The sequence below is a fragment of the Periplaneta americana genome, chromosome 1 (assembly GCF_040183065.1).
Source record: "Periplaneta americana isolate PAMFEO1 chromosome 1, P.americana_PAMFEO1_priV1, whole genome shotgun sequence".
Taxonomy (NCBI): Eukaryota; Metazoa; Arthropoda; class Insecta; order Blattodea; family Blattidae; genus Periplaneta; species Periplaneta americana.
The window spans coordinates 34,209,085-34,353,263 of record NC_091117.1 but is presented as its reverse complement, the minus strand read 5'-3'; the positions used below and the strand labels follow the sequence as shown (position 1 = coordinate 34,353,263).

At 35.3% G+C, this 144,179-nt stretch overlaps 2 protein-coding genes across 5 annotated transcripts in view; both read left to right on the top strand.

Moving 5' to 3' along the window:
- The window catches only part of LOC138694470 (ciliary microtubule inner protein 2B-like), a 164,583-nt gene extending 130,245 nt beyond the window's left edge, over positions 1–34,338 (top strand). For both annotated transcript variants that reach the window (XM_069818227.1, XM_069818217.1), the window contains exons 2-5: positions 18,470–18,545; positions 27,952–28,111; positions 28,700–28,918; positions 31,512–34,338. In XM_069818227.1, coding sequence (XP_069674328.1) covers positions 18,470–18,545; positions 27,952–28,111; positions 28,700–28,918; positions 31,512–31,738 — 682 coding nt within the window. In that variant the 3' untranslated portion in view covers positions 31,739–34,338. The remainder of the gene's footprint in view (positions 1–18,469; positions 18,546–27,951; positions 28,112–28,699; positions 28,919–31,511) is intronic.
- An 11,535-nt stretch (positions 34,339–45,873) lies between these two features.
- On the top strand, positions 45,874–142,403 carry Vps13B (vacuolar protein sorting 13B). Of its 3 annotated transcripts, none has more exons than XM_069818197.1 (44): positions 45,874–46,173; positions 48,962–49,092; positions 50,968–51,145; positions 51,332–51,440; positions 53,390–53,574; positions 53,664–53,767; positions 56,581–56,842; positions 58,687–58,859; positions 60,323–60,559; positions 62,874–63,012; positions 64,545–64,662; positions 65,025–65,167; positions 65,312–65,484; positions 67,442–67,621; positions 70,973–71,126; positions 72,919–73,053; positions 74,935–75,278; positions 76,625–76,960; positions 79,485–79,782; positions 81,777–81,991; positions 84,613–84,811; positions 86,228–86,453; positions 88,226–88,459; positions 90,832–91,168; positions 93,364–93,536; positions 97,333–97,558; positions 100,388–100,578; positions 103,596–103,785; positions 105,527–105,739; positions 107,060–107,215; positions 107,633–107,905; positions 110,961–111,264; positions 113,503–113,786; positions 115,908–116,258; positions 118,076–118,231; positions 118,339–118,521; positions 121,203–121,634; positions 124,310–124,603; positions 126,627–126,910; positions 127,892–128,051; positions 131,751–132,047; positions 134,030–134,154; positions 137,360–137,663; positions 138,690–142,403. In XM_069818197.1, exons 2-44 carry the CDS (start codon positions 49,006–49,008, stop codon positions 141,651–141,653), a joined length of 12,126 nt encoding a protein of 4,041 aa, XP_069674298.1. In that variant the 5' UTR covers positions 45,874–46,173; positions 48,962–49,005; the 3' UTR covers positions 141,654–142,403. The 3 variants fall into 3 exon arrangements, with proteins under 3 accessions (XP_069674298.1, XP_069674290.1, XP_069674309.1); XM_069818189.1 differs by having other exon boundaries at positions 107,633–107,920; XM_069818208.1 differs by lacking the exon at positions 118,339–118,521 and having other exon boundaries at positions 107,633–107,920.
- The last annotated feature ends 1,776 nt before the right edge of the window (positions 142,404–144,179 follow it).

The window sequence follows — 144,179 nt, the reverse complement described above, 5'->3', positions numbered from 1 at the left end:
AAATGTTGATGCGGAATTTCGTTGACCCTGATTTACACGATTTACACTCGTTTGTAATCACGGAGGATTTATGTGGACATATTGTACAGTACGATTATTTAGTCCTGACAGTCGCTGATAATGTGCGCCTGGGTCAGGCGAGTCCATTAACATGGATAAATATATAATAGGATGCGAAACTGCGGTCAGCACCATCTGGCGGCGGGGGGCTGAAATAAGATGGTCAGCGCCCAACGTCGTAGGTGGTGAACATTAGAACTACGTGTTGGGTACATTACCCAGAGTTCTCTATTTATTCGTTCGAGATATTGCTCGAAGAGACAAGAAGGCAGACAGAAACTTGCTAATAAGTGAACTTAAAGTGATACTACGTGTGTATAAGCAGTGTACGTTAAACAGTGATGTTTATGGACGTTGTAAAAATAGTGTTGTTAAATGTATTGTAAAGTAATTGTAATATAATAAATTGAACTATCTAAGTAGTTCTTGCCGATTTTTCCATTGCGCTGTACAATAAATACCCAAAGAATACAATCCCAATTATCTAACCTTTTGCTTTATTTTTTGTCTCTGTCTGGTTATATTTTAATTGGGTAGTGTAAAATAGATCCTCTCTTTTATCTTCCTGTTGGCTCCGGTAAGAATTTTCAGTAGAAGATGCTGTGAGGAATAAAAATGTAAATGTTTTATTTTAAATTGGGTCAGTTTTGAATATCGATGAAGATGGAAGGGAATACTTTCTGCACAGTTTAACATTTTCGTCACCATGTGCGCTGCTAAATGCATGGAGTAATTAGTTACTCTTTTCGCTACTTGGTGCGCTGCTAGATGTAATAACGCCTCTCCTCCCAAAAGGTGGCAGCAAGATCAATTTCTACAACATCGCCTCTAGTATGTGTTACGGGAAACTCGGTAAGTTTCGCATCCTATTATATATTCATCCATGCCATTAAGCTACGCCAAGGGATGTTCAGATTAAGTCTGTCGCCTACAGTCAGAGCGATCGCATGTGACGTATGCGAAATAGCGTTGTGTTTCCAGTACAGTTAAGTTGTACTGCATTCCTTTACCGACCGCTCTTCTTTATTTCTACTCCGGAACTCTCCCCACTACTCCTATTACTTCCCCTCTTTCCCGTCGCTGAGCTGTCAGGACTAAATAATCGGTCCGTACAATTATAATGGAATAGTGGCAGAAGAACCTTTTGGCGATGTGAATATTCTTGTAAATTTAACAAGATGAGTTAGAAAGAATACCATGTAATTTATTTAGATGAAAGGTAATGCGACATTCATGACATAGTAAAAAGTGGTTTCCATTTTATAGGAACGGGGGGGGGGAGGAGGATAATATCTTTACATAATGTTGATTAGGAAGGATGGCTACTAAATTTCCATATATTTCTGGTGATGCATGACTGATTATCATATTGCTATGATTTTTTTTTGTTTATTTGTATATTATAAACCTGAAAATTAAAAGCTTGTCATACTTCTAGATGACGTCAGCGATAATTTCAGGTACGTTTTACAAATTCCCATCGTCTAATACAAGATAATTAATGTAGTTCAAATTTCCTTCGTTACCAAAATTTAACCAAATGGTTAATTTAAACAAATTACCATTTTGTATGTACTATTTTATTACAAAGAGAGGAGAAGCATGGACCTCAGTTGTGAGGCAAGGAAAAGGTACAGTTTTTTTTCTGGAACAGTATATTGATTGGTATCGCATAGCAGGCAGCTGTGATTGCGTCACGAATCATAATAAATAGAATTGCATGTGTCAGTCCCTCTTGGTGTCAATAATTTATTTTCGTCGGCCAGAAGTAACAACTTTGCTGCTTTTAGTAATTTTCTCGATCATAAAATAAATAGGAATCTACATAGTTATTTAAGAGGTAAATGCCGAATAGGTTATTTTCACTACAAATCTACAGACATTATTTCGCAAGACCTGACATTGAATATGTCTACGAGCTGGCCGATAAATGTCAACAAAATGGAAATCTAGTGTACCAGCACCAACAGACAGTCGCAATACGACCTTGCAGCTGTGGGGACACGTAAGATTTTTAAAACTTCCACAATTTTCATGAAAGGTTTGTGAAATTTAAACTACATAAACAGACCTACTAACATCTGTATAAAATTTTGTGCCATTAGGGCTAATGATTTCATTACCATATATTTTCTGTTATAAGTGTTAGCAAAATAAATAAATAAATAAATAGATAAATAAATAGATAAATAAATAAATGAATGGATGGATGGACGGATGAATGAATGAATGAATAAATGAATAAATGAATAAACGAAGAAACGATTAAATGAATAAATGAAGAAACGATTAAATGAATAAACGAAGAAACAATTAAATGAATAAATGAAGAAACGATTAAATGAATAAATGAAGAAACGATTAAATGAATAAATGAAGAAATGATTAAATGATAAAATGAAGAAACGATTAAATGAAGAAATGAAGAAACGATTAAATGAAGAAACGAAGAAATGAAGAAATGAAGAAACGAAGAAACGAAGAAATGAAGAAATGAAGAAATAAATAAATGAATAAATAAATAAATAAATAAATAAACGAACGAACGATTAAATGAAGAAATGAAGAAATGAATAAATGAATAAATAAATATTTAAATGAACAAACCAATAAACAAATAAGTGGATAGGTGGATAGATAGTTATAAACCGTAGCGTTTCTAGCTACAAACCTAGCTGAGAGAAGTTTGATTTCCTTCACGATAGGCGAAGTTTTATGGCCTTCCCATATGTACTCGAAATACAAGATGCAATCAATGTGTTTCCGAACTGCATTTGTATTTATTGTACCTTTATACATATGTGAGCCACCGGTGTAGCTCAGATGGCTAAGGCGCTTGTCTGTTTATCTGGAGTTGCGTTCGGGCGTGGGTTCGATTCCCACTTGGGTTGAGTATTTGGTTGGGTTTTTTTCCGGTGCTTTCCCCAAACGTAAGGCGAATGTCAGGTAATCATGGCGAACCCTCGGCCTCATCTCGTCAAATACCATCTCGATATCACCAATTCCATCGGCGCTAAATAACATAGTATTTGATACAGCGCCATTAAATAAATCGAGTAAAGAAAGAAACATACATGCACGTGCCATTGAAGATCACTGCTTCCATTGCCTTTTAAGTCAGTCTATCAAACAGTCAGATTGTCTTTAAGAACTGAGCTTCTACAAGTGATTTTGTGCAAACATGTAAGGACGCCTTATGGCTAGTCTTCTTCTCTGCCTTTCAAGTGATGCATTTAGTATAGATTCCAGGCGTTGTCCTGGTTCTAGATAACTTCTCCGCTTCCTGTTTCCTGTGTGTTACTTACGTTCAGGGCAGTCCGGAAACTTATTGATTGCCCCTTTTATGACTTCGGCTGTCTATAGATCGAACCCGCAACCCCGAGCAGAGAAGGTGAGCGCAATACCAACTACGCTACCCAGAGCAGCTGCTGTGTCTTTTAACAACACTGTACTGTGAGAGAGCTAAAGACAAAATTTGTCTGCACTTTCTTGTCCGCTTTAAGTTTGACGCGCTTGTTATGCAGATCTGCGAGTCTTCTAGAATCCACCACCATTGTCAACTACAAATGTTTGTTCATGTAATCCTTAGTGTATCATCTACTGTGGTATTTTCTGTATTTTACCTCTCTTTCTTCCTTTTCATCTTTTACTGTCTTCAAATATAAGCATTACCTTTCTCGTCAATACCCTGCCTCTGTCATCTTTCTATCTTCTTTATGGTTTAACTTACAAGACCTACCAAAAACGTCGGTATGGTTGTTAAAAAACACGATCGGCCAAAAAAAAGTCTGTAACATGATTGTATGTACTGTACAGAGTTCTCCGTATGCCTCAGGACGTATAGAAACATAGTTTCCCACAGTGCGCCTGTCGTACAGGCCGAAGTTGAAGGGTGTTTGTCAGTCGTTGCATACGTGCAGTTCATCTCGTCAAGCGCAAGCTCAGCGGCATTTTTTTTATTATACGCCTCGAACAATTACCGCGAAATCTGCCGTCGTTTCTGCGTTAGTAACTTCAGTTACTGAAACCTGTTTAACAGGGAAAATGTTTATAAACAACTAGAAATGAATAGAATTGCCTCTTAATTGTGTCACAAGAGATGTTTATGGTGTCCTCCTACTTCAGTATATTTTTGACGTCTCCTAAGATCATTCTTAAATATTCGTGTTTCGAAATGTTCTGAAACTATTTGTCCGATATTTTCTTTAACTTTTTGCATAAATTAAAACTATAAATCTCGCTGCAATATACTCGTACATTACAATAATATATAAAAAAAATATAGCTTACATTACACTACGCGCGGAAGAGTAACTCTTTCTCAAATAATTAGAAAAAAACACAATAGTTTACTCCACAATACCCAGGAATGAGCAATCTCTTCAATAACTCACAACAGACGAGGTAAACTGCACGCATGCAACGCCTGACAAACACCTTTCAACTTCGGCGCGTACGACAAGCGCACTGGGAGGCAATGTTTCTGTACGTCCTGAGGCGTTACATACGGAGAACTCTGTATACACAATCGTTTTAAAGGCTTTTTTTGACCGATCGTTTTTTAACAACCTTACCGATGTTTTTGGTAGGCCTTGTACATTAAACCCTAGGTCATATATGTAACCAGATAGGTCGACCTTATAGGCTTTGACGTTAACAACTTTTGTCAGGTTTACTACGCTGCTATGTAGTTGTTACATAAGGAGTCACGTCATAATTCCCATTGAATTGCATTGGCGACTGTACTGCCATCTCGTGTTCGTTTACGGCGGAAGGGTGGCGATCCTGGCGGTTGTTCTCTTCAAAGTGCTTCCGATTTTAACATAGCGATGAGTTGTCTGTTACATATATGATCTAGGATTAAACTTACAATACACATGCGGTAAGTAAATAACAAATGAATGACACCTATCGACACATAACAAACGACGATCACACATGCAAAAACAAACTACTTATTTAAATTAAAAATGATTAATAATATATTTTTTTATTAAGATCGGCCAAAATAGTGTGCAATACATGTGTGTTAAGTGTATTACAGAAACTCGGAAATTGAAAAGATGAGACAAAGTCTGTCTTTTCAAACTTTTCCTCGTTCCTGTAAATCTCGCTTACCACATTTGTATCGCAATATACTATTTCGGTTGCATTACTCTGGTAAAGTGATCATTGTAGCACATAAAATGGCGTCATCTGCATATTATAAAATGCTTATTGCCTCGTTTGCCTTGGGATATTGTATCTTCCGGAGGAATCAAATTTCTTGTCTAGACAAGAGTTTTTATTTTTATATTTGCTTTGTACGGAGTAGGTGCCGAAGGCTATTACTGCAGCCTCCATTGGACTTATTGTACTCTATCACTTCTTCATATTGAATGATTGTAGATATCGTGAATGTAGAAGTAGGAGTGAAGGAAGTCGACGATGAAAATGAAATGAAGAGAATGATAAAGAACAAGAGCGAAAGAGGAAGGCAGAAAATGAGAATTAACAGAATTCAATAATATTTTGCAATTCATTTTGATTAATTTAACTGTTAGATTGGGTAATTAACTAGGTTACAATAGTGGATAAATTGCTTGTGTTACTGAATGAATATATTGTATGTATTTATTCACACTGCAATGGGTATATACCCGGTGGCAGTGGTAACTAATTACACTCAATAAAGACAATAATAAACACAATTAATAAAAAAATACAATTAATAATAATACTAATAATTAATACTAGCAATAATTAATAATAATAATAATAATAATAATAATAATAATAATAATAATAATAATGACAGGGAACATCCTAAGTTAAAATGACATTTAAAGTAAATCTACTTTGTACTCTAAACTTAAGTTCGAACTAAAACCCACGAGTATGATATGTTCATACCTGCACAAGTACCTTTCGACACTACACTCATTTCGCTGTCAACTCACTCACTGCACTGGAACTACGACACATTTCACTGATTCTATCCTGATTTCACTAACACTTCAAAAACATTTCACTGTTCAAATACTTTGCACTGCCACTATAAACTATAAAGCTTCACTGACAGGAACACGTTTCACTTACACAACACACTTCACTGACACAACATAATTCTTCACTGATAGTACACTTCAATAACAAAATATCAATTACACCCTTTAAATACTGCGTATAATTATCGTCTATTAGTAAAGTCCTTAAGCCTATTTTTAAATACATTTTTGGTTGTTGGTAAAGCCTTTAGTAAGTCTGCAGGTAAAGCATTCCAGTCCCTGATAGTACGATTGAGAAAAGAAAACTTTCCAGTGTCCGTCCTCTGTCTTCTTTCCCTCAGTTTATAAGAGTGGTCGTTCCTTGAAGAGTAATTTGGCGGCTGCAACCTATTTTTTATTTCTCTCCAGGCAGGCTCACCTCTGTATGTTTTGAACAGTGCACATAATCGAATTCGCGTTCTCCTGTCCGTGAGTGTGTCCTATTTTGAATAACAAAAAGTGTTTATAATTTTAGTGAATACGTAAAATCAAGCTTCTGAACTATGTTATCTGAGGAAAAGTCAGTTTGAGAAAGCAAATATGTGAAACTTACTTGTATACGAGCGTATGTAACTTAGTTAATTACCCAATCTAAGAGTACGGAATTGTTCTTGTCATTTATTATTCATCTTAACTTAAATCACATAGATACAAAACCCCTGATACATTTATTTGTCTTATCAATGTATTAATATTAATTATTTCACATTTAATCTTATTCCAGCTAAGTTTGAATGCTGACATTCACCTTACTGTAACATTGCACAACAGTATTTGGACATCGTCCGTAAATTAACCATGTAAGTTTCCATCTACGCAACACGTCATACCAAATTAATTAATTTTATAAAATCTTTAATAACTCTTCATTTAAAGTTAAGTCATTAACTTAATAATATTATATATACTTAAATTGATCCAATAATACACTTATTCAATGTCATATCTTCTTAATGGGATTTAGTCACAATGTCATGATTTTCATTTTTAACAAGCACGTATTTGACAATGAATTTTGATTATAGTTTATTTAATTTAATTACCTAACTTTATTACTTCTATCTTAGATTAAAGAGTATCACCGGTCATAATGCACGTTCAAGCATATGCCGCCAATCAACATCAAAAGACAACCTAACATTGAAACATATCATCTGTTACAAATGACATCCACAACAACTTTGAATAATTAGGTCTCAAGGTATAACCTCAATTGATACATTATGACGTATATACATCTTTGGACGGTGAAAAGGCGTGTAGTATAGATCAAAGACTGTAATGCATCTCTTCACATAATATAGCATATAGTTTTATTTTTATTATTTTATCAGTGAAGACCTGCAATTTTATATATGTACATGTATTGTAATCACACGTGTGCTTTTTAATCAATTGACAGTAGGGTGTAGTCACACAAGAAAAGAGATATATTGATGTCCTAAATCATGTTGTTTTTATCATGTTGTATTCTCATTAATGTATATTATATTTTGGTTGTAGAGACATATGTACTTATTAGAGATGATATTGCTGTATAAAATGTTGTATCTGATGATGTTGGTATGAAACCGACGAAAACGTTCATACAACATTAAAATCACGTAATGTACGGACTCGCACCTCACATATATAGAAAGTAAAGTCATTGACTGAAAATAAATATCTCGTATTATAGAATTCAATAAGTTCTCGTATTTATAGGATTAAATGTAATGAAAGTTTTAACTTTGATTCCAAGTTATTGGTGTCAAATAAATGTATCTTCTTGAACAAATTCAAACTGTCCTGTTAATGTACGAGTCACAGAACACAGTGCGTGTTATGAAGATAAAATTATCGACCGTCTGTTCCCTTTGCACACAAACAACCGTACAAAAGAGAACAGAAATCTCGGCTCTGTCAGTTTGTTCTGGATGACAATAAGTTGGACGTACGAAACAATAGACATTGTTGTCTGATAAGCTGGGAGACTTGCCGCGGAGGAACAAAAGTTGGCGCTTTCCTTGCCAGGCCTTTCATCATCGTCAGGCCGATATCTTGAATCTGCAGAGTTTCCTTAGTCCGACAGTCTCTCTACAGCTGCTCCTGAGAGACCACTCCCGAACCAATCGATGAGTCTTAATATCTCTACTCTAGACAGAACTTTCAAAACTCCAGTCTTAAATTAAATGTTTGATATCTCCTCTTCTTTATGCACTTTGCAATGAAATGAAATATCACTAAAGTTCGTTTCGTGCACGTTTGCGGAAAAGAGAGAAGATTTAAAGGAATTTGTACGCGAAAGCATTATGAAATTTATTTGATTTTAGTAGGTTATTTTACGACGCTTAATCAACATCTTAGGTTATTTAGCGTCTGAATGAGATGAAGGTGATAATGCCGACGAAATGAGTCCGGGGTCCAGCACCGAAAATTACCCAGCATTTGCTCAAATTCGGTTGAGAGAGAACACCGGAAAAAACTTCAACCAGGTAACTTGCCTCTACCGGGAATCGAACTACGTAGACAGTTTGACTCACTCCCTGGAAAACTGTTTTATAGCTTGAAGGTGTTTAAGGAAAGGAATTTTCAAAAGGAAAAAGACAGAAGAACGTAGACTAACATATATCAGAAGTGGAGGAGAAAGGAAGCCTTTTTCTGAAACGAAGGATGGTTTTAAAGTATACCGAAGGAAATTTGCAAATAACCTCAATCTCCATACAAAACAAACTCTAAACAAAGTTTAAAACTAATTGCTTTAGTGTTAAGTTAAATGGTTTTGATGTCAGAGATAATAGATCAGCACTTTGCATGCGGACAGGTAACACAGAAACTCATCCTTCATCACAGTATAGGCACAGTCTAGTATATACAGTCACGAAGCTTGAGTTTAGGAAGGTACTAGGGAGAATAGACTGTGCAGGTACTATTTCGCATTGTCTGTAATGAGGCGATAGTAGCGATTCTAGTGGTTAGCAATTATCTATGGATGCATATTTACTACGTATTGAGCTTCATGACTGTATATACTAGATTGTGGTACAGGTCTATAAACTGGAAGTGATATCACCCCGCAGATTGAAGAAGACAATAAAATACACTGAAATAAATACATAAACCTATTATGCGTTTTATAATTGAGACAGGGAGATAAAACCCATTAACTCCAATTTTTGACAAAGGATGCTTTTTAGTTTGTCCCGCATGCGTGGAAGGCAAGAATACACTAATATCGACATCCATCTGCATTCTGGGGGCCGTTTTAAAACTCGTGGAAGTCAGAACTCCACTTACTCCATGGAATAAGATAGTTTTTCCATTCTAAGCTTAATTTTCCGGTAGGTGGCAACACTATCGCTCAACCAGCTGAGTAAAGTGATACGATACGGTATTCAGAATGCCACAAAAATCTATGAAATCCATGTAAGTAAGACTATTAAAGGCACAATATCGAGTCGATTAACTTCCAGAAACCCAATACAGATGCATCATTCCCCAGTAAACTGAAGTACAATCCAGCATTGCCATTGAAAGAAGAAAGCAAAAGGACTTGCATAATTCAATGCAGTTTATTTCTGAGGGAAGTACGATGAATTACCAAACTCAGTTTGCAGACAGTAATAATCTATAATCTAGATGCACAGGAAGAACAGAAAAGTGGGAGAAAAAATAGAATCTGTAACATTAATGAGACTGTGTTAACATTTTAATATTGTTTATGGTTTTATTTGTGTATTTTGATTGCTTTATAGTAATTTGTGATTTTCTGTCCCATATATTTGAAATTTAAAAAAAATTGAAATGTTAATCTTAATAATAAACTTCCATTTTCTCGTATATTCCAATGTTTCGTAAGGAAATTATGATATACTTATCTTTTTTTTTCTTCTCATGGCTCATATTTATTCACTTTCTTAATTCATACATTGTGGAAGTCAGAAAACCACTAACTCCAGCAGTGTTTATTTCAAATTGTAGCGTAAGATAATGTAAAAATTTAGGTTTTGAAGTGTTTAATTAATAAAGAATATAATTTAATATTAATAGAAAAATGTATAATATTTAAAGTGAGTAAGAAAATTAATAACTGTTTTCTCTCTCCTGTAAAATTTGGTTTATTGGAGTCAGGGAGTATTTGATTTCCCTGTCTCAATTAGGTGCTTGGTTAATAAAAATAATAGGCTGAAAGTCTGCGTCGTATACATGAAGAGTGAACCGCAGTAATAAAATTAATTCCAGGGGGTTATTCTTTGATTGTGATGTGCCGAAGTACGTATGATATTTCCGTGCAGGAATTCTGCATTACCATATGAAGAAGGATGAGTGGAGCGGAGAAAAATATTCTCTGTGACAGTGCGTGAGGGTTGGCCACTAAAGAGAAACTAAGAGGTGGAACTTTAAGAGGATTCAATCCGGCATAGGGACTGGAATCCGGTGTGGCTTAGTGCATAGAGCGTCAGCACGTAGAGCTGAAAACCCAAATTCGAATCCCGGGTATAGCGCTGGCCTTCTATGCCCAAGGTTGCGGGTTCAATCCCGGGCCAGGTCGATGGCATTTAAGTGTGTTTAAATGCGACAGGCTCATGTCAGTAGATTTACTGGCATGTAAAAGAACTCCTGCGAGACAAAATTCCGGCACATCCGACGTCGCTGATATAACCTCTGCAGTTGCGAGCGTCGTTAAATAAAACATAACATTTAACATCGAATCCCGGTGCCGGAGAGAATTTTTCTCCGCTCCACCCATCCTTCATTGTTATGTGGTTAGATATTTTAAACAAAGTTTAATACAAATTTGCTCGTTTTTGCTTCTTTCCGAAATAAAAAATAAAAATTGGTTTATGTGAAACAATTCACAGCGTGTTTCCGGAAAGCCATTGATTTAATTCCCAATATACTCAGTCAGCTTAAGAGAGCAGTGCACTATGATGATAAATTGACTGAAAGAATTTAATTTTTTTCCTGTAAATGGGCATAAATTTGATATGAACAAATGTAACTTTTCGTTCTGCAAATGAATTTTACGATGTTACATTTGTTTGGATCAAATTTCTGAACATTTAAAGGACAAAGCTAAAATTCTTCCAATCATTTATTATCACAATACGCTACTCTCTTAAATTGACTTAGCATGTTGGGAATTAAATCAATGGCTTCTTCAAAACATGCTATGAAAATTTCATATAAAACAATTTTTATCTCGGAAAGGAAGCAAAAACGAGCAAAATTGTATTAAACGTTTTTGTTTCAAATATCTCAAAGAATAACCCCCTGAAATAAATGGCAATACTTACGGTTCATTCTGTCTTTTTCCTTTTGAAAATTCCTTTCCTTAAATACCTTCAAGTTATAAAACAGTTTTCCAGGGAGTGAGTCAAACTGTCTACGCGCTGCAGCACACGTAGCTTATTCAATCAGTCCTTGACCTTTGCAAGGACCTGAGGATGTCGCGTGACTATTAAATTTTCATCTGTTACCATTTATAATTCATTCACTCATCCATCCATCCATCCATCCATCCATCTGCTCCTTCACGTATCATTTCATCTAATCACTGTTAGTCCATCCTCTCATATCTTTATCCATTCTTCCAGCTATCCACTCATATCTGTCTGTTCATCGATGATTTTACTCTTTTATAGGCACATCTGTAAATGCATCCATTCACCCACATCTATTAATTATAAATCCATTCACTCATCGATTGATCCATGTATCCATCAACGTACCCATTCAAACATATTATCTTATAAATCCATTCATATTCCAGTCACTCGTCAATTGAACCATGTATAATCAATCTATCCATTTAATCCATTTAATTACAGCGATCTATAAATCTATCCATTAAATTATCAATCGATCCAAGCATTATCAATCTAACAATTCAATAACATGAATCTAAAGAGTCGATCCATCCATTATCAATGTATCCCTTCAGTTATGTTTATAAATCCATCCATCCATCCATTCACTCACCAATCGATATGTTCATCATCATCATCATCATCATCATCATCATCATCATCATCATCATCATCAGCAGCAGCAGCAGCAGCAGCATCATCATCAGTCCTTTCATTCAGGTCGACCTATAAATCTATCTATTTATTAATCGATGCACCCATCTATCATTAATGTAGCTATTCAATTATATAAATCTGTACACTTAACCATTCACTCATACCATTCTATGAATCCACTTACTTACTCACCAACCGATCCATCCATCCATCCATCCATCCATCCATCCATCCATCCATCCATCCATCCTTCCATCCATCTAACATCAATGTATCAGTTCAGTCATCAATTTATTCATATACTCGTATCAATCTATATATCCATTCACTCATATCACTCTATAAATCCAACAATTTTAGTCTACAATCGATCCATCCACCCATCCACTCAGTCTATCCATTTACTCATCAATATATAAATCTACCCATTTACTCAATCGATCCATCCATTCATCCATCATCATTGTATTCATTCGCTCATATCAATTTATAAATACATTTACTCATTTCAATCTATAAATCCCTCCACTCTTATAAATCTCTAAATCCATTCACTCTTACCAACTTATAAATCCATTGACTGTTATCAATCTATAAATCCATTCACCTTTATAAATCTATAAATACATTCACTATCAATCTATACACCCATTTACACTTTTCAATCTGTAAATCCATTCACTCTTACCCACTTATAAATTCATTCACTCTTATAAATATGTCTATTCACTCTTATAAATCTATAAATTACTTCATTCTTATCAATCTGCAAATCCATTCACTTTTATAAATTTATAAATCCATTCACCCTTACCAACCTATAAATCCATTCACTCTTACCAATCAATAAATCCATTCACTCTTATAATTCTATAAATTCATTCACTCTTATAAATCTATAAATCCATTCACTCTTATAATTCTATAAATCCATTCACTCTTATAAATCTATAAATCCATTCACTCTTATAAATCTATAAATCCATTAAGTCTTTAAATCTATTCACTCTTATAAATCTATAAATCCATTAACTCTTTAAATCTATTTACTCTTATAAATCTATAAATCCATTAACTCTTTAAATCTATTCACTCTTATAAATCTATAAATCTATTCACTTTTATCTATATAACTCCATCCACTTACTTACCAATTATTATTTTACCCATTCATCATTAACGTATTCATTCAATCACATCAATGCATCTGTTTACTATTCATCCTCTAAATCCATTCATTCCTTACTAATCGATGCATCCATCTGTTCACCCATCCATTATCAATATATTCATTAATTCATATCAATCTTTTAATCCACCCAATCACTCAGTAATTGATCAGCCCATTCGTCAGTCAGTTCATTAAAATTTAGTCGCTCAGCAATTAATTCAGGTAGTTACTCATCATTCAGTCTGTCCAGTTCCTTAGTAACACATCCATCATCCAGTCATCAGTCCAAAAGACTTTTAATCATCAGTGCATCCAATCGCTCATCAACTGAATCAGCCACCCGACCGCCCATCCGTCAATAATAATAATAATAATAATAATAATAATAATAATAATAATAATAATAATAATAATACGATAGCGATAACACTAAAGGTGAGAAATAGAAGTGAATTCGCCAGGAATGCGTGTGGAATTCCCCTCATCCTCTTGGACCTGTCACTAATAGATTTTGCTTGGATTTTTGTTCCCCTTTTTCTGTGTTTCAGGAATGTGCCGTTAGATGGGAGGTTCTCCCTCATCGTGCTTCCTAATGGTAATTTAAGCGAGATTAGAATCAGGAATTCGGTTCGCGTGCTGTGATTGCTGCCTCGCCAGGCACCGCCATACACGCAGCCTGCCTGTGAGTGCTGTTGTTTGCGTGTCGCCACTTCATCACTTACGCAGCAAGGGGGCAATCTGCGAACTGTAATGTGCAATTAGCATGCGTAGGTGTTATGCAACACAGACAATTTTAAATTGCGTTTACATTGGGAAATAGAAGAAAAACTGTGTGGAATTTGTTTTAATTAGCCTATTCTTTACATTATCATCATTGTTATATTATTGTTAATATAATTCTACATCAATATTATATTACTATTATTAGCATTCATGCAGCACTCATACCACTATTGCATTATTATTATTATTATTATTATTATTATTATTATTATTATTATTATAGTGTACTACTTCATTCTAAATTATATTTTCACGATCATGTTCAATATATTTATAATCATTCAATAAGAATGCTTGGTTTAATAAGGTCTATAACTTATTCTTTTTCTACTCCTGCGTCTCTATTAATTCTATACTTCACTTTGGTTCCATCTAGACTTCAATATGGATTTGTAGCCTGGAATTCCACTACTTCAACTGATTCGGTGAAGTTGGAAAATATTCAAAGAAAATTTATTGCCTTATGTGCTCTTCGATTTATACCCAGTTTCTCTGACTTTAATTGTGAGAATACCTGTAAATATTTTAACTGTTGTAGCCGTTATTCTAGACGTCAAAATCTTGATTATAAATTTTTTTGCAAAATTATCAAGGGTGATATTGACTGTGAGTCTATCATAAACAATGTCAACCTTCGTATTCCCATATAGGGTTTAAGATTTCAAAAACATTTTTACAACAGAAATTCAAAATCTCTTTCTCCAGTCTGTAGATACATAAAATATACCAATTTGCATGGGAACAATTTAGGTCCTTTTAAAGTATAGTTTCGTTTATTAGTAATTGCTGTCCTTATTCTCAATTTTATTTATGTATGCTTTTCTTGATTTAAGATATTATTTTATTTATTCTTGAACCTTTGTATCTCCTGTTTATGTATTGTGCTGAACTATAATTGACCTCTGGATGTTGTTCAGCACACAAATATTATTAATAGATATTATTATTATTATTATTATTATTATTATTATTATTATTATTATTATTATTATTATTATTATTATTGAGGCAATGGCTTGGTCACAACTTTGCTCTATGTGGAAACCATTTGAAGACAATATTACAAAAACAACCCTTGTCAAAATTGCTATTTTTCAGAAGAACAATACAAATAAATAGAACAACACATGCCAGCTGTTTCCGTACAACTGGCGTTTATCCTTGTGGTTATTGCACCTAACATGTATAATTTTTGGAGACTATAAACATTTAAAATAGTAGCAAATGTGTCCTTAACTCAATTTCATTAAAAATGACTAGGGCTGTTTTTGTAATAATGTCTTCATTTTCTTTGGTTCCAGTCCCGATTCGGACAAGCGTGTTAGTCGATTGACAGTGTTGAGTTTCTTGAAGATGTTCACTTAGGCACTTTTATTTTCCGTGTTAATTTTCCGATATTTGATTTCTATATTTTCAGAATGAATTTTCTTTAATATGAATTAATGTCTCCCACTAGTATTTATTTTACTAATAAGTTTTATTAAGAGGACAAAACTACTTAAACATGGACTGATTAATCCTGCATATTACCGTTATGCTGTGGTTCACAGTTTCGAAATGCAACTTAATTATCTGTACAGTACTTGCTATTTCGTTATTATTTTGAAAGTATGAAAAGTACAACTTTGATAAATGCTGTGTTATCTCCTGTGCCAGACAAAATTTCACCATGCATTAAACGATTTCGTTCTTTTTTTCGCTCAGCGTTGCTATGTTTCTAATATCTGTCATTTGAGAAACTTTCACAGTCATACTATAGCGGATAAAACCACAGATTAAGTTACAAGTATTTAAATTGAACGTAAGCTCAATAGATATCTTGAATTGCATAGTATGTTATAACTGGAATTTGGAAAATTCAGGTGGTCCAAATTTTGTTTCTGAATCTGTACATATTTCATCACGGTTCCGGACAATTGGCCACAGAAAACTGGCAACTGGGACAATTGGCCACAGAAAATTGGTAATAGGGACAATTCGCCACAGATAGACAATTCGCCACAAATAGATAATTCGCCACAAATAGACAATTTGCCACAGATAGACAATTTGCCACAAATAGACAATTAGCCACAGATAGACAATTTTCCACACTGCGGTACAAAGATAAATCCAAGACTTCCAGAAGCTCTATATTATGCGAATGGATACAGAGATTAATAAATTGTAAATTCCGCTAAGTATGTGAATTGCTATGTACAGTACGTGTAAATTTGGCTTCAAAAATGTCCTGCTATTTTGTGGCCTACAGCTCTCAAGTACCGGATGACGGTGCCTTCTGCCTTGTACCGCTGGTATTATTCAACTATACGTGATTCCTTTGCAGAATGATTCTTATGTTCAGACGGTTCTTTGACGACACTGCTTCCATCTTCTGATAACGTGACTGTTGCACTACACCCGCCACGCATGTCACAGCGCCAAACAACTCCATTCTTCCAATGACGATGCACAAAGGCGGGAGTGCCGCAGGGCTCCGTATTAGGACCACTACTTTTCTCTATCTACATTAATGACGTGTCAAAGAACTTACAGTATTGCCGATACCACCTCTATGCCGACGACCTACAACTTTACATACATTCCAGACCCAATACGATCAATGAATCGATTGACAAGTTAAATTGTGACCTAGCCACTGTCTCCACTTGGGCGGCCAATTTCGGACTCGCACTTAATCCAAGTAAGACTCAAGCCATAATTATTGGACATAAGCGTTTAGTTAACTCCCTTAATAACAGTAATCTTTCAGTTGTTACACTTAACAACACGCTAATCCCTTATTCATCTGTCGTAAAAATTCTTGGCTTCTTTTTTGATAATAATGTAAGTTGGAATTTTCAAGTTAAAGAAACGATAAAAAAAATCTGTTCCTCCATTCACTCTTTGAGTCGCTTGAGAAACTTCTTGCCCCAGCAACTAAAACTTACCCTAGTACAAACCCTAGTAATGCCGCACTTCGATTATTGTGACGTTTTGTTAAGTGACCTAAGTTCTGAACTGTCAGTCAAGTTACAGCGAGCTCAGAATATGTGCGTCAGATACGTGTGCAACATCCGACGATATGATCACATATCACCGTCCTTCGCAAGTCTCTCGTGGCTCCGACTTAAAGAACGCAGAACTTTACACTCTTTGCCTTTACTCTTTCGAATTCTGCACACATCAACACCAAATTACCTTTCGTCTCGTTTCTCTTATCTATACTCTAACCACGACGTAAATACCAGATCACTTATCTGTGGCACGCTAAGTATACCTCTTCATAGAACATCTTGTTATTCCTCATCTTTTACAATATCCATCTCGAGTCAATGGAATTCCTTGCCACAAAGTATTAGGGGCTGCAAGACAACAAACACCTTTAAGAACAGCTTAAAAGATAACCTTATTAGCATTTCACTCCAATCATACTGATTTAAACTATCACTGACTACACTGTTACTTTTTTCTTTAGACATCATCCTGATTGAGCTGTATTTTCAAAATTGTCTCATAATAATCTCTTTCTATTATCTAATATCATTTGAAATATATTAACATTCCATGCATTTTAGTTTAATTCTGCTTCACAGCTTATTTCAGTGTTTAATTAATAGTTCATAGTATTTTGTTGTTTAATTCGTAAATAACTCTTGTATACATGTAACTCTCATCTAAATCAAATTGTTGAATTCTTTGTAAGTTCATGCATATGTATATACACTTTTTGCTGGTTGAGTGAAAGAGAAGGCCTTACGGCCTTAACTCTGCCAGCTAAAATAAATTATTATTATTATTATTATTATTATTATTATTATTATTATTATTATTATTATTATTATTTTCTCTAAGTCTCGTGTACATGTAACCAAAATAAATTAATTTGTCAGAGCCTCTTCCTGATTTTGTGAAGCGAATTTCTTCCGCCATAGTTCTGAATTAGTTTTACAGCTCCTGGATTTGTCTTGTGTTACCATAGGAATATATTATAAATTGTTGCGAATTTGAGCATTACCTTCATATATTACAAGTTGTAGCGAATTTAGTGTATGGCAGATTGCCTTTCACACGAATTTTAATGTGTGGCTAATTGCCTTTGATACGAATTTCAATTATGTGGCAAGTTGCCTCTGTGGCTAATTTTCTGTGGCGAGTTGTCCCCAAGCCATTTCATCACACGAAGCGTCGTAACTATTATGAAATGAGTTTTCTATTAATTCTGCTTTATAATTCAGTAAAAAATTACGCTTTTGATTTTCTTGCGAACGGAGTCAGATCAAGATAGTACCGGTACACTCTCGTTCTTTTCATTTACACAAGAATTCCCACAAAACGTATAAATCCGCTAGCGCCTACACGCAGAATTTTATTTTAATCTCGCACAGGTGGCGTATTTTAACGAAGTTGTAACCTAAAGTAAAATGTCTCATTCTCTGTTTCAGGTACACCGGGCACTGTCCTACTCTCAAATTTCGATTCGGCAAACCCTACGGAGCCAATACGAAGGACATCATCAAGGTAATTTTTGGCAAGTTTCAATTCGAAACCTAGCTCAGAGATTTTCTTTCTGAGTAGGCCTACTTTTCAATATGAAAATATATGGACAGATGATTTTAACATCATATACGAAGGACGACAATTTATACTAGGGCGAGTCTGATTTAAGCCGTTCATTTTTATTTAAACAGTCCAAATATCAGCCTAGACATGTGGGAGGTATTCAGTGGTTTCGCAGGCGGAATCAGGGGTATGTAGCATTCATGCGAATGTCTTTATATGATAATTTTATGTTAAACATGTGCAGTAAATTTGTTAATTATTGAATATCTTTCGGCTTTCGAAAGTTTCCTATAATCGCGTGTGGATAGTCTTTCATTACGTAATTTGATCTTCTTCTAATCCCGATATTGTATGTTCAGTAGTTTTTATGTCATATTCATTCTGTAACTCGTTATTACTGTAGATTAGTTGCATTAATGTAATATTTTCTTGTAGTTGTATTGTATTTATGGTGGTGTGGAAGAGAAGGCCTGATGGCCTTGACTCCACCAGAGTAAATAAATAAATAAATAAATAATAATAATAATAATATTTCTTAATGCGTAAGTATTCTCCAATCCCTCAAATTAATTTGTTTTGTTTCATTCGGAATAAATAACAGATATAATAAAAAAAGTATCTTCAAAGAACAGACAACGTAGAGTTTTAACAGGTCAAGAAGAATGTTGGATTCAGACTACGACAGACCACATGGTCTACGAAATATCAGATCGACAAAACCCATCATGAAGTGGGACCATATTCACGAATTCTGCTTGCTGAAATATGTTATATTCAATTCTTTCCTCTATATATTTCACCTCTGCTCACCTCAAGGGTTTGAGATTCGAAACGTGAATGATTATTATCAAAGGCAGGGTTCGAGTTTTTACAGGTACTTTCCTTTTTGAAGTAATTTTAAGTAGAACATTCTACATTATCTTCGTCATCAACATTATTGTCATTGCTTCCTTCTCCATCTTCAACATTATCGTCTTTGTTACCATCGTCACCTTCAACATTATCTTTGTTGCTGTCACCGTCACCATGTTTTGTCGTTGCTTCGATTCTTGTATCACCGTCAATGGCATCGCTATTTCCAACATATACCAAATCCTTTTCATTTTATTTCATTTTTGTCTGTTTCGAATACAAAATCCATTGAGTTCACACCAATGTTCTTAAATGGCTCTGTATTCCTATATTCTATTAATTAATTTTAAACCCCTCAATTTATGTTATTGCTATTGAATCCGTGTACTATGATGTGTGTCCATGAATGGATTTTCCATTAAAATGTAAACTCACACACATAGGCACACGGGTGTGTTCATAAAATAACGAGGCACAGGAATGTTTCTATTTTGGTCATTGTTCAGGACAACAACCGAAGTAAATAAGCTGATGTACGAGTTGAAACGATACAGGTGTGGTCAATTTCCATTGCGTAGTTATCAATTAATTAACTTTAATCACCAGAACTCCTTTTGTCCGTGTTTCCTGTCGTAGCGTTCACTGTTTGTGGCCTATTGTTTGTTGGGTCGAAGCGGAAAATGACAGATGTAGGTAAGGGGCAAACAACTTTCCAAACTTCTTTCTTAATTCACTCGGAAAAAATATATATCCATTATCAGTTTCTGAAGTAGAATGTGGGCCAATGGCTTGCTTAGGTCATAAGGTAGGCGCGTTTGCTTGCTGATCTGAGACTGCGCTCATTCGATTCCCACTTGTGCTGATTTTCTGGTTGGGTTTTTTCAAGGTTCTCCACAACTGTAAGGTGAATGCTAGGTAATTTCATGGTGAATTTTCGGTCTCGCTGCGTCAAATGCCACCTCGTCTTCACCAATTCCATCGACGTTAAACAACCTAATAGTTATATTATATTATTTATATTATATTTACATCGGTACATTAAATATAATATATAATATAATATAATATAATATAATATAATATAATATAATATAATATATACGATATGCGTAAATCACAATGCGTAAATCACTTTGTGATTTAAGACGGCGCTTATTCCGTCGGATCCCAGCCAATCAGTCACTCATAACGAGTGCACCTCCGCACATATGTGGACATTAGTCCTACGTTCATAGACATAGCGAACGATACTACCTACCTAGACTTTATAGAGCCTTCACTTCCTAAGGCGTAAGCAAAGAGGAGTCGTTACGCCGAAAATAACAGCGACGCGACTATATATGTGAGCATTCACAATTAATTTTCACGTTCTCGTTCCCGGGCTCCGGCAAGCTTCTCGTTAATTGTGAATGTTCACATTTAAATTAATGTATTTTAACAATATTTCCGTTGTCGTTCTCGTTGTCGTTTCCGTTCCCGGTTTATTGTGGACCAGCCTTTAGTTCGATTTAAGCAAAAAGGCAGTAAAGTATCATAATTATGTTTCTTTTAGATTCGATAATTACGTCATTAACCCTTGCTAATAATGTAGAAATATCCAGAATTTCTTTATGACAACTCGAGTACTTCTCTTGTAAGTATAAAAGCTATCTTGGAAATCACATATTAGGTATGTATGTATTAAGTTATCTTCTGTAACCTATTTATTAAAAAAATTGATGAACATTGTTAGTTTTGAATATGTTCGAAATGCATATTTTGCTTTTTTTCAAATTGTATTCAGATATGGACTTATTTTGTGGGGAAATTCTAGTGATATTACAGACATTTTATTAATTCAAAATAAAGTTATTAGAATACTGACAGCTTCAACTAGTAGAACACTGTAGACCTCTGTTCTTACAGACAGGTATTCAGACCGTCATAAATCTGTACATATATGATGTTCTAGTGTTTATGAAAGAACATGTGCAGGATTTTAATATGAGAAGTGAGATACACAATCATACAACGAGGAATAAGCAAATATTAGATTATCCACTTTGTAGACTTAGTGTGACAAAAAATACTATAAGTAGGTTGGAAACAAATTATTTAATAAGCTCCCTATAAACATTCGACTTCTTCCTGTTGAAAGTTATAAAACAAAATTGTACAGTTGGTTAATTAAAAACCCACTTTACTCAATAAATGAGTTCTTTGAAATTGACATACATTTTTAAACAGTGCAGTTTTAAATGTTATGTTTGTTGTTTCTTAATTTTTTTAATAATGAGATTTTAAATGAAACCTAGTGGTAAATTAATTTACATTTAAATTTCAATGTATTAATGAACACAGCAAATTGCACTACCTTATGTTGCATTTTTAAAGTTTATTATTAACCTCTGTTGTATTATTCTTAACTAGTTATTAAACATAATGACAATTAGTACTTGATACTGTCTTTTATCTAGTAAATATAATACTTTTAACTTTATATTATGTAATTTAATAAATATCTACATTGTTTTAATAATTAAATTTTTATTTTGTATATCTATGAAATGTATTGCAGTAAGATTGTAACATTTGACAATGTCTATAGTGAAGTTTTTCATTCAATGACAATAAAGATTATTATTATTATTATTATTATTATTATTATTATTATTATTATTATTATTATTATTATTATTATTATTATAAGTGGTAAGGTACAATAAGCATTAGAAGTGACGGTGTTAGCCATCGTGCCATTTCTCGTGTAACCCGTACCCTCTACTTCACCCCAGACTGTTTTGAATTGCAGATAGGCTAATAGACGAAAAAAGGGGGAGGTGCAGTGTGTTGGTGGGATGATAGAGGAAAATGGTAGTATCTCGAGAAAAACAGTTTGCAACGTCTTTTTTGGCCACCACAAATTTCGGGAATCGATCCTGGTCCTCCTGGATAGAAGACCAGCGCTCATTCCGTACTCCGTTACTCCTTAGAATTCGTGAATTCGATACTGGGAGGTGAGCCATCCTGCTTTAACCATGACAGAGCTAGGTTCCAATCCCAGACGGGTACCTGACACCCCAAGCCCTTCTTATATTAGTATTGGAAAGCCGTACGTCTACATATAGTTCTGACCTTCCAAACATTCTGTTACTGCAGAAAAAGGCAGTTCGTATTATAACAATGTCACCACCAAGACTATCATGTAGATCTCTTTTCAAAAATGAAAAGATTATGACAGTCTACAATCTATATATTTTTGAACTTTTGATGTATGTAAACAAGAATATTACTAATTATACAAATATAGTAGGTCTGCATCGCTATGAAACAAGAAATAATGATCAATTAAATGTACCACATGTCAGGTTGCAAAAAACACAAGTTATGTAATTACTGCAATAAAAGTATATAATAAGATACCTACAAATATAAAGGCACTTAATGAAACACAATTTAAATTTCAGATTAAGAGATGGCTACAAAATAATCCCTTTTATAATATGAATGAATTTTTTGAAAATGATGTAGTATTTTAGTTAAATTTTATTATTTTTTACTCTTTTAATATTTTAAATATTGACACATTGTTTTTTATATTATCACATTGACGAGGCCTCTTGTATTCTTGTACCTTCAGGCAAATAAAGAATATGAATATATGAATACACTCTAAGCTTCACTTCAGATTATTTTTAATTATTGCAGATAATAGACGAAAGAGTTGGAGGTGGAGAGTATTGGTGGAATGATAGAGAGAAGTGAGAGTATCTCGAGAAAAAACAGTTTGCAACGTCTGCTTTGTATACCACAAATTTTGGGAATCGATCCCGGTCCTCCTGGATGGAAGACTAGCGCTCATTCCATACTCCGTTACTTCTTAGATCACGTGGCTACGGCAGCACGGGGATGAAGTAAGATTAGAATCGTTAGCAAATTGTATTACATAATAGGCGGAATTTTAATGTGATGATGACTTTAGCAAATCTAATTCCATTGAGGCAGTTGAAAATTCACCCCTGCATTTTACAGGGAACTTTGTTTGATGCTATATAGTGGATTATTCGCTTCATATTTCTCTTTTTAAACTACACGAGACTTCGGCCCGCCCTCTAGATCATAAAGGAAATTAAACGCACGCTCCAAACAACTTCGAAATTGGAGCATCTGTTCTAATGACTTTTATGGGCGGTCTATTGACAACAGCGCATGGAAGAGTTCCAACAAACGTGTGAATCCTATAATATTTTCCTCTTTCTTCTGTAATTACTAGTTATGATTCTTTCTCTTTCCACCCGCATATCGGAGCTTTACATGTTACAGTTAACTCAGATGTGAATACAAAAGTGGCTTTAGGTAATTTCTCCTAATAAAATATAATTACTTATGCGAAAGAATTTATTCTGTTGTCTGCAGTTATTCTGACGTCTTTGTTGCTCAACTTCGTAAGTTTGGCTGACAGAGCAGTGTGTGTTCATTCATTCATTCATTCATTCATTCATTCATTCATTCATTCATTCATTCATTCACATTTTTCTACCCTTCACTGCAAACTCAGAATTCTACAATCTTCCCTGTTTTCCGCCTTCCACTTAGTCTCCATCCATACACCTTAATGTTGTCTATCATCTGATATCATCTTCTGCCCCGAACTCTTCTCCAGTTCACCATTCCTTCCAGTGTATCCTTCAGTAAGTAGTTTCTCTTTACCGCTAATATGTTTTCGCGGGATATCAGCCGAGTTAAGATTTTGGAATGCTCCAAGCTTTCGACTGCTATCTCTACAGCCATCTTCAGGGAAGTGATGTCCGAACAGAAAGTCTGTTCGGACATCACTTCCCTGAAGATGGCTGCAGAGATAGCAGTCGAAAGCTTGGAGCATTCCAAAATCTTAACTCGGCTGATATCCCGTGAAAACATATTAGCGAACCAACGCCGAGAAAGCCTCAAATCATACAGTTTCTTTTTAGCCAGTTAGTCAGCCAATTCATTTTCCTGTTTCTGATCAGTTTCGGCATTGTTCTTTCTTCATCCACTCTTTCCAACACAGCTTCGTTTCTTATTCTGTCTGTCAATTTCACACGCTCCACTCTTCTCTATATTCACATTTCAAATGCTTCTAGTCGTTACTCTTCACATCGTCGTAATGTCCATGTTTCTGTCCCATACAATGCCATACTCCACTCAAAGCACTTCACTAGTGTCTTTCTTAGTTCTTTTTTTCAGATGCACAGAAAGTGCAAAGCTTCCTTTGCAATTGATATTCTCCTTTTGACTTCCCGGCAGTAGCTCATGTTACTACAGTATTTTATCTTAATTTCATCAATGAACACCACAATGCATGTAACTAACCGAAAGCTGTTTATCAATATTATTACGATAGACTGAGCATCTTTATTTTTTACTTGGTTATTTAACGACGCTGTATCAACTACAGGTTATTCAGCGTCGATGAGATTGGTGATGGTGAAATGATATTTGGCGAGATGAGGCCGAGGATTCGCCATAGATTACCTGAAATTTGCCTTACGGTTGGGGAAAACCTCGTAAAAACCCAACCAGGTAATCAGCTCAAGCGAAATCGAACCCGCGCCCCAGAACAACTCCAGTTCGGTAGGCAAGCGCCTTAGCCGACAGAGCTGCATCTTTATTGACCCCACTCATGTTTCTAACCCCGTCATAAGCCTGCCCTCCCAAAATTTGCCAACGGTAGTTGTAGTCTAATGCCAGCATCACAAATGAGTAATGCTATGGCTTCACCAGGGGATAAAACAATTTATAAAATCCAACAATGCAAGATTGGTGTGCACTACCCTATTCAAATCAGCGTGCCTCCAATTCAAAAGGTATTTTTCATCTTTTTACTGAGTAATTGTATTCTTAATATTGTAGTTGTAATTTACTGGTACAGGGGAAGAGAAGGCCTGATGGCCTTATCTCTACCAGGTTAAATAAATAAATAAATAAATAATTTCCCCTCAGAACTGTTTTTCGGAAAATTATAGCAGGTGGGGGGACGGATCTCCTTGTCCCCCCCCCCCCAGCACACGTCCATTCCATAAGCAATTACTACAATTCTTCGGAGTCTGTACTACGGCTTGTCTTCATAATTATGGCATCAAGTTTTGCTAGTAGAGTATTAATTTATTATTTATACAGGGTGGAAGTGAAATAACCCTGCAGCTTTTCAGAACGAATAGTTCATGTTGTATGTAATAAAAAGTGTAATACTATATTGGTTGAAAGTTCATAGTTTTCTCAGAAAAAAAATTTTTCTTTCCCCCAAATGTTTCATACTACTGAAAAAGTATTAAAATTAAAAAAAAGCAGAAAGATTACCCAACTGAATTGTTGTTTAAACATTTCAGTTTTCAGCATTAAACAAATGTATTATTTTATTTTATTAAAATATTTTCTTAGAAATTTTAATGATTTTGAAAGGTATATACATAAATATAGAATTAAAAATATTAATTATCTGCGTTTGTGAGAACCAAAATGTAAAACCAATGCAGCTTTTTATCATAGCATGAGTCAAGGTCCCAGATTATTAAACAAATGTTATTTCAATAATATTTCAACCACGAATCCTCTCCAAATTAATAAAAAAATAATAATAAAAAAATTGTATTGGATTTATAGTTTGGTTTTAAACATATTGAACACTATATAATCTGTATTAACTCTCAATTTTAATTTTATTTTTATCTGTATTGGAATCCCTTCCTGAGCACCAGTCTTGCTCATTCAGGAGTGGCCTGGTTTATCTTTCATTGTATTTATTAATTTGTATTCATTTCAAACTTACTAGCAATAAAAATAAATAAATAAATAAATAAATAAATAAATAAATAAATAAATAAATAAATAAATAAATAAATAAATAAATAAATAAATAAATAAATAAATAAATAAGTAAATAAATAAATAAATAAAGTAGGATCGTGTTTTTAGTCCAAATCAGTAGAAAATATAATAAAGAATCATTTATTCCTCCGGCGTATTTACATAGCGTGGACGGTTTTCTTGTAAATTTAATTTAAAAACCAATAATTTAAAGCCACTGAACGATGCGAAATAGATTGAAACATTGCAGTCATAGAGGGAGAGGTTCACCTAGCGCAGTCTTGTCAAGGTCAGTGGCCACTACGAGAGGATTGAGGCTCGCGTGGCAATCGTAACAGCTGTCTTTTATAAAAATAATCTCCTACGAACTATAACCTTTGGATACTTACATACGGTACAGCTTTCTTACGTTAAATGTTAAATGTATGATACTACACGTAAAATATAATATGTTCGTATTGAAATAGATCCATACAAGCTCTTTATTCCGAAACTGTAGACTAATATTAAACTTTCTTATTGTAAAATAATATAAATAGTTAATTACATAATATATTATTTTCCTCCCTCACGTAATGAATAATGCATTCAAAACTATTGATATTTTTAACATTTTTAAATATGGAAAACAGATTTATAAACATTTTAAATCATTGAAATTACATTATCTCACACTTCAAATATTGCACAAGAAAATATCTATTTCGTTCGTATTGTACAGCACGTAATCGTTCTTGAAAAAAACACTTTTTGGTATTCACATTATCAAGATTGTACTTCTTGCTTCCACTAGAAAACTGTATTATGGACCAATATTACAATAATGATACACATTTTTTAAAAAATGTAAACTCAATAGTAAAAGAAAAATAAAACAACTTTTTATCTCCTAAAAGAGACTACAGCCAATGCTTTTAGTAAGTTTACTATGACAAGAGACTATACTAGTTTTTTTGAAATATGGGACATGACAGTTAAGCGGCCGAGTTTGAAACTACAGTGCCATGTTGCCAATATGGACTACCACGCTGCCAGCTGCTGGAAGCTAGCAATTGTCGATGGTTGACGTTAAAACATTCATTGACAATTGACGCGAAGGTAAGAAAACAATACAAAAATCGACAGAGCCAAAGACGAAACGTACCAATGCTAACATTGTGTTCACAATAAATGTCGCCAAGAGAGCTATTAAGCACTCGCCACGTGGGAATGGTAAGTTTGGCAACTCAACCGTTGTTACCATAGCAACAGACCTACCACGCTATGTGACATTCGGTTGTTTTTCCGATCGCAACGCTCCTGTCATGTCCCATCTTTAAAAAAAAAAACAAGTATAGCAACTAACTAAAGCAATCGAACTCTCAGCTGTGCTGTCAATCACCTGGCTACTGTAGAAAAATCGAACCACGGCTATGGCAAATGCCATTTATGTCTCATTTTGACATTCCTGACCTAGGGGGACAGATCTTAGTTCGTTGACCTCTTATATTACGAGAAAAAAGAGCAGTGTGTTAGCGGCGATGTTGCCGGATTGCTGAAACTTCCTACTTAATTTTCTAATTAACTGTGCACTTAATCACAAAATATAATATAGGTTTTCTATTCATTTAAATGTACCCTGTCATCCCTTGCAATCTGCAGAGTTATTTCACTTCCACTCTGTATATTATATGTTTCTTGTTTCCAGGAACTGAGCGTTAAAGATCTATCAGTTCACCATGAGCCATACAGACAAAACGACCCGAACAAAGTGGTGCTTAAGCCGATAGTGCGTAAAGAAGGACAGAATGAAAATCCAGTGACGCCGTTTAAGCACAGAACACGAAGATACGTCCTGGGATACACAGGTATGATTACAGGATAAAATTAGGACTTTAGTTTCAGTGTATTAATTTACTTCCTTCAAGCAAATACTTTGCAATTTCAGTATATACGGTGGAGGTATATGGTCAGATTGCATTTTTTCGGAACCATAAATTTTGATGTCAATTTCTCGATAAGTTCCCTTTCTATGGCCGCTGTAGTCATACGAGGGGCAGGACTGAGCCAGTCACCTACTATCTACAGAGCGGTTAGTAGCGTTCAGGGCTGTCAGAATGAGGCTATTACTCTACCAGAATAAATAAATGAATAAATAAATAAATAAATAAATAAATAAGCAAGCGAATAAGCGAATAAGCAAATAAGCAAATAAGCAAATAAGCAAACAAGCAAACAATTAATTAAACAATTAAACAAATAATTAAATAAGTAAATATCCTATCTTTAAAAAGAAAAAAAAAAAGAAATATGTGAGATAAGATATCACACAGTTGAAATCTCCAATTTTTTATTTGATTTCATCGCCATGGAAGCTTAAAATCTCGTAGGGTTTTAGTTATTATTTATGTTGGGTTGAACAGGAAATATGTAAGCTATGTGTTGATTGTCTGCAGGTTATATCCCAGGGATGAATTTCCGATATGGTAAATCATTCCAAAGGTCAGCTGACGACAGTGTGATGGAGTTCAGCCGCAGAATGTCGCAGGAACAAGTACGAAGAGAAAAGGACCGTGGCCACAGATCGCAGTCAGCTCCTAAGATGCCTTCAATCCGCTCAAGAGACGAAGTGAAGAAGACGTTACATCATTATCATGATCGACACAAATATGGCGGTATGTTTATGTTGTTTATAACTGAACACCGTTTCCTCTTCCACGTTTATTTGTTCCTACATCACATTCACGCCCTACTCCACGTTCACTTCTTTCTCCTTCACAGCCGCCGCTTCCTCTCCCATATTCCTTTGCTCCTACTTCATATTCACTCCCTCCTCCACGTTCACTTCTTTCTCCTTCACAGCCGTCTCTTCCTCTTTCATGTTCATTTGCTCATTTGCTGCTACTTCATATTCACTTCCTCCTCCACGTTCACTTCGTTTTCCTTCACGCCCGCCTCTTCCTCTACCATATTCATTTTTCCCTACTTCATATTCACTCCCTTCTTCACGTCCACTTCTTTTTCCTTAACGCCCGCCTCTTCCTCTACCATGTTTATTTGCTCCTACTTCACATTCACTCCCTTCTTCACGTCCACTTCTTTTTCCTTAACGCCCGCCTCTTCCTCTACCATGTTTATTTGCTCCTACTTCACATTCACTCCCTTCTTCACGTTCACTTCTTTTTCCTTAACGCCCGCTTCTTCCTCTACCATGTTCATTTGCTCCTACTTCATAATTCACTTCCTCCTCTACGTTTACTTCTTTCTCCTTCACGCCTGCCGCTTCCTCTTCCATGTTTATTTGCTCCTACTTCACATTCACTCCCTTCTTCACGTTCACTTCTTTTTTCTTAACGCTCGCCTTTTCCTCTACCATGTTCATTTGGTCCTACTTCATAATTCACTTCCTCCTCCACGTTCACTTTTTTCTCCTTCACAGCCGCCGTTTCCTCTCCCATGTTCCTTTGCTCCTACTTCACATTCACTCCCTTCTTCACGTTCACTTCTTTTTCCTTAACGCCCGCCTCTTCCTCTACCATATTCATTTGCTCCTACTTCATAATTCACTTCCTCCTCCACGTTGACTTCTTTCTCCTTCACACCCGCCTCTTCCTCTTCCATGTTTATTTGCTGCTACTTCACATTCACTTCCTCTTCCATGTTCACTTCTTTCTCCTTCATGCCCGCCTCTTCCTGTTCATTTGCTCCTACTTCACACTTCTTCCTCCTCCATGTTCACTTCTTTTTCCTTCAAGCCAACCTCTTCTTTTTCCATGTTTATTTGCTCCTACTTCACATTCACTCCCTCCACCACGTTCACTTCTTTCTCCTTCACGCTCGCCTCTTCCTCTTCCTCTTCCTCTTCCTCTTCCATGTTTATTTGCTCCTACTTCATATTTACTTCCTCCTCCACGTTGATTTCTTTCTCCTTCACACCCGTCTCTTTCTCTTCCATGTTCATTTGCTGCTACTTCACATTCACTTCTTTTTCCTTCACGCCCGCCTCTTCCTCTTCCCTGTTCATTTGCTCCTACTTCACATTCACTTTCTTCTCTCCTACGTCCTTCCCTTTGAATTCCATATCTACCTCTTCACCATCAGAGTAGATGTAAAATGTATTAAATACTTACTTACTTACTGGCTTTTAAGGAACCCGGAGGTTCATTGCCGCCCTCACATAAGCCCGCCATTGGTCCCTATCCTGAGCAAGATTAATCCGGTCTCTACCATCATATCCCACCTCCCTCAAATTCATTTTAATATTATCTTCCCATCTACGTCTCGGCCTCCCCAAAGGTCTTTTTCCCTCCGGCCTCCCAACTAACACTCTATATGCATTTCTGGATTCGCCCATACGTGCTACATGACCTGCCCATCTCAAACGTCTGGATTTTATGTTCCTAATTATGTCAGATGAAGTATACAATGCGTGCAGCTCTGCGTTGTGTAACTTTCTCCATTCTCCTGTAACTTCATCCCTCTTAGCCCCAAATATTTTTCTAAGAACCTTATTCTCAATTTTCATTTTTTTTTAGATCCTGTAAGAATTTTAATTTCGCCTGTTTCCTTCTATTTACTACAATGGAACAATCTTCATCAAACCATGGTTTCTTTTTCTTAGTTTCATGATAACCTATGCTCAGCTCAGCTGCAATTTTGATATTATCTCGGATATTGTCCCACACGCTATTAACATCTAACTCTTCTTCAGCTTCGTCAGCAGTTGCTAAAGCAGCAAACCTATTTGAAATTTCAACCTGATAACGTTGGTTAGTTTCCTCGTCCTTTAATTTCAGAATATTGAATCTACTAATATTAGCTTGTTGCTCTACTCGCTTGGCTACTGATAGTCTTTCTCTTAATTCTCCAATTACCAAATAATGGTCAGAATTACAGTCTGCCCCCCTGAAAGTTCGAATGTCTACCATACTAGTATGTCTTCTTTTATCTATCAAGATGTGATCTATCTGGTTATGTGTCATTCCGTCTGGAGAAGTCCACGTATATTTATGTATATCCTTATGGGGGAATGTTGTACTCTTGACAATTAAATTTTTTGATGTGGCAAAGTTGACTAAGGCCTATTAATTATTTCATAACTGTTCTAAGAATTAAAAGTTTGATTTGAAAATATCAATAAAAGAATTTACGTTAATTGGAAAAATAATATTATGTTCCAGAGAACTGCGTTTTTCCATAGTGTGCTCCGACTTGTAGTTCTCAATAGAATAATTTATATTAATTATAAACATGCTACGTATGTTTCAGAGAATCACATCTCTCCTGAGTGTCCTCCGATTGCAGGATACACTGGACATATCCCCCGAGTGCGTGGCACAGAGGTATCCCTCAGCCAGCGCTACAATACTGCAGCGAGGAAAGGCTTGTCTTTATTGCGCGAGGAAAGAAAACGCAGGAACGAAATGGAAGAAGCTACTCTTGCAGTACGCAGGGCCCTTCATCAAGACAATAGATACACAACTCCAGCCATGTAGTGAGCAGGAGGGAAGCAGGACATTGTGCCTTCCCTCCTTCCTGAAGAGATCGTGTGCTTGTGCAAGATATTGTTCAAGATTTGAGTTCAAAATAACAATTTTAGTTTATATCTTAAATATATAAGCCAAATAGTCAATGTGATAGTAATGCACCTATCACTCCATACAGCTGAAGAGAAATTGCAGTTAACTGGAGTTCGTACAGTTCTGAATGTGTACTTGAAGATATGACATTATGAGTTGTTCTGTACCTTGCCCTTGCAAAACAAATACATGGTCCTTTAGACATGTTAAAAAAATTAAGATAATTTCCAAAATCTATACATTATTTAATTTGAGTTAATTCTAGTTTGTATATTATATATTGTTGTAATATTCAAATGCTTTCTTCATATCTGTAAATATGTTAGTTTCATACATTTTAGTCATTACTCTTATTTATAAAAGCCTAATATTCTTTTCTTAGATATTGCTATGATATTCCTCTTTAAAATATGCAGAATATAACGTACCGGTATCAGTACATTGGATTTCAGTTTGATTTTTTCTACTTTGAGGTTAGGGTACCATTACATTTCCTTCCTAATACGTCGCCATTTCATTACTGTTAATCTCCTTTTACTCTTATGTGTAGTTTTCAATATGAACATTTTATTTTTCGATAACGATACCAAATCATATTCAATTCGAAGCAGAAATTATAATCTTCATAAGCTGTAATCTTGTCTATCCTCAGCATCTTCTGGTATAGCAAATAGTACAGTAAGAGTAATAATATGGATGTGTCCTAAATATTGAATCTTTCACGCAAAATGGTACAATAATTGTTTAGTTGTGTATGTATAAAAACATTATAGATTATGTGACTTTATTGTAGATTAATATATTCAGTACCTACTCATAAAATTTTAAGATGGCGTTTCAGCAATAATAAGGGTAACTACAACGACTTCAAGTAAATAGAATGTTTTAATCTAATACGGTTTATACCGCTTATTTTCTACCCTCTTCCTTATTTTTGTTACTTTGGAAACTCGCTTTTTTTAAGTAATTGATGAAATTTATTCATACATACTCAAATTCTTTTATTACCCAAAATTTAGTTTCTACAGGACCATTGTATACAATATTAAGGCAAGGATATACTTATATGCATGTAGTTACATAAATTTGAATATGTATTTTATATTTTGTTAAGGTTACGTTTATAAATCTATGACACTTTTCGAGCAAACAATATTTCTTACTGCCAAGATCCAGCGAGGGATATGAAAGGCACAGAAAAAAATCAGAATGTTCTTATAATATACTTAGAAGTACCGGTAGCAATAAAGAAAGAATTCTTCATCTGAATTTTTAATTTTAAAGTATCATAAGATAGTGATTTTGTGGGGACCATTGTAAAAATCAGATGCAAGAAATACAATCAAATGTACATAAACACGTAGCTGTTGCAGAATCTATGTGTTATTGAAAGGCTTATAACACATTTGTGATTCACCGTGATAAATGACAGGAACAAAATGAAGATTATGATTACATTCAGAATATAATGCCGCAAAGGAAGAGAGGTATTTTCAGACTAGAATCTTAAGGTATTATCTTTATTACATGTACAAAGAAATCACACAGTGATAGTCGAAATGGTTGCAATAATAATATAACTGTCACTCATGTAAAGCACAAGTTTTGATCTGTGCTAAAGCTTTTCTAATTATAAGTTATTAGGTAAAATAATAATTGTTTTATGGAATATAATTTTGTGTACAGAATTTCGTAATATAATTATTTATATGTAAAATAATGTATTATTGTACTTTTTACATTTACGTGATTGGCGTTTGTTTGTTCTGTAATAAATGGCTTTAAAATTTTATTAATCTTAACAGTACAAAATAGAATTATAGTTGAAATGTATCTACAAAATGTGAAAGATAGAGCTTCTTCAACGGAAAATTTTCTTCTTTGTATGATTTACTGATTTATAATTGCGGCGTATAGCATTCTGAATGTAATATTTGAATAGCCCGATGAAAAAGAATTAATACCTTCTTAACCTCAATACCTCGATATGTATTTTACTTAAGTATGGGTAATAATTAAATTAAATATTTTGTAACCAATAATGTGTATCCCTTGTCTAAAAAGATAGCTTTTACATCATAGTATAAACTTACTTGAAACCAGAAGTGTACTAGAATTCAGTTGCAATAAATGTAACAAATCAAAATATTACGTACCGGTAAATATTGATGTTAAGATACGACTAGGTATTAATCATAAAATATGGGTACTGTCAAGAAGAAATTGTAAGTAATTGTAATTATGTTATAATATAAATATGAAATATAATTTCTGCAACATGTTAGAGACATCGTTTTCCCCCGTTTTACATCAGCAGATTTTGTTACGTATATCATTTAACATAAATAGTCACTTACTGCAATAAATTCTGCTGTAGATTCAAATGAGGGAACAGTCTTTAAGGATCTTACCAAAGTTTGTTAAAATTTTGGATTAAGTTCCGTTTATTCAACTCATTTATATGGCAATAAATGAAATGTATTAAAAGAGAGGAAATAAAATATCTGTATATAATCCATGCTATTTATTTAAATTTAATTATGAATATTACTCAGTGCTTAAAATTTTATTTTATTGTTTCTGTATTTAAAAAAAAACTGTATGTGATAACCAAGAAATTTTATACATCTTGATTACACAACTTTTAACACTACACATTTTATTTATTTCAAATATACAGAATAAAGAAATATAATTACAAAACAAACAAAGAGAAATACAAATAAAATAATACAAGCAATATGAAAAGAAGATACAGTAGTATTAACAAAATTTGAGACCGAATGAGCAGCGCTCGTGCTCGGTCGCAGTTCAGATATAATATTAAAATAAATAATAATAATAATAATATAAATATATAAGTAAAATAAAATAGGAACTAAAATATAATTACAGCGGCAATGGAATTATATAATATAATATTAACACTATAGAAGAATAATATCGTACGTGAAAAGTAGGACTAATATATATTTCAAAATTATAGAATACAAATATAATATAGGTTGATTAATTCATACACATAGGCTATAAATTTATGTAATCAAATTGAAGATATTAACACGTTTCTAATTTTCTTGTTATATGTTAGTGGGTTACATGTTAGAAGTTCTGGGTGTAATTTAGTTAAAGCATTGTACAACCGAGGGCCAAAATTTATGCTATGCTTTAGACCAGCAGATGTGAGACATTTAGGTTCTACTAATGTTGAATTAATATTTCGTCTTGTGTCATAATTGTGTGTCTGTAATACAAACTTATTACGATTTTTATGATAAAATTTTAACAGCGTATATTTATAAATTTGTTCAATATTAAATACATTAAATTCAGAATAAATTAATTTAGTTGGATAATCGAAACGTTTCTTCAAACAAATTTTAATTATTCGTTTTTGTAGTAAATTTAACGGACTAAGATTAATTTTTGTACTTCCACCCCAAACATCCAACCAAAAAGCCACAAACTAAACACACTAGAACAATATGAAATATACAGACACACAAAAACACACCCCAATGAAATTCTCAACACACAACTCAATTTCAGAACACACACACTCTTTGACTCTACATTACACCACATGAACACACCCTCACAGGAAACAAAACAAGAGGCGCCAAGACCAACAACGACCAGTTCTGAGGATGACCCATAAAAGATCGAAATATGTAAACCAGGTACGACAGAATTTAACACAAGATAGTCATATAACACATATTCCGAAGGAACTTTAATTCCACGTCATTCACTACTATATGTTGAGTAAGTCATAATACATTTCGTAGTTTATGATTGAACCTTTAAAAGCGGAAACGCCATTTTCGTTTCGAATGACAACTTCTTGTACTTGAAATATAACACCTGCTGACTGTAAAACATCTCTCAGACTAACAAGATTGTATTCACGGCCATTTTATTGTTTCAGATAAAACGCCACGCAGTAAACTGGGTATTAAAAGAAAACCTGTTGACACGGACGCAATCAGGGAAGCTGTAGAAGCTGCTAATGCCCCATTTGACTAAAGAATTTCCTTGCGAGAGGCTTGTAAGGTACCGGTATATATTTTTATTTTTATTTATTTATTTATTATTTTGCTAATAATTGTAACATAAAATATAATATATACAGAAAAACTTTAGCTCGCCCCTGAAAGAGTAGAACTCGTGCTTAGGGACGGATTCCTGAATTGAAATTAATAATTATACAATACAATTTGCCTTATGTCTACTGTGCAATTATAGTATATAAATTTAAATTTACAATTTTCCAATTTTTATAAAATCCATACATAACTTTTTAAATTTAATACTAGAACTATTAGAATTGACAAGATTAGGATATTTAAATATAGATTTGTTATATATTCTTGGGCCTAAATTACTACTATGATTAAATACTGTAACAGTGTTGCATTTTGGTTCAAACAATCTTAAAGAATTCATACCTTTTGTTTCATAACTATGAGAATATAATTCAAAATTATTTCGATTTTTATGTATGAATTTTATTAATACAATATAATAAATTTGATTTACGTTAAGTACAATAAAGTCTAAAAACAAATTTTGAGATTAAAAATCAATAGGTTTATGAAGACATATTTTAATTATTTTCTTCTGTAATAAATAAAGTGGTTTAAAATTGTATTTAAATGAGCTATCCCATCCTATAATTCCATACATAATTACCGATTGAAATATAGTTAAATATATATGGTGCGTAATAAACTTATTGACAAGTAATTCCTCAATAAAACAAAATAATATACTATTTTACGTAATTTAAAAGTGTCACTTTCCATACTGTCACGACAACTTGCAGCTTACAAGAATTCAGGGGAGAAGGATATTCATTGTTCTACTAATAATGCAGAGAAGCTAGTTTTTAGTGACGAACAACAAGAAGAAATAGTCGCGGAATAAATTATAAAAATTGCACAAATGCATTATAGGCTCACAAAAAGGATGTGAAAGAACTAGCATTCAAATAGCATATATTTGTATTTTTGTTTAATTATTATTTTTCTGTTTACGGTGCTGGACTATCATTCATGTATCTGTTTTATTTTGTTCACGTTTTTATATTGTACAGAGTGTCAGATTTAAGCCGTTCGTTTTTGTTTAGACAGCCAAATATCAGTCCAGACATGTGTGAGGTATTAATGGTTTCACAGACGGAATCAGTGAATCGTCACGTGAATGTTACGAATTTCAGTGAATTTTGTGCGTGATGCCTAAAACAATAAAATTTATGAGCGGCTTGAGTCAGACATTGTTTTTTGTATACTATATCGTACCCGACCTGGTTGGCGAGTTGGTATAGCGCTGGCCTTTTATGCCCAAGGTTGCGGGTTCGATCCCGGGCCAGGTCGATGGCATTTAAGTGTGCTTAAATGCGACAGGCTCATGTCAGTAGATTTACTGGCATGTAAAAGAATTCCTGCGGGACAAAATTCCGGCACAACCGGCGACGCTGATATAACCTCTGCAGTTGCGAGCGTCGTTAAATAAAACATAACATTTATATTGTACCTTCATTCTTATCCTTGTGTTGTTTCTTATTCATTCTGTATGTGTTTTGCTTTGTTCACTTTTTATACTATTTTTTTTACTTGGTTATCTGACTACGCTGTATCAACTACTAAGTTATTTGGCGATATGGAATAGGTAATGATGAGATAGCGGTGTGCGGTGATGACGTTTTCGGGGAAGCAATTCCAAGGCAACCAGGCAGCGAAGGCCCGTGAGATGGTGTTTGGCGGGATGAGGCTGAGAATTCGCCGTGGATTGCCCGGTAGTTGTCTTGCGGTTGGAGTGACCCCGGAGGGGGCCCAACCTGGTAGTCGACTCAGGAGAAGGCAGGCCCGCACGAGGGGGGGGGGCGGACTCGCTACCGGATGAACTACATCGGTGGCTTTTTATATTGTATTATATCGTACGTGTTATAACTTTCCAACCATGATCATCGAATAAACTGCAGTCCCTTGACTTGACTGTACTGGGATCTTTGAAAATCTGTTACAATTAAGGAGTGGATTCATGGCTTGTGAATCACTCTGGAGTAACTTTCGAAATTTACAATGTAGCTGAAGTTTTGGGAACGCTCTTGTCACTAGAACTTTTGAAAAGTAACATTTGTTAGTGGTTTCAAGTGGCCTCGTATCTCTTCTTTAGATCGTGGAATGTATTCGGAAGAAGATTTTCTTTGTCGCTATGCGACTGATCGCAAAACTGACGAGTTTCTAGAAACTGCAAAAATTTATGAGCAACTAGAATCATTATAAATTCGTGAGATTTCAGAAACTGGTAGATCTTTGGACAGAGAAGAAGGAGATCTGATAATTCTTGAGAAACTCCGACCTTTTCCTAATACAAAACTCATAAAAACAGGAAACCGCTGAAAAACCGGAGAAAAACAGTAATAGTGACACGCCGGAGAAGGAATATATCAAGAAAATAAAAAAGAACAGAAGTAAATCAAAATGGCAATTTGCAGTGCGCAAAGTTAACGAATCTTCCAGAAATAAAAGAAACTGAGGTAAAAAAAATAACAATTCATTAAAAAACTCTTAAGAGTCTAAGACTATATATAGGCAGCAATGTGTTATCTCTTCCTCGTCCTCCGAGGATGAGTCTATCCCTTTAATTTCTAGTGATGATGAAGACAGTGCGAATGAAGAGTGTCTTTTTGTAACCAACGATGTCGTCAAGACGGTAGGTGAAAAACAGTGGATTCGCTGTTTAAACTGCTTCGTTTGTCCCGTGAACTGTGTGCCGGCACTGAGGACAAAAAAATGGAACTCATATTTGCGACATTTGCAACAAGTAAATATTAATACAATTGTGCTAAAAATAAAATTCTTTCTTCTTTACCTTAGTTTAACATCTCCCTATTAGGTTCATTTACACGACCCACGCCACACGGGCCTTACAGGGCCGCGACCTGTCGGGAGAGGAATTACTCTATGGATCATATACATACTTTTTTGACCACACAAGGACATGGAGGGCCTCCCCGGATGAGGGATCAGCTCAATGCCAGGGCCACCTCCGATACAACACAAACATTTAAGACATTACACAGCATTCACTAACACATATGAAAGGATTAAGGGAAGGATCGCCGTTCATGGCCGGGCTTTCAAGAGGTACAATCCCGGCATTTGCCTGGAAATAACTGAGGAAACCATGAAAAACCTCAGGATTGCCGGCCCCTGGGATCGAACTCCGGACCTCCCGAATGCAAGGCCAGCCCTCTACCACGTCGCTAGCCCGCTCGGTGCTAAAAATAAAATCATTTGCAAAATTTTAATTTTTATAATGCTTCGTGAACACATCATTACTCTTGAACAATAACGTCTCTGTGTTCATATTATACGTTAGTTTGGTTTTATTTGGTTACTAATATTATGTAATAATTTATTTTTAAGTAAATACATTAGCAACTTGTTCTGTGTCTTTGTCATAAAACATCAGGGTGTGTCAGGGTAGTAGTATAATATATGTTATGTTCAAAGGTACACGATCGTGTACTTCTTTAAATTTCACTGTTCTCTCTCCAGCATCTGTTAGTGTTTTCTGGTTGTATTAACTGATGGTGTCATATGTCAACAATGTGATGTTGAAACTTGTGTTTAGATTTCTGTCCAGCGACATTCAGATTATATCTCGACCTGGGTATCATAGTCGATATAGCACTGGCCTTCTGTGTTCGAGATTGCGGGTTCGATCCCGGCCCAGTCGGTGGCATTTAAGTGTGCTTAAATGCGACATACTCATGTCAGTAGATTTTCTGGCATGTAAAAGAACTCCTGTGGGACAAAAATTCCGGCACATCGGCGACGCTGATAATTTGACAGTTGCAAACCTCGTTAAATAAACCATAATTATACTACTACTACTACTACTACTACTACTACTACTACTACCACCACCACCACTACCACTACCACCACCACCACCACATACAGTCACGAAGCTTGAGTTGTGAGGATGCTTAGAAACAATAGACTGTACCGGTACTATTTCGCATTGTCTGTAATGAGGCGATATTAGCAATCCTAGTGGTGAGCAACTGTCTATGGATGCATATTTACTACGTATTGAGCTTCGTGACTGTATATACTAGACTGTGCTACTACTACTACTACTACTACTTGCTATGGCTAGAAAAGTAAATATTTAAAATGCTTCCCCAAAGAACGGATATTCCCCCTGTGCAATTTTGAATAGGAACTTCCGGTATTTCATTCTATATATCCATAAATAGAAATGTATCAGGTAAGGAATTTATTGTGTATTGTATTGATGCTTTTATTCATGTAGAACAGGGATACAGAACTGGCGAGAGAGGGGTGGAAAGCATGGGGAATGCGTTGGTTTCCCGTCCACAATCCATCGGCATTGAATGACGTCTGTGGCCCGTACGCAATCACGTAAGACACACACTGAATACAAATCTCCTTCCCTACCAAGTCAATGACGCGGGGTGGAAGGAAGGGGTGAGTGACGTAACGCCACAATTGCCGCCCAGTTCTGCAAGCCTGATGTAGAAAGTACAGGCTCACATCTGTTTACTGAAGTCATGGAAAAAAAATCCTTCCGGCGCGTTTTGGTTTTTATTATATGTAGTATCGCTCACTTGTCCGCATTTCCGAATTAATCATCAAATAGTGTTGTAATTTACCGCTACAGCACATTATTTCATTGTAGTGTTCTGAACTGAACGTGGAATTAAGATTTATAGCTCTGTAACTTAAATTATGAAGAATAAGTTATACCCTGTCTATTCAATATTTCTCCAATCTCATCCCATGTGTTCTTTTTGCTTATTACATTGCTATAATTCCAATTTGATAAATTGTAAAGCTCTGGTACTGTTAGTTTAATAAAATAAACTTCGCGCCATCCATTTAATTTATACCTTCAATATTACCGGTCAGAATTCTGGACATACGGCCAAATGGGCGACGTTCCATTTAAAATAATGCAGAGAATAATCCGAACGCGCCGAACGAATCCGTTCCTGTACATGAGTGTCTATCTTTTCTTTTTCTCTCTTGCACGGAGAAGGGACCCGAAGGCTTGCACTGCTTATCATTCCTATTCTAAGAATGATTGGGTAGCCGAACGGTCGCGCTCTTGTACTAGTACAGCAAGCTGCAACGTGAACTGAATACGAGGCCTGAGCTTTGATGATATGTGAATTAATGATGGCGAAATGAGACCGAGGTCCAACGCCGAAAGTTACCCAGCAATTCTGGTTTAATAGGTTGAGGGAAATCCCGGAAAACCCCTAACCAGGTAACTTGTCCCAACCAGGATTTGAACCCGGGCCCGCTTGTTTCACAGTCAAACGCGCTAACCGTTACTCCACAGTGGTGGACTGAGCGCCTACCTTAATAATGACTGTTAGCTGAATGGTTATAGTGTTGATTTTCCATGCCAAAGATTTGGGTTCGAATATTTACGAGTCCAAGGGAACATTTTAATGGTATTTTGGAATGTGTAGCCTATTGGAGAAAAGGAGAAGCAATTTGAATTTTATATTGGAACTTACCTTTTCAAAGATATTTTTTACGAAACAGTCTAAATAGCTATAACAATAAAAATGGTAATATAATTCTTACGTAGACTTTAATAATGCAACGGTTTCTTTACCTATTATTATTTATCTTCGACTTTTTTTTTGTTAGTGACCTGAATACAAAGCTATGATACTCCATGTTTATATCATTTGGATCAGGATGAAGAATGTAAGATATTTATGGAGTGAAATATAGGTGTCCCATTTAAAAATAGCTTTGTGTTATTACGAATTTCTGTAACTTTGTGTGTAATCTAATTGCCAACTACTCTATACGGTAGGCTTTGTCAAATACAAAACTATTTTTAGCTAGTTATGCGAGTATCCCTAAAGTTATGGGACACGCCGTGTGTGTAAGCACATGAGAATAACACGTAATAGTAATATGCGTTACAAGAGCGGTATGTTGAAGTTTTCATGTTCGAGGAAAAGTTTGAAAAAGCGAAACGTAGTTGAGCTTTTTTAATTTCCGAGAATTGAAAGAAATCATACGCTCGTGTATCGTACATTATTTTGTGCGAAGATCGTTTATTATATACCTGAAAGAGGAATTTCTAATTAGTTGCAATGAAATCTCCATCTTGGTTTCTGTTCAATGACGGCAAATTAGCAAAACAAAAATATCTATCTTCAACATTGTTGCTTTAAAATGTTTTCTGTGTTTACTATACGTGTCTTTTTTTCTCCCCCCCCCCAGTCTATGATGAGTCTGGAATCTTGTTGATTTTTTCACGGCTTCCTTAATGTTACTTGCATCACGAATGCAGTAACTTTAGTGGAGTTGTAGAGTTTACTTAATTTTTGCAAATATTTAAAAACAATAATTAACAGTGCAATTTAGGTGAAATTGCAGTGGTAAGTTTCCAATTTATAATTATTACCAGGGAAAGGATTTATATGTAAATACATATTTACTTATAAAGCTAATATAATTTATATTTTGCATTATCTTTATGTTTCACAATGTGTAGGGTTGAAAAATCCTACTTTTATTTTCCATATTTTTCCATATTTTAGAGTTTAGTACATATTTTCGTTAATTTCCATATATTTTCCATATTTCATATAAAACAGTCCATATTATATTAGGTTTAACAATAAAACAAAACAAAATTCCATTAACTTTTAAAAATACATTTCAACAATAGAGATTTAAACACATGTTCAGTAATCCCTTTAACATCAGAGTTATTTGAAAATTAGCAGTCCTATCAACAATGGGAAAGTAAGTTACAAAACTGTATTAATTTAATTTAAAATTTTTAACAGACTTCAGTTGTGCAGCTCAACAGTTAAATGCCAGTCAGAGTACACATAGGTTCAGTTTTGTAAATCATACTATAAAGACGGTAAATATGCCAAAAGTACGTCATTCAGTCAATTTAAAATCAAAACTAACAAGTTACATTTCAGAATTTAAAGAAGATGGTTTATCAACTGACAATAAAATATTATTTTGTAATTTGTGTCAGTGTGCAGTATCATCTACACAAAAGTTCCTGGTGCAACAACACATTACAACTAGTAAACATCAGGCCAACAAACAACTAAATTCCAAGCAGAGACAATTGTTTTTAACACAACCAACAACATCGAATGTAAGATCTGAGTTTAACATCGACCTGTGCCGTTCTCTCATCTCTGCTGATATTCCTCTCTACAAACTAAAGAATAAGGTCTTCAGGGAATTCCTTGAAAAATATACTCAACATACAATCCCGGATGAGTCAACACTTAGGAAGACGTATGCTCCATCCATCTACGATGAGACAATACAGAAGATAAGAGATGAAATTAAAGATAGTTCAATTTGGGTTTCCATTGATGAGACTCCCGACAAAGAAGGTAGACTTGTTGGTAATGTAGTTATCGGTTTGTTAAGTGAACAATATTCTGAACGAATTCTTTTACATTGTGATGTTCTAGAAAAGTGCAATAACAAAACTATAGTTAAACTGTTCAACGAAGCTATGGGTATCCTGTGGCCAAAGGGTATTATGTACGATAATGTGTTATTCTTTATTAGCGATGCTGCCCCTTATATGGTCAAAGCTGGACAAGCATTATCTGTTGTATATCCTAAATTGACTCATTTTACTTGTGTGGCGCATGCATTTCATCGTGTGGCAGAAGTGGTCAGAGACAATTTCCCTAAAGTAGATTTGTTGATTTCATCAGTGAAAAAAGTATTTCTCAAAGCTCCCAGTAGAGTTAACGTGTTGAAAGAAATGTACCCTGAAATTCCATTGCCACCAAAGCCAATTTTAACTAGATGGGGTACATGGCTAGAAGCAGTTGAATATTATGCCGAACATATAGACTCTATTAACAATGTTCTCCTTGCATTGGACTCTGAAGATGCAGTCTCAATTGATACTGCGAAAACAGTTACCTGTGACATAAGTGTGAAGAATGACTTAGCTCACATTCAGCATACATTTTCATGCATCATAAAAACGCTCAAAAGTCTCCAAAATAGGCACCTTTCACTATCTGAAAGTTTTGAAATTATAAATAGTACTGTGGAACAACTGAATCGTGGTAGAGGTAAAGTTGCAGATGCAGTAAGAGCTAAGGTGGACACTGTACTTTCAAAAAACCCTGGATATGAAGAACTACAAAAGGTTGTTGCTGTGATGAGTGGTGAATCAACAGTGAAGATTAACTTGGACTTATCCCCAGCAGACATTGTGAAATTGAATTATGTACCAGTTACTTCTTGTGACGTCGAACGCTCTTTTAGTCAGTATAAATCTATCCTCAGAGACAATAGAAGAAGATTCACTTTTCAGCACTTGAAAGAAATGTTTGTAACCTATTGTTATGGTAACAAACAATAAAAATTGTGTTTTGTTGAAACTACATTGGAAGATAAGGTACGTCCATTATATTTTTTGTTTAGTTTGATTAAAATGTACCAATATTTAACGTACATAGTCATTTTTTTATAATTTTAAGTCCATATTTAATTCCATATTTTGGTAAAAATAACTACATATATATTTACATATTTCATATATATTTAGTCCATATAAATCCGTTCCCTGATTATTACTATATTGAACGTCTCTAAAAATAATATGTTAAAAGCCTAAAGCAGTAAAATCAATATGTCACTTAAGCGGTAAGAAGGGGGAAATTGTTATGTGTGTTAGGTTGGGAATACTGAATGTGGAATTTTAGACTTTCCGCGGATTGGTTTTGTGCGGAAACCAAGCAAATATGCACGATCTCGCACAAATGTTTTTATTTGAATTTGTCCATCTACATGTAATAACAACTTGTATTAACTTTCTGTAGTTACGCACGTATTGTGCGTCTATATCAAAGGGCAACTGAATAAAATTATTCGTTTATAATATAGTGCAACCCCACGTGAATTATATTAAAGTTTTCCAAATAAATTACTGTACTTTTGTGTAGGAGTGGACTCTCGTTCACTTGCCATCTTATTGGTATGATGTAGGCCTAAGCATTTCCATGGTAACCGAAATCAAATTTCTGTAACATAAAATCCTTTAATATTTTCTGTTAGTATAAGTCGAATGGGCCTATATAGACGTTACATGTCAAAATTTAGTATACTCGAGCTCAATCAGCTCCCGTTGTCACCCCGAGTTCGAGACCTCATTTCGTATGTCGCATGACAGAGTCGGTTTTCATGAAGGGTAATAGCTCAACAACTGTGTCCAAGTATGAGCCGTTTTTAGTTGTTACGTCATTCAACATGTCAAGTAACTTTTCATACTATTGCAGTAGTTAAGTTAGTATGGGAGTTAATTTTTTTATGTTTGTTTACCTGCTGTGACAGTTTTTATGCTTGCACAGTCCTTGGGGAGGATTCGACATGAGATCATTAACAATCCCCTTGTATAGATAACAACAGGTGAGTGATAAATGAGTCGGAATATCTTGTAATGTGTATCCTGTCGGATTAAATAGATTGTAGAATATTTTCGTTCAACAGTTACGTCGCGATAGCTTCCGCAAAACTGAAAGTCATCCGCGTACATTTTCAACATTTTTTTAACTTTTTAATTTGTTTTAAATTTCTCATTCTTTCTGTGTGAAATAAACAAGAAAATACTTTGTCGTATATAAGTGTTATTGAATCAAGGGGGCCAAAAAACTGCAGATTGGAGCCGAATTTTCCGGTTGTGGCACTGCTATTAAGTTCTTCAATACTAAATTACTAAACCTTTCGAATTTTCATTCAATTTGCGGAATACGTTGTAAGTCTAGATTACAATCAATTCACTCAACAGTACTGCGAGAGTACTATCAGAGCCGCTCGTACGAAGATACAATAACATCCTTGATCGGTGTAGCAATCTGTGCATTAGAACAGAAATATTTCTTTCGGTCTCGCGCTGCACCTTCATTTATTTTGTCTTTCTTACGTCACTTATGACACAAAAAGCGTCTGCTAGTCAAATACTTCTATTTGTTACTGCCAGAGGGCAGGTATATGCGATTTATGGAGGTGTTTTGAGGAAGTGATTTGTATCAGAAAATTAATTTCATATGTGAATTTTAAATGATGGTCGTTATATTTAGCGATAATTTGTATTACTAGAAGGCAGATAACGACGAAAAAAAGTTGGGTGTTCAGTGTGGGATGTTGAAACAAAATAGTTGACACACTATCATTTCTGTGATAAAATTTTAGTGGATATGTTGACTTCGTGTGCATTTGCCACCTGTCAGGTGAAATCATTTGATCAAGACAAATTTGTACTTAAAATATATTGCTGATGACCAGGTAAATAGTAACTTGGACTGTATTGAATAATATAATCTGAAATGCTGATGGGCTTATATTTAATCAGGCCATACCTATTGTAATGACACCAACCTGAATTGGTATGGCATTACTAGAAAAACAATAAATGTGGGAGAGTATCATAGAAGTAAATAATATTTGAATCACGAGGTTTAAAATAACGAAATTTTATTTAGTATCACCTATTCTTTTGGTTAATTCTATGTTTAAGTGAAAAATTATTGTAAATGTTGCCTACACAGTAGAAGTTCAATGCTAGTGTCTCAGTTTTTGTGTGAAAATTAAAGGAACTTTAAAAAACACGGTAAAATAATTGGACGTCGAGACCAAAACTTGTTCCTCTGCATTAATAAACTATCAGGTTATTACGTGGCTGGTGGTATGATTTGTGTTACGTAATCTACGTTAGGCCTAAGCCTGTAGCTATGTTTATTTGATATGTATATGTTTACTAGCCAATTTTAGCTGTAAACAAAGTTATTTATTGAAATGAGGGAAACTTCGTCGAAACAGTAAATAATTTTGGCCACTGCACCATGAGTAACCCTCTAAAGGAGGCCTTATCTATACACTTTAAGAAGACACCCACTAAACTGCTAACTGTAAGTTCTGACCTACCGGTGGACCTGCCTATATGCTCAACCTAACCTAACTCATAACCAAGCTACTACTTCTTAGCTACTAGCCTATATAATAAAAATGTAATAACAGTAACAAATAAAGTAAACTATGCACTGACGTTTCAAGATCTAATCGTTATTTCTTCCTCACCAAACCTAAACTAAACAAAACTAGTCTCACCTAACCTGAAGGAACAAGATTAGGGTAGAGGGGTAACATTATGCCTATAGGAAAACAGAAAATCGTCAACTTAACATAACTTTATGCTAGTACAGTGCAAGAATGTACCGACCACCACAATCAATAAAAGTGCACTATATTCTATATGCAGAATTGAAATTAAATTGACTGAAGAAATGTTCTGAAATTGTGTAGTAGCTTACATTATCTGTTTCTGAACAAATGACACAGATGAACATCTGTCACGAACTTGTAAATTTTCATAAAAATGTGTGCTCAGTAATAATAATAATAATAATAATAATAATAATAATAATAATAATACAGAGCAATGTACTTCTACATAAAATATCACTAAGAGTGCAACATACAGAGAGTTCGCACACATGATGTAAGTCGACCGAGTGGCTCGCGATCAGCACAAAGGCCATGCAACACGCGACAAGCCGTCTCCCTCACTCTTGTCAGTCCAGTTCAGTCTCTGTAATGGTGGTTGTGTTGACGTTAGATTGTGTGTTAGACCTATTCTTCAGCTTGTGTTAGTGAAGTGTTTAGATTTAGGTCTAGGAGTGGTCTTTTGGTGCTGTTGCTATGTGGGTAACATTAGGAAATTTTCTTGCAAATCGTCTTTATACCTTTGTGCAATCACTCTTTTTCAGAAAGTCTCTACCATGAAAATCATTTACTGTAATGTAAATAACAGACTTAAGTTTACTTAACAATTAAAAGCAGACTTTTGGGATTACCATCGGATAACACCTTGACTGCATGTTCCATGTTTAATGAATTTGTAACGTACAACACAACTGTATAATACTAAATTATGCACGTTAAAGTTACCTCGATTATTAAAGAAGAAAGTAACTCTCCATACTGGGTCACTTTTTTGGCTGCAAAAGGGTATCTGTCGCATACAGGGGGGAGAGCCATTAATCCTTCCCATTGAAGGCCTTAAGGAACCAACCTGGACAAATACCCAATGTCCCATCCCTACCTTCCCTTGGTGCAGCTGTTAGTAAGAATAATTTTACGAGCTGAACTAAAGGGAGGGGCTACTCATCAATTAGCACTGGTCAGCTTGATGAGTTAATGACTGAATTTGGTATAATTTTCCTCTATCCAATACCTAATTCCCTCTTTACCCTTTCCTATCCAGTCCTCTGACTGAACTCTTACTTTCTTCGACCCCGACGTCATTAGAGCATTCGAGGCCTAGGGGTTCATTTCACTTTCCTTCCTCCTCTTTCTACTTTTCTGTTCCTAGTGCTGACCTGCTATGGCACTAAAATCGTCCTCCAGTGGCTTAAGGAGGGAAAGCTAGTGATCAACAAGATCTCCCAGCTAAGTCTAATGGACCTGTCGATCAACAGCAGGTGTGGTCCTCCAGACATTCTGGGGGTTGTGTGTAGCCACCAAAATGTTAAAATATGGTGTTCACTTATCGGCTACAAGTTACCATTTTTTATCGTTGAAAAATATTGGAGTGCAAGAGGTCAAATGACTTTATTGTCAAACGCCTGCCATTAGAAAACAACAACAAACAACAACTTTGGTCACTTTGTAAATAAACAATTTAGGCCTATAATGACTTAATTCTAGAATCGGCAGTAGTTATTATTCAATCTTATTTAGGGCTATTTGCAGTTTTAAGAACTTTATATTGTAGAGAAGTAAATTAATGGTAAAATGTGGATGGAATGGAATTTTAAAATTGTTTCTGTTTAATCCAGTTGGATTATTATGTGTTAAAAAAAGTTGAAGGTTGAGAAGTTGGTTAAATTGTATAGAGATTTTCAGTTTTTACTTTATTACTTGCTTAAGCCTAGTTTTGATTTGAGCTTTATTTTTGTTGTTGACTCATTTTTTTAATTTATTGATTAGCTTATTTAATGGCAAAGTTATTGTATGCTAACTGTAGTGTGTGTTATGTAGGTAATTGGTCGCTTATCAGTGCTGTTTTTTTCAGAGCCATGACTGAATCACACCTTTGGATAACATTGTAGCGGGACAATGTTCAAGCTTGAGTCATACATCACTCCAATATTACTCAGCTATGTCGACAAGTACATAAAAAATTTCCGACCAGAAGATTCTCAGGTAATATAATTCTTCATTCTGTAAAATAACACCATATATTTAAATTAAGTACGAAAATTAAGCTTAGTCTATAAAGTAACTTAGACTATACAAATCTGGCTTTCAGGTAGAAGCTCCCTGTGAAGCAGGTTTGAATAATTTCAAGGGAAAAATTGTTCCGGGGCCGGGTATCGATCCTGGGACCCTTCGCTTAGTGCACGAATGCTCTACCGACTGAGCTACCCCAGGAATTATACACGACACCGTCACAATTCTTCCCTTTATATCCACACAACTCAAATGGGCTGACAAGATCCCAGAAACCCAACTTTGAGTGCACACAAATTCTGTGTAACTTAAATTGTGACTTTCTGTTAATGTACCTACAGTAATGAATATATTATAGAAATCTGGCTTTCAGGTAGAAGCTCCCTGTGAAGCAGGCTTGAATAATTTCAAGGGAAAAATTGTTCCGGGGCCGGGTATCAATCCCGGTGACGGTGTCATGTATAGTTCCTGGGGTAGCTCAGTCGGTAGAGCATTCGTGTGCTAAGCGAACGGTTGTTTTGCCATTTGTCGAACTGATGAAAAAGTATGTATTACTCAAGAAATAACTGTTTGTGCACCAAAAAGTGGCACATAACATTAGAATTATGTGATTACGTCACACTCAGTGTGTGTACAGCACATTTATATAGCATATAACAGAAGTCTGTGGAACAAACACAGGTTTTTGCCCACTTTAAAAATGGAAGCTTCTGGGCTCATTTTCCATGTGAAGTTAGTGATGTCGATAAGTTTGAAATTTGTAGTTTGTCCACCAAGAAGTGGTACATGGCATCAGCATTTTGTATGAACTTCATACTTAGTAGGCCTATGTATGCTTCACTCGTCTGTGATGAGTGAAAAATATTGTGATATTTTAATTGTGCTTCTTTGGTTCGACAGTGCTGCCATAAAATTGTTAAAGCCCTGTATATAGCATATAACAGAAATCTGTGGAACATAAGGTTCTTGCCTGCTTTAAAAATGACAGTTTCCGGCCTCACTTCCTGATGTGAAGTTAGCGGTCTAGATGGCTGTTCCTTTGTTTTGCTTGTGTACAGATCGTAATTTTACTGCCATCTAGCAGTGATAGCTTCAGCCATCTCGTTAAAAAATGTAGGTTGCTACTTCAATTTATATCATACTTACTGGCTCTTCCTTGTATTTTCTTCAGTTTTCTTTTCCTTATTCAAAAGTACCGTTGTTTTGAAATTTTCAGTTATTTGGGTGTCATATACGAGGAATTCTAGTGTATGTAGAATATCTTTTTGTCTTCTGTGAAAGTAGTCTATTTAGGCATACAGACAAGTGCAATACCTGTCTTCAAATCGACCACTTTTACTCAGAAGAGAAAGTGTTTTCTTACTTTTAAATTAAGTTGAAAACTGTTTTTCCCAGTAATTTAATACTTCTACATTTTTAGAATTGGAATATATCAGTCCCCTAACTGCCCATTGGCAACTCAAACCAAGAAATGGATTCGGAACACCCCAAAATCTGTGCTTCAGTGGCTGGCCATGATAATATCTTTGAAAAATATTGGAGTGCAAGAGGTCAAATGACTTTATTGTCAAATTCCTGGCATTAGAAAACAACAACAACATTTACTGCACACATAAAAATAACTTTGGCATTGCAAATGTATAAATACAGATATCCCATTTTCGGTGAGGACTTATGTTAAATTACTGTTTTTCCCAGGTCCACAGTGACCTTATCATAATTGTATTTAATAGAGGCATTTGATGCTTCATATCTTTATAAATATTTTATTAAGTTTGTTTTTTCCAGGAAGTTTTCCTGATATTTCTGATTACATACTTAAGACTTGTTCTTTCATTCATGTTTCAGGTGTCACTGTGGGGTGGAGATGCCTCATTTCATAATCTGGATCTCCGATTGGAGGTCTTGGAACAAGAATTGCAGCTTCCTTTCAGCTTTGTCAGTGGCCATGTCCATGAGCTGCTGATACACGTGCCATGGACAAAATTAAATTCAGAACCAATCACTATCACAATCAATACTATAGGTAACCGGATTTTGATTATTTCTGACTTAATTGTTTGCACATATTAATAACGGGTGTATGCCTGGAAGCATGTGCGTGTGGGGGGGGGGGGCAGGTGTGTGCTTGCGTGCGTGTGTGCGCGCTTTTTTCCACATATATTTTGAATATGTAAGCTTGTATTGTGTTAAGTATGTGTTTTCTGTTTAGAATGCATATTGAAATTGCGGGGTGAAGATACAGTAGGATCTGATTCTGCTAGCCATGCAAGTACAAGTACACAAACAACGAAGGACAGTCGGAGAAGACCCAGTAAAAGGTATGCATCATGTTTTCATATAGAAACATTAACTGTATTATCTTTATATCTATATACTACTTATTAGTTAATGAAACAGTAACCTAAATTTTTCTGATAATTTTCGCTTTTACAAAAATAATTGGTGTTAACGTGTATAATGAACAACCCTGAGGCCGAAAATCGCAATAATCGTATGTTTAAATTTTCATACAATAGCTTTTAAAATAATAATAATAATAATAATAATAATAATAATAATAATAATAACAACAACAATAATATTAACAATAATAATAATTATTATTATTATTATTTATTTATTTATTTATTTATTATTTATTTATTGATATTTATGTGCTGGACAACAGCCATAGGCCAATAGAAGTCCAGCATAGTGATACAATTAATGCAATAAAATGAACAACTATGGTACACATTACATACCGTATTTGCTCGCGTAATTTGCGCAATTTTTAATTAACTTTGGCCACTGAAAAATTGGGGTGCGTAAAATATGCGGATTTTTCAAATAAGAGGTCCTGTTCTGAGTTTATCTCAATTAGTATATGTATAGGTAAGTATTTACGGTAGGGCTAATTCTCTATACCGGTAACTTGTCTCTACCAAGGACAAGCATTGTTAAAGTAGCGGGACTTTGGGGTTTCTTTCTGAAGCAAGTACTTCAGTTGCTGGTGAATGACCTACGATGGACTGTAGGGAAGGAAAATCCCCACTACACTGAAAAAAATATGTACGTAATCCCTACTACACTGAAAAAAATATGTACGTAATCCCTACTACACTGAAAAAAATATGTACGTAATCCATACTACACTGAAAAAAATATGTACGTAATCCCTACTACACTGAAAAAAATATGTACGTAAAATGTGTGCACAAAATACACGGAGCAAAAATAAAGTTCAAAATAATCCCTTAAAAATTAGGGTGCGCAAAATACGCGGGGGCGCAAATTACGCGAGCAAATACGGTAATAGAGATAACAAAATAAAGAACATAGATTACAATAATTAGTTTACAAGAATTAATACTATAATATTTTATGGAAAGGAGTTGGTTCGTACAAAAGTATTACCAATATGTGTAGAAAGATAATGCAATTAATATTAACAAAGACATTGCCATGTTCTAATACTTCTATAAATTGAATGGATCTAAATCGCCTACATGTAAGTTAGCATGTTTAATACGTCTGGAGACCGGCGTGGAAGATTTAGAATTTCTAATATAGAAGAGTTTGTGATGTCTCATGTCCTTCATAGGAATACGAAGGCTGACACTGTTTAAGAAAGATTGACAATTAATGTCACCTTTAAGGACCTTACATAAGAATAAGTAATCGAGATCATGACGTCTGGCATACAGGCTTCGACATTTAAAGTGCTCGCATTTTTGATCATAGTTATACTCAGAGTTATTAGGCAGGAATCGGTAAGAACATAATGAAATAAATTTCCTTTGAATATTTTCCAGTTTTGCCGAATCAGAACTAGTAATAGAGTTCCAAACTACAGATGCATAGAATAATAATAATAATAATAATAATAATAATAATAATAATAATAATAATAATAATAATAATAATAATAATAATAATAATAATAATAAAATAATAATAATAATAATGATAACGATGATGATGATTAATATTATTATTATTATTATTATTATTATTATTATTATTATTATTATTATTAATTATCATCATTATCATCATCGTTCTTGTTATTAACTTACAACATACAACAGCTTTTAAAATAATATATAATAATAATGATATTATTATTATTATTATTATTATTATTATTATTATTATTATTATTATTATTATTATTATTATTATTATTATTTTCTTCTCGTCCCATTAACTGCTCTGCAGCTGAGAATCACTGCTCTAAATCATTGTTAATATTAATGAAATTTCTATGTAATTTTTATGATGTTAGGCAGCAAGATATGGTGGCACCACCTGGTTATGTGCAGAGTCTAGTGAACAAAATTGTGAGCAACATTACCATTTATTGCAACAACCTTATTCTGAAGTATGTAGAAGAGGATATTGTGCTGTCAGTGAATGTTAAAACCGTGACCTTTCAATCAGCAAACGAATCATGGCAGGCAGCATTTACAGGTCAGTAAAGTACACAATCTCTCTTCTAGTATTTTGTGCTTGTTTCATAAAATATGAGATTCTAACTTGCATGTATCTATAATTTCCAGATCTGTCACCAAAGCAAGTAATGCTGCGGAAACTTGTCAATCTTTCCGATCTTACAATCTGTCTCGACAAGAGGAATGCATCAGGCAAAATAGAAATGTATCAGGTAAGGAATTTGTTATATACTGTATTGATACTTTTATTCATATAGAAAGTACAGGCTCTCATTCATCTGTGTACTGAAGTCAACTCTCTTAACTGAGTCATATGCCTTTTCTAAATCTGTGAATAACTGATGTACTGTGCCCTTATACTTCCATTTTTTCTTCAATATGAGTTGAATACGAAAAATCTGATCAATAGTTGATCTATTACGCCCAAAACCACATTGATTATCCCCAATAATTTCATCTACGTATGAAGTTAATCTTCTCAAAAGAATATTGGACAAAATTTTGTATGACGTCAATAAAAGTGATATTCCTCGAAAGTTACTGTACTGTCCGTTACTCAGGAGAAGACGAGGGGCAAGAATGTGACCTCCTTGACTATCTCTGTTGCTTATTATAAACATCGCTCAGATAAGCATCCCAGTAGCCAGGTTATTACTCGTGCAGGAAACATGAGTAACAATGCGTATGGAAATTAAAGCTAAGTTAAACAGAAGGAGACCTAATGTTTCCGCTTACTACATTACAAATATTGATGTGTTGTCGTACGTTATCTGTTCACATCCCTTCCCCCTCAGTCCGCCCTCGTCTTCTCCTGAGTCACCGACAGTAGGTAGTCTTTTCCCCCTTCTTAAAGATAGTACAATTATGGATCTCTCCCATTGTTCTGGTACAATTTCCTTTTCCCAAATAGCAAGTACAAAGTATTCTAATGTACAGAATTATTAATATTGAAAGATGAAGATGTTTATGATGAAAGAACTTCTACTGAAATGTGTTAACATTATATTTATTTTGTGTAACCTAGATTTGATTCTTAATCCAAAACAATTCACAGTTGATGTGAAGAGTGTTCAGTTTTATTAAAGTGCTCTTGCTGATTTCGAGAAAATACAAGTTTTCGTCATACCTGATGCCGAAAAATTGGTTTTGGCATGCCATACGGTTTTTTTTTCCTTAAATAGGGGTTTTTCCTTAAAAGGGAGTTTACTTAAAATTTGAAGGAAAGGCTAAAATAAGTAGTACTAACATGTGTGTTATATAGGCCTACCAAACTTTATTATAACCATTTAATTAGATGTACAATTGTATAGATAACAGTATTTTCTAAATCTTGAAATGGCTTTTTTCTGTTTGGTTGAACCTGAACCACACTGAAACTCGGCATTGAAATTTTTTTCTTTTTTATTCATTATTCCCCATAATGAAGTATTGGCAAACCATGCTTTTTTTGCCATATGTAATAGCGCTATTTGAGAATTGGCACATGCACAGTGTACAGTAAAGGAGCTCCAAATTTTATTTTCGTATCTGTATATATGAATTTCGTATTTAGGGACTGAAAAATGTAACGTATATAATGCGAAAACATGTAACTGGAAAATGTATAATTGAGACAAATTTTAATGATGAAAGGTCAGTGCCTTAAAATTTAAAGGATAAACACGAAAACTGTAGAAGTACTCAACTTATGTTCTAGCTCTACTCTGAATAAATTACATGCTCTAACCAATGATATTCTAACACAGATTGCTTTATGGTTTGAATCTAATGGTTTTTTGCTTAATCAAGAAAAGTCTATCAACATAACTTTTACCCTAAATCATGTAATAAAAAAGAACATACAAAACTATACCGGTACCAAATTTCTAGGACTTTTTGTAGACTCCAGTTTAACATGGGAAAAACATATCGAATATATATGCACAAAATTATCAAGAGTTATATTTTATTAAAGAAATTAGTGACTTGCGTTTCTCAAAATTATTTAAGATGTGCCTACTTTTCGTTCTTTCAGTCGATAATTAGGTATGTCTTAATTTTCTGGGGAAATGGTAGCAAAATTGGGAGTGTCTTGTTTTGCAAAAGAAAGCCATTAGAATTCTATATCAATCAATCTATCTTGAACATTGTCGACCTCTTTTCAAACAATCACAGATATTAACTGTCATAAATTTATATATATATTTGACCTAGTCCTTTACACTCGACAAAATATAGACAATTACTCATTAATAGCCAATATACATGATCATGAAATTAGAAATAGTGAACAAATTAATATCCCATACTGTAGATTACATAAAACTAGTACAAATTTTTCTGTCATTGGGGATGAAATTATATAATAAGCTTCCCAGTCAATATTGTAAGTTACCAACCAATAGTTTCAAAGCTAGATTTTATAATTGGCTTTTAATTAATCATTTCTATTCTGTAGATGAGTTTCTTAACATAAATTCATACGAAATTGTTTTTTAATAAATAAAGTTATTTACATTTAGTTACAATTATTACATTAAGAGTGAAGTGTTTTCATTAATTTTAGAGTTTCAAAATGTTTTGTGTTTTCATTCTAATTAAACTTTACTGTTTTCAATTATATGTGTATTTTCAAATGTATGTTTTTTTTTTTCCTCCCTTCTGTATTGTGACGAAGCCTATCACTGTATGTTTAATGGCTTAATAAATTGAATTGAATTGAACAAATAAGTGAGGTTTTACTTTATTTCTAAAATCTCTTCTCTTGGTGATGTTGACGAAGATGATTGTGGTGTTTTCAGTATGTCTTTAATTGAAAATCTCATCAGTGAAGCAATTCATATACAAAACAAATCATTAACAAAAATTCATAAAATCGATCTGACATTGAGGCTGTTTCAAGATTTGTGAGAAACTGGTTGGAATATTTTCTTAGAGCATCAGACTTCTGCATTTGAAAGTAAATCGATCTTTTTCTGCTACATTTCTTGCTTTTCTTATTTCTAGTCAAGGTAACTAATGCATACATATTACTGATTTTGAATAGGAGCCTCTTTTGTATCGCTGCTCAATGGAACTTCATTTACTCCGAAGTTACCACAGTGCAACGGCAAAACGAGCTTCAATTACTCGAGTGGACATCCACTGCAAAAGAATGGATTTCAGCCTCACAGAACAGCAGGTGCCCATGTTAATGCGACTGATTCGATTAGGAATTGCTCTTCATGGAAGAGAGCTCCGACCTGACCAGTCCCAAGTACTGGAGGAGGATTTGGATAACATGAACGACCCTGTTAGTGTCACTCCTGGTAAGTAAGCGTTTGTAATGATATTGCGAAGTATATTTGATAATGTGAGCAAATATGTATTATCTGATGCATTTGAAATTATTCATGTAGCATGTTATAACTGAATAGTTATGTTAACCGAATGGTTAGAGACTTAGTTTTCACACTAGAGGTTTGAGATCAAATTTCGTCAAGTTGAAGTGGTATTTGCGGTGGAAAAAGACCACATATATAACATATATATATATATATATATATATATATATATATATATATATATATTCGTTCGTTTTCATATTATTTGCCCGTTTTCATACTCTCTCTCACTATCATAATATTAATACTCGATCACAACGTGATAACACGCTAGAAATTCCACTTCACACATCATCTCTGTATTCCTCATCTTTCACTGTTGCTACCTCTCGTCACTGGAACTCTCTGCCGCCTAAAGTCAAGGGCTGCCGAACATTGAAATCTTTCAAATCCAAGTTAGAAAATTATCTTATGACGAGTTGCCAAACTAACTTACTATTATGACAAGTGTTGTATTGCATGTTTCCATGTATTCACATTTTTTTCATGTTCTAGTGATATTTAACTTATTTTATCTTTTTTGTTTTCATATTTCCCGATAATGGTATATAGTATCTATAATGTGATAACTTGAACTATATATAATCATAATTTTCCTTACTGTGTGTACCTAAAATATTGTATTCAGTGTATGCTTTGTACTGCTCTGTTTTATTACTATTATTATTATTATTATTATTATTATTATTATCATCAATAAATGTCTTATTTTTTTATACTTTTTATGTCTCATTTATTTTGACCTGCTGTTCACATTTTATTATTCTTTTCCTTTCTTTCTGTATGTTATATATTATGTCTGATTTCTACTTGCTTGTTGTTTACATTATATTATTACTAGTGGCTTGTGCAGCAAATGCTGCAAACTAAGTTCATTAGACGTTAAAATAAACATTTTTCAGATTTATTTTCAATGAAGAATACCAGACATTCTGAAAGTTATTTGCTTCCGTAATAATGAAAGATACTCTCTCTCGAGCTGTCATCAAACCACCTCAAGTTTTGTAGTTTTTAATACCCAATACACAGCTGTACCCAGAAAGTTACACACCACAGAATCGGACCTGTAAATTATTTTTAGTAAGTTAAGTTTTTAATAATCCAATTTAATTTGAGCTCTAAATATGTCAGCATTCTTGCAGATCATGGCCTTCGTGTAATATTGTTTACTGTAGTGTGTGTTTTGTTTTATTCTGAAATACAACACGGCCGACTTGATGCTCGCTTCGCTTCTCCTGAATGCAATTAGCTAGTTCTCAAAACTGACGACAGATGGATTTTGGAAAATAGGAAAATTATGTAGGAAAATTGACATTTCACTGAAAACTACTATTTTTCAGAAAAACTTTGGGTTCCAAGCTTCAAAATGGGAGGCCATTTATGAAAATCCGTTCAGCTGTTTTCCCGTAATTTCCATTACCAGTTCAAATTATATATATAGATTATCTTATTCAGTTTTGTGTGTAAAATTGTAGTGTACTTTGTAAATTTGTAGTGTTTTTTGTAAGGCAGTTTTACTCCTGGTTGAGTGTTAGAGAAGGCCGTATGGCCTTAACTCTGCCAGGTAAAATAAATTATTATTATTATTATTATTATTATTATTATTATTATTATTATTTTATATATATATATATATATATATATATATATATATATATATATATATTATATCTTCAGTTTTTTGTGGGAGTTAATATTATAACAGAATATACTGTCCTAAGAAGAGTGAAGCAAATTAAGAACTTCATGTAGTTGTACTTATTCCGTAGCTGAAGCAGCAGATGGAATGAGTGAGTCATGGGCTGGCTGGGCATGGAGCTGGATTCCTTCTGTAATGCCCGTATATTGGGAAGAGGACTGGGCATCAGATCAATCAATGGCATACGCAGGACATACATACCACTCAGGTTTCTATGTTGAGCAGGCTACAGTGTGTCTCAAGGTAAGTGCTTGCCGTAGTTTTTTTAATCATTTGGCAAATTCCTATTCTCGACACTTTCTCTACGTAGCTATATTGTTGCCAGTCCTAACACAATTCCTACCCAGTACTTGAGGAATTCCCTTTTCACTTTCTTAGTATACAAAGTATTGAGCTGAAAAAAATAAATTTCGATATTTTCGCGGAAATATGCTGATAAGCTTAAAATGGTTGCTTGTTTTAAGTGGAAACTCCCTTTTAAGGAAAACTTCCATTTAAGAAAAAAATTAATTACTCCAGAGATTTGTTAAAAAAGAGTGTCACTACAAATGGCTTTTAAGAATAGTACTTATCTCGTTTTGTTTATCTTTCACTACCTCAAACCCGGAATATGTACCTTCTCTCTATTATTTTGCACAGAACATCCTTCTATTCATCATCTTTCAGCATATCGATTCCACGCCTCTGGAATTCTCTCCCTGTCCATGTCAAAGACTGTCGGACAATATCAAAATTCAAATTTAAATTAAAGGATCACATTATATAGTCGCGACGCTGTTATTTCTGGCATGACTCCGCCTCTTTGCTTATGTCTTAGGAAGTGAAGGCTCTATAAAGTCTAGGTAGGTAGTATCGTTCGCGATTTTTGTTCTTTTGTTCTCGAGCTACCATACGAGGAATCTATTTGCCACACCATTAAACATTATCATGTCGTAGCTCCTATGATAATAAATCAAATGCACTGTAATTCAGCAAATAATTGAGCGGCAAATAACGTCTTCGTGTGCTTTCTGCAAACGCCAACGAAAGAGCCAAAATGGCGGGCGATTATATTTAGTATTTATCGAGCTTTAAGAAATGAAGTCGACCTGGTTGGCGAGTTGGTATAGCGCTGGCCTTCTATGCCCAAGGTTGCGGGTTCGATCCCGGGCCAGGTCGATGGCATTTAAGTGTGCTTAAATGCGACAGGCTCATGTCAGTAGATTTACTGGCATGTAAAAGAACTCCTGCGGGACAAAATTCCGGCACATCCGGCGACGCTGATATAACCTCTGCAGTTGCGAGCGTCGTTAAATAAAACATAACATTTTTTTTTAAGAAATGAATAACTTCTTCATAAGCGAATCACAAGACGCACACGTTTAAATGTAGCTGACCTGCAACGCGATTGGCTGCCGGAAATTAGAGCGATGGGACTTTGGAATTGCTTGTTAAATACCTGTCAGGTTGTGCAACTTTGGCTTAACGCATTTTATAATATTGTAACTATGCCATTGTCAGTTTTACCTTAATATGCAATGTAATTATTATTATTATTTATATTCATATTATTATTATTATTATTATTATTATTATTATTATTATTATTGTTACGAGTTTCAATTTGACTACTCATACATAACATAAAGTTTTTCTTAACTTTTTTTTTTTACGTAAAAATTCCCTTATTTTATGGAATGCTGAACAGTAGAATTTCATTGTTTCAGGTAACTGAGAGTGCACCAGATCGAAGTTACTATGGACCTCGTAAGGTTAAATTCATCCCGTTCCTAATTATACATTTGCAAGGATGCTTTGTGGATTTCTTAATACATGGCGCAGGATGGCTGAATGTGCAAACAGGTTTGAGTCGTGTGGTAGTAGAGCCGTTTGGCGATTGCTTCTGTGGTGTAAAGGAAGCATCTAATGGTACATGTTCTGAAGAAACGTCAGTGAACCAACAGGTTAGTTCAAAAGACCATGAAACACCCATTTTGCTTCTTATTGTGCTGTACAAAAGGAAATTCGTTTTTAGAGTAAGTGTAAATACAGATATGTGTGAATACAATTGAATTATTAAAAATGTTTTATACTTGATTTAAATTTTATATTTGTAATTATATCGTGTGACACAAAAGTCACTTTCCAAATGGAGAAAACAGTATTATTTTGAAATGACAAATGTAGGCATAACAAATTATTATTTTCTTTTTGACAAATTTCTTAGTAATCAGATTCTATCATGAAATATTGTACGGCACAACATTATTACATTGCATTACCTTCAGGTAAATATGACTAGGTTTGAGTGTAAAGATTACTGTTCTCAGTGCAACTGTACAGTGCACTACCGCAAATGTTCATGTAATAAGCTGCCTATACATTGGTGTGATGGTTTTGAAATGTCTGGACGACACGAAGAAACTCTTTTGTAGCTTCCTGTGTTGATCTGTGATTGTCCCCAGAGAGCGGTATTAGCTCTACTTACTGTTCAAGGGTCAACACAATCTCTTCTTCAACTCTCAATAACTCCAAACAATAAATGATACAAAACAAGCTATTTCCCTTTTCCTGCAGCTTAGTTCATGGAGGTTGCAGCTAATGTCAGAACAACACGAGCCATTCGTGCTTGAACAACATTCACTGGTTTTAATATTAACACTCGGTTGCTGTTAGTCATGGTAAATTAAATCCAGAACATAGCATACAAATTCCAGGAAATCATTCCAAAAATGATCCTCCATACATTCTTAAGTTAGATGCCATTTAACTACTCTGCAGCACATATAAGGATCACCTTCAAATTTATACAGATGGATCTCTAAATCCTAATAATGGGATATCAGGAGCAGGGTATTATATTCCAAAATATCAAGAAAGTTATTTCATACCATGTTCATCCTCCTCCAGTCTTGACACTGAATTGCTAGCTATTGATGCTGCTCTTCAGTGTGTTACTCAAATTTCTGAAAAATCTATTTGCATACTTACCGACTCCAAGGGGGCTATATTTAATATAATTAAATATGTTCCAAACCTACATGCACATAGAATTATTCCACTTCAGAAACAACTAAGTAAACTAAAAGAACTCCAAAAGGAAATAACATTTCAATGGATACCTAGTCATTGTGGTATACCTGGAAACGAGAAAGTCGATAATATTGCAAAACAGGCAACACATTTGCAACCAAGGCCTCTTCAAGTCATATCTCTATCCAGTGCTTTTGCTTCAGTAGAGTCTCATTTTACAAACCTATGGATCAACAATTGGCACTCTTCTGACAAAGGAAAAATTTTTCAGTGTGTACAAAAGAAACCAAATGACCTGGAAATGTACAAAAACTTGCCCAGACATGTTCAAACATTTTAACAAGAGCCAGAACAGGTCACATTGTCACTCAATTATACCTACACCGATTTCACATTTCTGATAATCCTACTTGTCTGTGTTGCAATAATCATGATGAAGATCTGGAACACATTCTTCTATACTGTCCATCCATAAACCACAAAAGAAGTAAATTAAAATCATCAGTACTAGTTGCAGAAGACACAGCCCTGCAGTATATATTGACTACACCCCAACTCTGGCTACTAGCAACAGGCATCTATAATGAATACCGATCAAAATACCCCTCATTTCTCGTGAAAAACAACAACTGAATAGACTACAGTGGATTATAGTGGGCTTTATGTTGTCAGCAAACAGCTGGATACATTAAGAAGATTGATTGATAAAAAAAGTGAATCTTATACAATGTTAATACAAATTAGTTTTATGTCCTAGAATATATCTATCTGTAAAATATAATAATAAATAAACAAGGAAACAAACAAATAAGTAAAAAAAAGTAAGTACTGGTAACTAAGAAAATAAGTAAATAACTTGAATAATACAGCATTTACTTTTTGAGAACTACTGAAACGTGAACGTGACATTGCCTTATTGGTATGCTGGGGCTTGGGTTCTCGTCACAACAGACCACGTTGTACCTAGGTACTGTTTTGCTGCATTCTACTAAATCGACTGAGTAGTGTATAGCTGTAGCATTGTTGTTTACCATGGTCCACTTCACAATACGTATAAATATGAACGAAAGATATCAGTTGTTACCAAATAGAGTAACACATTCCATTTAGCAAGTGACTTTTGTGTCACATAGTATTAATATTACCTTTTCAACAAATGTATTGAAATAGATATTACATAATTTGGAGTGAAAAATCAACATTTATAATGTATGTGCAAAAGTTTGTATTAATATTTCTGCACAGGATTTGGTGTACTTGGCATCAGGATGTGAGCAGAATAACTATATTTCAGAGTCGTTATTTGACCCAAATTCCAGTGAGAATAAGGGGGAGAAGAAGAACTACAATGTCTCTTGGGATTACCATCTTGCCACTGTTACAGGTGAGATTAGTAATTTAAGCATAGTCTTTCGAATTCTGATGGTCCACCGCTATGAAAACTATGTGCTGCTCACAATACAATCAGAGAAATCTGAAATATTGACAAGTTTTGTATCCAAACAGTAGAGTCAAATCAGCTTCACACGGAGCTATGCCTGAAAACTAGATTTGCACAATAGAGTATAATACTGAGAGTGAAGATTATTATAATAGTGACTATAGTGCCGGTGGCAGTGATGATGATGATGATGATGATGTTTATGGACATCATAATATTGATGACAACTTGAACTGTGTGATATCAGAATGGCGTGTGTATGTGTGCATGCACTTCTTTTCTCTCTGTCTTATTTTAATTCTCCAACATTATTGTTAAGGGAAGACTCCACTGAAAATCATGAAAATTTTTCCAAATTTTTTTTTTTTTAGCTATTTCACTTATTCAGAATTTATATTTTCATACCCCAAATGGATTCAGCTCAATTCTGATTACAAATATTCGTATGTTTACACTTTTTAAATTAAGACTGGAAGGGGGCGTGGAATTTAAAGAGCTGTCAAAATTGTTTTTCATCGAAGAATTCTTTTTTAAAATTTCTGATTACAAATCTAGTAACTTTTTGTTGGCACCCTGAAGTTACTCGATGAATGTAGCAGAGGAGAATATTAATTTACATAAATATTCATTTTATTTTCAAATCTATTTTTCTGTGTTCATTTTTGTTGATTCAACACCAACTTTCTTATGCCAAATATTAATCAGTCTGGATGAAATTTTTACTGCAAGTATTTATGAGGTAGCTGCATGTTTCTATGCATTTATATTGTGAGAAATGTTGCTAGTTTATTTTATTAATATTTTTCTTAAGAAAAACATTAATAAAATAAACTAGCAGCATTAAGAGAAACATTAATAAAATAAACTAGCAGCATTAAGAAAAATATTAATAAAATAAACTAGCAGCATTTCTCACAAAATAAATGCATAGAAACATGCAGCTACCTCATAAATACTTGCAGTAAAAATTTCATCCAGATTGATTAATATTTGGCATAAGAAAGTTGGTGTTGAATCAGCAAAAATGAACACAGAAAAATAGATTTGAAAATAAAATGAATATTTATGTAAATTAATATTCTCCTCCGCTACATTCATCTAGTAACTTCAGGGAGCCAACAAAAAGTTACTGGTTTTGTAATCAGAAATTTTAAAAAAGAGTTCTTCGATGAAAAACAATTTTGACAGCTCTTTAAATTCCATGCCCCCTTCCAGCCTTAATTTAAAAAGTGTAAACATACGAGTATTTGTAATCAGAATTGAGCCGAATCCATTTGGAGTATGAAAATATAAATTCTGAATAAGTGAAATAGCTAAAAAAATTTGGAAAAATTTTCATGATTTTCAGTGGAGTCTTCCCTTAAAGTTTTGTTAAACTGCTAAATATAAAATGTCGCAATAACCTACAACCTAGTAGCAATGTTGTATTATGAAGAAAATCATGGTTATAACTTTGCATAAATTGTATTTTTCAGAGGCTCTGCTTTTAGAAAAGAGTCCAGCATTTGCAGTGGATTATCTCTATTTGCTGGAGATTCCAGATGATTTTAACTCTGAGCGATTGTCAGACCTTGGAAGTGATCTCGAGTACAGGTGTGTACCAATCTTACTCATATATAGTGGAATCCCTTGTATCCTGCACCCAAATAACCAGCAGTCCCAAAACAACGATGCTTTTAAATAAGAAAAATGAAAAAGAAGAGTCAGTCAGTTACAAACTGAAGTAGTGACCTATATTTTTAATGAGATGCTTGAAGTTGTCACTGCTAGATGGCTGTATTATCATTATGCAAACAAGCAAAACAAAGAATCAGCAGTTGCAAAATGGTGGTATCTCTGCGTGATAATACCAATATGTTTTTAAACAACCTATAAAACTATTTTTCGAATTAACCGGCAAACTCAGTTATCCGGCACTGATGTCATGCTCATACTTTTGTACTGTTTGTTAACAGCAATCTTGCAGAAAAGTCCTTGTGCCGCGTGGTTGTGGGACCAACAGTTGTTAAAGTGTGTTCTGGCTTATTTCACCGTCTTCAGATGATTCAGCATTCTGCCAATCTATATGATTATTCTCCATATAGCACTCCAAAGCCAGGTATGGAATTGGTTTAATCTACAAGGAGATCACAGCACTTCAGAGTTGATTATGATCTATGTATAGTTTTAGTTCTAAGTTGCCTGTTTCATGTATTGTACATGATAACATGTACTCAGTCTTTCAAATTTTTCCCAATTTCAGAACCAACTCGAGAACAATTACCCCCAGCATCAGCTGAAGACTTCGACTCTTTGGACAATAATATTCCCAAACAGGTGTATCAAGTGACTCTCTTCAAACCTGTAATTCACATCCATCTGGCTGACCATCCAGTATTTGATCCAGTCACACTTCAAGTTCCTAGAAAACTTAAAGTACGTGTCTTGGTTGTTATTATTATTATTATTATTATTATTATTATTATTATTATTATTATTATTATTATTATTATTATTGTTGTTGTTGTTGTTGTTATTGTTATTATTATTATTATTATTGTTTTTCTTGTTGTTATTATTATTATTATTATTATTATTATTATTATTATTATTGTTGTTATTGTTATTGTTAAATTAAACACAGAATAAATATGGGAAATGCATGTTATTATTCGGTTGAGAAGCTTTTATCATCCAGTCTTCATCCAGTCTGCTGTCAAAAAATCTGAAAGTTAGAATTTATAAAACAATTACAATACCGGTTGTTCTGTATGGTTGTGAAACTTGGACTCTCACTTTGAGAGAGGAACATAGGTTAAGAGTGTTTGAGAATAAGGTGCTTAGGAAAATATTTGGGACTAAGAGGGATGAAGTTACAGGAGAATGGAAAAAGTTACACAACGCAGAACTGCATGCATTGTATTCTTCTCCTGACATAATTAGAAACATTAAATCCAGACGTTTGAGATGGGCAGGGCATGTAACACGTATGGGCGAATCCAGAAATGGGAAGATGGGAAGATAATATTAAAATGGATTTGAGGGAGGTGGGATATGATGATAGAGAATGGATTAATCTTGCTGAGGATAGGGACTAATGGCGAGCTTATGTGAGGGCGGCAATGAACCTCCGGGTTCTTTAAAAGCCAGTAAGTAGTATTATTATTACTATCATCATCATTATTATAATTATCTTTATTATCATTATTATTATTATTATTATTATTATTATTATTATTATTATTATTATTATTTATAAACATTAAATAGCTTCGACACTACCAACTTAAAGAAAAGAGAAATTTGTGACAACTGAATAAATAACTAATTGAGACTGTAACAGGCCACGAAACCGAAAATGGTGAAGGATGATGATGATGATGATGATGATGATGACGATGATGATGATGATGTTGTATAAACATTAGTATTTACACTGTCATGAGATTGCTATTTTTACTTTGAATTTCACTTAATTTTAGTTACTTTATTGCTTATGGTATGAGTGTTAACGTTGGTATAATTGTAAGAAAAAAAATGAGTGACTGAAAATAGTTCTTGGAATATTTCTTCTTCATCTTCTGCTACAGTGAAATCTCAGTATAATATACATAAGAAAGTAATGCTATTTACATTTTATTTTGAAGAGAGAATGACTTCATTTATGTCTATTGTAAGTGATAGTTAAAAAAAATAATCTGTCAAAAATAATGTCATTCACAATGTGATAAAAATAACAGCTCTAAAATGATTAAAATTTATAATGAGAAACTAGATGTGTCGTCTTTGTGACAGTTCTTTTTATGTTTTGTTGAAGTAATTCTTAATGAGTTGAAACAATCTTTCATCATACATATCTGGCTCTTTCAGGTATAGCTCACTGTAAAGCTGACTTGAATAATATCAAGAGAAAAATTGTTCTGGGGCCGAGCATCAGACCCGGGACCTTCGGCTGAGCATGCTAACTCTCTATCAACTGAGCTACTCTTGAAGTTATTCAAGTCAGCTTCACAGGGAACTATACCTGGAGAAGCCAGATTTGTATAATACACGTTACTGTTCTTTAACAGAAAATCACAAATTTAAGTCACACAGAAAGTGTGCACTCAATGTTGGGTCCCTGACATGTTGTCAACCCACTTGAGATATGTGGATAAATAGGGAATAATTGAGCCAGAGCCTGATAGAGTTCCTGGGTAGCTCAGTCGGTAGAACGTTGGCGAGCTCAGCCAAAGATTCCGGGTTTGATACCCCACCTGGAATAATTTTTCCCTTGAAATTATTCAAATCTTTCACCCATCTTTATTTATTTATAACATTTTGATGAATGATAACTAGTGTAGCTGTATAAGGAGATAATTTACACTAAGAAAACCAAATTAATTCTTTACAGAAAACAAAATCACTGACAAAAATGACAACACATCTGCCGAAAGTGACATTAGAGTGTCAGTGTCTTGATGCAAGAGTTGTGCGACCCATGTACCCTCGAAGGCTGATCACCACCACGTGTCAGCTGCCTAATCCACCCCAGCATATGTTTCATGCATGTCACTTTCACACAAACGTGAAGGTAAGTTTTTTTTTTTTGATTTCCTGTATTGCATTTGCTTGCTGTATACTATGTCATTTTCTCAGTGCCTCCATGTTTGCTTAAGGGGACTCGTTATTAAATTTTGGTCATTTTCATCGGTTTTAAATATGGTACCAAAAAATCTACGGTTTCTTGAAGGACACAGTAATATAAATTTTATCTGAATTGGCATTCATACAGTCCTCTCTGTAGATTGAAAACTCAAAAAAGTTTCATATCCATTGTTCAAGAATTAAAACAGAAAATCAATATCCCGAATTTAAAAGAAAACCTACAAATTAAACCAAACCCTTTAACTTTATTAAATATAGAATATAATCTAAATTTAACAGAAGAAATACTAAAATCAGAAGTAAACACTGAAATACTAAAACAATTATCTTTAGAGACAATTAATATTAGGTACCCTCCACAAAACTGGCTTCATTTATACACTGACGGATCCTTGATCTCCAGAGAACAAGATGCCGGTGCAGGTGTTACGTGCTGTCTCTTCTCACTTTATAGATCTCTTGGGTATGGAACAACAAGTTTTGATGGAGAAATCATTGCAATAAGTGAAAGTCTCAGGAATCTCCTGTGCCACATCAATAAATTTAAAAATGCAGTTATATTGTCAGACTCCAAAGCAGCTATTCTATCAATAGTCTCTAAACACACACCTTCATCTCAAACAGCAGAAATAACTAAAATGCTCTCTCAATTAATATCACTCAATAAAAGAATTGTATTCCAATGGATACCATCCCATTGTGGAATCCTGGGAAACAAGAATGCGGATTCTTTAGTAAAGAAGGGCAGCACTGCTACTTACAGACCTGTTACTAAATCTACATATTACTCTGTGAAAAGATTTATTAAATCTACATACTTAAACTTCAACAAACAAAATATGATAACACATTCACAAGGGAAAAAATGGAACTCTCTGCATCAAAATCCACAGTTAATTCCCGATTTACCACGAAAATCGTCTGTAGCTGCATTTAGATTGGCAACAGGCCATGATTGTTTGGCCAAACACCTGCATAGAATTGGAATATATCAGTCCCCTAACTGCCCATTGTGCAACTCAAACCAAGAAATGGATTCGGAACACCTCAAAATCTGTGCTTCAGTGGCTGGCCATGATAATATCTTTGAAAAATATTGGAGTGCAAGAGTCAAATGACTTTATTGTCAAACGCCTGGCATTAGAAAACAACAACAACAAATTTTATCTGTTATCTTTATTCTAAGTTTACTTAATTTAAGATCTTTAAAACTGCTGTACGATTCAATAGTATGGTATGCTCATCTGCTGTCCACATTTCCCTAGCAATGAAGTGTTTATTCATTGTTTATAATAGTTTTAACAAATTGTGAATTCAGTGTTGTGTTGATTTCTGCAATTATGATTCTCACAACAGAGGAGAAGGTGTTTATTGTCAAGCATTATTTTCGGTCATATGGCCACCGGCATAGCTCTTGTCGGCTAAGGCGCTTGCCTGCTGATCTGGAGTTGTGCTCGGGCGCGGGTTCGATTCCCGCTTGGACTGATTACCTGGTTGAGTTTTTTTCGAGATTTTCTCCAATCGTAAGAGAAATGTCAGGTAATCTCTGGTAAATCCTCGGCCTCATCTCGCCAAATATCATCTCACTATCACCACTGCCATCAACACTAAATAACCTCGTGGTTGAATAATTTCAAGGAAAAATTGTTCCAGGGCCGGGTATCGATCCCGGAACAATTTTTCCTTGAAATTCTTCAAACCTGCTTTACAGGGAGCTACTATCTGAAAGTCAGATTTGCATAACCTCGTAGTTGATACAGCGTCGTTAAATCACCAAGTAAATCAGTCATAAGGAGTACTAAAATTATAATTACTCTGAAAATCAAGATAGGTCATTATAACATGTAAGGCGATATAATAATGATCGCGTACAATGGAACTTCTTGACGAGAGCTAACATTGTTGTGTTATTTGGCACCGCATTGTTAAATCGCTCCTGATACTGCTCTTTAACGTAGCGCAAGCTCGGCCCATTCTGATACCCTACTCCGTATGACTGGAAATAATGCTCGACAATAAACACCTTCCCCTCTGTTGTGAGAACCATAATTTTAGCACTAACCCTAACACTGAATTCACAATTTATTTTTCACAATGATTATCCTTATGTCGGACTCAGATAAATGGGTACTGGAAATAGCAATTATTTTTTAAATAAATAACTTTTTTTGACACTTTTTCAACATAAATACATAAAAAAATATGAAAATATATTTTAGCAATATGTTTATCTTATGTACATTTTTCAAGATATAATAAAAAATTGTAGAAGTTAAAAAACTTTGTAGCTTGTCCACTTAACTATAATCTTTTCGCTGTAAGAAAAATCCTAATGTAAACAATAGCACGTGACTGAAGTGAGGCTTCATTGGCCGCTGTTTGGCGCTATAGATTCTCAGTACGTGTTCCCGCCTACTGTTGTACATTCTGTTTCATGTTAAACATTTCCCGTTACTCGTCAAGTAGGCCTAACCTCACTACTATGCATTCGTTTGCTTAGGAAACATTTACTTTATAATGACTGCAATTAAATTATCACATAACTTATTATATACCTTTAAGACTATTTGTTTTTCCGCTTTTGAGAGGGTTTCCACTCTTATGATTAATAACCACACACACCGAGGATACAGAAGCCATATTATGACAACTACAAGCTCAAGTGACGCCAGCTTGTTACAAGAACAGACTACCGCGGTGTTACTTTTGGTATTCATCCGCGTTCATTGTACATAATAATATATAAAAATAGTTTTTCTTTTACATAGCATTTTACATATGAGTGAAGTTATATTTTCATCGTATTTAACAACTAGAATTCAATTTTTTATTTTCAAATAATACAAGATTATGGTTTCCAAATACGAACTATATTTTCGTGCGTCGTGTGAGTGTTTCGACTAGGAGCCAATCACGGGTATGACAGCAACGTGCTTATGTTTACATTAGGATTTTTCTTACAGCGAAAACAGTATAATAACATTTCTCAAAATCTGCTAGCCTAGCAGATTCGAAGTCTGTTTATGAGTTGGGGCATCTATGAGGCAGAATTTATTATTTCTTACCTCTGATAATAGGATGATGGTTAACCGAGTTGAATTATGACATGGATGAGAAATTATTGAAAAATTTCACCTAGTCCACTCCCGCTCATGACCAGGGTTGTTCTGTTATTACCTGTTCTTTTCCGAAAGAAGCCATTGTAAGAATTTTTCATCCCTTTTCTAATGGTCAGCAATCACTAACATCTAAATGATATTTGTTTTTATTGTTGCAGCTATTGGGTGTGAGCAGTCACCTAGTGCTATGCCCTGGGAGTCACACAACTTTCTTAATGCCAAGTAACCTTGCTTACACTCGACAGCGTCTTCTGTTATCACACTACTGGAGTAATCCTGATATTCCCCTCACAGACCAAACGTTAAGAGCAGGTAATGTACAGTGAAACCTGTTCAAATCGGAACCTGAATAATCCGGAATCCTGTCTATTTCGGAACAATTTATTGGTCCTGACGAAATTTATATGTATTATGCATAATTTGTCCTGAATAAAACGGAAACTGTCCAACGCGGAAACAAACTATCTGATACTGTTCAAAACGGAAATAATATTTTGGATACACTATTATAATGTAAACTACATTTTGAAGCAGTGTGTAATTTCAAGAAATGTATGAAAAATGTAGGTCACTAATATAAAAACAAGTTTTCTTTGCAAAATGAGAGAGTGCGAGGGTGGAATTTCAGTTGTGGAAAATTCAGGTGTAACCCTTTGAAAAATAAAGACCATCTCATGAGTGAGTGAAAAATAAAGACTGTCTCATGAGTGAGTGGCTTGCGGACATTAATGGTGCCATAAAAAGGAAACAGAAAACCGCTGGTTATGTGGAAATAAATGAACTGTTGTGAGAGTGAGTTTTTCATGCCTTTTCAAAGACCGTGCCAATTTCTGGACCTATTCTGCAAAACAAACCCTTGAACTGCCCCCCCCCCCCCCAAAAAAAAAGAGATTTTTCTTCAATGTGATGCACCACTGGAATAAGCGACTGAAAGCTGATTTAATGTCAGTAGTGTTAAACGAAATGCTTTGTACTTCTTGCAGTTGGCAGCATGCCATTTTGTTTTTCAGTTATACAAATGATAAAATACTGTATTTTAACTTCACACCTGAATAGTACAGAAACCTGTCCATAACGGAAAAAAAATCGGGACCATGTCACTTCCGTCTTGAACAGGTTTTACTTTATTAAAGTAAGCAGTTAATGTATTAAAGTATGCAGTGATGGCTCATGGATGAAGTATTTCGTGATGCAATTTTTATAATTGAAGAGTGTAAACAGGAAAGGTTGTAAGGGCCATTTTTGACTTTTTAAGTGGTTGTCAAAGCAGGTTGTATATGTGAAGCCTGAGACAAAAGTCATATGTTGAAATTCGAAGTGAAAGTAGGCCCTAGTTATTGTATACAGTCACAGATATCACTATGTAAATAAGTAAGTAAATAAATAAATAAATAAGTAAGTGAGTAACTAAGGAACTAAGTAAGTAACCAATTAAGATACTAAGTAAATAGTGAATAAGTAGCTAAGTAACTATTTAAATAATAAATAAGTAAATAAGTGACTAAGGAACAAGTTAATAGTAAATTAGTGACTAAGGAACTAAGTAAATAGCAAATAAGTAACTAAGTAAATGACTAAGGAACAAGTAAATAGTAAATAAGTAACTAAGTAGAAGACTAAGAAACTAAGTAAATAGTAAATAAGTAACTAAGTAAATGACTAAGGAACAAGTAAATAGTAAAAAAGTAACTAACTAAGGAACTAAGTAAATAGTAAATAAGCAGCTAAGGAAATAAATAATAATAATATTAGTGATTCAAGACGGCACTCATCCTGTCGGATCCCAGCCACTTAGTCACTCGTAATGAATGCATCTCTGTACATAGTGTGTTGGGCTTGTGCCACTGTAACACATTCTGTGACACAGTACATGAGGGTAGGTCACCAAAGGGAAAACTGAGAGATAGAACTTAAACTGAGGGGATTCGATCCGGCATTGGAACTGAAATCCTGTGGGCTTAGTGGATAAAATGTCAGCACGTAGAGCTGAAAACCCGGGTTCGAGTCCCGGTGCCAGAAATAATTTTTCTCTGTTCTATCCATCCTTCATCATATTACTGTAAAAGTCGTGTTAGTTAATTCTGTATGTTTACATTATTTGCAGAGAGTCTGACTGTAACATGCACCAAAGCCAAGTTGATGGTAATTTCAAGCATCATTCAGTCTCAATTTGATCCTTCTACAGCAATGGACATAATTCAGAATTCTTCGTTATTAGCAGATGCTTCTAAACATGCTGGTAATTATTATGTCATTATACAGTATTTAAATACATCTTCATTTTGTTGTTCGTCACTTATCCACTTTTTATTGCTTGTCCTTTGCTTTAGATTCTATTCTTGATAGTCTTTCTGTAAACTTCTCTTAGAGTAAGTTGTTTTATGTGTCATTACACTACCATTTTATCAAAATTCTTTCAAGCTTCCTACATCCTCTTGTTTTGGTCACTAGTAACTTTGACTTTCCTGCACTGTGGGAAAGAAGAAATATTGAAGTATCGTTTCTGAGCTGGAAGAAGCTGTTAGCAAAGTTTATTTAAAGGGATTTGCACATGAACGCATGGAAAAATTATTATAAAGCTACTATTATTTAAAATGTAAATTCACAAAAATATGTACTCTAATTTGATGTCATTTTTACAGAGTTATAATGGATCATTTAGAAATATTTTATGACTTTTAAGTGCAAAATTTTTTTCGTTTGTTGAAATGAATACTTATTAGAAGCAACTGTAGTAACTTTCGAGGAATATCACTTTTGTTGACGTCGTACAAAATTTTGTCCAATATTCTTTTGAGAAGATTAACTCCATATGTAGATGAAATTATTGGGGATCATCAGTGTGGTTTTAGGCGTAATAGATCAACTATTGACCAGATATTTTATATTCTACAGATAATGGAGAAAAAATGGGAGTATAAGGGTACAGTGCATCAGTTATTCATAGATTTCAAAAAGGCATATGACTCGGTTAAGAGAGAAGTTTTATATGATATTCTTATTGAATTTGTTATTCCCAAGAAACTAGTTCGATTAATTAAAATGTGTCTCAGTGAAACGTACAGCAAAGATCGAATAGGCCAGTTTCTGTCAGATGCATTCCCAATTCACTGTGGGCTAAAGCAAGGAGATGCACTATCACCTTTACTTTTTAACTTTGCTCTAGAGTATGCCATTAGGAAAGTCCAGGATAACAGAGAGGGTTTGGAATTGAACGGGAAATATCAGCTGCTTGTCTATGCAGATGACGTGAATATGTTAGGAGAAAATCCAGAAACGATTAGGGAAAACACGGGAATTTTACTGGAAGCGAGTAAAGAGATAGGTTTGGAAGTAAATCCCGAAAAGACAAAGTATATGATTATGTCTCGTGACGAGAATATTGTACGAAATGGAAATATAAAAATTGGAAATTTATCTTTTGAAGAGGTGGAGAAGTTCAAATATCTTGGAGCAACAGTAACAAATATAAATGATACTCGGGAGGAAATTAAACACAGAATAAATATGGGAAATGCCTGTTATTATTCGGCTGAGAAGCTTTTGTCATCTAGTCTGCTGTCAAAAAATCTGAAAGTTAGAATTTATAAAACAGTTATATTACCGGTTGTTCTTTATGGTTGTGAAACTTGGACTTTCACTCTGAGAGAGGAACATAGATTAAGGGTGTTTGAGAATAAGGTGCTTAGGAAAATATTTGGGGCTAAGAGGGATGAAGTTACAGGAGAATGGAGAAAGTTACACAACACAGAACTGCACACATTGTATTCTTCACCTAACATAATTAGGAACATTAAATCCAGACGTTTGAGGTGGGCAGGGCATGTAGCACGTATGGGCGAATCCAGAAATGCATATAGAGTGTTAGTTGGGAGGCTGGAGGGAAAAAGACCTTTAGGGAGGGCGAGACGTTGATGGGAAGATAATATTAAAATGGATTTGAGGGAGGTGGGATATGATGGTAGAGAATGGATTAATCTTGCTCAGGATAGGGACCGATAGTGGGCTTATGTGAGGGCGGCAATGAACCTTCGGGTTCCTTAAAAGCCAGTAAGTAAGTATGACTTCAAGAAACTTAACAGGATTGTCGGTAATTGTGTTTTTATTTGGATTATTTCAGGCGTGGAATATTTAGAAGTGTGTGTAGAGGAGATGAGTTACCGGCAGATGGTAACTCCTGGCACTAAGGCTTTCACTCTGAGTCTTGGTGCAATGAAAGCGTTTGTGCTTGAATTCCCTTTGGCTCAGGCTGGCATGAAGAGCCAGGGAGCTGCGTTTGATGTGCTGTCTGAGCCACAGCAGGCCCTTGTCCTGTCTGGCCCTGAGAACCAGGTTACACTGGAGAACATAGATGGAGGCAAAACAGATCTGATACAGCAGCCTCTGTTATGTCTCACACTGCAATGCACACGAGATCCAAGTAATCAAGACCATCCCCCTGTTCTCATATTCAACCTTCGTGAGGTATGAGTGCCTGTGTAGCCAATTTTGTTGTTACAGTAAACCCTCGATTTAACAGACTGTCAGAGTCGAAGGGGTGTCCATTAAATCGAAAGTCCGTAAAATCGCGAATTTTAAAAAGTAATATTTTTAAATATAACACTATAATTTGAACATATTATTAATGTTATGTGTTAAATATACATAACATTTTTCTGACATGCCATCGTAACAACATATTACCACATCACACATGACTGAAGTACTTCCAGCTTGATAAGACTGGCAACCAATCATAATGACGATGGCATGGCACAAATTGCATCACCACATCACACAGGACTATATTTTCTCTCACAACATAAAGCGTACTTTTGTTGGTGACCACTTAAAAATATAATAATATAAAATGGCCTCAAAAATTGTCCATAAAATTCGAACTCTGTTAATTGAAGTCCGTTAAATCGAGGATTTGCTATAATAGTTGGACACAATGTACTGAATAATTTTAAATTGTTTAAAGATAAATTTTAATTTTTTTGCTATTATGTATTTATAATATATTTAATTTATATGAAAAAACTCCGTGTGCATACAGTATTTTAGGTTACATGTAAATTTAATGACTAACATTGAATCGGAGTCTGGTAGAATTCCTGGGTAGCTCAGTCGGTAGAACGTTAGCATGCTCGGCCAAAGATCACGGGTTTGATGCCCGGTCCTGGAACAATTTTTCCGTTGAAATTATTCGACGGCAAGAATGTTAATCTTAAGTATTGAATAAATTAAACAGTCTGTGCTTATCTAGTATTACATTTATAGCATTAACGTTTTCAGTATGTGTGTACCATTTTCAAATGCGAATACCTGTTACATTTAAATAGGTCTGCTTGACTGTGGAATTGGAACATTCATGAACATCATTGATGCTGTTAATAAACTACATAAAAACACATTGAGGATGAAATAGATAAAATATATATGTTAACAATATTTTATCTGTTTCATCCTCAATGTGTTTTTATGTAGTTTATTAACAGCATCAATGATGTTCATGAATGTTCCAATTCCACAGTTAAGCAGACCTATTTAAATGTAACAGGTATTCGCATTTGAAAATGGTACACACGTACTGAAAACGTTAATGCTATAAATGTAATACTAGATAAGCACAGACTGTTTAATTTATTCAATACTTAAGATTATAACTTGCTTATCGGAAACTTCATACGTAATGAAATTGGCAAGAATGTTATTCATGACAGCTGACCATCTGCTTGCCAGACTGTAGTGCTGGCCCTTAAGTTTGACTAGCTTCGTATGTTCTGACGTCTTTTTTTTTATCATAAGTGTGGATCATTTGATTTCAGGTTCGTGCTTGTGTGGATCCAATGATGTGGCGTTGGCTTCGTTATTCTCCTGATCGCATTAGTGCGAAAAGTGATTTCTGTGCCCTGGAAGCAAACGTGACATCAAATAGCACTGTACGGCGTTCTAGAAGGCTGTCTTCAGAAGCAAATGGCTTGGGAATAGAAGTGGGACTGCCTCGACGAGCTCCAACACCTCAAGAATCTGTCCATAGTAGTTCAGATCGTGAACAAATGATAGTCCAGACTGGGCCTTCCTTGTCTCCTGTTGCACATAGTCGAGGAACCCAATCTGAGAGTGCAAAGAGAGTCTCTACATCCACAATCCCAGAACAAGCTGTAAGTTATCATGAGTTTTCTTAAAATTATTATCAAAATATAATAAAATATTTAAAATATAGACCATCTCTGTGGTGTGCCATGCTGGGCTCTTATGCAGAGGGCACGGGTTCGATTCCCGGCCGGGTTGAATTTTCTGATTGAGGTTTTTCAGGGTTTTTCCTCAACCGTAAGGCAAATGCCAGGAAATTCGGGCCACAACATCCCTGAAAATCACCGGCCTCATTCATCACCGAAATCATCTTCATAACAAGTCAGTGACATATGTACGTTCGCCATCTAGTTCACAACAATAGAACCAGTCTCAACAATAGTACACAGGCCTTCGGATTTCAATCAAAGATTAACTCGCGATATGACCAAAGATGTTAAAGCGAGTATAAATAACAGCGAAGGAAAAAAAAAATTAAAATATCTGTACATTTCTTGAAGAAGTTGTTCTTCTTTTATTAGACATGTTTCGTAGTTACTGCTTCCCCGTCATTAGCAATTTACAATGACTGTAATAGGATTACTTAATTTAATAATAGAAAAAACATGGATATCTTATATAATATAACTATCGGTATAAAAATTAAAATGTTACTTTTGGTTAAAATTGTTACAAAAGTAATTTAAATGTCATATCTCATTAACACTTAGGAATTTGTCATAAGTATAATGATATTGCATAAAAGTGTTTAAGGTAGAATCGGCAATGATACAATCTGGTTTGACACACCGCATCGACTATCAGATGTTGTGTTGTTGTGGCTGGCGTGATGTGGACTGACTGCTACATGGTTTGTGTGCAATGAATTATGTTGGTTTTGTTACTACATTGTTCAGATTCTGTGTAATGAATTGGTGCAATAAAATGTTTTTATTCATGAATGGCATTTTTGTTGACATTATGAGAATTTATGCATTTATCTTTGTAAATTTCGACTTATTCCAGAATTCATTTTGAATCTTGCATGCACTACTTTTGACACTTGAATATAAGTAATTGATTAACTAGCGGACTTACTCGTGTTAATTATGTAAGTCTGTGCGGCTTACAGCTGTTTCGGTGCTTCTCACACCATCCTCAGAGCCTACTAGATCTTGGCGTCATCTCGAACTTCTCTGCCTGTTGTGTGGGTGCGTTTGATTGTTGAAAGGTGTTGAAAAGTGGAGTCAAATAGTGTGTGTGTGTACTGAAATTGATCTGTATGTTGAGAATTTGTTCAGGGTGTGTTTTAGTGTGTCTGTATATTTCATATTGTTCTAGTATGTTGAGTTTTTGGTTCTTGGGTTGTATGTGTAGGATTTCCATGTCCGCATTAATGTTATTGTATGCAGTACAATACAGTAACATGTCCGCATTTATGTTATTGTATGCAATACAATACAGTAACATGTCCGCATTTATGTTATTGTATGCAATACAATACAGTAACATGTCCGCATTTATGTTATTGTATGCAATACAATACAGTAACATATCCGCATTTATGTTATTGTATGCAATACAATACAGTAACATGTCCGCATTTATGTTATTGTATGCAATGCAGCTGGCTACGGACTGGAAGGTCCGGGGTTCGATCCCAGGTGGTGACAGGATTTTTTCTCGTTGCCAAACTTTCAGAACGGCCCCAAGGTTCACTCAGCCTTCTATAAAATTGAGTACCGGGTCTTTCCCGGGGGTAAAAGGCAGTCAGAGCGTGGTGCCGACCACACCACCTCATTCTAGTGCCGAGGTCATGGAAAGCATGGGGCTCTACCTCCATGCCCCCCAAGTGCCTTCATGGCATGTTACTGGGATACCTTTACCCTTACCTTTTTATGCAATACAATACAGTAACATGTCCGCATTTATGTTATTGTATGCAATATAATACAGTAACATAAATGCGGACATGGAAATCCTACACATACAACCCAAGAACCAAAAACTCAACACACTAGAACAATATGAAATATACAGACACACTAAAACACACCCTGATCAAATTCTCAACACACAGATCAATTTCAGTATACACACACACACACACACACACACACACACACACACACACACACACACACACACACACACTATTTGACTCCACTTTTCAACACCTTTCAACAATAAAACGCACCCACACAACAGGCAGAGAAGTTCAAGATGACGCCGAGATCTAGTAGGCTCTGAGGATGGTGTGAGAAGCACCGAAACAGCTGTAAGCCGCACAGATTTACATAATTAACACGAGTAAGTCCGCTAGTTAATCAATTACTTAGATTCCAGAATGTTCAGTTTTCCCATTTTACACATAAATAAAAAAGAAAAAACATCAAAATGTATTTTGCATTAGTTAAGATTTAAAAAAAATAATTTAAGAACAATTTTTACCGTAAACTGTGGCTTTCACAGGAAAGAGAATAATGCTAAATCGAGTATAAAAATGCATTAGTCATATGTAACAGTTATTTGATCCTTGAAAATTTAAAGTTAAATGGAGGTCACCTAAAATTGGGAGTCTACTGTATTTGAATTTTGGCTTGTCTTTTGCAGACATTATGGAGCAGAACAAACCTTCTTAAATGGTTTCCAGTCTGGCGTGGGCTCGTTCTGTCTGGAGACATGGCCCAGTGTGTGATATACCTTCCTACCACCAGTCTCTCTGCTGTGGGAGCCCAGTCTATTGAGGATGCTCTCGCACAGTGTCTGCATAACAGAATTTCCTCACCACCCGAAGTTCTAGTCTTAACATTTCCATTCCTCACATTGCGCAGCTCAGCTCAGAAACATGGTTTGCACCAGTATACTTCCAGACTACCCGTCAAGCTTCCAGACAGTATTTGGTCCAAAAGTAAGTGATAACAACATTGAACCAATACTATTAGGTGAATATTTTGTGTATGGACCTGAATAGTTTAGTTTATTTTAGTACAGTTCTGTGACAAATGTTTGAAAATGCTGTAGTTCAATATGATTATGTGACGTTTGAAGCCTCAGGACATTTTTGGCCTCATTCGTGTGCTTTATCTTCAGTTCCGCTTATGTGATCTAGGTCCAACCAAACTTGATTTTTCCATCTAAGTTTGGGTTTGCCTAGTGGTCTGTGTCCAGTGATGTTTTGCTACAATACAGTTCTTAATGAGGAAGCATCCTCTTTCCTCGACACATGCCCTAATGAATGGAGTCTTTTAATTTTGATATATGCAGTTATACCTGTTTCGGAAAATAAGTTTCTAATCTCTCTACTGTCTGTTTGAGTGGTTATGTTGCAGGTTCGTCGAAACAGGAAAAATCACATGACAGTTACTTATTTAATGGGTCTCTTTTCTTCAAATCATTTTAAACAGTTATATAATATTACGTAGACTTCCAATTTAACTTTGCTCTAGAATATGCCATTAGGAAAGTTCCGGATAACAGGCAGGGTTTGGAATTGAACGGGTTACATCAGCTTCTTGTCTATGCAGATGACGTGAATATGATAGGAGAAAATACACAAACGATTAGGGAAAACACGGAAATTTTACTTGAAGCAAGTAAAGCGATCGGTTTGGAAGTAAATCCCGAAAAGACAAAGTATATGATTATGTCTCATGACCAGAATATTGTACGAAATGGAAATATAAAAATTGGAGATTTATCCTTCGAAGAGGTGGAAAAATTCAAATATCTTGGAGCAACAGTAACAAATATAAATGACACTCGGGAGGAAATTAAACGCAGAATAAATATAGGAAATGTGTGTTATTATTCGGTTGAGAAGCTCTTATCATCCAGTCTGCTGTCCAAAAATCTGAAAGTTAGAATTTATAAAACAGTTATATTACCGGTTCTTCTGTATGGTTATGAAACTTGGACTCTCACTCTGAGAGAGGAACATAGGTTAAGGGTGTTTGAGAATAAGGTTCTTAGGAAAATATTTGGGGCTAAGCAGGATGAAGTTACAGGAGAATGGAGAAAGTTACACAACACAGAACTGCACGCATTGTATTCTTCACCTGACATAATTAGGAACTTAAAATCCAGACGTTTGAGATGGGCAGGGCATGTAGCATGTATGGGCAAATCCAGAAATGCATATAGAGTGTTAGTTGGGAGACCGGAGGGAAAAAGACCTTTAGGGAGGCCGAGACGTAAATGGGAGGATAATATTAAAATGGATTTGAGGGAGGTGGGGTATGATGATAGAGACTGGATTAATCTTGCACAGGATAGGGACCGATGGCAGGCTTATGTGAGGGCGGCAATGAACCTTCGGGTTCCTTAAAAGCCATTTATAAGTAAGTAAGTAAGACTTCCAATTCCATACAGAAAATATTTTCAGCAAAGAGCCTAACAGCTTTGTTACTAGCATTTACAGAAACTAGCCAGCAGAAACGGTGGAGGAAACCAGGATGTGATATAACCAATTGGACGGACAGTATTTTCGTTGTTCTCCAAATGCCATTCTTGTGTGGAATTGTCATGTCTGTATCTGTATTTCTGTAGGTGTGGTTGGAGTTAATGTGTTCTACATAGGTGGATGCATTGTGAGATTTGATTATGTCTGTGATGTGCTCGTTATATCGTATTTTAAAAGATCTCCCAGTTTGTCCAATGTAGTTATGAAGAGTAATAAACCGCCCTTCTACTTTCCACTATCACGTAGTTTTTTTAATTTGCTGTCATAATCTCTGGAACAGACATAGTAACTTGAAACCTGTTTTTCAATTCACTTCACTCTCGAATCTCACATTGAACATGTTGTAAAATAGATATTTAGGAACCATTGAATCTGATGTCCGTTGTAAAGATGGACACCCTCAACCTCTCATAAGTAACATACTGTGTTTCTTTTTTAAATAGATAAAGTTAGCTTTCCATGGAGCTTGACGCTGTCGAATCTGAGCTGTTATACGTTGCAGAAGGGTACAAAGCTTCACTTCTTGAAGCCAGTATCTGCTAATGCTACAGTCGCCATTTCCACGAAGTATCAAAATGATGACGTCACACTCGGGTCACTTGGTCTCTGTGTTCATGTTGATACCACACCAGTCAACATATCTATCTCACAGGAACAGGTAAGAGAGCATTACATTACATATTGCGTCAGTTAACATGTTTAGTGTAGTTCTGTTATTCGGATATTTCAATACATTTGCTTTCATGCCTTGAGGTTTAAAGGGAGATATAGATTTTTATTACTAAACTGAACTTCTCTGATGGAAATGAGAATGACTGTGTGTTTTCTTAGAAAATTAAAAAAAAAAAAATGTTATACTTAACTGTTGGGGAAACTAGGGAGGTTTGACCGATTTTAAGTATTCTGTTTTTTCTTTTGTCAGGGAAATCTTGTAAAATCAAATTGATTCTACAGAATGTTTAAGCCAAGATGTCCTCCATTACCATGAAAACTTGTTTGGCAGATGGGAATTATGCGAATCCCAGCATTATGTTTCTCGCTAGTTGCAGCAGATTCACACAGCTCTCAAATCAATATTGAGTACGTCTCTGTTGTGCGCGTTTGTGTTGTGATGTTCAGTATAGCACGACGCGTTTTTATATGCAAGACTTTCGTGATATATACGTGGAGAACATGTTGCTGTAAATTCAGATGTCATTTCCCTTTTGGTCCTGTGTCAAAAAAGAAAACAATACAGACTCATAAAGAAATTTAAAGAAGCATCGAGTGAATAAACGGGTCTTAACTAAAGAAAACGTTAGATGAAATAGATTTTCGATTAGAACGAAGCCCTCAGAAATCTCAGATTAGCCTAGGAAGTAGGAGTGTCAAAATCCTCAGTAACATGCCACTAAATTGTTGAAGTTAAAACTGTACAAAACCCATGTAGTGCATCACATAAGTGAAAATGAACTGTAGAAAGTGTCTGGGAATGTGCTGAAGTGATGCCAAGCATAATGCTGAAGGTCACCATTTCCAACAATTACTACAAAAAGGTACCAGCCTTTTTATTTCAGTATTATGAGTTTTATTTTGCCACAAATTACAGTCAATGTTTGGCGGGAGATAGACGACCTGCATAGCATGCAGAGGCGGTGTGGCCACTGGTAGTAAGTGGATATCTTGGCCCGAACGCTCTGTATTATAGGAAAGCATTGAGTGACTTGTAGCAATATTAATAGCTGCCTACTAGGATCTGATATCTGTAAATATTTGTTTTTATAAACTAATGCATAGTGTACAAAACACCTTATATGAGCCGTTCAGAGCAGAAGTGGTGTAAGTCAAAAATTGGTAAAGAGGGTTGAAGTAAACATTCTGTAAAATACAGCGCAAAGTAGCAATTAATATTCAATTTATTTAAGAGCAGCTGGTTACGGACTGGAAGGTCCGGGGTTCGATCCCAGGTGGTGACAGGATTTTTTCTCGGTGCCAAACTTTCAGAACGGCCCCAAGGTTCACTCAACCTTCTATAAAATTGAGTACCGGGTCTTTCCCGGGGGTAAAAGGCGGTCAGAGCGTGGTGCCGACCACACCACCTCATTCTAGTGCCAAGGTCATGGAAAGCATGGGGCTCTACCTCCATGCCCCCCAAGTGCCTTCATGGCATGTTACGGGGATACCTTTACCTTTTATTACTAGTCAATGGATAGCACGAAGGACATATTAATTGCTACATTGCACTGTATTTTACAGAATTTTTACTTTAAAGCTCATTACCCAATTTTGACTTACACCACTTCTGCTCTGAACGGCTCATATATGTGACAATTTCTACATATAATAAATACAGATAAACTTGAAATGAGTTATCTAATACTATTAAATTATGAAAACAAATTGCTTTTTTTTTTTTTTTTTTTCTATATTCACTCAAAGGTGTCTGATTAAATACTATGTCCTAGCCTGTTTTTTTTTTTATTTCTTTTTTTCCCCAGTTGCCTGGTACCTTTTTACCTCTACCTACTGTGTATTCATAGGAAAATTATAGGAATTCTTTTGGTGTTAGTTAGTTAGTTAGTTAGTTAGTTAGTTAGTTAGTTAGTTAGTTAGTTAGTTAGTTAGTTAGTTAGTTAGTTAGTTAGTTTGGATGCAAATTAAATAATCTTCGAGCTCTGTTTTTTCTCTTCATTGCTGGTGAAGAAAATTTGACAACTGTTACGATTTGCCTTAAATGTTGTCTTCTTGGACTTCATTAACATACCATTCTAACGTTTTTCTGTCTATGTTATATTCAATTGCAACTGCTTGAAAACTTATACCGCCTTCAATTGCTTGTTTTGCAGTTGCCTTAATTGTTTCTGGCTCGACTTTCATCCAAGGATTGGTCCCTGACGTGGTATCCTATTAAAAATAATTATAACAATCATATTTAATTATTATTTTAGTACTCATCTAGTTTTCTTTAAAATGTCGTATGGGTCAAACCTCCTTACTTGGTCATTTTTACTAATTAAAATATTTACACAGTTCTTTGTGAAAGTAACTAAATTGTAAATATATCAATTTAAACCTTGAACATTACAGAATCAAATAAAATTATGAGTATTTTCGCCAGTAGATCACAGCCTCTTAGCCCGGAAAACACTTACCCCATGTACTGCAATTGATAATATAATGAAGTAAATTGTTTCGAGCTGCATAAACATAGATTGAGAAGATGTACATCATCTTGACATGCTTATTTTATGTAGTAAATGCGATATCAAAATGAGTACAAATGTCGCAATTGTATTGTAGATGATTCTGATGGCAAGTGTGCTTGTGGGACTCCTGGAGTTCTCTTCCAGTCTCCAGTTCTTCGGCCTCTACTCAGATAACATATCAGCTCCAGCACCTGATCCCCCAACTCCAGTTAGTCCTACGATATTTCCAGAAAGCAGTGGAAGCAGGGAGTCTCCTACTACTCCACTCGACACAGAAGAATCCAATGAGCAAAGTGAGTGAATATGTTGTTGTTGTTATTTTCTAATGCCAGGCATTTGACAATAAAGTCATTTGATCTCTTGCACTCCAATATTGTTCAAAGATATTGTCATGATTAGCCACTGACGCGCAGATTTTGAGATGTTCTGAATCCATTTCTTGATTTGAGTTGCACAATGGACAGTTAGGAGACTGATATATTCCAATTCTACGCAGATGCTTGGCCAAACAGTCATGGCCTGTTGCCAATATAAATGCAGCTACAGACGATTTTCGTGGTAAATCGAGAATCAACTGTGGATTATGATGCAGAGAGTTCCATTTTTTCCCTTGAGATTGTGTTATCAAATTTTGTTTGTTGAAGTCTAAGTATGTAGATTTAATAAATCTTTTCACGGAGGAATACGTAGATTTAGTAACAGGTCTGTAAGTAGCAGTGTTGCCCTTCTTTGCTAAAGCTTCCGCATTCTCGTTTCCCAGGATTCCACAATGGGATGGTATCCATTGGAATACAATTCTTTTATTGAGTGATATTAATTGAGAGAGCATTTTAGTTATTTCTGCTGTTTGAGATGAAGACATGTGTTTAGAGACTATTGATAGAATAGCTGCTTTGGAGTCTGACAATATAACTGCATTCTTAAATTTATTGATGTGGCATAGAAGATTCCTGAGACTTTCACTTATTTCAATGATTTCACCATCAAAACTTGTTGTTTCATATCCAAGAGATCTATAAAGTGAGAAGAGACAGCACGTAACACCTGCACCTGCACCTTGTTCTCTTGAGATCAAGGCTCCGTTGGTGTATAAATGAAGCCAGTTTTGTGGAGGGTACCTAATATTAATTGTCTCTAAAGACAATTATTTTTTCATTATTTCAGTGTTTACTTCTGATTTCAGTATTTATTGTGTTAAATTTAGATTGTACTCTATATTTAATAGTGTTAAAGGGTTTGGTTTAATTTGTAAGTTTTCTTTTAAATTCGGGACGTTGATTTTCTGTTTTAATTCTTGAACCATGGATATGAAACTTTTTTGAGTTTTTAATCTACGGAGAGGACTGTATGAATGCCAATTGTTTCCTGGTAATCTAATAAGTTTTTCATATTGAATCAGTGTTTTTTCTTCTATTATCATTTTGATGCTGTTAATATTAGTGAGGAATCTCATAGAATCTATTGGAGTTGTTTTGATTCCACCAGTGATGAGTCTGAGAGCTTGGTTTTGAACACGTTCTATTTCGTTTATGAAAGGTGAAGTAATTAAAATTTCTCTGCAGTATGTCAGCACTGGCTGATTGTAAGACAACAGATGGGAACTAATTTCGTAGTAGTGTAGATGCATTTCAGTCGAAAATGCAGCTTATGTTGTTCATAGAAGTAGATGCAAGTTAGAATATCAGCAATATTGTTCTCCATTTTTTCAGAGTCTAACCTTTCTCAGCATTCTGATGGAGTGAAGATGACAGTCTGGATGCAGTCAACATTAGCTAGATTAACTATTTCACTGTATGCAGTGAACAAATGTACCCCAACAGATGATCTGAAGCTAACAGTAGACATGGAGGACATCATGACATCACTGGACCTTCAGCAAGTTTACCTGAAATTAAAATGCAAGGTGGCTTATGCCAGCATTATGCATTATGTTAGGTAATGTTAGTGTTTTAACTTTTTATTTTGCTTCATGCTACTGTTTTACACTTTTCTGTGGTTAAAAGTTGTATTTATGTTTTTTAATAATGTTAACTTGCTGATTTCTTCCCATTATTTTTGCTATATTTCTATTAATGTTTAATAATTCTTAATTTTTGCTTTCTTTTATTGAAAAGATAAGAGTGACTATTTCACTAGTGTACCTATACATAGTATGGAGTGGAATCCATTGAATTTCAACCAATTAGAACCACCTATCACTGCAATATTATCATTTAAAATTATTGAGTTGATATATCTGCTGCTTGGGAATTATAATTTCTTCCTACATAGGCAGTTTAAAAGGCCATGGTTGGTTGGATGTAATATTAATATTTTCACAATGCAGAAGGTTAAAAAGATTTTTTGGAGCATTCAAGTAATAAATAGACGAAATAACAAAACATGCAAGGCCAATGAACACAAAGCCGAGTAGCTGTGTGGAACCAGTTTGTATAAATAAATTACAGTAGACTATGCCAGCCAACGAAATAAAACTAGGTTAGTAAATTAAATATCTTATTTAGTAATTATATGCGTCATTATTCTTGTTATTAATTATTTATTATTCTATTCACAGACCGGTTCTAATAAATATTACTTGGCCATTTGCTCGTAAATTTATCGTTAGTGTAAGTGATAAACCTCTTGTATAAAAAGTTTAGAGTCTTTTTCGCCCAACATAAACATTCCATCATTTTTGTTGTTACAAATTTTTATTGATATTGGGTAATAATATAGTCTATGAAATATAATACAGTTAAGATTTGAGCTGTAATAATACGATGGAGAGTCAGTGAATAAGTTACAAATTCAAGTAGTGACTTCTGTTTTTGAATGAGGTACCTGAACCTATCGCCACCAGATGACAGTATTACTGAAAATAAGTGAAACAGAGAAGCAGCAGTTGCAAGATACCTGCATCTCTGTGTGAGTGTACCATTGACCACTTGATTCCATCCATTGATACATGCTTTATCTTGTGCTGGTAATGATGGACCCAAGACTCATCATGCCATCACCTTAACTATCTGGACTAATATTTCATCCCCTTGATCCTGTCTGTTCGGTCAAGTGATCAACCTGTTGCACATTTGGTTCCATGACAATCTCCACTGACCAATTAACTTTGTGTTTAACATTTCGACCCTTCAGAGAAGTTCTGTACCCAGTTGACATAACAAGCAATGCTCACCATAAATTTATTAATAACCTTTGCTGCCAGACTTGTTACCCAGAGAAATCGGACAACGAAGCATTGCTCGACAATAGCACACTCGTGCAAAAGTGCCGCCATCTTACAACTGCTGCTTCTTTGTTTCACTTATGCTGCTAGTGCACATATCGATCATCTCAATACCTGGATAATACTGCCATCTAGCGGTGATGGCTTTAGGTGCCTCATTGAAATAATAATAATAATAATACTAATATTACTTTATTATTCTGGCAGACTCTTCCACTTAACCAGAGAATGAAATATATGTCACTACTTCAATTTGTAACTTACTTACTGATTCATCTGTATAAGGATCTTCTATTGGTCATGCACCAATCCAAGTTACTAGAATTACGATTTTACTTGTTGATAAAAATATTAATTTGGGTAGAATTGTAAGCCTTGGAAACTTGAATTATGATGAATAAGATTGCAATGACTATTACTAGAGAAAATCACAGTCTTGTTGGTACTTCATGTTTCTTACATTGTCATATCCTTCATTGTGCAGGAAACCGAAGACTTCCTCATGGAAACTTGGACCATATGTTGGCCTAGTCATGCGTAGGCAGGAAGATCTCGCTACATCCCCTCCACATGCCGTTCATCGAGATGCGGATGATGGTACTGGATTCCTCAGTGTCACTTTCACCCGTGCCAAGTGTAACAATGTGCACAGTCGATGGGGAACTCGGAAACAGGCAACATTGTTGGCCAACACGCGAAGCTCTGACTGCAATTCTGGGTATGTTTTAAAAGCATTGTCTTCGTCTGATTTAAAAATATGTGAAAAAACGTCGTAAGATGCTTATTTATGAACTGTCTCTTGATGGAAGCTGATATTTTTTTTTGTGGTCATATCGCATGTGTAGGATCTTTGGGTATATCAGTAGGCTGTTTTCACTACTGTTGAGTTCATGTTTCTATTATCGTGAGTTATAGATGGTTTGTGTTCATGTAACTGATTTTAAATGTTGATTAATGTTTATGATATTGGTGGTGATGAATCATGTTATGTAAATTTAAAATCCGGCATTTGCCTTTGTGACTGAGGGAAGCCATGAAACCCCCAATAAGATTAGCTGGCCATAAGGTTTGAACTCAGTACCTCCCGAACAGCGAGTCTCAAATGTTATCATCTGGGTAACTCATTCAGTAGCTGGTAATTAACTCGTCGTCCTTAACAGTATGGAGTGCTTTTCTATAAAATTTTCCATTTTCTGCCTCATTTATCGTTATTTATTTCTTTCTTCAGTCCTTGGCCTCCATTCATTTCTTCATTTCTCCATTTTTCTTTGATTCTTCCTCTCTTTCTGTATTTCTTCCTGCTTTGCCTCTTTTATTTCTTCCTTCCCTTCTTGACTCCATTTCTTCCTTTTTCTCCGTCTTCATTTCTGTCATTCTTCTTTCTTTCCTTACTTTTTCTTGCTTTCTACCTACTTTTTTTTCTTTCTTCCATTCTTTTCCTATTTCTCTCAGTTTTCCTTTATTTCATGTCCCTATTGTCATTCTCTTATTCTTACTTAGTTCTTTTGTTTCTTTATTCTTTGTTTTTTTTTTTTTTGTTTTTTTTTTTTTTTTTTGTTCGCTCTAGAATATGCCATTAGGAAAGTTCAGGATAACACAGAGGGTTTGGAATTGAACAGGTTACATCAGCTTCTTGTCTATGCGGATGACGTGAATATGTTAGGAGAAAATCTACAAACAATTACGGAAAATGCGGAAATTCTACTTGAAGCAAGTAAAGAGATAGGGTTGGAAGTAAATCCCTAAAAGACTAAGTATATGATTATGTCTCGTGACCAGAATATTGTACGAAATGGAACTATAAAAGTTGGAGATTTAACCTTCGAAGAGGTGGAAAAATTCAGATATCTTGGAGCAACAGTAACAAATATAAATGACACTTGAGAGGAAATTAAACGCAAATATGGGAAATGCCTGTTATTATTCGGTTGAGAAGCCTTTGTCATCTAGTCTGCTGTCAGAAAATCTGAAAGTTAGAATTTATGAAACAGTTATATTACCTGTTGTTCTGTATGGCTGTGAAACTTGGACTCTCACTTTGAGAGAGGAACAGAGATTGAGGGTTTTTGAAAATAAGATTCTTCGGAAAATATTTGGGGCTAAAAGGGATGAAGTTACAGGAGAATGGAGAAAGTTACACAACGCAGAACTGCACGCATTGTATCCTTCACCTGACATAATTAGGAACATTAAATCCAGACGTTTGAGATGGACAGGGCATGTAGCACGCATGGGCGAATCCAGAAATGCATATAGAGTGTTAGTTGGGAGGCCAGAGGGGAAAAGACCTTTGGGGAGGCCGAGACGTAGATGGGAGGATAATATTAAAATGGATTTGAGGGAGGTGGGGTATGATGATAGAGACTGGATTAATCTTGCACAGGATAGGAACCGCTGGCGGACTTATGTGAGGGCAGCAGTGAACCTTCAGGTTCCTTAAAAGCCATTTGCAAGTAAGTAAGTAAATTGTCGTTCTCTTATTCTTACTTAGTTCTTTTGTTTCTTTATTCTTTCTTTTTTTTTTTTTTTGTTCATTTTGTTAATCCAACCTTTTTCAATTTTTTCATTTCATTCCTAGCTTATTCATTTATTTTTTGTTTGTTTCCATTTGTGCTGTTTGTTGTCCCCTCATTAAATTCTTTCTATCTTTTGTCGTGAGCTTGGCTGTGTCTCCCTCTGATGTCAGTAATGGCTCACCCGTGGCTAACGAGAAAGACAGGCTTTGGCATGAATTGGAGTCACGTGATTATCATGGTCTAGTCATGGCCATCTTGGCAATCGTCTAAAATAAATACAAGTTCAAAGTTCTAAAAAACAAAGGAATTGCTATATTAAACTCATGTTAAACGTGCATTTATATATAAACTTGTTCAGTGTTGGCCATGTTATGATTAAAAATGTGATGTCGCATCGTAGCCTGTCTTTCTCGTTAGCCACATGACTCACAGTGCTACTCTCATAACACAAATGCGTGCGTCTGTAAAGCTCCTTCAGCTTGAGCACAACTTTTTAAATCATCCGTTATATAGGTAGTATCTGATACATATATGTGTATAAAATGCAAAGTGTATTTTCTTCTTTTCCATACAGGTCACAAACTGATGCAACATCTGCACGTTACATTAGTGAAATTGTAGTGAAACTTCAACCAGTGGACTTCGTCTTATCAGCTGAGACTTTGAGTGGTTTCATCAATGTACTGTATCCAGTAATATGGCTGCCAGAACGAAAACAAACATACATAGAGAGATCTACAGTTATTAGCCCAACTAACTGGACCATGCAGATAAACAACAACACTTTGCCCCTGCTGTACCTGGACACTCGCAATATCAGAATAATGCTGCCTGCTTCTGACTTGACAGCTGTTGGAGATATACACGATGTGTGTTTGATTCAGCTCGAAACCATCACCCTTAGATCACAGGTGAGTGATCTTTTTCATTTCAGACATGACTGACATATGAAATTATAAAACATGAATCCTCAACTGATATCTGTGAAGTTTTGCTTTATTATCCCAGTCATAATCATAAGAGAAGACACATGCTAAAATATGTGTGTACGCTTGTGTGTGTATGTGCGCATGTGTCCATTGCCTAAACTTTGACAACAAAATCATAGTCTTCTTACATTGCAATGTTTTTTGCACCATTATATCTTGTTTCTCTACAGCTGCACATCTTTTAAGATGTTCCACTCATTTCTTCATTGGTGTTGCATAGGATATGCCTATCCTGTATAGATGGCTTGAAAAATATTATGGCCTGTTACCAATCTAAACAAAGTGACAGTAGATTTTTGGGGTGCTTGCGAAATTTCTTCAGGATTTCTTAATAATAATGATCAGGCAGAGGAGTTTTAGTCAGTAGCGGCTGGTGGTCAAAATAATGAGTGTGCTACAATCTCTATATTGGCTTACTGTATAAGCCTACACTTATATGTATTTATCTTAATTTGAGTCTCGCCTAGTGGTGAAATATGAAGTCCATATGATGTTCTTTCGTACTGCAGAACTTGTTATTTGGTGTTAAACCCCTCCATCTTGGACAGCATACTCTTTTCTATTGACAATATTGCAAGAGCAGTGAGATGATCCTGGGACATAGTATTCCTTAAAAACGTTTTTACGCGTTTCAAGCAAGAAAAACATCTTTCTGGCTCAGCAGTGATCATTGGTGTTGTAACCAAAATATTTAACAACTTCGTTACTTCACAGAATGGATCCTATAAATTGTTGGAGACTATGTATTGCAACAATTGAACAGCCATCTATATTTCGGAAGTCAGGTCTTCGGTATAGAAATCCAAGTTGTATCGGGAACACTCTTTTGTTCAGCATAGTATAGCTGTTGACAGCAACTTCAGCAGGTAGATGGCAGCAGCAGTCGGACACTTGAATTACCAAATACTTTGTAAATAGTTCCGAGTTCCTTCACAAACAAGCATTCTTTCATTATGCTTTACTTTTGCAATCTGCAAGTTGTGTAGTGCTGATGCTGACGTCAGCACTTTCCCGCGTAAAAATAGCCAATCAGAGCAGTGATTTCAGCTTCACACATGCACATAACTGTCTACATTCTCATGTGGAGTTCTGAGTAGCACAACGAACTCCCTGAGGCACCAAAGAGCGAAGACTAAACACTATAACGTGTCATGAACATAACCACGGGAAATTGTCAAATGACAGATCAAATACTTTGGTATTACAAATATATTATTTGAGCAAAAATTATCATTGTACTGTAGCACATAAGGACGGGCTGCCCCTGGTTTTAGTAAGTATACCATCAAGTTAGGAATGAATGGAATCGTGAGAGAAGGTGGATGCACCTGTGACCTTGTAGTGTTCTCCGTAAACAAATACCTATGATATGATGTACAGTTGAAGGCAGTAAACTCTGCTTCGAAAGCAGGTAGACCAGGATAATTTATCTGTAATAATTACAGTCTTCCTACATCCAATCTTACTCTTCCTACTTTAGCCTTTACATTTTATATATTTCAAGTCAAGTCAAATTAGACACAACAATACTGTTAATTTTTTAATTTACGCAGTATTTACACAGAACTGCCATTGAGGTCATTATAGTTGCTCCCTGATGAACTTGTAATTTGTAAATTTTTTCTACCAAAAACCTCTAATAATATTAGTAAACTTGTGGTCATTTATGCAACAGAAATTATTAGTGTTAGTAATTTGTAAATTCAAGGTCATTATAGTTGCCCTCTGAACTTGTAATTTATAAAATTTTTCTACCAAAAACCACTAATAATATTAGTAAATTTGTGGTCATTATGCAACAGAAATTATTAATATTAGTAATTTGTAAATTCAAGGTCATTATAGTTGCCCTCTGATGAACTTGTATTTTGTAAATTTTTTCTACCAAAAATCACTAATAATATTAGTAAACTTGTGGTCATTATGCAACAGAAATTATTAGTATTAGTAATTTGTAAATTCATTCTAATAATATTACTGAAATCATGCTGCAGGCCCCAGGAGTAAGGTTTCATTTAGCTCATGAAAGCTGCCTAGCATTTCTAGTGAACTGTTGTTCACGAGTTGTAATGTGTATTCAGGTATTCTATGGATAATACATGTAAGCTTTAATTCAGGCAGATAATCCACTGGGACGTGTCGTGGTGCGCACAGATATATATCACATGGCTGAGCAGACACGAATGCTGTGCGTGCCTGGGTCTGAAGTGGAGGACCGACAGTATCAACTTAACATTAGAGGATTTAGTGTGAACACCAGCACCTGGCAGGACTTTGATCGGTGCCTCAGGTAAAGTATTCCTTACATACTGCAGTACATACCTTCATGTCCTCATTCTTTCTGGTTATATTCAATACATTTCCAGTTATTCTGTATATTTTGTCTCACCCTCTTCCTCTTTCTTTCTCCTGTTTCTTATATTTCTCTTCCTATTCTTTCCCTCTCAGTTTTGTTCTTTTCCTCTACTTTTTTTTTTTTATAATTTTCTTTCCCTTTCTCTTCTTCTTCATTCACATACGTCAATGACATCTGCCCAATTCTGAAGTCTTCCTTTTCGTTGGTTTGTCCAAACTTTATTTCCTGTTACAGTTCATAATAATTGAAGGGCTCCTTGCAAAAAGGGAGTGGCTCCACTTTTTGGTGAAATTAATGTTTTACTTGTTTCATACGTTAAAAAATATGTCCGATCTTTTAATGCAAGAATGGTGTGATTCTGAGCATTTGGTAGTAAGTTACAATGGAATTGGAGCAGAGTTCCCAATCATTTCGTTACAAAAAAAGAGGCAGCCCCTGGAGCTATATAAAGAGTGAACCGAAAGTAGTGTCGTTAATTTCAAGGGGATTATTCTTTGAGATATTTCAAAGAAAAATGTTTCATTCAATTTTGTTCGTTTTTGCTTCCTTTTAGAGATAAAAATTGTTTTATATTAAACATATCATAGCGTATTTTGGGAAAGCCATTGATTTAATTCCCAATATGCTCAGTCATTTTAAGAGAGCAATGTATTAAGATAATAAATTATTGAAAGAATTTTAGTTTTGTCCTTTAAATGTACAGAAATTTGATCCAAACAAATGTAACTTTTTGTTCTGCAAAGGAATTTAGAATGTTATATTTGTTCGGATCATATATCTGCACATTAAAGGACAAAACTAAATTGCTTTCAATAATTTATTATCATAATACACTGCTCTCTTAAAATGACAGCATATTGGAGATTAAATTAATGGTGTTTCCAAAACACGCTATGAAATGTTTCATATAAAACAATTTTTATCTCGAAAAGGAAGCGAGAACGAGCAAAATTGTATTAAACTTTTTTGTTAGAAATATCTCAAAGAATAAGTTCCTGAAATTAATGACATTTCTTACTGTTCAGTGTATATGTGTGTGTGTGTTTTTTTTTCTCCTCTTAACGTTCTTTTCTGGGAGCTTCACTAGGAATAATGCAACTGATCAAATCATTTCTTGTATTTACTTTTTCTTTCTATTCTTCGCTTTTCATCTATCCCCACAAACCAAAATATAAGGGAGTGAGATCTGGAGACTTTGCTGGCCAGTAAACTTGACTGATGCGTCTAATTCATTGTTCAGGGAAAACTTGGACAATGATTTTGGAGTCACAATGTGCCTAGAAGGTTGCGCTGCAGTAGAGCAGAAATAATTTATGCTGAAGATAATATCAAAGTAGATGTTGTTTATTGAGCAAGCTTGTGCTCAGTTTAAATTTTTTTTGTAAGTTCCAGTTGGCTCTTGGAATAGCCATAAATTACATTGACCAATAACTTTTGGCAAGGTGATCAGCACACTGATTTCTTCCACTTCCATATGGTTCGTCATCTACTTAATTATGACCTGATTCTGCAAGTTGAGAAAAAATGTCGTTTAATTGCCTGACAAGCTTAAATCTCAGTCTAGTATATACAGTCACAAAGCTCAATATGTAGGAAATATGCATCCATAGATAGTTGCTAACCATTAGGATTGCTAGTATTGCCTCATTACAGACAATGTGAAATAGTACCGGCACAGTCTATTGTTCCTAATACCCTCAAAACTCAAGCTTCGTGACTGTATGTACTAGACTGTGCTTAAATTCTTAGGAGCTCACAGCTAGTAACTGATAGGACAATTACGTGGGATAAATTATTTGTGCTTGATGCTGAATCATTAATATAAGCTGGATAGAATAGTGGACCTAAAATAGATCCCAGGGAACTCCATGTTTACTATCCATAAATTCTAAGTGAGGAATCTTATGACTATTTGGTACATTTATTTCTAATTTTTCTTTTGTATATGATAAATAAGATGTGAATCAACCTAATCTCTCATCTTTAATAGTACAAAACTTTAATTTGTTTATCAATATATTGTCATCTACACATCCAAATGCTTTAGCCAGATCACAATCTATATCTCCAACATATAATTTTATTATACGTCTTAATTACACAACTTTTTAACACCATATAACTTCGGAATATGTATTATATGTCTTTCTACAGGCCGAAACATGGTAACCAGGTATGATAGAATTTAACACGAGAAAAACATACAATTCAAACAACGTAATTACTTATGCAAAAACACTCAAACGGGATAAAAAAGGATCTAAGACATACCTCAGTAATCTATGTGGCCTCCCTTGTTCCTAATAACAGCTCTGAGACGATTTGGCATGGATTCCACTAATTTCCCACAAATATTCTTCATTTCTTCATCGCGAAACCATACACCAATGAGGGCAGAAATCATCTTCTCCTTTGTAGAACAATCCATTTTTTGCATTCTTCTTTTGCAAATTGACCACAAGTTCTCAATGGGGTTGATATCTGGTGAGTTGCCTGGCCAGGGGAGTACCTGAATATTCTTCTTGTTGAAGAATTCTGTAGTTTTTCGAGACGTATGGCATGGTGCCAGGTCTTGTTGGAACACACCTCTGCCATCCGGAAATGATTTTTGCAGCTGGGGTACGATTCTGGTTTCCAATAAGTGAATATATTTGTCAGAATTCAACATTCCCTTGATAGGTATTAATGCTCCAGGCCCTTCATGTGTAAAACAACCCCAAAACATTACTTTAGGGGGGTATTTGGGTGCTTGTTGGAGATGAGCTGCTGTTACTTTTTCGGATCCTTTCCGTACGTAAGAAACACGGTGGCCGTGGACCTCGAAATGAGACTCATCAGAAAAAAGTACATTCTTCCAGTCATTCACTGTAATTGTAATTTTGCCCACATTAAGCGTTTTTTGCATATAACAGGGGTTAGCAGTTACTTCTTAATAGGCTTACGAGCCCTTCGTCCAGCTTCCAAAAGCTACGCCGCACTGTTGTGACGTGAATATTCGCCCTAGTGGTAGCCATTAACTCGTGGGTTAAGTCGACAGCAGTTAGTTTAGGATTTAATTTACTTTTCCTGACAATTAAACGATCATCTGCAGGTGAAGTCTTCCTTTTCCGGCCACAGTTTCCTTTTTTCTGGGGTGTGATGGATCCAGTCTCCCTGTATCATTTTATGATCGAATTAACAGTAGCCAAACCGATGTGACATTCTGCAGCAATTTGCCTCTGTGTCATAGAAGAATGCTCTGCTAATGTTATAATTTTAGACTGTTTTCGTGGAGTTGTATCCATTTGTGAAGATGACAGAATGTACACAGGATTGCAGTATTAAGTCTTCAACACAACTGAAATGCTTATAAGTACAAAACGACAGGCAAAATGTCACATATTATAAAAAAATGACAGACCTTCAACAATGGAATTACACGTACTACAGATATCAATTAAAGCGGTATGAGCAGCTGTGAGGCCAACAATGGCAGAAAATGTAAAGATATGTCGTGTTCGGATTAATTTGCATGCTACTGTACATATTCCGATCTAATTTCAAATTTAAAGAATTCGGCACTTCAGAGTTTACCTCCCACTAGCGAAAGTTGATCACTTTATGTTATATTGTATTTACATTGCATGTTTAAGCCTAAATATGCGAAGTAAATTACACATTTTTGTTTTAAATTATTTATTGCAGGCTTTGATTATATAGACTATTTACTAATACTGTTTGATTTTTACAGCTTGACAAGCTCTCAGTCAACAAGTCTTCGCACCATGAGTGAGAACCCTGCCTTGGAGTGGAATAATTTAGTGTCGGGGAAGGATAGCTTCACTCCTCACATGTCTCTTCAGCCTGTGATAGCTGGACTGAACTTGTGTGTTGTGGCTGCCCCTGCCATTGTGTATCGTGGAGACATTCTTGTCTGTGGACATTCGCTAGAAGTCAATGCCGTTACTGATATTGAGGTCAGGTTTGTTCGCTGGATCTCTAATAAATTTCTAAATTATAGACATCGGCTCAAAGAATTTGAGTGACCACAAGGGTCCTGAATACAATAAACATGTACAATATAATGTGATGTGATACATTAAAGAAAAAAGAAAGTTAATGGTTGAAGGCAAATATAAGTTGATTAATTGAAATAGAGATGATGATGTAATATTTGAAGAGAATCCTTGATAATATTTATAAGAATAGACATTACATAATCAAAAGGAATGTGAAGTTCCTTAAGATAATTCCATGTGAATTTTGTAATTGAACCTCTACTGCCAAACAGCAAACCAATCACAGACCATTGTTTAAGAGGGACGTTGTACTTTTGAGAAAGATACGGCAGACAAGGTTCATATATAGACTTCTTCTCAATTTCAACTTCGGTGGCCTGATTTAGGTTTCTTTCGAAACGGATAGTAGGGTCAAGAACAAGAGCCCATTTTAAGCGTCCATTGATAGCAATAATGTCTGCCCGTCTAAAAGAACCATCTGATGATACACAATGTTTACAGACTTTTATAATATACAGTATTTGAGGGGTTTGCCGGAAAAAGTGCATATACATCAATATGGTAAATTGAGATACAGGCAATCTAAGATTTTAAAACACACCTGAATAAAATGTACAGATAGTGAACAAAATTATACATTAAATTAAAAATCTTAGCGAGTATAAATGTTTTGTAGCATTTAGGCAATTTATATTATTAAATTTCCTTATATTTGTACCATATAAAACTTCGGGCTATATGCCCTTTATCCATATAATGATTTGCTTAGGGGATTTAATGTAGATTTCAGATTTAAATTTCACACGGAATTGAAACAAAGATACATTTTATGACATTTATTATATACTTCTAAAGTAATTTACATTATTTCAGATATACTGAGTAGACATTAAGTACGCAAAGCAAAATCTCTGAATATAACAGAAAAAGAAAATCTCCATTTTGTGTGAACATAAATAAATAAAATTTATTCTTTGTATAATCCTGATAACAATAAGCCCAAAAATCTGAAAATTGTAACAAATCTCTTTATACAACATAAAATATTTCCGTCTGAATCTATGAGTTTCATAATCTTATTTACTCTTAAAGCAAGGACAATAATGAACATAAAAAGCAGTCAAAGGAAACAACTGGACTGACTAAATTGAACTATAGGCCTATATATTTGCTTAGTCTCTACCAAGAGAAAACACATACAGTACAGTATGCGGTAACGCGCAGCACTAGCTCTACTTGTAGACTGACTGACTAAATCGCGCACGCACGCACGCAGCCCTGTCCTGCAGGTATGTACAGTAAAATCAAAACAAAATTTCGCTACTATAATTAGCGAATTATTCACTACATTTTAAACCGTTTTCCCGAAGAAGGGCATAGAGGTCTATCTGCCTTTCTTCCGGCAAACCCCTCAATTTTATCACCTCATTATATGAAGCATGAAGAGAAAATATTTTCTTATTTCGGTTTCTTTACAGTTGCTTTAACTCCGAAGTCATATCACAACTGTCTCTCGGTACATTCTTGCTACATTGGGTTTCCATTTTTTTTACTCACTATGAGCCATCTTGTACCATTATAGATTCAGGTGTTGTGAATCAATATTTGTACGGGTATATTTGTTCTAGTGAAAGTGGGAACCAGTCCGTCATTTTCTTTTTGAAATAACTGCAGTAAAATCCCTTTTGCAGAAATCTCTGGAGGACTAATTCGCTTAAATGGGGTTCTGGGGTTTTTTTCTTAAAAGGGAGCTTTCATTTAATACAAGGTGGCAGAAATAACTCCCAGATTTGTCACTACCGCTGCTTGGACACTAGTGTTGCGAGGTGTTGCTTCCTACACACTTCATATTAGGTTGAAATGATACATTTCCAACAGGAAAACTGTACTGTTATGGGTTGCAAATTTTAGAGCACAGTCTCGATTTTGAAAAAGAAATATCTGGTAGACCTTCGCAGTGTTCGATAACCACAGAACATCCAAGCAATGAGACAGGCCATTATCAAGTCAACAAAATGTCCAATCTGAAAGCATGCAGCATATTATGGGAATGTTAAAGTGGACTGTGGAGAGAATTTTACACAAAGACGTTAAGAGGAAACAGATGTAAAAATATATAGTCATATTCAAATTCTTATAGTAACTCCCAAAGTTACAGAGATACGTAGGTGCTTCAAAATTCGTATATTTAATAAAAAATGACTTTTTTCCCCTGATTTTTTTCATAACTTTTAACAAAGAGAAAATATGGCTTTCATCTTCACCCAGATTTTCGAAAAACTACACTTTAAAATAGTTGTGAAAAATATCAGATTAATATAAAGACCTTAAGAATGATTTTGTGAGGTCTGTTTTTTTTTGGGGGGGGGGGGGGCTATATTTAATTTTATAAAGATAAATAAAATATAAGCCCTTTGTTTTAATGAACAAATTTACATGTATTTTATAGTACCAAAACCACACCATAGCTTATAATTAAATTTTGAAACCAATATTATGATTATACATCTTGATTACACAACTTTTAACATTATTATGTCACTTGAATAAAATATACGTATAACTTTCACGTGTTAATTGGAACTAAGTTATAGATATCTAGGTGACTAGTTTCGGCTTGGAAGCCATCTTGCTGTGGTCCTGGTCCTTGCGTCTTTCGGTGGGGGTGCATTTGTGTTGTGTAGTGTGTAGTCAAATAGTGTGTGTGTTCTGAAATTCAGCTGTGTGTTGAGGAGGTTTAATTTCTTAATATTGTTAAATCTGTTAAGACATGTGTATTGTTGACAGGTATCTGTCAGTACAGGGCAGCTTTTACTGGCGTCAAGTCTGTTAGGAGAGATTCTTCTTCTGTTCCGTCCACTTCTCATCGCTCCATGCAGTAAGCAGGTCACTCCTGAAGTCCAAGCAGCGCCATCAATTAAAACACTTCCAGAAGAAGCATCACAAGAGACTGAGGTCTCCATCGTAGAATATTCTCGGTTTGTATCTTTTCTTCAGTGATAGTAACAACATAGATTGACTGCATTGTTTATTGCGAAGTTCTTACATATATTTAAATTAATTAGATTAAAATATATTATTTTACAAACTATTTTTGGACACAGATAGTGCCTGAGGCGCAATTTAAAATACATTTTTATCAGCGATTTTCTTTTCCATGCCTTTTCTTTTCTTTTTTCTCCCGCTTTGGCACATGATTTTTCTATTTTTTTCATGCCAGAGCCTAATTAGCTACATCCTAATGGCCGGTTTCACCAAGCTTCTTTAAATCAGCACAAACGACTTGTCAACAATTTTTATGTTTAATTTTAACGGGATCTTTAAAAGTTGACTGTTTCACCAAGCCTCGTATCTTTAAAATTAACAGGCGTTTACTGACGAGGGGATTTTGTACTTGTATCTTGCATGTTTTGTTTTTCATACGACCATGGCTTCGAAATCGCGAATTTCATTGGTTACATATGATCATGGCTGACTTTGTTTGGCATGAGGGAACAATCATAGGCAAACGGGTAAGAGGCAGAAATTTTAAGAACATCTTCCTAAATACAGTATGTTGTCACACCGCAATTAAAAAAAAGGACAGCTGCTTCTAAATGTAAATAATAGGAATGTAGAGCAGTTAAATTGTAACTTCTAAAAAAATCTAAGAAAATTTAGCGGACTATAAGGTCGACAGCTTCAAAATTGATGCCACACTTCATTATATATAAAGCATTCTAAGCAGTTATATTAGGCCTAAATTTAGGACGGGAAATCGCCTCTACCATAAATTGCATACTACTTTTCCACTGTATTTCATACAAATTTATTAGTACCCTGTAACAATTTTGCCATGCTTGTGTGGCAGGATTCAGGAGAGGTGTCATTAAATTGGATTTTAAGGGGTATCCATTGTCTCCTAAAAGAAAATCTCTTTGCACCCTTTTCATTTAAAAGGCATCCTCCTTTGGAATGTTGTGCTATCCATCTAGACCGTAACATTATCTTAAACTGAGAAGAATCTGTTGGAGAGACGTTAAGTGGGTGATTCCTATCTGTCGTATTCTAACCTATTACAATTTCAATAAACTAGCGCTGAGGTAGTTCTGCTGGTTTCAGAAGTGAAAATCGTTGAATTTATAAGGGATTTTTTTGTGGTAATGCATTTGATCGTATATGCAAGGCATAACAAAAACCTAAACTAGTCAAACGTAAACTGTCACAGATTCGTATGTGCAAGGTGTATAAGCAGAGTACGAAGGAAACTACCTCAGCGCTAGTTTAGCCACAATTTTTCTATACGGAGCGTTACATAGGCCTATGAAATTGTTTGAATATTGAAGGAAAAATATGTTCTTCTATTGCAGATTCTTTTGGCTATATTACTGCCAGGATATACCATACGATTGAAACATGTACACAATCTATGTTGTCTATGACAACATAAAATTTAGCTATAAGCTTATTAGGCCTATAGAAATAATGACTATTGTAATGTTGATAGTACGTCTGATAATTTATTCACATATCTAGACAATATAGCTTTTGATACCCCGTTCATATCATCAATTACCATTTCAAAACTTCCCGCAACGTTATCTTAAAGCGAGAAGAATGTGTTGAAGAGGCGTTAAGTGGGTGATTTCTATCTGTCGTATTCTAACCTATACAGTATACCAGTATTCAGTTTCTTCTAGAATCATTCTTACTACTTATTTCCTTAATGTGTAGCTTTCGTGGAATTCTTTATCACTTAATCTTCAAAATGATTATTCCGAGTGTTATTACAACATATAAGTTCGTCGTTATGTTGAAGTTCTAAATAAAGAACTTCATCATCGAATAATTACGTCCGCCATGTTGTTGACCTCCTAACGCATCGTTACTGTTTTAACGCGACGAATAGGTCCTAATAAATTAACGATGAATTTAAAGATGCGTTAGCAATAATATACTTGGTGAAACACAAAAACTGACTAACGTGTTATTAAATTATTTAACGAGACGTTATAATGATAACGAAGGTTGGTGAAACCGGCCATAAGTAAGTTTGTACAAGAGAATCCATTTACCTAAATTTAACAAATCAAAAGTTATGAACATTTTCCCTTAAGAAATAAAGGGTTCAAGGTTATGTGACAAAAAGTTATAAATTTTCATAAATAATTAACGGATTAATATAAGAGACTTCTGGTTTTCATGAAAAAAAAAAAAACTATTTTCAAAGCACTATTGCGTGGTGACTTAATGTTATGACTATTGAAACAAGTATAGAGACAAGAGCTGATATATTATTTTGTAGAAGTGTCCCTAAACTTTTTGTAAGAACCGTGTATGTATAACCATGAATCCTGAGAATAATGGTTATGGATTGTTTATAGAGTTTCTACTATAAGCTTTGTAGTTGATTCCTGGTTTTGATAATGAGAAAATTGAAAGTAAAAGATGTTCATCATTAGTAACTATTGAAAGATTCTACCTCTCTTGTAGGCTGTAGACGTTTTGCAAACATACTTTCTGTGTTTTTAGATTCCCTTCTTTGTTTCTGTAATTTCTACAGAAGAACAAGGATGTAAGGGGCAAGAAATTAATGGTACAGAAGACGTTATATTGTCTGAAGAGTTGTTGTTTTCTAATTCTATAGCAGACACTTGGTAATAAGCCAGTTCATCCTCTTGCAGTCCATATTTTTCCTAAATGGTTTCCTTCTGGAGAGTTGGACTTCTGGTGAGATGCTCCCAATCCATTTCTTCATCCATGAAGTTAAATTTTCCAGTAACATGCTTCCTATATGCCTTCCAATGCAGCTGCAGCATTGCCATAAATCTAGTGGACTCAGGTTCGAGTCTTAATAGGGAATGATAACACACTGCAAGAAGCAAAATGGAATATGATAATTAAAACTAATATCACAACTTGGATAATTAAAATATGAGGCTTGTTCAGTGAGTTGCTAATTATGATTGTTTTGGTTCTGTTAGAACTCTGTTTATTGAATTTCTTTTGTTTTCAGTTTCGTGGATAGTGGAGTGGATTGTGCAGATGCTTCAAGTACCAGTGTGATGGGAGGTGGAGGAAAAAGAAGAGAATTGCTAGACAAAGGAAGCAGTGACATTAAAGAAGAGACTAAAGGAATGTTAGACTATGATGCTTCATACCCCTTCGTCTCTAACAGACATAGGACCCCTGAGAGTCCAGCTACAGTAAGTAGATAAATGTCAAGGTGAGGGAATAATTAAATTTGGCTTCCTTGCAATGGTGTTAAAAAAAAAAGGGTCAGTATAGAGTATCCACCGGCCACTGAAAGAATATTGCACCCTTTTATCACTGCTAATGTAGCGCTATAAACCAATTTTCGATACTTTTATCACAACCACAACACATTTCAATTCTTATTGTACTGTATATATAGAATTATTATTACATTAACATATTTAATATATCACAATACAAGGACTGAACGAATTAAACGTAATTATTATGAAAGTCACCATATTTTCTTCATGGAATTACGATCCACTTGCACTAGATGGCTACTGACATCAGGAACAGGGCCGGTAATATATGCAAACGAAATTATACTAAATGTGAGGAATGTTACTACAGGTGTGTAGTATTATGTGACAGGTTAGGTTAGGCCAGGTCAGGTCAGATTAGGTGTGTGACAGGTTAGGTTAGATTATAATAATAATAATAATAATAATAATAATAATAATAATGATTTATTTAACCTGGCAGAGTTAAGGCCATACGGCCTTCTCTAACACTCAACCAGGAGTAAAACTATGTTACAAAGACACTACAAATTTACAAAGTACACTACAATTTTACACACAAAACTGAATAAGATAATAATAATAAAATGTAAACAACAAGTACCGGTAAGTAGAAATCAGACATAATAATTATATAACATACAGAAAGAAAGGAAAAAGCATAATAAAATGTGAACAGCAGGTCAAAATAAATGAGACATACAAAGTATAAAAAAATAAGACAATTATTGATGATAATAATAATAATAATAATAATAATAATAATAATAATAATGATAAAATATAAGAATAGTAGTAGTAATAATAATGATAATAATAATAATAATAATAATAATAATAATAATAATAATAATAATGATAATAATAGTAGTAATAATAAAATAGTGCAGTACAAAGCATACAATGAATACAATATTTTTAAGTACACACAGTAAGGAAAATTATGATTATATATAGCTCAACTTATCACATTATAGATATACCATTATCGGAAAATATGAAAACAAAAATATAAAATAAGTTAAATATCACTAGAACATAAAAAAAAAAATGTGAATACGTGGAAACATGCAATACAACACTTGTCATAATAGTAAGTTAGTTTGGCAACTCGTCATAATATGAGAGAGGTTAGGTTAGGTTTGATTAGGTGTGTAGTATTATTACTATGTTGGCGACACTGAAGCCCACTGTTACATTAAAGAAATATGGCCGAATTCTTCATTCACTCATGACGATTTTCGTATATAAGTAAGGTATGTATTTAAGGTGGGTTGGGTGGGCTTACAGCTCTTGTAGTGATCAGATCAATTTCTACTAATCAATACTATAAAGGCATTTTCAAGGTATTTCATCAAGTTCTTATAGTGGCTGGGACATAAGTAATATTCACCAAAAAAAGCATTCAGTATTTTGAGAGATAGTAGTAGTCATCAAAACAAAAAAACAAAATGTAATAAACATGGGTGCTAAAATTAACATCTTTCGAGATATGTGTACTTGTTTATCAACATCATAGGTTCTGATAAATTACGCACTGAAGCTCTTTCTGCATGGAGTGGTTCTCTTGTTTCAGCTCACCTATAGAAGTAGGCCGCTGGTATACAAAGTTACTTATGATGTCGACTAATTTAAAGATCTGTATACATTGTCTTGTATTTTTTTCTAGGAGGTAACAAGCAAACGAACTGTCTCCCGCAAAAATGCTTTGTGGAACAATAATGAACACAGACGCCGTGATGTTGTTCCAGTCGAGATTCTGCTCACTGCTGGCAAGATCTCATTCACACTGTATGAAGTACTGGAAGGAGATAACAGTGAACTGAACTGCTTTTCCAGTAGACTGAAGCAGAAGCTTGTTGCTAAACATGTTCATAACAAGGTACTATACATTTTATATGTAGGGAAAAATAGAGTGCAAAGTATATTGCAAGTCATTTTTCCTTGTCAAATTCTATATGTATCGTATTGTATTTGTTTACATGGAATATGAAAATCATTTCTTGACGCCTATTTAAGGTACGGTCACACGTCGCTACTTTTGCAGCGTTGCAGTACAAAAAACTGCGCAACTCTTGTACTGCGACGTGTGAACAACGGTGCAACCCGAAAAGTAGCGGCTGCCGAACCTGCTGCCCGCTACTTTTCCATGCTGCGCGCAGCTTAATAGTAGCGACGTGTGAACAGGGTTCTCAGGGTTGCAGCCTCAGCATTTTTGATATCGGTTTTGTTGAAACTTTTGCTGCGGTTGCGACCAGTGTTGCCACCCAAATGTGCCAATGATATTTTTATTGTTTGGATATATTTTAATGTTAGATGTGATGAAAATAAATTATTTGTAACAGTTATTAAATGCACAACACAGTCTGAGCATATCTGCTGACGATATAATTCTTTTTTTTTTTTTTTTTTCTGTAGTGTAGTTTCAAACAGGAGAGTTGCCAACATTGATTACGTGAATGTGCTGTTGGTTATCATTTAAGTATATAGGCGTTTTTAAAAGCTTTATAGTAAAAATAATGCCAATTTCTGAATACTAGTTAGGACAGAAAAGCAAATAATAGATAAGTAAGCTTTTGCATGAGTTTCTTAATAATGCAAACATAACCACAAAATGTATATTGGGAAGTCAACACGGAGATGGAAACCTGCAGCATGACTGCGGCTGCAAAAGTAGTGCCTTGTGTGTGTGAACAGACTCGCAACCTCCAGTTGCAACTTTTGCTGCACTCGGGTTGCGCTGCACAAAAAGTAGCGTGCAGCACGCTACTTTTGGCTTACGTGTGAACACGACATGCAACTTTTGCAGCTGCTGTACAAAAGTTGCGCAGCAAAAGTAGCGACGTGTGACCGTACCTTTATGCTATGAACTGCTGAATTAGTTAAAAAGTTTACACGATTACATACGAGGAAGTTTATTAAGGGGAGTTGGTCATTATGGCATGCAAAATGATAGTAAAATAGCCTATCTTCAAGCAGTCATAAATATAACACTATTTATCAGAGCTCTTTCATTTTTTTAGTGATGTGTTTATATATATTAAGCTTTAAAATGAAAAAAGAATGGTTACTCTAGAGTAAATCTTTACCCTTAAATTAATTTTTTAATTTAAACATACTCTTTTATAAATTCACTACATGCCTGTGTGCTAATAGACTGTAATTAGGACAGCTGCTAACATTACGTGTTCTTGAATTTCAGTATGATCAGAATGACGACATTGGCTATGAAGCAGGTTCGGAGGAGGGCTCTGTTGAGGACGCACTACCCCCTCGAAAAAGAATTCAGCCATTGCTGTACGTGCTAATGGCACAACCACATGCTTTCCTATCATTATCCTTCATGAGAAAAATGCAGGTACACTTGTAAAATTGTATAGTTTATTTACACTTTTTATTTCATGTTTATCGTAAACAGTTCAGTTTTTAAATAGAATAACAGTCTAAAAACTTCAGAACTTTCACAGTGTTCAAATTTGTTTAAGAAGTTAAAAAAAGGTAATATACCTTATACTATATGGCCATTTCAGAGTAGTTTCCTTTATCTTTAGCATATTTAAATAACGATTTTTTTTCACGAAATGCAGTAGTTTTATTTACCGACTTTGATGTATGTTATTCACTGCTTTGTGGTGTCCCTAATGATAGATAACACAGCAATAGCTAAATAGCCAATTTTAACATCCATAGATGTTTATGCCTGTCATAGGTTAACTGATGTTTGTGACATTAAGAAAAATGTTTTAATATTTTATTACGAATTATTAATCTGCAGATATCTTGTTTCGATATGAGTATACGATTATCGGAACAAGACTACGTCATACCCAGAGGAATACCACGTCCAGATGACTTCTCTTACATTTTGTTGGAGACTAAAGGAGGCGATCCACATCCTGATACAGGAATACCGCCAGCATTTCTCACTGTGAAATGGTCAGAATCTATTGGAAAGGCTTCCAAAATTGACTTGGAATTAGGACGTCCTACAAAAGTACATTGCAGCATTCCACAGTGGACGTTCATGGAAGCTGTCCAGAGAAAAGTGGTGCATTGCTTTTATGTGAGTACAGATCGAAGATAAGCCATCTTCTTTGTGTTATTGTAGTCCTTTTGGGGTACATTGAAATTATTAATAGGGAAAGGTTATGTTTATGTCATGAAATAACAGTTGGTCTGGTAGTGTTTTGCTGTCAGCAAAGAGCTATGCCGTTTGGATGTTATATATTTTAATTTGATATGTCCTTTAGCTGAACCTAAATGTTAACAACCACTGGAATAAATCGTAGTCAGAGTTACGGGCCTAGGTTATACAACTCTATTTTGATAATAAATCCTGACCTAGGTTATTTTCATTTTAATAAATTTAAGAAAAAATTAACCAAATTATTTACTATTCTTGTCCCTTTTTCCTTTTTCTTAATTTCAATATATTATTTATTCATTTCAACTTATATTCTGTTCTTGACTTGATTTTTCACTTTTATCTTCGTTTATTATCTGTGTTTTGTAATTTTATTGAATGTTTGTTGTGTTTCATTTAGTACAAAATAGTTATTTATAGGGACTGGCCTCTAACATGAGCTTGCTCAAATGGGTGTGCGCTACATCAGCAATATGCATTTATTTATTTTGTATTGTATGTAGCAATAAATACTAAATAACTTACTTTATTGTTATACTTTTTTTTTTCGGAGGAGGGCCTGTAGTCAGGGTCTACAGGCTTACGCTTATTATGCAACCTTCTTATATTGGGATGATTTTGAAGTCATTAGGACCTCTCGTAATTCACTACTTGGTGCCATCTTATCAATTCAACTATGGCATCCAACTCTGACAAGTCCATACTGTTGTATTTCTTTTAATAACTTACTTATTATAAATACAGTAGAGTCCCAATTATCTGGCCTTCCATGTCATCCGGATCAATTTTTTTTTAAATTACGTTAGTATACGTATATACAGTACTGAACAATAATAAAGTCTTCGGAATATGTATGGTAAGACTTTCCTGTGTTAAATTTCAGCGTACCTCGTTTACATGTTTCGACCTATTTATGGGTCATCTTCAGAACTGGTCGTTCAAAAACACACCCCAACGAAATTCTCAACACACAACTCAACTTCAAAACACACACACTCTTTGACTCTACACTATACCACAGGAACACACCCTCACAGGAAACAGAACAAGTGGCGCCAAGACCAACAATGACCAGTTCTGAAGATGACCCATAAATAGGTCGAAACATGTAAACGAGGTACGTTGAAATTTAATGCAGGAAAGTCTTACCATACATATTCCGAAGTGATACAGTGTTAAAAGTTGTGTAATCAAGATGAATAATAAAGTTTTTTAAAGTCAATTATATACTGTACTGTGTTACTGTATGAATAAAAACTCGTTTATTATGTACATGTGAGTAACGTCTTTCTACATTACTAGGTCGACTTTTATCTCTTTAAAATTGCAGGATCAAAAACGACATAGCACACTCCTCTTCCGTATTGTCCGGATTTTTGCTTATCTGGATTGCCCTCGGCCGGTATAGTCTGGATAATCAGGATTCTACTGTAATCGAACAGTACTCACCATTACTCTCTATGTTAAACAAGCGTTAATTCTGTTGAAAAAAAGCGTGAAACTGCCTGAAGTTCGTTTCGTAATCTTCACCCATGTCGTTAAATTTCTCCTCTATTAAAGCAGAATTGCGCTTATGTTTTGTATACTTTTGTCTATAAGAATACCATACGTTTTCATTTTTTTCATTAACTTAAAAATTGTTTGTCATGGTGGAACTTGTACTATCCAGGGATAATTACGACGAAATTTGTTCTTGCAGGATTCGTAAGAATGTTTTTTTTTTTTTTTTTTTTTACTGTTGTAAATGAATATTTTGTGTTCTAAATTATATCGAATATTCGCCATATTACACAATATTACACGGTGAACCATGCACAGAACAATTAATATGTCAAACGAGCACCACACTCATTTTAACTATGTATGAAAGTGGTTATCAGTTAACATGACTTGCAGCAGCTAATTTTCACTATACCTGGAACACAGTTTGGCCAGTTTTGGCAGTGTCTGATTAACCTAACTGGTAGACATCTAATACATGTAATGCAACCGTGCTACAGAGAACAAAATGGTTAGCCTAAATGGGCGGGTATAGTAACATCAGAGGTTTTTAACTTACTTGATTCCAGATCTCCTGAAATTCTTTCCATTTGTAACTTCACTGTGATCAGAACATGATTTAACATAAAGAGAAACGAAACTTAAAATGAAATAGAATTTTGTTTAATATAAGATGAAATATACAGTATATCTTAACTTATATATAATTGTCCCGGGGCCGGGCATCAAACCCACAATTTAAGTCACACAGAGTTAGTTTGCACTCGGAGTTGGTTGCTTGACGGTTGTCAGCCCACTTTGAGGTCTGTGGATATAGAGGGAAAAATTGGATCGGTGTCGGATAGAGTTCCTGGGTAGCTCAGTTGGTAGAGCGTTGGTACGTTAAACCAAAGGTCCCGGGTTCGATGCCTGGCCCCAGAATAATTTTTCCCTCGAAATTATTCAAATCAACTTTACAGGGAGTTATACCTGAAATCTTGATTTGCATAATACATGTCAATGTTCGTTAACAGAAAGCCACAATTTAAGTCACACAGAGTTAGTGTGCACTCGAAGCTGGTTGTTTGACGGTTGTCAGCTCGCTTTGAGGTCTGTGGATATAGAGGGAAAAAATTGGATCAGTGTTGGATAGAGGTCCTAGGTAGCTCAGTTGGTAGAGCGTTGGTACGTTAAACCAAAGGTCCTGGGTTCGATGCCTGGCCCCGGAACAATTTTTCCCTCGAAATTATTCGTTATAATATTGTTAATTGAAGTATACAATTGAATTGTGGGTTGGATTCTTATAAGAGTACTTGACAACGAAATCATTGACTATTCTCAGTTGATCTTGTCTTAATCAATACACATTTTAATTTCTATACCTCTAACTGGTATGTCATCAGATTCACAGCACATAGAGGGACCAGCGAGATTATGAATCCACATGTTTTATAGACATCTGTTTTGATTTTCCTTCTAGGATTTTATATCTTGCACACATCAGACTGTATCATCAGAATCACAGTCTAGCTTTGAACTAATAACGCTGGAAAGCTCAAAGGATTCGTTTGATACTTGCACCCATTCTTCTGATCTTGGAACTGAGGTAGACACTGCTGAACAACAAAATAAGCGACTGAGAATACAGAATAAGGAACTGAGAAAAATTCAGAAAATGGAGTTCTCTAATGTACAGACTGGCTCTGCAAGAAGTTCTAATCTGTCTCATGAATCCTCAAGTGCAGACACTAAGAAATCAGATACTGGTATTTTAGAAAAGATAGGTATGTATTGATTCTGTTACATGTAAAAAAAGTGTGTGTGCATGCGTGCGTGTGTGCATGCGCGCCATCCATTGCAAATGAATATTGCCTTTCAGATACCCATACCTCAGAACTGAAATTAAAAAATAAATAAACCCTCAACTTAATGAACTATTGGGGACAAAGGAATGTCCGTTAAATCGAAAGTTCATTAAATCACGAATTTTTAAAAACAATATTTTAAAATATAATACTATAATTTAAACATATAATGTAGATGTTAAGTGTACATTCCATTTCTCTGATGCTAGATGACAGATCACCACGTTACAAGGACTAATGTACAGTTTATTCTCTTCAGCTGGCGACCAATCATAATGACAATAGCATGGCGAAAAATCACATCACTGCTTGACACAGGACTACATTTTATCTCATTACTAGACCTCGGATTTTTAGATAAATGCCTATTTAGTTCCTTTAAGAAAATGTGCAAAATAATTGCATTTGTGTGCAATTTATGGAAAATTATACTCATTGGGAGTAGTTTTATAGTACCTAAAATTACCTAAAATGGGGTCAGTGCCTATAATAATAAAAAGTCCTCAAAAAAGTCCATTAAATCCAAACTCCGTTGAATTGAAGGTTTACTTTACTGTCATTTTACAGAGTCCAGGAAGATTCAATTGATCCCATCTGCAGGCATTAGAAACTAACCAACCAATTGGTCATGATCATGATGTATCATCTTACTGATTACTTTCTTACAAATGGCTTTCAGAGAACCTTGAGGTCCATTGCTGCCCTCACATAGAAGCCTACCATTGGTCCCTATTCCTAGCATCATATCCCACCTCCCTCAAATCCAGTTTAATATTATCTTTCCATTTATGTCTCGACCTCCCTAAAGGTCTTTTTTCCTCAGGTCTCCCAACTAACACTGTATATGCATTTCTGAATTCACTCATACATGCTACATGTCCTGCCCATCTCAAACGTCTGGATTTAATGTTCCTAATTATGTTAGGTGAAGAATACAATGCTTGCAGTTCTGCATTGTGTAACTTTCTCCATTCTCCTGTAACTTTATCCCACGTAGTCCCAAATATTTTCCTAAGCAACTTATTCTCAAACACCCTTAACTCCAAGTTTCACAAATATGCAAATTCAATTTAAATCCTGTCCAAATTCAACCTCGCAAATTTCTAGCGCAATAATTAATAATAGATCCCTATTAGAAACAACAACAACCAAATTTCTTGGCTTAAAAATCGATAATGTGTTTGGAAAAATCATATTAAAGAAATTACCCCCAAATTAAATTCAGCTTATTTTGCTATTAGATCTATGCAAAAGATAGTAAATATCAATACCTTAAAAACAATATACTTTGCATACTTCCACTCGGTAATGAGTTTTGGAATAATATTCTGGGGAAATTCCACAGATAGTAACAATATATTTCTATTACAAAAAAGAGTAATTAGAATAATAGTAGGTGCCAAATCTAGGGAATCATGTAGGACTATTTTCAAAAAACTACAAATAATGCCCATGGCTTGTCAGTATATCTTTTCATTAATAATCTTCCTCGTATGTAATCGTGAAGACTTTGTAACTAATTCAACAGTTCATAGCATAAATACATGTCAGAATGACTTTCATACTCCATCGGCAAGTCTATCATGCTATCAAAAAGGAGTGCGTTATATGGCAGTAAAAATTTTTAACAGCCTCCCTATCGATATAAAAAATGAAACTCAAAACATAAAATTATTTAGAGCCAAATTGAAGAAGTACCTAATTTCTCATGCCTTCTATTCTGTAGGTGAATTCATGACATTCAATAACACTTCATGAAATTGATACTAAAACTTTGTGTTGTACTAGTAGACTATATTGTAAATCTCATCTGTATATATTTCATCTAGACTGTGACTATGAATTAAGATTTTATAGTAGTATTAAGTTTTTTGACTTGTTCCATATTCTAGCTGTATGAATACCATGGAATGTTAATAAATACAATACAATACAATACAACAACTAGTAATATAACTGTTTCATAACTTCTAATTTTCAGTTTTTTTTAGAACAGACCAGATGGTAAAAGCTTCTCAACCGAATAATAACAGGCATTTCCCATATTTATTCTGCCTTTAATTTCCTCTCGAGTGTATCTTACTATTATCATCATTAATAAAACAGGAATATTTCTTTGGAAGATTGTGGTTGATGTTTCTTTTTAATTTGCTGCAGGTGGTGTCTCTGGTGTGAGTATCTCAAGCCAGCAGTTGGTATTCCAAGTCTCAGGAACCAAACATGGAGCTGACGTGGTCATGAGTGTTGCTGGGTTAACAGGGGCTGTGAATCGAATTGTCCGTGGGCAGGTGGACAGAGTGGCAGGCAACCTGTCCATCAACTGCTTGATGCTCACCACCGCTTGTGAGGGATTCTCTCGACCTCTCCTGAATCCTTGGAGCTGTAATGTGGATGTGTGTCTGGCATGGGAGCCATGGCTGTTAGTTGATTCACCACCTCAGGTAATCAAAGTTCCTAGAAAATTGTAACTGAATTTAAAATCCCAGGTAGTAATGTTCTGTCAGCTTAAGGAACATTAGTACTGAGTTTTGAAATTTTTATAATTTTAATCCAGTTTATTTCATTTTTTAACTGTTTGTTAGATGCATTAAGAATAAGGTGTGTGTAAATTTTGAGCTCAATCAGACTGGTAGTTTCGAAGTTAATTTTATTTCAGTTATGCAAATTAATGATAATTATAATCAAAATGTTCCAAATGCATTACATTTAAATACAGCAAGTTCATATTTTTTTAATGCGGACCCTGATTAACGGGAAATATTTTAACGTTGAGAAATCTATGATATGTAGGCTATATATATTATTATGGTGTACCGAAGTACATATGATATTTCCGTGCAGAAATTCTGCGTCATCATATGATGAAGGATGAGTGGAACAGAGAAAAATTCTCTCCTGCACCGGGATTTGAACCCAGGTTTTCAGCTTTACGTGCTGACGCTCTATCCACTAAGCCACACAGATTCCCATCCCGATGTCGGATTGAATCCTCTCATAACAAGTGTACCTCTACACATGTGTGGACATTGTGCCACTGTCATACATCTATGACGCAGTGCATGAGGGTAGACCACTAGAGGGAACCCAAGAGATGGAACTTAAACTGAGAGGAATCAATCCAACATTGGGATGGGAATCCGGTGTGGCTTAGTGGATAGAGCTTCAGCACGTAGAGCTGGAAACCCGGGTTCAAATCCCGGTGCCAGAGAGAATTTTTCTCTGTTCCACTCATCCTTCATCATACGTAGGCTAGTTTAGGCACAATACATTTTTGACCATCAGACATTTCTTTCTCTGCTAATGGCTTCATTGCCAAATGCAAGGCACTAGACAACAACATTTCTTTCTTAATATTTTTTATTTACATAATAATTTTTTTAGCTCCTAATTTTCAAGATACTTAACATTTCTCAACGTTAGATCTCAGATAATATATGTATGGATACACATAAATATTTTCATTGAATTTCGTTAAAACTGCATGTGCAAGGAGCATTTTGAACTTCAGAAATGTAGTTTGGACAAAAGGCAAACTTGTGAAAAGAGATACAATGCTGACATATGGAGTAGTTCTATATAAAAATCGCTCCTGGACTTCAAAGACGACGTAGAGGCGAAAACCTCTTATTATCAACTTCCTAAGTGCCCAAAAATATTTTCGTACAAAAAAAACTGAAAATTGATTTTTTGACCAATTTTTGTAAAAACTGAGTGCTAGTGTCCCTTAATGATGGTAGTGCGGAGTGCCTGTCCTGAGGAAGCTAAGCAGTAGGACTGATCTGCGTAGGGAAGCATGTACAGACCTGTCTGTATGTCGGTATACGACCTCAAACAGATTTTGTTTTATATATATATATATAGGCCTATCTAAAACGGAGTGGAAGTGAAATAATCCTGCAGATTGAAAGGCATGACAGGGTACACTTAAATGAATAGAAAATCTATATTACGTTTTGTGATTAAATGTATGGTTAATTAGAAAATTGAGTTGGAAGTTTCAGCAGTCTGTAAACATTGCCGCTAACACACTGCTTTTTTTTCTCGTAATATAAGAAGTCCACAAACTAAGGTCTGTGTCCCTAGGTCAAGCATGTCAAAATGAGCCATAAATGGCATTTGTCATAGCTGTGGTTCGACTTTTCTACAGCGACCAGATTGACAGTTCAGCTGAGAGTTCGATTGCTCGAAAGTTAGTTGCTAGTCTCTTGTCATAGTAAACATACTAAAATCATTGGTTCTAGTCTGTTTCAGGAGATACAAAGTTTTTTGTTTTTGTTTTACTATTGATTGAGTTACATTCCCATTCTTTTAAGCTACCGTATAAAACACTTTCGTCGAAATATCATCACATTATCACTAATTTCAATGATGCTAGGTAACTTTTGAAAGAAGTTTAGAATGTTGTTCAAAATTAAATCTGTAAAACAAAAAGATTAATATTTCTCTTACATTTGACTTTGTGGCATATAATAGAAATTGTCCTTTGCTTTTTGTAGGGATGTAACTTGTGAAAAAAGGTGTGATTTCTTAATTTTGTGTATCTTTCTTATGCAATACAACAGGTACAGCTTACAGCAGAATCTGATTGCATCATGATCGATGTTGGTCCAGAACATCTTCGCTCATTGCATTTGATTTGGTCGGAGTACGAGCCCTTTCTGAAATTATTTACATCAGAGAGTGAAACAGAAATGATGAAGTTCACTCACCATTCAGTGGACCAAGACCAACATTATCGAGATGATCTGAGAGCTGGAGCTTTTCAGTTCGTGGATGCAAGCAGTGGGTCCTCTCGGGATGATGTGCCTCTGCCCTACCAAGTAGTATTTTGGCAGGCTCCACCTACCATGGCGTGGAGATACCCTCAGCCTAGAGCTCTCACTCGTGTCGACATCTTTCCTGTGCCATTCAAGGTATAATATTTATTTTATTTATATATTTATTTGTTTACCGTATTTTCTCGAATACCCGCGCACTTTTTTTCGAAATATACAAGTAAAAAATACGGGAGTGTGACTTATTCGAGGTGAAGTTGACAACATTGCCCAATATGTCTTCATCGCAACTCCTAAGGTGGTAGCACATGTCATTATCTTCCCACGCAAGTATTTCAATTGTTAATGTTGTTAAATGGCGTTTGGATTAGCATGCGTTTGTTGTTGTTGTTGTTTTCTAATGCCAGGCGTTTGACAATAAAGTCATTTGACCTCTTGCACTTCAATATTTTTCAAAGATATTATCATGGCCAACCAGTGAAGCACAGATTTTGAGGTGAAAATGGCAAGTTGTAGCCGATTTAAGTGAACACCATATTTTAACGTTTTGGTGGCTACTTCATTCACACACAACCCCCAGAATGTCTGGAGGACCACACCTGCCATTGGTCAATGGGTCCATTGGACCTAGCTGGGAGATCTTGTTGATCACCAGTTTTCCCTCCTTAAGCCACTGGAGGACGATTTTAGTGCCATAGCAGGTCAGCACTAGGAACAGAAAAGTAGAAAGAGGAGGAAGGAAAGGGAAATGAACCCCTAGGCCTCGAATTCTCTAATGCCATCAGGGTCGAAGAAAGTAAGAGTTCAGGCAGAGGACTGGATAGGAAAGGGTAAAGAGGGAATTAGGTATTGGATAGAGGAAAATTATACCAAATTCAGTCATTAACTCATCAAGCTGACCAGTGCTAATTGATGAGTAGCCCCTCCCTTTAGTTCAGCTTGTAAAATTATGCTTACTAACAGCTGCACCACGGGAAGGTAGGGATGGGACATTGGGTATTTGTCCAGGTTGGTTCCTTAAAGCCTTCAGTGGGAAGGATTAATGGCTCCCCCCCCCCCCCCCCGTATCCGACAGATACCCTTTTGCAGCCAGCATGCGTTTGTACATACATATATCAGAATCAATTTCAAGTGCAATAAGTGTATAATTTGTGCAGCTTACATTTTCATCTCTGAAAATGATTAGGTCTACCACTAAAGGTATGAGATTGCAATCCTTTACTTGCAGCGAGAAACTTAAAATTATCATAGATGCAGAGAAACTTGAAGTCATGACACATGTTACTAATGTTCCAGGATATCATGTAAATGGCCAATTAAACAAGATAATGACATGCATGCATTGCAGTCGCATAGGAAGGTTTGAAATGCGTTGTGTTCCAGGTTAAGATTTTATTTATCGCTAGCTGAACTATATTTGTGTTTAATTGTTTTTAATTTGTCATGTTAAAAGTTGTTCTTTTTCCCCTTTCAAAATTTGTGTGCATGACTTATTCAAGGCGCAGGGTGTTCTAGAAAATATGGTATTTATTCATTGATTCATTTATTTATCCCATTCCACTCATTGATTTGCTAATTCTCTGATTGATTGATTGATTGATTGATTCAATCATTCATTTAGTCATTTCATTCTTTTAGTAAATCGCTCGCTCACTCACTGAAAAAGCTTTGGATCTTTTAGCTTATTCTACTTCACTTTCAATTGCAATAAACACAATAAAAATAAGGAACGTCCTTTTTGCTCCTTTTTACAGTTTTCTTTACATTTCATCACAATAGCAACCCTTTGAAGCCAATTTTATTATTTCGAATTAATGCTATGAATGGATATTATCTGCATAAAATAATATAACTATTTCTGGTTAACAAGTACAATTTTAACATTCCACAAATTTAATCATCTTTGTTATGATGAAATTACTAACGAAAATGATCCATATCCATTTATATTGCAGGTAGCAATGGATCATGCAGGAAAGGAACCAAAGGGTCAGGTGCTATGCTCATTGCAATATTGGAGTGATTGTCGAGCCTGCTACCAGCCATATGCTCAGTTCCAACTGTCAGAATCAGAAATGTGTCGCTTGGAACTTCCAGTGCCTCCACATCAGGTTTGTTTGTTTGTTTGTTTCACTGATCTATTGATTATTCTTGTTACCTCTGGATTCAGACCCTATCAACACAACTTACCTTCGAGCATGGCCCATGATGTTTCCAGGTTGTTGCCTGTACGTGGAGAGTGCAGCTGTCTCTGCAGACAGATGAAGATGATGAAGCACAGGATTCCAGAAATATTCTGGTATCTCCACGTGCTCTGGCTGCCTGTATGAGGGTAGATTCCTTCTTTGCCCCTCATCAAGTTCCGTCCTTTCAAGCTGCTCTCAACATTTCGTCTTTACAGGTACAGGAATGCAGTACACATTTAGAGGGATCCAAAAAATGTATACACACTTCAAAATCTGAGTAAAAAAAATCCGAGTATAAACTTTATTACTAAATTGATACAGGCATCAGTGGATGGCTGTGAGACATATTTAACAACTACTGTCACAACAAGTGCTCAAAGTGCACTCCATTAACATTCGGACACATGGGTTCATTGAACTGTTCCATGTGCAACATTAATCACTGTGTCCATTGTGATGATTGCACACGCCACTTCAAGTTCTTCATGTTGCTCCATTAATATAGCTTGTTTTCTGTGTTACATCACATTCTTTAGAGTCCCTCATAAGTGAAAGTTGAGTGGAGTTAAATCAGGCAAGTGTGGAGAGTGCTCAAGAACACCCCTTCGTCCAATTTATTGACCTGGTATGATCTTGATGGTAGTGTGGTTGTGGGCCAGCTTGTTGAAAATAAAATCGCTCATTCTCAGAAAGTGCATGAATGGCAGGTTCTTTGATGGCAGAAAGAATTTCTAGCAACTCCCACAGCGACCAACAAGGAATATTAAGACTTTCCCGCACTTTAAGTGAGCATAACAAGATCTAACTACTTTTAACAATTTCTCAGTGACAAAATTAATGAGACTTTTATATTGTAAATTGTTTGAATATAATTTAGTAACAGGATGGGAGAGTAGATAAACATAAAGAAAGGCTATAGAATCATAAAAATGGGTACTGGAAGATGTTTTAGGATATAGTAATATCTACTCATTCTTCAAATACTTACTGGCTTCGCCACTGGTATAGTAGAACTCCTATTTAACGTTTTTCTGGGGACATAATTAATCTTAAATGGGAGTTGACACTAAATTTTTTATTTATTTATTTATTTAAATTTAAATATACAGAATAAAGAATATAATTACAAACAAGAGAAATAGAAATAAAATAATACAACCAATATAAAAAAGTAGATACAGTAGTATTAACAAAATTTGAGACTGAATGAGCAGCGCTCGTGTTCGGTCACAGTTCAGGTATAATATTAATAAGCATATAAGAGAATATAAAATAAAATAAAATAGGAAATAAAATTAAAATTACAGTTACAGAAATTATATAATACAATATTAATATAAGAAAAATATAGAAAATAAAAAAAATAAATAAAATGAAATAGGAACTAAAATTTAAATTTCAGCGGCAATGGAATTATATAATATAATATTAACACTAGAGAAGAATAATATAGCACGTGAAAAGTAAGACAATTTATTATTTTCATAAAGTATATATTATATTTTATAAAATCACCTTCCTGGAGCTTTCGGAAGAAGGATAACTTTAACCTCCTTTTCTTATAATTTATAGTACTACAAACGTGTTCTTGTCCCATATTATTATTCAGATTATTGTATTTTAGCCATTTACAGTTATTACAACCGATAACTAACACAGCTTTTCACAACAATGCGAAATACGTCACAGTCCATGTCTTTTCGATCTAGACCAGGCCGTAATGTATGTTTGGGTTTTCTATTTCAGTGTATGGAGCTCAGTGAAATATTATATTATAACTTTATTATGTATCATTGCTAAGTTTTATTTAGTGCAATGTGTCCATAAGTTCCGTTCACTTCTTGTTGCATAATATATTGCAGAAATAATAATTATAAAACTGTGTTATTTTAATGCGAAGAGAATTTTACATGTTAACATAATCTGTTTGCATCAACATTTTAAGTTTAGAATTGAAGCTATTTTGAGGGTTAATAAAAAGTAATTTATATTGTGATTTTAATTTAGCACATCTACCTTCCTTAATTGTAGACAGAAAATTTACCATACCACCCCTATGAAATTAGTGTAGGTACGTACGATTATGTTAGGGCCTACTTCGTCTCTTAGGTAGTAGATAAATACAGTAATTCAGTACTCAATTGTAGTATTAAAATACCGACAAATTGAATGTGCGGGATATCATATAAGACATTATATTTAATTATAATGTATAATTGCGAATATAGGAATATAAGTTAAATATAGTAAACATAACCTATAATTTCCATATGACATAACATACATATATAATGGCAGGGCATTGGAGACCACTAAAATTAGACAGAAAGGGGCAATTGGTACAGTAAACATAACATGTAATTTTAACATATTTAAATATCCGTGCGGTGCAACTGAAAATTATTGAATCGTGCATAAATGAATGTACAAGAATTTCGCAATATTTAATCGAAATAAAGGCAGGTATTACACATACGAACAACATAATTTTCACACCAAAAATAATATTACACCTTAACTCGCAAGTGAGTTATGTCTGAAGTGTTTCATAATCATTGTTTTAAATTTTATTAATGCAATTACACTACATTTTAGAGAAATATATGTTACTTTTTATGCATTCCAACTAATTTATATGGTTGAAACGCCACCCTTTGTGATCAGGTTAAGCGAGTCACATGGTCTGTCTTACGACCTGTATTAAATCACGATGACACACGATCTCGGTCTATTGTTCCTAGTATACTCACAGTGCTCCAAGCGGCTAGCAACTATCGCGAGAAATGCAAAAAATCATCCCAAGCTTCGTGACTATATAGCAGACTGTGGTAGTACTACTGTAGCTGTTTGGTTAAAATTGTTCCTGAAGTTAATTTTTCATTGTTTCTGTTTGCAGATTGCTCTGTATAACCACATGACCACAGGTAGTGCAGCTAAACCATTACCGTCGCCCTTGAAACAGTTCTCTGTGGACCAGTCGACTCCGGAGTCACAGTGCTTCATGTCCTTCGCTCTGGACAACTCTTCTCTGTACGTGTGCACCTGGTCGAGTGGGGACACCACCATGGTGGAGCTAGGAGGTCACGTCCGTTGTGATATCATTGACTACGCCTATCTGACACAACAGAATGCCATTGAGCCTTTTCAAGCTAAAGTGCAACTGACTATCAGTGAGACTACTGCTTTGAGCTGTGTTACGAAGCCCATAGCTATCAGACTGGGGCCAGCAATCGGACACACTTTGGCTGTATCTGCGCAAGTGTGGAGCCAAGCACTGAATAGTTTTGATACAGATGGAGATACACCTGTCCCAAATGATGAGTGTCAGGTGAGTTTAATTTTTTCTCATATGAATATTCTCAGATGATGGTTGGTTGGGTTGATTTTGATTTTGGTTCGGTTCAGTTTGGTTCAATTTACTCTGGTTCTTGTCAGTCTTTTGGAGTTACCTCCAGACATTTTCAATGAAATCCTTTTTGTTATTCTAACAATGTGTGTGTGTGTGTGTGTGTGTGTGTGTGTGTGTGTGTGTCTAAAGGCGCGTCTCCACTATTAAACATTTAACAACAACATGTTGAATTTAACATGTATATGGAATTTCAAGTCTCAATTGACTTAACATGTTAACTAAGTATGTTGAATTTAGCACTATTAACATGTTGACGTGTTTTCCAGCAGAAATGGAAAACATGTCAGGTCAATTCATTTGCTCGTGCAGCGTCGGTACAGTTCGGCAAAGTTCGTACAGTTTCCATAGCAACAACTATAAGTTCCGATTTTGTGGCGCGTATCTTGATCATTTTTATACTATCATTGGTCCTTGGTGTTAGACGAAAGAAAATACATTAGAATAAAATTAATGCACTGATGGAAAAGCTTTGTTTGTGGGATGTGTCTGCAAAAGAATACAGAGACAAAACAAAGGAGGCCGACTGTTTTAGAGAACTGGAATTATTATTTAATTGTTCTCGAGAATACAATAGAGAGTTTTCGTACTCTCGTCATACCTAAACGTTAATGCTATGTTGACGTCAGTAATGGTCGTATTTGGTGTTGTATGTTAACGTTCGTAAAACTTCGGAAAGAATAATTATATGATATTACCCACTCCTTTAACATCTATCATGTCATAGGTCCTATGATAATCAATTGCGCTGTAATTTTTTTAATTGAGATGAAATGGCTGCTCTTAAATTGTGTATTTCTTTGATGTAACAGGAAGTATTTTTGCAGCACTATATTAAAATCGTGTTCTGACATTCTCAGCAATTTTTTGAATCCAAATCCATACTGTATTCAACTTTAAGCTCGTTTAGAATGTATCCTGCATAGTGTCTTTACTAAGATATTGCCGCATCCACATTCTCCTTTTCAAAGCCTTGTAACAAGCAATAGAGGCAATTACAAAAGTCAGATCATCATCTGAGTCCATTGTCCAAAGTTTGAAAATAAAACACTATCTATATTAAAATCTCATAGACTGTTTATGGTGGACTACGCAAAGAAAGTCAAGTTTAACATGTTTAACATTGTGGACAAAGTGTTAAATGAAATTAGCATTAACATGTTGGGATGTTAACGGTAAACAATTTAACATTTAACATGTTGTTGTTAAATGTTTAATAGTGGAGACGCGCCTTAATGCTCAGTATTCAACAGTAAAGTCATTCTCCTTCTTGCTTCTCAATATTCAGATGTAAGGTCCATAAAATTTTCCAGAGATTCACAGATTTTAGATGTTCCATGTCCATGGTATCTTCTTTATTGCACAATAAACATTTAGCAGAGTCCAATAAGCTGATTCGATGTAGATGTTTTGTAAGACAGTCATGACTAGTAATCAGTCTGAATGTGGCCACAGCAGATTTTCGTGGTAGATCAGGAATGGATTTTAAATCTTGTAGTAAATTGCTCCATCTTGCATTTTGATGTTCACTTCGAGAATTAGTGTGGTAATAGCTGTTAATTATAACACTGTAAAAGATCCCATTTCTGAGGAAGGAGCATTTGGTAGGTAGTAATTACTAATCCCTATAATCGAAGTTTATATCAAAATAACTTAAATCAAGTACCCTTTGAAGGCCCGTTGTGTTCCACCTTTTACTCTCTCATCATATGGATGGAGTTATGCAACAATAGGCCAACCAGCAATTTTGTAAGAATGACATTTTGGTGTCATCTGCAGGCACATAGTTGAAACTTACTTACAAATGGCTTTTAGAGAACCCGGAGGTTCATTGCCGCTCTCACATAACTCTGCCATCGGTCCCTATCCTGAGCAAGATTAATACAATCCCTACCATCATATCGCATCTCTCTCAAATCCATTTTAATATTATCCTCCCATCTATGTCTCGGGCTCCCCAAAAGTCTTTTTCCCTTCGGCCTCCCAACTAACGCTCTATAGGCTATTATTGTCATGTACTGAAGTGCATACTATTTGTTTGAATACAGTGATTTCTCCTAAATTTATACAGAATTTGTTCATATTCATTATCTACGAGACATTTTGTGTGGGAATGATGCTCATTTAGAAAAAAAAAAATGTTTTTTTTTTTTTTTGACATCAGAACACACAATGGTGCTCCACTTCAAGATTTATCAGATGAAATTTGTGTTCCTTCACAACTTTCTTTAAGGGTGGGAGCAAATGAAAGTCATATGGTAACAAATTGGGGCTGTAAGGAGGATGGCCGAGAGCTTCTGTTGTTGAGAAATGAATCATCACTCACTGGTCATCTTAGGAGTAACACTATCTGTGTTAACAGGAGGTGTCTGACATCTACACACTTGCTGTGTATAAAACGAAACTATTCTTGATTGATGTATGTAAGATGACTATTATGTCACATACTATGTGATCTTATTTCAAGGACAGCAGACCATGTGAGGTGGGCAGATGGATTTCATTTGATCATGCTTCGTAAAATAAGAAATGAAAATTAATGTATTTCGATGGCCGAAATCTTGTGAACTAATGAGCATATATGCATTAATGTGCAGGTGATCATCAGCCGGTATGTGGTCTGTAACGACATGACTCGTCCGTTAAGATTTGGCCAAGCATCAACTGATGAGAACATCCTCTTGGGCAGCCGTCAGTGTCATTTCTACTCGTGGCGCACCCAGAAAGCAAAACAGGTGCTGCGTGTAGGCGTGGAGGAAGGGGCTTGGGTGTGGTCTCAGCCGTTCTGCATTGACACGGATGGCGTGCAGCTCTGTGCTTTATCTGACTGTGGCGCTCAAGACTTGAGCGTCGTTGTCAGTGTGAAGTCACTTTCAGCCACTCAGAAACAGGTAACTGTAAGGAAGCGAACCTGGATTCGTCCGCTCTGTCCCTTTTCTTTTTCCTCCCTTTATTTACTCTTAATGCTCCCCTCTTTCCTCCTTTTATGTTCCTTTTGTCTCCTTCTCTGTCCCTTCCATCTCCTCTTCTCTCAAATTCTCCCTGTTTTATCTTCATTTCTTTCCCAGTCTCTCCTTACTGCTCTTTATCTCTTTTCCTCTCACTCTCTCTCCACTTCCTATTTTTTTCCTCTCACTCCCTTCCTCCTATCTTCTTTCTATCTCCTTTCCTTGGTCTCTCTCCCTCTCCTATTTCCCTTTTGTTTTCTCTCTCCTCTTCTACCCTTTTTCCTCTCTGTTCTATCTCCTTTCTCCCTTCTTCCTATCTTCTTTCCTCTCTTTTCCTCTCTCTGTTATTTCATTCCCCCCTCTCTCTCTCTCTTTCTCCCTCTTTTACTCTTATCTTATTTTCTCTTCCCCTCCTTCTCTCCGTCTCATTTCTCTCTCTCTCTTTCTCTCCTACCTCCTTTTTTCTCCTTGCCTCTCTTTCTCCCTCCCGTGTATCTCCTCCTCTCTCTGTTTCTCTTTTTCTATCTTCTCTCCTTTTCTTTCCTATTTTCTCTTTCCTATATTTTCTCTCCTTTCCTTTCTCTTCTGTTTCCCTTCCATCTCCTATTCTCTCTTTGTCTCCATTTTATCTACCTCCCACCTTTGTCACTTTCTTCCTTTTTTCCTTCTTTCTCGTCTCTTTCCATCCTTCTGTTTATCATTCACTGTTCTTATATCTTCCTTTCTCTTTTTCGTTTCATTACCTCAATTCCTCTTATACATCTTCATTAACACTATATCACTGAGGAATATGTATGTATGTATGTATGTATGTATGTATGTATGTATGCATGCATGTACTGTATGTATGGATGTATGTATGCATGTACTGTATGTATGTATATTACTTGTGTTAATGAATATATATATACTTACTTTATATTCCTCAATTCCTGTCTCTTTGTACCTTCTCTCTATCTATCGCTTTTCTCTTACTCTCCATTTTACTTCCTCTGCTCGCATTTTTCCCCAGTGTCTCCTTCGCTTACACTTCTTCCCTCTCATCATCTCGTCTTCTCATTTTCTTCTCTATTCATCTTACTTATGACACTTAGAGAACCCGGAGGTTCATTGCCGCCCTCACAAAAGCCTGCCATCGGTCCCTATCCTGAGAAAAATTAATCCAGTCTCTACCATCATATTCCACCTCCCTCAAGCCCATTTTAATATTATCCTCCCATCTACCTCTCGGCCTCCCCAAAGATCTTTTTCCCTCCAGCTTCCCAACTAACACACTGTATGCATTTCTGCGTACGTGCTACATGCCCTTCCGATCTCAAATGTCTGGATTTAATGTTCCTAATTATGTCAGCTGAAGAATACATATCTATTCGTCTATGTGACATTTATTTCCCTTCTATCTAAATTCCTGTTTGCTTTTTAAAAGAGTGAGTTTATTGCGTGCTGCCTTTTCTTTACTTTAACCTTCATTGGTATCTTCTTCTTATCTGTCTGTATGTCTTAATTCCTTCCTTCACCCTTCACTTTATCTTCGTCCCTTGTCTTTCCCACTGTCTCTCCTCTCCTTTCCTCTCTCCAGCTCTTTCTCTGTTACTCTTTTCTCTAACCCTTTTCCTCTCCTTTATCTTCTCCTCATTCCTCTTTTTCTTCTCAAAAGACTTTGTGACTTGCTGAAGAGAGAGAATTGTAATGCTGTATTGAAAGTATTTTATGGGATTAAGCATTTTAACATCACAGTTTCCGAATTATTCGAGATTGTTCAAGACTTTTCCATATCATTGTGATCAAACTGTGAGCTAGATGCTGCTGGCCAGTGTGAAGTGTATAGTGTTGTCGAAGTTGGTGGTATTAAAATGCTTAGGCAATAGATATCTCCTATCAAAACACAACAGCATTCTTGTGATTATTTTGAATTACGTTAATTTATTACAAGATGTGCAATGTTAAAATCTGATTTGATGTTTAGGTGACATTGTCTGGGCAGTTGGTTGTAACAAACGTTCTAGCAGAGCATCTGGAATGTCGTATTATGTCTATCGTGGACGACAGCTCTGTTCCTCCAAGTGAAGGACAGAACCTGATTGCATGGGGAAGGAGCACTCCTCCCTCAATGCTGATGGATGCCAACAGCAAGGTGTCTCTGAGAATCAGATTCCATGGACTGGATAGTGTTTGGTCAGGGGACATTCCTCTACGAGATAATTGCAAGTCTGGACAACCCTGGCTTGTCAAAGTCCCCCTTCATGATAGGTAAGCACATACAAGAATTACTTGCAGCAACTTCTTCTTACTTGAATACAGTCAACTTGATGGTGATAAACAAAAGAATGATAATTTAGTAGCCTTGTATTAAAATCTAGGGAGAAAATGATTTTTTGTTACAGAAATATTTGCATTTAACATTATATCGACTCAAGTCTGATTAGTGACCTTTGTTACTAGTTAGAGTCGACAGTAATTTGGAAGGCGGTAGTCTGGTAGCGTTTGCGTCGAGAAAGACAGATGGAGAGAGCAAGGCAGCGTACAACATTGCCACATCGTACTTCACGCCCATATGCTATACAAATAGCACAGGAGAGAATTTAAATTATCAAAAGACAATAATGACCTCAGCTGTTGATTACTGTAAGCATGACACCAAACAAACCCTCTTTCCTTCACTAACAATATTCTTTGCACGTTTCTCAATCCCACACCACATGCTTCTATAGTCGTTTCTTGCGCGTTGGCAATGTTGCAGTCAGCATCAAGATGGCCTGCAGCATTCTGCTCGTCAAAGTTTTTAAAATAATTATACACTTTAAACACTATTTTCTACGCCTGCCTGTGCAATACTTGTCTTTTTAAAGTCTCTTCTTCCATTTATTTATCTTACACAGACACAGTAAATGTTAGTTTTACTTATTCAATGTATTGAAACACTCACACGTGAACAAACGAACTCGGGAAGTGCTTGTTATAGACTGATTCTGATTGGATCTACTGTACAAGCTTGTGATGTCACATGCCAGAAATGCTATGGCGCATGTAGCAGCTGACCGCCTTCCGAAATTCCGTCTAGTCTAGTGATGTTTGTAATGGAGGGGGAAAGGAACTGGCCACCCTACCCCATTATCTTCTGGTTTAGTTGCCTTATGAGCGATGCCTAATTGGTGTCACTTAAAGGTTCCAACCAATCTTCTGATTCTTGACTAAACATAAACATTATATTGAATATTCCTTTTGTAACAGGGGTCAGTTCCTGAGTGTTTGGTGCCGTGTTTTATGCCAGCACATTGGAAGAGGAGTGAAAATCCTGGCTATGCTGTGTCCTCTGTACATGATTCGTTCATATCTGCCGGTTCCAGCTAAAGTGCTTGTAGATACACCAGGTCTGAAAGTTCATCTGCAGGTAATATCTAGTGAATTGAAATATTTAAGAGCATGTTCCTCGTTTCGTTCTACGTTGATTTAATTCAATGTACCTATATCCAAAATTCTGTTAGAGAGTTATTTAACAAAAGAAGTTTGAAATCACGAGGCTGTATTGCCATTAAATAAAAGGTCAGAATTGAAACGTGTTTTCAAGTACTGTCATTGCAAGTTATCTTGAACCTTACATCCCTTAAGTCTGTCTTTGGAACTGCTTGGTACGGCGTGTACTCATCAACGTAACGGCACGGCAAGGATGCCCCTCCCTCGGGTAACGTGACTCTTTTCAGAAAACGTTGGTTCTTTTACCTTACGGCTCTCTACTGTAAAAGAACTTGGTTCAATACAGACATCATCTTCTCTCGATACTCCGGTTTTGAGAGGAGAACATAGTTTCTTAGCAAGCTTTAATTAACTTGTAATGAGTAAGTATTTAAATATAATCGCGTGTACACTCCTCTCTCATCCGGGCTGGGGACCGGCAATGGAGGAGTTACTACAGCTACTTCTGTACATTATATAGGCCTGCATGACTTACCCCTTCAGCTAATATGTACATATTCTTATAACAATATTTTACAGGCTTATTATTTGAATTTACATTAATTTACAATTATACACAATCCATATCCCTATCATTGCTGCCATCATCGCTTGTTCCAAAATTAATTATTTCGTCAATGGCATCATCCATTCGGAATTATCTTCTTAATCATAGACTATGTACTACTTTCTGAACACGATAGAATTCTTCGATTGTATCCCGAATAACATGTTGATCGAAGTCGTCCACTTCAACTTTACACAAGTCCTAATTCTGGAATGAAATAATATGTTTAGTAGAACTATAAGAAAATAATAACTTACAATAGTAATTCATTATGTCGTTCACAGTACACACACTATTGTACATAACTATTATAGCAATAATTTCTAAACATTACATAACTATTCTTTCCCGAGTAGTGTGAGGTTCATTCGGTTGTAATTCAATATTATTCTTAATTCTCTTCACGGAACTAATACTTTTGCCAGAGTATTTAGCCGCTCTCTCATATTCCTTAGCAAGAGGTTCCAGCAAATATTTGTTTAATTTTTCCTCCTCGCAACGCTTAATTTTATTATATTTGCGATAATTTCTCTTTCTCGGCTATGGATAACAGCATTACTTTTTCTCCGCGGTGGTGTGATTTCACCATAATTACTACCCTGTGGTTGCTGCTCCATGGTAACACTACTGGTACGCAGTGAAGGAAATAGCTCTATGTTTCTTGACAAGAGATTATGCTGCGGAGCATGCGCAAACAACTCAGTTGGCTCCACCCGCGTTACGCGCTTCCTTCCTTCTGCCCCTCTGTCCCCGCTCAGAAGGTTCAAGATAACTTGCATTAACAATACTGGTATCATTGTTTATTACATGTTAAAAACATTGGAACATATACAGTAAAAAAAAATAAAATTATGATAAGACCCATAAAAACAATCTGGTTTTCCTAACGATCCAAACACTGTACTCTCACCATAGCAGCAACCAAGAAATTCGTCATTAGTAGGCCTATGACCTTATCTGTAGACTACTACTGATTCCTGGTAAGCATAGGCGAAGTTACGGGGGGGTGATGGGGGGGGGCAATGCCCCCCCCCCCAAACTTGTCTGAACTCTTTTCTTCTATTAACATTATAGAAAATATTGAATTCAAAAGATCTTTTTTTGCTTTTGTTTATGACTAAGTTTCTGTTCTTAAATTGATTAATTAATGTCTTCAGATCATGTGTCTGGACTATAATATTTATTTTAAATTTCTGAAGGTATAAGAATTTCTGTACCTCATTTGAGGAATGGAAGCACTGTAATGTTTCTTTTGTAACAGCCTGTATAAGTCTGCAGGTTTTCAGGCTACCACTTGGAGAAATATGAATAACGTACTGCACAACAATGCAGAAAAAAGAAAAGTGATCCCCGTATAATGTGTAAACTTAAAGATGAGATTAAATAAAATAATTCGAGTTTGCATTTCATAATTATGATATCTTCAGGAAGGTAAACTTTATATTAAAAAGTTTCTGTTAGCACTGTTACGTAGTTTTATTGATGTATGCATGTGTTTCTGTACAAAAGAGAAAAAAAGGGAGATTGTTTTAAGTTATTCTTTATTATAATTTGTAGTAAACCCACAGTTCAAGCCTTATACAACTCGATCCGAAACATCGCGGATGTGGATGTAACATTGTAAGAAACATGCCCTCGAAAATACATTTATTAAATAATCATATTCCGATATACTGTACCACGGTCAAGCTATAACGGGGGGAAGGAGGTAAATTATGTCCCCCATAACCTCTTTATATGGGGATTCTATGGTTTTGCTTTGCCCCTCCCCCCCCCCCCCCCAAGGAAACGTTTCTCTCTCCGCCTATGCTGGTAAGATAGATATACAGGGTGGAATTGAAATAGTCCTGCAGATTGTAAGGGTCGATAGGGTACACTTAAATGAATAGAAAATCTATATTACGTTTTGTGATTAAATGCACAGTTAATTAAAAAGTAAGTTGGAAGTTCCAGGAGTCTGGCAACCGCGCTGCTAACAGTCCTCTTGTCCACTGCTGTGGAGTAACGGTTAGTGTGTCTGATCACGAAACAAGCGGGCCCAGGTTCAAATCCTGATTGGGACAAGTTACCTGGTTGAAGTTTTTTCGAGGTTCTTCCTCAACCAATTGAAGCAGAATTGCTGGGTAACTTTCGGCATTGGACCTCAGACTCATATCACAATCATTAATTCACATATCATCATCATCATCCATACCCTAGCCTAGGTTAAATTCACAATGCGGCTTTCTGTTTGGCTACCCAATCATTCACAGAATAGGAGTGGTAAGCACAATAAGCCTCAGGCTGCAGTGTAAGCCTTCGGATCCCTCCTCTATATAAGAGAAAAAAAAAGCCCTCTTTCTTCTTGTAACATAGATTTAAGAGAACTGTCTCTACAAGGCTGTGTTGCCACGTCTTGCTTATTTTTATTTTGCATGTGTTTAATTACACACTTTACAGTATTCATTATTATTTGCCACAAAATATTTAGTATCATTGTACCAGTACCGCTTTTAACCAGAACATGAACATTGTTTCGTTGTTCTGAGACTAAATATTATGCAAGGAGATATGAATTTGTTGCATACGATATTTTTATTTAAAATAATATATTTAGCTAGACAAATTTCAAATAATTTTTGGTTGAATATAAGCAACTAAGTGTTCTATTTTGTTTAGACATAGTAGGTGTCCTTTGTACATGAGAGCCAGTTTCTGATTCTAATATTAACTCTGGTACTAGCTGTGGTACTGGTTCTGGTTCTTATTCATTTGACCGATGTTTTGAATTCAACCAAGTCGAAAACTCGCAAAATCTTAAAATAAATACACTACTCTTAGTCACATTTAATAAAGCTCTATTTTCAGTCATTCAAAACATATTCACGAATAGACTTCTTCTGAACAATGAAGAGTTAATAACATAGCTTTGCTGAATGCAGCTTGTTCATAGTACTTGATACTTTGTTTAAATCATCATCGTTGTCATCGTAAACAATTTCCATTTTTATAAAAGTAATGCAATACTTTGTAACATTTATATATTATGTGCTGTAAAATTATGAGTTGTCGCCTTTTTTTGTGCCATAGGCAACAATCAATGGTCGTGGGGAGCAGCAGCAGCTTTACTGTCCAGGAACAGTGGACCATTCGCACAAGTTGACATTCCAATTGGAAAATGGAGTCCCTCCTTCCAATCCCTATGTTCCACTATCATATACAATGATTGACCAGCGCAAGTTTTCAAGAATTGATGACAAAGACATAGATATTGATGTTGTTCTTTCGTCTTTGAATGATGTTAAGAGTTCAGGATGGCCTTTCATAGGAGAGGAATACATCAATGTATCATGGGTAGCCGCAGAGCAGCCAGAGACCCATGTTCAAGTGAGTTAAGTTTATATTGATAATTTATTACTTTAATCTTTGTTCAACTTAACATCAATATGGATATTTACACAGGGCTATTTTTTCAGCCAGATCCCACGAGAATGAAGTTCCGAAAGCTTTCCTCCAAAATTGTTTTATCTGAAACAGAGTTTTCTCTCATAACTATCGTTCATTATTAAGTATGAAATGTTTTAAATAGATCGCAAGTACAGTAGAATCTAGATTATCTATGGTAATGGTAGATTAAGACTACTGCTGATAATGTAACCCAGCAGTTAATTCACATTTGCATTAAACATTATACAGTGGAACTTCCATAATCATCATTAAATTGTTCCACAAAACTGCAGTGGTTATTGAAATGATAATGTAAGCATTTAAACCCATATTTTCATTCTGAAAATGAAATCTAGCTTTTGTTGTAAGATAACTTAGAAAAAGAAAAAAAGATACATACATCGGGCTTCAGAACTATTGTTAACACTTTCATATGATTATTATTATTAAATAAATACCCTATATACGCGGATACTCTGCACATATTTTTTCCGGAATTTAGCAAAGAAAAACTGGGGTGTGTGTATTATTTGAAACACAAATTACAACTTTTTTTTTTTTTTTTTTTTTTTTTTTGCTAAAATTAGGGTACATGGATTATTCGATGGCATGGAGTATTTGAATATATATGGTATTATTGATACAATAATTTTGTACATATAATTTGTTTAAGAAATTCTCAAAATTTTTATTGGTATGTCAGTTTGGGAACTCCTTGTTACACGGCATAAAAATCAAGACTATAGTAAAATTCTTGCCACATCTCTCTAACATATCTTAGTTTCTGCATTTGCATCCATAAACAATCTGATGTCTTACTTCTTCAAGATCTTGGTGTAAAGGTAGCTCACAAACTGCCTTTCACATACCCCCAAAAGAAAGTCGCCACATAGTGTTAAGTCTGGTGACCTTGGAGGCCAAGGTGATAGGCCAGATCAGCAGTGGTAGCACATCCATTCCTACGTTGTGGTAGATGTTTAGTTTGGAAATGTCTATGGAACAATCTTTGCTATTGTTGTTACTGCGTTTGTTTTTGCAAGCTGCAGAATGCAATATGATTTATGTTGTGGAGTTGCCATTTTTCAACAAGGTCTCTCATGGCAACAGAATGAAATACGTTTTCCGAAACTTAGAATTCTTATTAATACTTACTTAATAATTATCATATGAAAATGTTTCCATAATTTTGAAATACTGTGCATGTGTTACACGCACAATTGACTGTTACCTCCACAGTCCATGCTTGATGATATCAAAGACCAGTTCTATTTGAGAAAAAAGTAAAATTAAATATGGCGTCCTTATACTGGAGAAGTGCATTGTTGGTATTTTTTTTTTTTAACTTATGCAATTAAAGTTTAGAGAGAGTGGGTGTTAAAACGACCCTTAAACTGCAACCACGTATCTCTATTGTTCTTACCCCATTAATTGCCTATTTGAATAGCAGGCCTGAGGTTAGGGGAAGGGAAGTCCTAGAATCTTAAATTTGAAATTGACGAAAGGAACATAGTCACAGAGGATGTGTAAATTTTATTCCTGCTTAATGGAACATCTTCTTAGGGGATTAGATACGATTTTCAGTAAATCGTTAAATTTAACTGAGTAATATATACACGTACTGAAGCCATTATAATCAACTGATTGCAGATTTCAATGTAAAACTGCAATAGCCTATATACAATCTGTGTAGAACCCTGTTAGGTTTTTGTGGTTGTTTTCTGTTTCACACAGGAATACATTGGTTGTAATAGACAGACAGGTAGGCTTTCTTGCAACTTTCATTTACAAACTCATCAAAAAAGTGCTGGAAGGTTGTGTTTCAGATATCATTTTATAAGATAAATATCCCTGCTTCTACAGAAACCCAAAGTATTCTTCTGAGCAAAATTTTCTGTATTAATTTGATTGATCTATGTTTTCAGGTAAAGTATGTGCCATTAGGTCCATATTGCAGTACCTTGCTTGTTGAACTACAGCCATGGGCATTGTTGGTAAATGTACTCGGTTATCCTGTGGTCCTCTTGGTTGAGGATTGTATTGTCTGCAGGTGCGTATTATCTTCATTGCAAGTCGTCATTTTAACTCTTTTATAGACATTCCCTACTTCTCCCCTCTCCCTCCTCCATGACATCCCTCTTCAGGAATATCTAAATTAGATTATTTTGCTGTCTTACAAAGGAACCTTTCACTTGAAGATTTGAGCACATGGAAAGGTTACAATATTTATTATTTCATGTTGAATCTTTCGTACACTACTTTTAACACTTGAATATAAATAATTGATATAATGGCGATCTTACTCGTGTTAATTGTGTAAGCATGTGCGGCTTACAGCTGTTTAGGTGCTTCTTCACACCATCCTCAGAGTCTACTAGAAACAGAACACATGCAATATTTGACACCACATTTCAACACTTTTCAACAATCGAATGCACCCACACAACAGGCAGCGAAGTTCGAGATGACGCCGAGATCTAGTAGGCTCTGAGGATGGTGTGAAGAAGCACCGAAACAGCTGTAAGCCGCACATGCTTGCACAATTAACACGAGTAAGATCGCCATTATATCAATTATTTATTTATTATTTATTGCCGAACTGCCTTTCACTCAAAGTAGCCCTAAGATGCAGTACAGTCACAACTATTAATCTCGGTATAAAGATACAATAACAATATTAGCAATGCAGTAACAGAAACTTGCAGTGAAAAATAATTAAGTTGGCCACCATGGTGGTCTAGTAGCTATAACACTGCATTTATAATCCTCTCGACCCGGGTTCAATCCTCGGCATATCCCCGATTTATAACTTGTGTTGAGCAAGTCCGTTGTCCAGGTGACATGGGTTTTCTCCAGGAGCTCCGGTCCCCCTCTGGCATTCCAACTTATCTTTATTATAAACTCATCTCATTGTGGGTGTAGCGTAGACCAGCCTCATATGGTGCACTCTGGGCAACGATTCTGTTGGAAAATTGGTCTATATCACTAGCTTCATCTGAGTGAATGATGAACAGTCAAGTACCTGTCAGTAGAAAAAAAAACATAATTAAGTTATTTGAAACGTTGGTTAATTAAAACGTAATATGATTTTTTGAGAACACCCAACAGTAATATCCTTAAAAGAAGTCGGCAAGTCGAATGTCTTTCTAAAATCCTCAAAGAATTTTGTAATATCTTTAGGAAAACCTATTAGCAAACCGTAAACTTAAATATGGTTAGAGTTGTGTTTAGTTTTAAAATAGTACACTGTAAGATTATAGATGTTCTGCTTCTTTTGTGTATTTTGAGAACTTGATGACATCCCAATCGAACTGGATTGTTGGGTCAGCAATAACTCCGTGACCATCAGCTTTAAAAGCAATAATGTTGGCACACCTTGTTTATCTGTTTGTAGCTAAGTAAGAAACTTTTTCCTGCACAGTCCAACCCTTTTCCTATAATTCAGCAGTCAATGTAGATCGTACAATAATGTATCTGGAATTACGTAAGAGCATTTCACGTTCACATTGACCCAAAATGTGTGCAGATGTTTCTGTAAAGGGATCGACCAAGAATGGAGCATACAGCTCTTACATACTATAAATAAAAAGTGGCCTGCAAAAACGTAGCTGTCATTGTAAATCGCAAAACACAAAAATGATTAATCTTTCTATTTGTCATTAACAAAGACAAATCAGATACGTCATACTTTACACTACGGGAGAGATGATTGATAACTTACAAGTTAAGGTTAGAAAAAAGCTAGCATCTGATGAATCTGAAGAAGAAGAAGAAGAAGAAGAGGAGGAGAAATTTGAAGGGAACAATGAATCCCTAACAGTCTTTCCTGTAAGCACTGGAAGGCATCAGCAATACTAAGAAATACCAAATGAGATTTGATTGTGACTATAATATAATGACTGCCCCCAGCAATGTTGTAAATGAAGTTAAACGGGGTTTATCAGAAAGAAAAAAAAAAAAAACTATAACCTATCTTAATGGACCTGTTGAAGAAGTAAATTAAATTGTAGGTGATACACTGTGATTTGTGAGTCCCTCCACAGTATAGCAATTAGTGTGGCGGTCAATATACTTGCAGAGAAGTTTGTACAGATCTTACCTCTGTTCGTCATGTTTGCAGTAGTGATTCATTCATTCATTCATTCATTCATTCATTTATTATATTCCATAGATCTTACATGAGCAATGAAGCTTTAAGATGTGGAACAAGTCAAAATTTTACAATATTACAATTACAATTTTTACAAATTTTTACAATATTTTACCATTTTTACAGTTTTATAATTTAGTAATTTTCTACAATGATGAGGTGAGGTCCAAGGATTCGCCAAAAGATTAAGATTACCTGGAATCTGCCTTTTGCAGTAGTGAGAAGAGAGAGAGAGAGAGAGAGAGAGAAGTTCGCAATGTTTTGTAATACCACAGTCTAGTATATACAGTCACGAAGCTTGAGTTGTGAGGGTGCTAGGAACAATAGACTGTGCAGGTACTATTTCGCATTGTCTGTAATGAGGCGATAGTAGTGATCCTAGTGGTTAGCAACCATCTATAGATGCATATTTACTATGTATTAAGCTCCGTGTGACTGTATATACTAGACTGTGGTAATACTCTGACGCACATGACTAAGATAAGCCATTTGAAATTTACCGGTCACTTACCGGTAGAGATGTAATAAAAGAGCTGTAGCATCTTTAGACTCTGTCAAGGGAAAGAAAACTTAACCTTCCCTGTTGTAATAAGGGTTGTAGATAACTCCACACCTGTGGAGTAACGGTCAGCGCATCCAGCCACGAAACCAGGTGGCCCGGGTTCGAATCCCGGGTTGAGGTTTTTTCCGGGGTTTTCCCTCAACTCAATACGAGCAAATGCTGGGTAACTTTCGGTGTTGGACCCCGGACTCATTTCACCGGCATTATCACCTTCATGTCATTCAGCCGCTAAATAACCTGATATGTTGATACAGCGTCGTAAAATAACCCAATAAAATAAAAAAAAATAACAGTCAGTGTTGGACTCTCTCTTCCAATATGCAAGAGTTGAAAATGTTTATGATAGAACAACCAGTTCTGCAACCACGAGAAGCATAGAGTATAGAGTGTGTGCATTATTACAGTATCTCTCTTTCTAGCTTCCCATACAAAGTGTGATTGTTTTGTCATTACACATGTTTTGTTCTAAACCATTGAAATTTAAATGCATCCAGGCTCTTTCTTTGCAGTTGAAAATATAAAGTTATTTATTTCCATTCTTAGGATTCCACATCAAGGAGTTGTCACACCACCAAAGCTAGAACATACTTTCAACCTGGGTCTGGATGTGGATGATGTAGTGCACACATCATCACCTCTACAACTAGCACGTCCTGACTGGGGAAGCAACTTCTACATGCCGCGCATATCTGGGCTCATCCCAGTCAATGGCAACATTCAGACAGTAGTGCAGCGTGAGAAGACTGTTGGGTTCCTCAACATTGCATCAACTATCGTTGAAGAAATGAGGGTGATCACTGTACGAGCTAGTTACATCATCTGCAATCTAACACCTTTCACTTTGCAGGTATTTTTTTAACAATAATTTTGCATTCTGTTTATCACTTAAACTTATATTTTTCTTCCTAAGATCATACAGTAGAAGATGCACTACAAGTATCTTAAATTATTTTATGCTCGACCATGCCGAAATGTAGTGATTATACACCTGGTAGCAGCCCTTTAATGCACCTCATTAAAGTACACCTATTCATTATAGTTCAGTTGTTCAGCCAATGAGAAATCACCATTGTACCATTATAAAACCGCAAGTATCGATTATTCTCGGATATGCAATCGAAAGACAATTAGCGAAACATCACGGAGGCTGGAAATCCAATACTGTCGCAGAAGGTTATGTTTTGTTACTATAATAATTAGCGTTAATTGTAAATAATATTCAAATAAATTCAATTTGTCGTCTCGTTTTTCAATTCTAAATCAATTTCTAGGTTATATCAATATTAATGTTCATGTTATTCTCTAGATTATATCAAGGTCAATGACATTCGACCCTCGAAAAAAATCAATACTTTCACGTCTGCGCACATCTCACAATTTAGAAGGTCAGTTCCGCTCTTCACTTAGATAACCATAACATGAATACTTACGAATAATTTCAAGTTATAAATATGGTCGAGCATAAAAAGTCGTATGAAACTTGCCTATAATGGTAATTAAGACGCTCGTATGAAAATTATGAAACTCGCTTGTGTTCGTTTCATAAACAAACATACTCGCGTCTTAATTACTACCATTATAGGCTCGTTGCATAATGTACTAAAATTCACGCAGTCCATTCCTCACTGAACAAAGAGTGAAAAGCAACTGCAATTCTCTTAGTTTCATATTTTTCAGAGTCCATGCTACATTCCACACCACAGAGTTGGTCTCACACTGAAAAAATCTTGTGTACATTAAAGTTAAAAAGTAGTTTTTGTTATAAATTCAGTCCATAAGAAACTAATACAGCAGAAGGCACTACAAATTAAAAAGCTAAAAGTAATGATTTTTAGATGTGTTATGTTTTGTAATTAGTGTTTTCTTTCAACAGGTGTCTGCATTAGCTATCAGAGAGTCTGAAACAAGTACAGGATATTTGAAAGACGATCAGCATTGTGTGCAGACAGTATTACCAGACAGTGAAGAGAAGAATAATTTTGGACGCTCCATTGTGCACTGGACTGTGTTAGGAAAGACTGAGGGTGATGGAGAATTCATCTCCTATATCATGCTGAACAGCGGTGCTGGCTGGAGTTGTCCACTCAGAGTAAATGTTGGAGTTGCCCGTCGTAGTTTCACCATTCCAGTGGCTGCAGATAATAGTGGCCTAAGCAATAGTGCCTATGTCCTCACAGTACAAGAACATTCTGGGCAAGTCTTCCTGTCGGTGTACCCAGAAATACATCCTCAAATTACAGTGCACAACATGTGTAGGTTCAATATTTTGTGTGCCCAGGGAACACCGGACAATGACGGAACAGCTGTTCTAGAAACTGCTCATTTGAGTTGGTGGTGTGGAGTAGCACCTCACAGCTCTTCCCATTACAGCTTCCCAGCTGCATCAGAGAGATTTCCAGACATAGTTTCACCTGGAAACTGGCCTCCACTAGTCTTGGCTTTGTCCGATATGTACCCTCCTGAAGAAGGAGCGATATCCTGGTCTAGAGGGATCAGCATTACGGAGACACAAGAGCAGTTCGTGCGACTGCCAGGGCATGGTGACGTCAAAGTCAGGGTCGAGGTACAGTGTCATACATCTCACGTGACTGTGGAGACGGTAAGCCACGTGGAGATATCTGCCCGTGACATCCGAAGCAGGCTCTTGCGTCACCAAGAAGATTCAGCACCATCTGTTGAGATACTGTACCACAGGGATTCCCTCCTGCAGTCTTCACCCTCGTGCACTTCCAGCTACCTCTCAGCATCGAGTTTGTCACATAGCGGTACTGAAAATGTGAAGAACACTGAAACTGGCATGACCTTCAGCAATGCTGTGGATTCGAACAGCAGTGTTGTCCAGGAATCATCGACTTCTTCAGTAAGCAGCTTATTGACCCTCAGAGGATTGAATCCCGAAAGTGACATAGAAGAAGCTGTCCTACCAAGTAGAGCAAAGCACATTCATCTGACTTGTGTGTTACGAGGTCTAAGCCTCACTCTAACAGAAGATGTTGCAAAAGGAGGAACTGAGAGGACTGAAGTTATTCTTCTGAGTCTCGACAACGTTTGTGTTTGTGTCAAGCCTCAGGTCTTGAGAGAAGACTCTGAGGAGTTAGATGTCTCTGTCAGTATTGGAGATCTACAGCTCGATAACCAGATGTTCCAACGAGGTGGATTCGACTTCCCTGTAATTCTGATTGGTCAGGTTCCTAAACACAATTCACGTCGCGGATTCTCGTTATCTTCACCTGCAACCCAACTGCTGGAAGAGGTTTCGTCCGATGCCCTTATTGTTTTTAGGGCTTCCTTTGAGAGGCTGAATTCTAGCGAACATAACTGTACTGTAATGAAGCAACTCAATATATCTCTAGGGCCTCTCTGTGCTTATATTGAAGATACTCTTATAACGAGATTGACTGATTACTTACTGTGTCTCTTGCCTCCTAAGTTAGTGTTTTTCCCACCTTCTGATAGCGGCATCAGTTTTCCAGCAAGAGTGGCTTTAGTTCCTGTACCAAAAGTCGCCTATTGGAACTCTAGACAGGTAGCATTTCCACTGCGTCTGCGCACATTGACAGTTCAACCACTGTCTCTGCTCCTTAGTGTTCACACGTCAGTAAAATTATACATAGCACTGGATCACTCGCCATTGCAGTTCTCAGCATTTGAGCGCAGGGCTTTGATTACAACTCCATACCGACTGGGCCATACATTAACAATGCACTACTTGTTAGGTGCTATATTTGGGGCTGGTTGGATGGTGGGATCGTTAGAATTGTTGGGCAGTCCTGGTGGTTTTGCTAGAACTTTGGGGAGTGGGCTGCGAGATTTTGTAAGTCTTCCATATCGCGGGATATTCGAGGGTCCCTGGGGGTTCTTAGTCGGCGTCACTCACGGCTCGGCATCACTCATGAAACACGTGACAGCCGGCACATTGACTTCTGTAACAAAGCTAGCGGAGAGCGTTGCTCGGAACCTGGACAGACTGACGCTAGATCAGGAACACCTAGCAAGAACTGAGGAGCTAAGAAGACAACGGCCACAAGGTGTTACTCAGGGGCTGGTTCAGGGACTGACAGGGTTAGGAATCAGCTTGTTGGGTGCTGTTGGGGGTATTGCACATCATCCGTTACAGTCAGTTATGAGTGAAGGGCCATCTACCAGGGGACTTGTGACTGGAGTGGGACTGGGGTTAGTTGGGGCAATCACTAAGCCGTTGAGTGGCGCTGCTGAGTTGGTAGCTCTTACAGGACAAGGTTTACTGCACGGTGCAGGCTGGACAACCTTACCAGAAGTGAGACAGCAGCCCCTTATTGAACACGCATTCTCGGGTACCAATTCACGACTGAAGTATAACTGGAAGTTTGTAGCAGGCTTGGGGGCAGGCCGTCAAATGCTGCTGCACATGACAGAAGCCACATGTATTACTCCTTCTGGTAGCTATGAAGCCGTTGCTTTAGTCCTTACAACACGGGCTCTGTTCCTGGTGGACACGGAGGAGGATGTAACAAGAAGAGTACTTTCATTGACGGAACTGTCGGGTATTGAGCACCCGTCTGATCCCACGCTTCTCTGTTTCCGTCTCCAAACCGCTGTGGAAAATGATGCTACTTCCCGTGCTCGTGTGGCGGACTTTGTTCGCCGCAGCTCAGGCATGGTTGTTGACCTGACTCACGACAGCACTCAGTCCGAAGCTGAAACTTCTCTGTCCGGCAGTCCCGTTCCTTCAGAATCGCCAAGCTCAACTGAAGCTCCACTTATATTCTATGTAAATCCACAGTCGAGAAACTATTTTCTTGCTGTTCTTGCCTTGGCCAAGCGTCAGAATCAAGGACGAGGGTTTTCAGTCTTCTAATTTGACACTGTACACAATAAAGTATTTGCATTAATTTGTGCTGTTTGCTGAGAGTGATGTATTAATGTCGAATAGAGTGTTGGAACTGTAGACTTTAATTCTGTAAGTGATTTTAGGACACTACGTGTCAAGGCACAGTCGTGATAGACTGATTTACTATGAAGAACAGCATTACGCATGTGAATTTAAGTATAAAGGTTACTGTTTAGAGTACCTTAATCAGAACAATAAAATTTGTTTTGATTAAACGAGAAAAACAACACTAGTGAAATGCGATACTTGGCGGAAAAGGAAACTTCTTATATGTAACATATATGAATTTGTTTCGTAGACTAATTTGCAGACAATGCTAAAGAATCATGCAACACGTAAAAGTGAAATTTTGGAAATAAAGAACACGATGCAGTACATTATTTGCATGTTCACGTACATTATATATAAAATGTCAAATCCGTCTAATATATTATCTTAGCAATACATTCGTAAAGTTTACTGCAAAGTTTGATCCGATATCTTTTAAGTAATGTTATCAATAGTCAGGTTTTGTTATACTGCTTATGATCAACACCAAAGATATTAGTCAGAACTGTTGTGTTAAGTGTAAATATTTATGAAATTTAATATTTTCACTTAATAATGATTTTGTTTGGAGAAGAGGTAAATCTAGCGTAAGTGGTTTGAAAAATCACTTAAAAATGTGTTAATTTTAATTATCAAAAAATTTGAGAAATATATTTTATTTTATATTCACTTTAGTGAAATTGTTACACAGTCTTACAGTTCTTGTTAGACTGCACAAGAAAGTCAACATATTCAGAGTATAATCAGTGTTTAATTTTGTTTTATAATCTTGCTACATAAATAATAAAAGTTTTTTTCCCCTTTCTATTCATACATTTTAATGTCACATAAGAAGAAAAGAAATTACGTCAATGAAGACTAATAGCGTGGTATGATGGCACTGCTTTTGAATTCAAATAAACACGTGAATGGCACAATGTTGCACACTTTGCTCTTTTTTTTTTTAATCAGGATGCATGAGCTACAGTGTTGTATGATGAATGCACATGTATGGGATATAAATTAGTTACACTATTAAAAAACCATTTAAATCTTCTGAACTTCTGTGATAAATCACATAATATTACACACATACCGGTAATATATACAAATTTAACTCCTATAAGAAATGGGACACTGAAATATAGAATTTGAATTTTTGTATATGTTTCCTAAAACGAATACTCAAATTTCACGTACAACTTTGCTGATATATATAAGAAAAAGAAGTGTGCCTCAGATTTCATTAGCTACTCAAATTCATAAATTTTCATTACAAATAATACGACATTATGAATAAGATATGTTATTGGAAAATTATAACATTGTCTGCGAATTAAATCCATTCCAAGAAAAAGTTTCACAGTACAAAGCCTTGTGGATTACTCTACACAGTGGCAGTAAATGTTTGAAATAATGCATTCCTGTTTATATATTCTCTCCCTGAAGTTTTCATTGAAGCACAGAAAAACGCTACTGTTGACTTGTTTATAGTTGAACTTTTTACTACATTCGTGATTGTAATTATATGCAATACATATAAAAGGTTTCAAGTATGTAACCAAAGAGTAATTTATGGAATTGTGTGAAAATAATACTTCAAAGAAACTTCGTCAGTACAGTTTTCAAGGGACCAAAATAAATTGTAGATATATGTACAAAATTCTTTTCCAGATGGATTTACAACTGCTCAGAAAGCGTGAATTCGATGCTTTTCATGTTTAATTTATGTAGTAATAAAAGTTTATACTTTTGATTAAACGCACATTTATAATGGTATGGGAATTTTTTTCTGTATTATAATAGAATGGGTCTTTAAGAAAATAATTTTGAGCAGTGCAATAAGTGTCATATGATTTAATGTGTCTCCATAAACTCAAAATTTAAAATTGAGTGGTGTGAGAAATATAATTCAAATTTGGAGAGGGCAAGAAACAGCGAGAATTGTACTGAAGAAGTTTTGCTGAATTATTATTAATTTGTATGAGAGATTTTTATTGTTGATAAAATTTGATTTTGCGTTAAATGCAGTTTTATGTGGATAGATTAGATGTATATATTTTATGACAGTGAAGTAAATCTAATTTATTTACATCCTTATCAGGTGTTATTAAGTTAACTGCAGAGTGGACGAAACGAAACACCACCGTGGTTCAAGGAAAGTAGTTGACTGCAAACTCCTACATACTGGAACTCTCGAGTTTTATGACTATTCTCGTAATAGATCGCACTTCCACTCCTTGACTGTGGAACAATGCATTTTTATTTGCATTATTATTTTTTTTTTATTCACAGAGAAAGTGTCTCTGAAAATTTTGTCATCAATTTCCGATTTTCTCTTGTCGTAGAAAAATTTAACAAGACAGACTCAATTCAAAATAAGAAAGTGAATAAACAGGTCTTAACAGAAAAAAATTAGATGAAATAAGTTTTCAATTAGCTCAGCAGATAGAGATGTCTAAAACC

What these genes read in the sequence shown, in the direction of transcription:
- Vps13B (XM_069818189.1), top strand. Translation starts at nt 49,006, where the DNA reads ATGTTCAAGCTTGAGTCATACATCACTCCAATATTACTCAGCTATGTC. An exon ending in TATCACAATCAATACTATAG is followed by an intron (nt 51,146 to 51,331) that starts GTAACCGGATTT and finishes TTTTCTGTTTAG; the next exon opens with AATGCATATTGAAATTGCGG. An exon ending in AAGTGGTGCATTGCTTTTAT is followed by an intron (nt 107,921 to 110,960) that starts GTGAGTACAGAT and finishes TTTTCCTTCTAG; the next exon opens with GATTTTATATCTTGCACACA.